Genomic DNA, 144,179 nt, shown 5'->3' on the forward strand with positions numbered 1-144,179 from the left:
GAAAGACAAATTTGACCAAAAATATTGCAGTTATTTTAATACTGATTAATATCTTATTTCAAATTACCTGCAACTGTTTTGGTTATGGCACCCTGTATAGATATTAAAAGAACCGCATACCTTGTGATGAATGATTATAATACAACCAGTGATTTTAGTACTTTTTAAGTTAAAATACAGTTTTATTTAAAAACTATAAATCTAAAAATAAAAATTGTACCAGGCTGAAGCCTGGTATTACCTTGAGCTCTCAAAATAAGTTAAGATGTAAAGACAGCCTTAATGAATTTGATATATTTGACTCAGGGAATTTAATTTAATATTTTGGTAAACATTTTGTTCACCAATAATCTATTGTCTTTTAAATAATTAATTTTTATATAAACAAATTTCTGACCAGAATTTGAGGGTTAAAGTGTCTTCTGGAAGTTTACTCACTTCAACTAGTAAACATTTTATTATAAAAGAGCTAAATTTATTTAAAACCTTAAATTTTACAGAATAAATTTTAATATAACATTCAACGAAATAAATTTATAATCATATGAAAAACTTGTTGCAAAAATAAATACAGTGTAGGGTAAACATGAAGCTATTAAATGGTTATTTAAAAGAATAAAAAAGAAATAAAAAAAATTATGACAAGAAGATATAACATATGTGAATATCTTACGATACATTAACCAAATATTATTATTATATTATGGGTATCAAAGTAGTTAACAGTGATTGATCTCATTGGATCTGGCAATTTAGTATTAATTCTTATATCTTACCTCAATGAATGTCGCATTCTAAGGGTGTAAAGCGAATGCCAGTGTATATTTATACAGATGTTTTAAAAATATTCTAATAGGTTTGAAATTACCATCTGGAATGGTGTACAACAGTATTAAATTCCTCTATTTTGGTATTTTCTTAAAACACATTCAGCTTTTGATTAATAATTAATTATCAAAATGTTAGAAACAATCTACCTCCTTTACTGAAAAATTCAATATAATAAAACTTATAATGAAAGTTCTCTTGAGAAATTATAATGATTGTTAAAGGAAAGAAGATATCGGTTCTTTTTTAATTTTTTTTTAACATGATAACAGAAGAAAATAATGAATGGACTAGCATGATTATTATTATATTTTTTCTAATACATTACTTTGGACATGTCACACAGATGAGCATGTTATACTGAAATAAGTAAAAATAATTACCTTTGTAAAAAACTGATATTATATGAATATAAAAATGCACTGTCTTATATGTCCTATGTATGTTTACCATGATTACATACAGTTTAAGTGAAGAAAATGTCAACATTATTTAGTAATCAATACAACTTTATGGTATGCAATATTTGTTGAATATCACAAACTGTTCACACGTTACAGGATTTTTTTTTTAGGTAAACTCTATCTTTAAATTGTACACATATTACAATGCTAAAAAATTATTTACAATTATATTATTATCTATTTCAATATACTATTTGTTATGAATGAACACAATATATTTTATTGAAAATAAAATCTCGGTGAAATCAAGGTTCAAATCTCTTGTAAAAATGTACCAGTAATAATCTTATCATATGATGCTGAGTATTACTGTATTATTTTTTTTTACAAAGAAAAGATTAAGGTGACAGAAACATGATTAAATTACCAAAAAACTATATAACTAAAAATATATTTCTAAAATAAACTAAATATATGAACTAAAATTAACTACAAGTAAGATAATAAAAATAAAAATATATTTCTATATTTTTTAAAAATTTAATTACTATTCAACTTATCCAATTAACAATATTACATATTGTTTTATTCTTAAATAAATATATTACTAACTGATTTCATGTCAAACATTATGGGAGAAAAATTACTTACGGAAATAGTTACTGATAAATAAAAAATAAACAAGATTATTAACAAAATTTTGTCAACACAAATTAATAGTAAAATGTATTAAGTGATACCTAAAAGATGTATGTATATATATATATATATATACAAAAGAGAATTCTGATTATCCATTATTAGATTTACTGATAGTATGAAAAATCAATACTTCATATTTTAACTATTTGATATTAAATTTTGTTTTAATTATCACAAACAGTATGTAATATTTTTACCAGTGAACAAAACATTAGTGATAGAGATATACAGGTGCGAAAGCTGAAAGAAAAAATCTTTATTAAAAAATTTATTCAGATATAAAATTTATGAATGCTCATTAAAAAAACAAACCTACAGTTTTCAATATTACTGATCTGCAAAATAATGTTTAATCTTTAACATTAAATAAAAAAGATGAAATAACATAAACAATAAATAATATTTAGACCAATTATAAAAATACTGAACAATTCAAGGTACAATAATTTTTAACTGAAAATATATTTATTCAAAATTTATGGCATGTATATATTATCAATGTGATATGATCACAAATATTATAAAAATATTATATCTGGTAAATAATGACCATAAAACGAATGTTTAAAAAGAACTTAAAAATGTACACAAATGAAATGAAAATAACCAATAATGCTTAATAATAAATTTAATTATAATATAACCTACACAACAAATAGAAAATAGAGGAAGGAGTAGAAAACTAAATAAGGAGAAAACAATTAAATATATAAATTAATATGATATTTTCCTTAGGTAAGATTGATTTTAATTTTATGCAGAATATTTTACAGTATAAATATAAAAAAAATCCATAATTTTTTAATGCTGAAATGACTATAATATAGAACCAACTTAAGACTGTACTACATGTAAATAAATCAGCATTATATAAAAAGGAAGCCAGAATAAAAATTATTTGATTAATATAAAAATTAAGATAATTTCAAATTTTAATTACCATTCTGAAATTGTAATAACATTTCAGTAAATTAATGATGAGAATATGAATTAACAAAATAAAAAACTTATTCCTAATGAAATGAATGGCAATAAATTCATATAAAAATAATTAATTAATATATTGAAAACTGTCTTTTCTTGTTGTTCATCCCATCTAACAACTTTGACAATAGGTTAACTACACACCTTGGTGAATTGTAAGTTAAAAATAGAAGCACTAGGCCGTTTGATATTATAGTCTGTAAAACTTCTACAGATTTGCATATACATTTATATTTTGTCACATCAATGGTAAAACTAAATACTTAATGATACTGTGACATACCCTGATGTCCTGAGGAAGCCCTTAAGTCAGTTGAACATTCCTTCTATTTTGTTTCTTTTTCTACGATAGGTACTACCATGGGACTTGTCAGTGGCTCAATTAGGTGGTAGTTCAACCACCTAAATTACTTACTGGATAGAAGGCCTGGTTCACTTGTCTGTTTGTTAGGGACATGAAGCATCTGAGGTGGTTGTACTGAACACCTAACTGATGGCCAAGCGCTAACTGGATAAAGAGAAACTCCTATTTTGTATATATAAAAGAATTAGAATGTGTAGAACTTGTGAAGTGAAATTAAAATTTACCCAACCAATTTTCCTGTACTTCTTTCATTTTACATCTATTTTGTTGTATATTAACGTTACTGGAAATTTCTTGAATTCACTATAAGAAAAGTTCAGAATCACATATTGACCACAAATTCAGGACTGGTGAGGCATATGTTTGATATATCCTGTCCAAATACCACATCACTAACTTCAGAATTCACATGAAAACTAGTACAGTAACAACCAAAAATGTTTTTCCCCAATTTGTTTTATGTAACTATAACTATTTTATCATTGCAAATAAACATTACATGAAATAATTTCCAATTAATTATTCAAGCAAGAGAATCTAATATGATATGTTCCAATTACTTGTAAACTATCAATTTTCGCAATGACTATTTTGATCAGGTCAAACTTCTGATGGATAATCAAAGCCATCTTGTGTATGTGTATATATATATATATATATTATATATATATAAGCCCCACAGTTTATGAAAATATTATTTTCTAGTGTGCCACAAACATAACAATAATAATTTCTATTTTAAATAACAAAATAAGAGACAATGAAAAAAATAATATAAATTTTTAAAAATAAAATAAATCCAAAATGAAATAATATAACCAAATATTTAGATTACAAACACAAGAAATACATTTTCAAATACACTTATAAAACAATTAACAAAAAACTCAAGTAATAATTATAACGTAGTACCATATGTAAATATCTGAAAAATATAAATTTATCTAATTTGTTAATCATTTTATTTTTTAGTTTTAATAAATATACGATTTTACTATGCAAATATAGGTCACTGTGCCACTTTTTACGTCAATTCTATTCTAAGCATAAATTTTAATTTTAATCAAATTATTTTTTTTAATGGGTTTAAGCTAAACATAAGCATGTTTGTGCGAAGTGGTTAAATGCATATCATGACTGATGAAAAATTGAACCTCAGGTTTTTGTTATACCAAACGGTTGCTATACAACTTGATTATTCATGAATTTTAATGGATGGGTTTAATTATTAAAATTTGTTTTTCAATATTTTATCATAGTTTTTTATACATTTTTCATGTTATCAAGATTTTTAATTTTAATTTTTTTTTATAACTATAAAATAATCTTTAATAATAAATGCACTTTATCAGCTTACTGCATAAAACTTAGTACTTATATTAAATAAGCAAATAATTCAGATTCACTGTCATAATGATTGATTTAAAATTTCAGTGCAACAGATTTTATATTAATTAAAATATATTACTTTTGTTTTTGAATTTTACCTACAGTATTGAAAACATAAATATCCCCTGAAATATAAATTTACAGTTTACAATTTAACAAAGGAAATACAAATTTATTTCTCCTGTTGCATTTCTATTTAATGTTTAATTCTAGCATGTTACAGTTTAAGTAAATACTTAAACTGTAGTCTTTGCAGTCTTTTAGGTTTTAAGACTATTTACATTGGTGAATTAAATGTTTTTCAATAAAAAAACAATGATCATACATCTGTGTAGGAAATTTAAATTCTAGTGTGAGTGAATTTGAGGTAGCATTAGGAGTACAAATAAAGAAATAGTTTAACAAATTAGGCATTTTTCCCCAAGGTGAGCTCAAATGTCTGTATTCATTGTGATCAGAGTTAAGCCTACATATATCACTTACTTAGTAAGTGGTACTTAAATCTTCACAGATCATCAGTAACTGTAAATAACTTTCTGAAATTTCAGAAAAAATGTCAGAGAAGTACATGTTAACATATTATTCTCAGTGTTAAGTTATGGCTAGTTTTATTTGCATAATGAAAATAGTAAAATATAATCAAAAAAGTTAATAATATGAATGTTATAACAACCAACCTCATAAAATCACTTACAATTCCATTCATTAAAGAAAAAACATTTAAATATGATGAAAAGGCCTGACCAACAGGTATTGATGTGTTTTTATCATGCAAATCCCAACGGTGATAGTTAATAACGGGAATTTTAGGCTAGTAAAAATCCAGTAAAAGCCTTGGAAGATTATTTAATCTTTTCAGTAAATACCCACTTATATTTTGTCTGTGTTTTCAATTCAAAAGGAGCATTACGTATGCATTAATTCTAAAATTTGCGATTCAAAGAGCAAATATAAACTGTTTAGCTTAGTGCAGTAATATTTCTATGGTGCTATGATTATATGTTAATCTTTATAACCTTTGTTTAATTAGTTTTATTGTGTAATTTTACAATTTAAGGAAAGCTGTCTGGGAATAATCTGATAATACTTTTCTTTTAAGAGATTTAATAAACAAAAACTAGATGAAATCTTCAAAAATGATAAATTTTCTTCAAAAAACAATCTGGTACAGAGGAAAGATTACATGTACTTCTGTAAAAATTTAACTACTTAAAAGGTAAAAAACTTGAATCACTGCGTCCAAATTTTGATCTAAATGTTAAATCCATTTTAACGTATCCAATTTTCAATGAGTTAGATACATTAGAACTGGATTACTTTGTTTAAAATAAGAAATTATTTTTTTAACCACTTGAAAGAAAATAACTTTTAATTAAAACTTCCTACGGGCAAGTAAAAATTTAAAAGTACTAAGTATAAAAGTAAAAGTGCATTCATTTTGATAAACTGATGTTTCTTCACTTACATCTTCTATAAAAAATTTGAACATTTGAAGGCTAATATAATTTTACTAAAAGATTAAATTGATATACTAAAAAAAAAAGGAAAAAGAAAATAAGCCTGTAAATTAGCTAAGCGACAAAAAAGTTATCCGGAAAAAGAGTCAAAACCAATAAAAATTAGTAAAGTAATTATCACTACCAAATTTTTTAATAACCTGTCAACTCACGTAAATTTCAGTAAAACTTGAAAAAAGTCAAACACGGGTAAAACTTAAAATTTGATTTTATAAAAGATTTTCATTCTGTTTTAAGGCAAAATACAAATTAAAAAAAGCCGCATAACAAAAACAACTGTCAGTCAATTAAAATACAAATAAAATCCTACCTTAACTGGTAGGGGAATGGAATAAGCAATTCACAGTATTAAAAATTGAATTTTATTCAAAATTGTACATTATTAAAAAAAATCTGCATATATGCACTAATAATTAAAAATATATTACATCAATTTAACAATGGATGGCAAATCCATAAAGATGAAAACAAAAAAAGCAGAAACTGTAACAACCAATGTTGGCAGAAAAACTAATGTAATTTCTTACTGCTAAGCCCCAATAAAACAAAATATCTTGCTTCTGCCAGATCAGTCGATGGAATTTGACAAAAATGTTTTGCTTCAGTTTAATTTTATTTTAAATAATGCTTTCACCATTTGGCAATAATATTTAATTAAAAAAGCTGCCAATTTATTTAATAAGGATGTTTCTAAGACATAATTGACTTTTCAGATCTACAAATTGTCTGTTTTTAAATTTTTTAAAGTTTTATATCAGAAAAAATAAAAATTACATTTTTTTCTAATGCACACCCAATTTTATTTTGAAAACAAAAAAATACATTTTTAAGTGTCATAAATTATCATATCGTCCGTCATCAATTGTATGAAATATATTATGATTTTAATATACAATTTCTATTTTATTAGTTCTATTTTATAACAATTATGATTTAATAATATATAGCTTTTACATTAAAACCATGAATGCATCAAATTTAAATAATACCTAATAATAATAATTATATTTAATTAATTAGTTTTAGATTATAAATAAAAATATTACATCATATAATGAATAAACAATAGATAAATACACAGATATAATATAAATGAATAAATTTAATACAAAAAAAAAAGAAAAAAGTATATTATATACTAAACTATCATAATAATCATTATAAAAAAAATTAATTAATTAGGCACAGCAGAGCATTCATATGGTTTCAACATTAGAACCATTATGAATTACAATAATAATACGATAAACAATACAGTAGTAAGTATTACCATATTACAATATAAAACTTTACAAATTGTCAGAACTATAATAATACACTTTTTAAAAAAATCTACATAAAAAAATCATGTGAAGTGATATTTTTTTCATTAACATATATAAAAAATAATTACAGCAAATTTTATAATTTATAAACATGAGTGGAAAAAAACAGTAGCATTTTTCATCCTTTCTAATAAATTTTTTATCAACAGAATAGTTGTATTCATTAAGATATTAACTATTATGTAAAAGATGAACAGAATAAATCTAAAAAATAAAATAAATATAAAAATGACTCTAGATCACATTATATTACTTTTTATAAGATTTATTACTTTATATATATATATATATATATATATATATATATATATATATATATATATATATATATATATAAAATGTTGTATATGTAGCAGTAATAGTAATAATAATTATTATAATATTAACAATAATGCAATTATTATTGCAGGTAGGTTTTTTCCCATTTGTTTTTTTTAAACTTAGTATGGAGCATATTCGATAATATTAATAATAATAGTAATAATAATATAATAATAATAATAATACAATATTACTTATATAAATAAAAATCTATATTATTATAGACCAGTTGGTAGGTTGGTAGCACTGTAGTATAATTATTATAAAGTTGGCATCACTTTACGCTCCATTATTGTATTAATTATTACGTTACTCTTCATATACTTGTATAAATTTAGGACAAGTCTGTAACCAAAATAAATAGCAACATTAATTAATATAAATATTCTGTTTAGGGATCCAAAAAAAATGTACTCACTGTTAGCTAGTCCATATCTTGTAACAAATTTGACTTGACGTGACAATTTTTGGCACTGATAGAGGGGTTATGGTATGTGTTCGAAATGACCACCAGCAACTTCTATATAACCCCCATGGTGCTGAACTGGACAATAAACTACAGCTGTTAGTGTATCTGGGCGTAATGGCAGTACATGACTATGATTTTTTCACGTAGCTAATCGACTGTTGCCGGTTTTTGATGATAAATGTCATTCTTGACTGTCCTTCACAGGTAGAAGTCCAAAGTTGTCATACCGAGGTACAACTTGACATCTCAATGGTAGCGAGGTGGAACCCCATTTTGCTGCATGTAAAAAAGTTTATTACCATACAGGTTTTGGATGGCAGGCAAAATACCAAGACATGCCGCACCAGTTACGGTACCCTCAAAGAAGGGACTAATCAAACCACACAGTAGATTCACTGCCCTGTCCACATGCATGTGAGGATTTCCAGGAACCCAGTAGACACAATTGAGGTGGTTCACAGTACCGTTAAGTTTGAATTGAACCTTGTCAGTCCACACAAACTTCCCTGTAAATTCTTCATCCTCACCAACCGTGTGCTGAAACTATTCACAGTTCTCCATCCTTTGATCTGGGTCGTCCTCATTCACTGCGTGTAGCAGTCTTGGAATGTACATTTTCCAATTTGCACTCTTCAGAATGCGTCTTACACTTGACCTGTTCACCCCGCTTTTACATGCTCCTAGTTCACTGATTTTTACAGTAATCTTTCCTTGTGCACATCTGTAACAGTTCCGTTGGCTTTGAATTTATCGCGAATGCAGGCAATTGTTCGACGTGTTGGTGGTGGTGTTCCAAACTCTCTCTGCCAGTGCCGTTGTACTTCGTGAATATTCTTGTACTTCCAGTACCACTTCAGTACAACCTTGCATTCAACAAATGATAAGAGAACTTCAGCCATTGTTACTATTCAACTGTCTTCTGCTGCACTGGCTAACATGACTGGCTCATTCCACTATCAACCTCCCACGCATGTGCGGCATAAATTACCAGCTCCGTCTACCATGACAAATTTAACACCTTGATACACTACACATTAGATTAATGAGCGTCTTTTTGTTTAGATATTATTTAATTACAAACAGTGAGTATAATTTTTTGGACCTCTCTGAATTAGTAATTTACTTGTGTCAATCTCAGTATATGAAATAATTTGAAAACAAAGATAAATACAAAAAAAATTATGGCAACAACAGAACTCTAAGAACACACACTTAAAATTTATATACTAGAGCTATTTTTTTAAGTAAGGTCCAACTGGCTGTAGCTATGTAAATTTTGCGTGGCTGTTGAAACACACATGCTCCTCACCTCCCAGCATGCCTTGCACAATGTTACCGTGTACAGTTTATATTATGACGTTGAAATGTTTCATTAGATTTTTCACTGCACAGAACATTTCAGCAGCAGTATTCACATGCAAGTTTCAAGGTCAGTGCTATTCAGATTCGTTTCTGAAATTTTGTAGTTCAAAAAACTGTAATTGCGATGGATTCCTCATTCTGCTGCTCAAACTCTACATTTAATTATATCTTTTGAATAGAAGCAAATGGACCAAACACTGAACCTTGGGCTGAGCAATTACCACCTATTCCGCTACCTGAAGGAATTTCTCAGCGGTTCGAAACTGATGAAGTTAAAGCAATGATTGGAGACTGATTGTCTTCACAGGAAGCTGACTGATTTCCATAAGGTAGGCATAAACAATTCAATAAAATGCTATGATAAATGTTCAAACAAACAAGGTAACATGCAGAAATTAGCATGTAGTATAAATAAAAAAAGGGTATTGACAATATCCTTACTAGTTTTGTTTGTATTAAAAGACACTGACCTTACTTAAAAAATAGCCCTCATAATTATAACATTGAAATACTAAGAGTAGCATGTTCAACCGCTGGCTTTTCTGGGCAAATTGTGCAATCCTAACAAATGTTATGTGAAATAAAATAGATCAGTTGCTAGTAAAAAGTAACTGATAAGTCAATCAATTGTACACATTAATAAATTCCACCAATTGATTAATTATTAGAGCAGATCATTTTGTCCCTGGCCTTTTCTTGTTCACTACTGAGTACTGATGGAGGGCTGACAAATTATAATGAAGTATTGATATCTGATTTTTTTTTTATTCAATCTCTCAACACCAACTTTCTTAAGCTTTAAAATTGATATAACATGTTATTTTTTCATAACACCTGAGACACGCTTTTATCGACTAGGCGTACAAAAGTATGACTTATTTTATAACTTGAAAGTAAACTTGAAAAATAACTTCCAAAAGCGCTAGAACCTAATAATTAATTACACTAATAGGTAAGCAAAATTATAATTTATATATTTTTATTTTATATATATCAATGAGCCATGCTAAATAAAATCATCTAAATTTGTTTTGAGATCATTTTTAACCTCCACAGAGCAGGGCTGCACAATTTTTTATTATAATACAAAGTGACCGGATATGTGTCATAACAGTGAATAAAAAAGGACATTCTAGAGTTGCTCACAACTCATTATTAACATGTGTTTCCGACACATGAGCGTATTTTCTTTATGGATAAAAGGCAAATCAGAGCAAGTTTTTGTAATCTCTCAACTTATTACCTTACTTACTCTTATGAATCCCAAGTAAATTAAATTTTTAAATTTTACACAAAAATTAGATTCTGAAAACATTCTAATAAGAGATGTTTACTGCAAACTTACAGCTGGGTGCAGTAGATACTTCAAAACGTCTATGAAGTTGATCATTAGAAAATTTGACAAAGGCATCATACTGCTCAGATAATTTTATATTCAAAATGCGATCATACTCTTCTCGGAGCTGTGTTTCACGTTCATTCAGCATACGTTCACATATCATACCGACCTAGAACAACAAATAAAATTATGTAAAGAAAATATTTATATGAGGTATATATTTGTTTAGACCGTATTTATTACACTTAAAAACAATTTTATCCAAATTTTACATCTAGCGTTTGGATATAAATATTTTTGCTAGCCATAAGAATTAAAAATTATCAAAAATTACACAATTGTGGGAATTAATTAAATAAAGAATAAAAAAAAAAGCATTGGAGATATTATCATTTTACAGGGAATCTAGGGTTAAGATGAATTTTATTCAGATTAAAAAAAAATAGATTAAAAATAAAAATCTGTCGCAATTTTTTGTCATTTAAAAACATAGAAACAAAGCAAGTTTTTAAATTACATCCTTTGAAAGTTATAAGTTCTACAAAAGCTAGAATATCTAAAACAGCTGGAAATTCAATACCAAGTTAAAATGCTCCCAGTTTCCCACAATGCTCTTGCAATGCTTACAAGGCTATAATAGCCTGCCTTTTTTACTTACTTACAAGGTTATAATCCTAACAATCAATGATAGTTGATATGTTGACTGTTATGACTACACTACACAGTTTTTTATAATTCTTTGGTAGTATTTTAGAACATATAACTTTAAAATATAATTAAACATTTCTTTTTAACAATTTCTGTTTCTAATAAAAATTATAAATGAAATTAACAGAATGTTTTTCTGTACAAAATTATAACCAAAATATTATTACCGATTACAATATGTAATTTGATTACGATATTTTTAAATGTCAAATAAAAAATTGTGACAGGTTTTTATTTTTAAATCTATACTATCAGAATAAAATTTACATCCGTGTATCTCAGTATAAATACCTGTACAATTCAGTACAAATTCCTGTACAATTCAGTATAAATTCCTGTATAAATTGCAAAACTTTTTTTCTATTAATACTACCTATATTCTAGTAAGTTTCTGAAAAAAGATTCATTTGCTGAATTTATATAAAAGGTTGATTTTTAATTTGTTTACATGCGCGCATGCGCACACACACAAATAACATTAAGAAGTAAAAATTGCAAGGTACCAAATTAGTAAGTATAGAGGGTAAGGAATTAGGTTCAATTTTCAACTTTGCTTTTACCCAGCAGTTGCATGCTGGGTATGGCTGACCACTATTGAGCAGGAGAATTATAAGCTTCAAGGATTGTCCAACATGACACACGTCTGCTAAGCTATTTTAATGTCTATATATATTACATAAATAAGTTTTCCAGGTAATCAGTCACAAATATGTTTAGAATCCTCAAACACTGTCAAGAGAATATCTTTTCAGATGGTTGTGTTTTGAATTTTTTTATTGTGGCAAATCACAGCGCTGGTATGTGTGCTCTGCTACTTTTCTTCTGCATCATAATGATGCAACAAAATTTCATTTCTTGACACAATATTGAAAAGGAAGTCATCCCTTATCATGATAATGTATGGTACATTAGTCATCCCTTTTCATTGAAGTTTGTGTGGTACCAGCTGCAGATTTTACGGCAACCCAGTTGTGCAATGTATCCTATATATACTGGATATGCCTTTATAGGTGGCAATGCATTGTTGTGTGTTGCAACAGTCATACTGAATCTGTTAGCTCACTTCCTTTTGGTGCTATCAGTCACCAGAAACCAGTCGACTGCTGCAAAGTTCATCCTCAATATTCATTTTACCAGCTTCTGATGTACAAAATTTTATTTCCCACTTTCTCACAGTACTTCGTCAACAATTTTCATTGAGAAACCATTTTTAGTTGATGAAGATTGTCAGTAGAGTTCACTTTTTCCACTATTATAAATTCAATCACTACAAGTTTTTTTTGATGGGTAACAAGAGGTGTACTTGACTACACAACAATGGTAACCGATATAAAATGAGAGCATGAGTCGAGTATTGGAATATTAGTAGTAGAGAAATGAAATGATAAGAAGGCAGGAGCATCTGTCACTTTGAGCAAAATTTTGTTTTACCATTACATTACAGTGTGCAATACATTTTAGCCACCCATCATACAATACATTTTTTCTACTTAACTCAAAACAAGAGGATTTTGTGTAATTTATTTATTTCCATTTGATGTACTGATTTTTTAAAACTAAAATTCAGCATGATTTTCAAAAACACACTAGAAAATTATTTGTAATATTGTTAATAACTATTTGACATAAAATTTCTTATGCTGTTATAAAAGAAAGTATTTAATGCAAAAGAGAGAATTAACTTTCCCTACTCATTTCTCTTTCAGAATTAATCTTGATAAGCCTTAAGCAGATTTTTTTTCTTGACAGATTATACTAAATGGATTGGTCTCAATCCACATTATTTATTGCATAGGCACACTTTTTATACTCTGTTTTTAAAATGTAATTGTAAAAAATAATTTACAGAAGAAATACAACTTTAAGGATTGTGGATATTTAGGCTAAATAACGTAATCTACAGATAACCAAGTAGTTTTTTTTCTTTAGGGGTAATTATTAATAGAGAGAAACAAAATAGTTAAAATAATTAATTAAATAACAAGCAAATACTTTATTTAAAAATTAGGAATACATAATATGTATATACGAGGGTAAATCAAATATAAACGGGATTTTTATTCCTGAGCGTCTATGGTTGGTAGGACAGCGCATGCGCTTTTAGTATGTTTGGGTGGGGTCATTTTAGGAGTGGAGAGAGACAGCCATTCCACACTCCAACCAATTCGTTAGTAATGCTCATGTCGGAGCAACAGGTGAACCCTTCCACTACACAATGCACAATTATAAAATTACTTGCTAGTGAAGGAGTTCAAGCAACGGAAATTTTCCGTAGATTGAATGCACAATATGGGGATCAAACATTGTCAAGGACTCGTGTGTTTCCCTGGCATAAAGAGTTCAAGGAAGGACAAGAATGAATGGAAAATCAGGAACATGACTGCTGTCCTTGGACCAGCACTAGACTAAAACATTCACGCAGTTCAAGACATTCTTGAAGACAATCAACGGGTTAAGAGTATCAGAAATTGCAGAACAGGTCGGAATAAATTATCGGAGCTGTCAAGCGATCATTTCAAAAAATCCACAGTTCTGTAAAGTGTGTGCCAGTTGGGTCCCTTGCCTTTTGATAGCAGATCAGAAGTTGAGACGTTTGGATTGTCACCTATGATGAAATGTGGATCCAACACTACACTCCCCAGTCGAAACAAGCCAGTATGGAGTGACGGAGGAAAGGGAGGCAGCCCCAGTGAAAGCAAATACTCTACTGTCTGCTGGCAAAAGGTTCTTTCAACCTTTTGCTCACTGATTTTTTGCATGAGCAATGTACAATCAATGCTGCTTACTACTGCGAGCTGTTGAATGAGGTGAGGGCTGCATATCGCCACAAAAGACAAAACCAATCGAATTGAGGGGCCATCCTCCTCCATGACAACGCCAGGCCCCATACTGCAGCTCTAACGACCTCAAAACTAGAAGAAATGCACTGGACTCAACTTAATCATCCTCTCTACAGCCTGAACCTATTACCCTGCGATTTTCATTAGTTTGAGCCTCTTAAAGAAGCTCTAAGAGGGCAACAATTTGAAGATGATGAGAGCATGAAGGGATTTGTGTGGAATTTGCTCCTGATGCAACCAGCTTCATTCTATGATGCTACAATAAAAACCTTCCTCCTTGCTGGGAAATTTATATTTAAAGTAGGAAACTATGTAAAAAAAAATAAATTATATTTGCCTTTATTTTTCAAGATAAAATCCCATTTATATTTGATTTACCATTATACGAGGTGTGTGAGAAAAATAATGAGATTGATAACACTGCGAGCGATCTGGCAACGCTGTGTCTACTGGTCTGTGCTAGACCAGTTTGTTCATCCCTTCCACATGCTCAATACGAGTTTCAACTACGTTCAGCCAACACATTACTTTTGACAGCGCCATCAGTAAAGTTGTGCTTTTGTTGTGTTATGAAAATGGAGCATCGGAATTTAGAGCAACGTTGTACAATCAAGTTTTGTGTTAAACTTGGGGAATCCGTGAGTGTGACCTTTAAAAAGTTGAAACAGGCCTACGGGGAACACTGCTTATCAAGAGCACAAGTTTTCCGCATTTATAGATCTAGAAAATGCATTCGATAACGTAGACTGGAATTAAATGTTCAGCATTTAAAAAAATTAGGGTTCAAATACAGAGATAGAAGAACAATTTCTAACATTTACAGGAACCAGACAGTAACAATAATAATTGAAGAACATAAGAAAGAAGCCGTAATAAGAAAGGGAGTCCGACAAGGATGTTCCCTATCCCCGTTGCTTTTTAATCTTTACATGGAACTAGCAGTAAATGATGTTAAAGAACAATTTAGATTCAGAGTAACAGTACAAGGTGAAAAGATAAAGATGCTACGATTTGCTGATGATATAGTAATTCTAGCCGAGAGTAAAAAGGATTTAGAAGAAACAATGAATGGCATAGATGAATTCCTACGCAAGAACTATCGCATGAAAATAAACAAGAACAAAACAAAAGTATAATGAAATGTAGTAGAAATAAGAAAGATGGACTACTGAATGTGAAAATAGGAGGAGAAAAGATTATGGAGGTAGAAGAATTTTGTTATTTGGGAAGTAGAATTACTAAAGATGGACGAAGCAGGAACGATATAAAATGCCGAATAGCACAAACGAAACGAGCCTTCAGTCAGAACTATAATTTGTTTACTTCAAAAATTAATTTAAAGGTCAGGAAAAGATTTTTGAAAGTGTATGTTTGGAGTATCGCTTTATATGGAAGTAAAACTTGGACAATCGGAGTATTTGAGAAGAAATGATTAGAAGCTTTTGAAATGTGGTGCTATAGGAGAATGTTAAAAATCAGATGGGTGGATAAAGTGACAAATGAAGAGGTGTTGCGGCAAATAGATGAAGAAAGAAGCATTTGGAAAAATATAGTTAAAAGAAGAGACAGACTTATAGGCCACATACTAAGGCACCCCTGGAATAGTCGCTTTAATATTGGAAGGTCAGGTAGAAGGAAAAAATTGTGTAGGCAGGCCACGTTTGGAATATGTAAAACAAATTGTTAGCGATGTAGGATGTAGGGAGTATACTGAAATGAAACGACTAGCACTAGATAGGGAATCTTGGAGAGCTGCAAACCAGTCAATTGACTGAAGGCAAAAAAAAAAGAAAAAAGTTTTCCGCTGGCACAAATCATTTTTGGAAGGCCGAGAACATGTTGAAGATCAACCTCGCTAAGGGAGACCTTCAACTTAAAAATCTGACGAAAACATTGAACGTATGAGGGTTCTTGTGAGAACTCTCATACGTTCAACCATTGTTTAATAATAAGGATGATGAGTGAACAGTTAAATTTAAACATTTTCACCGTACACCAAATTTTGACATGTGAAAGGTTTGTACGAAATTGGTGCCAAAAAACTTCTCAACGGAACAGAAGGACAATCGAAGAAACATGTGCAGTGATCTTCTTGGGAGGATCGACAACGAACAAGAATTCTTCAATCATGTGATCACAGGTGATGAATCCTGGATTTTTGAGTACGATCCTGAAACAAAGTGGCAAAGCAAAGAGTGGCAACTCCATCATCTCCTTGACCGAAAAAATGTTGAATGAGCAAATCAAAACCATGCTGATTTGCTTTTTTGACAGTACGGGTATTGAGCATAAAGATTTTCTTCCTCTAGGACAAACTGTCAACCAAGTGTTTAATAAAGATGACCTTGAAAGTCTCAGGAAAAGAGTGATTCGCATGAAACCAGACATTGCAGACAAGTGGATGCTTCATCATGAAAATGCCCCATGTCACACGGCCATTTCCATCAGGGAATTTTTGACCTCAAAACACATTCCTACGGTTCCTCAACCCCCCTATTCACCTGATTTGAGTCCTTATGACTTTTTCCTCTTCCTGAAATTGAAAAATGTCTTAAAAGGACGTCATTTTAGAACTCTGGAGAACATTCAAAAGACTGTGACCGACCCGTTAAAAGCCCTAACAGTTGAAGCCTTCCAGCGCTGCTACCAGGAGTGGGAACAACTAGTCCGCCGGTGCATAGCTGCCTAAGGAAACTAGTTTGAAGGGGATAATATTGTTGTTTGAAAAAAAATAAAAACTTTGGTTAAGTAAAAAGTCAGTCTCATTACTTTTCTCACACACCTCATATATTACATAATACATACATATTTTATGGTTCGTTTCCAATTTAGAATAAAAAGATAACTTTTTTCAAGAAATAAAAAAAATAATATGTGGATGCTTTTGCTTTAAAGAAAGAAAAACAAAATACATCAATTTTTATTTTGTAAATATGATTTTTAAATGTTTTTGATAGTGAAATATTCCTACCAATTTTTCTTCATAATAAAGACACTTTAATACTTTTTTTATTTATGTACACCTGACCATTTGTTGTTTACTACCACTTGTTATTTATTTACAGACTCCAACTTTGTTAAAAAGTTTATCACTCTGGTTAAGTTCAATTTATATTTAAATATAATCATATACATAAAGAATTTTAAAAAGAATAGGTCATGGCTACCATGACAAAGAGTGCGAAGCTTAGCCTGCTAACAAACTTAAAGGAGACTACTATACTGGTCTACCCTATGCCACCTTTAAGTTAATAGTAGACACATAATAAATAATTTTATTTAATTAACATTCATGAAAACCTGTAATTTTTTTTTTTTTTACATCTCAGTGATAAAATAAAGTACTTTTTTATCATTACACTAATAATAAAATTTCCATTACTAAGTTATATTTTATGACTATCTATAACACACAGGCTATTATTCAGATTTTCTTACTATTTTGTGAACTTATACAATACAATACAATACTAAAAGCATCTGATAATAATTAATAATAAACAATAATTTCTTACAACAAAGATATTACCTGTCGAAAAGTGAACAGTGGTTTATCACGTGATGATTGTGAATAAGTAGAGGCAAATGTATTGGAGTTTGGCGATCCTGGTGAATCTGAGCTTGATTCTCCTCCATGTGCCTCACTATTAGGATTGAAATGCAATTGCTTACGTCGATGGAGTCGTCTGATTTCTTCACGTATACCAGCTGCCATCATTTCTGAAATATATTTTAATCACATAAGGATTGTTTCCATTAACCATTAACATTTTTCTAATTATTTTTGAAAAACAATATTTAATGATGATAAGGAGATACAATATATATATATATATACACACACACACACACAATATTTAATGAATTAGGGATACATGAAAAATAAAACATGATTAATATTAGAGCTAAACAATAACTTACATATGTATAGATGTTATAAACTTTCAAATAGTGTATCATACTGCTGTAGAAATGTTAAATCACTGCATGAATTTTACATCACTGCTGGATGCTTTCAACATTAATAGTAACAAATATGATTCATATGTGAATTTTTTTGTTTTGATTGGTCTATCTTAAACTTAATAACAAACAGCCTCAATTGAGTTTATAATTTTTATCCAAACAGGCTAACAACTAATTAATGTAATTTATAAGACATGAATTTTGAGGTATATGAAAAATGCCAGCCAATTCTAATAGAAATTTTGTCCCTTAACTTTTTGGATAAAAGCAATACTGTGAGGTTAGTGTTAATGTTATTTATTATAAAAATGTATATTATAAAAAAGGCTTTAAAAATGAGGTCTGGGATAGAAGGGATAAGACATTTAATTATTTCATATATTTTATTAATCTCATTGTATAAAAAAAAATTCTAATTAAATAACAGCCCTTGCAAAACCTTCCTCCAAACTTATTCAATATAATTAATATGCAAAATATAATTATAGTGGTGTATAATAAAAACCAAAAACCAATTGTGTCGCTTCCAACAATCTTGTCTGTTTCCTGAAGAAGGTGGTTCATGCGTGGCAAAGTGAGTGGGATGCTAATATTAACAATAAACTTCATTCAATTAAAGACACTGTGTCACTTTGGAGCTCCTCAAGCAGAAATAACTGTTACGAGGAGGTTATTATTTGTAGTTTGCAAATAGGCCACACTCAAGGATATCTGATGATGCAAACAGATGCACCCCTTGTGCTCGCAGTGACTGCCAACTAACAGTGAACCACATCCTTGTGGATTGTATCTGTTATGCAACAGATTAACACGCAAACTATTCTACGTGATAGTGAAATGACGTTATCTTATGTTTTATTATTGCTTAGGACTGTCCATTTATATTCAAATATTTGAATTACTGTAGTGTGTTTCAGCTATTTATAACATCTGCCGTAAAGTAGATGGTAATTTTATTATCTTACTTGAGATATATAGTGTGCGATATACCTGTGTTTTTATTTCAATTTTAGCATATGCTACAGGTTTTTTTCATTTTAACATGTATTTTTACATTGCTGGGTTTTATTTTATAATTAATTATTAATATTTAGTTTTTTATAACAAATATATTGCGTCTAGGCAATGATAGTTGCCTACTTTCAGGGTAAAAGTGTTTTTCACCTGAAAGTAAAACAAAATTTACAATTCAAAATTATACGTATTAAATCATCCTCAACGAGAATGACAAGCAGACATAGACTTACAGCAAAGTTTATTGTGCAGTCTTAAAAATATATCTGGGACAATTCCAAATTTTCAAAAGTAGTTACTTCCTACTAGTTAGAAATAATAAAGAAAAAATGTCAACAACAGTAAACTACCTTATGGAAACATTGAAATTGTAATATTACATTCATGGCAGAGTTGAATTAACGGTTAATATAATCTCATGCACACTGTTATTAAAAGGTTTCAGTTAATTAGATTATACAATCTTGCAGAAATATCAACGAATACAAAAAATAACTTCATTTACATTTTCTGCTTTCAAGCGGGAATTTGCATAAAAGATGTTAAAATTTAATTGGCAATTCAGATGTTTTGTTTAAATTATAACAAGTATGGTGCAAAAACCTTACAACAAAAGCAGTAAGAAAATTTGTTAAGAAAAGCAGGAAAACACTTTGGTTGTTTGTAACTGACAATCACAATATCAACTTTAAATGAAATTTAATTGATTGCTAACATTTTTAAGTAAATAAGAATAAACAAACTTATTTTCATACAAGGTAAAACCTACATATACTAGTAATCAAAAATTCTCAATAAGGTACATACAGAGTGAGTAGCGTTCCTCTGGTATTAACATAATTATTTTTTTTTTTAAAGATTAAAATACACACACACACAACATATAGAAATTACACTTATATGTCTATCAACACATGTTTCTGGAACATCAGATATAAATAAATATGTTAAATTTCAATTTTCTTAACAAATGTAACACGAATATATAATATAATGCACTAATTAATTTAAATCCAGAGAATTTTCTGTTTTTCCCACTGAATTGTGGCTGTAATGCTTATTAATAACACAACCATACACTCGCTACACTGTAATAGTAATGTGATTCATGTTCTTTGTTCCGTCTACAATAGTTGTCATGAATCGAAGTGTTTTAAAAAATAATGACAAACTGCTTACAAATGGATTGGAAGTTTGCTCCCCAATCAAAAAGCATCTCTTAAGTGAAAAAAAGCCCATGTGGGAAAAGTGATCCACACAAAAAAGGATATATGGGTCAATCCATTTGAAGTGACCCAAGGGTGGTTGCTTGACCAATTAAAAAAAAAAATTTGAAACTTACACACTTATTTCCTAAATGTTTCAGGATCTTAAACTATTTTTTTTAAGCAGTTTACCTCTGATGGCCATTTTTGTTAAGGTGCGCACACCTATTTTTATAATTCTAAGGGTTTACGGAAAAAATCATAACTAAAAAACTATTTGTCCTGGAAGGATGAAACAAAAAGCAATTTAATCATATTTTCTTAAGGTAAAAGATTGGTCCAGTGGTTTATTTACCTAGCTTTCTTCTTTCTATGAGAAAATTATTCATGAAGTTGAACATGAAAAACTGAGAAATTTCACTTTTGGTAACTTTTTTCAAGACGCAGGGATGGCATACGCAGTTGAATTATTTTTTTATATGTAGGTATATATTATTAGTTTTACCATAAATAATATTAGTGGTGATATACTTCCCCCTAAATTTATAAGAATTTTTGTAAACTTAATTTACATTTAATTTAATGTAAACTTAATTTAATCCCATTTTGACTCGCTAAATAAGTACTCCAAGGGGGTTTTCTTGTCTTCTTGGTAATGAATATTTTTATACTTATTACTATAGTTGAAATAGACTTGTCTGAACCATTCAACTGCAGTGTTCATGTTATAACAGCCGCTTTAAGTCATTTCCAGTCATCAGGAAAATTCATGTGGCAACATGCTCATTTATGGTTGCTGCATCATTTAGCTTTGCAGTTACAATACAGTTACATTAGTCAGGGACCTGTTCATATCTTTACAGAGCATCTCAAATATCATCCTGTGTTTGGAAGTTTTTATTAAATAAATAAGTTTTAATTAATAATATATTTGCATATTTTAAAATCAGTTCAAATAAAACAATGGAAGAACAAGTTCCACAGGAATTTATATTAATGAAGTGTCATAAAACAATGTATGGTACAGTGTCAAAAGAACTCATCAAAATTTTAAATTTAGTGATGAAAACCAATAACTTATTTTTTTATGTGAATTTAGATGTCACTAGTGTAAATATTAAAAAAGGTTTCTGTCAAAATTCAGTCACCTGTACGGACAGTTCTGTTGTGACCATTTGAGAATTCATAAAAAAAAACTTAAGACAAATAAAATTAGAGCAAGCTCTTAAAGAACATGTTTTTCCAAATTTAAATTTAGTTCCTGGAAAATCTCTTTGTGTTAACCGTTTCAAAAGTATTTTTTTTTCAGCAGAACAAAAAACTATATGAATGTGAAAACCAAGAGCAATACATTGCCCCACATTACAATATTGAACAATTAGATGCTGCTTGTAGCATTTTGGGTGTATCACCTCCATTCAAAATTGAAAAAATTAAGCATGGATCAATGGCCATAAGCATTAAAATTTAAAATAAATAAGGTACCTGAAAAATTAAAAAAAATTCTTGAATTGTGTTACTTGGCTTCAGACTCCAAGGACTAAGAAGACCATCCTGTGTCAAGTAGTGTACCACTTTCACTTAAGGAATAAGATTCTATTGTTTGTGTGTATGGATAGGAGAAGTGTAGATATTAGCCTTGGGCAGGTTCATTTTTTCCACCCAGCTGGACTACGTACATCATTTCAAAAGTCTCTACTAGACAAAGTGTGGGTACCGATCTGCAAAGTTTTGAGAAAGTTGACACCACTTGAACTAACTACAGTGACAGGTTGTTATCACACAATTTCAAGAAAATTATCAGAAGAGATATCACAGTTGTTTGTTAACCACACTAAATAATAAATTTTCATTGCTATAAAAACAGATTATTTCATTGAGGTATAATTAAAATTTTGCTATAATTTATTTTTTCTGCGATAGTGTTTACAAAACTAAACCAATATAAAAATAAAAATGAATGCTTGAAAAAAGATGTAGGCTACTCATTGAAATATCAGTTTGGGTAAGATTTACAAGCATTTTTGAATCAAGATTGTATTAGATTACTGGTATTGATTAAGTTATCATTAAATTACAACATATCAATAATTTAAAAAATATTGAAAACGTCAACTTCAAAAACATAGGGGCTAAATATAAAAAATGTAAAGTGCAAAGAAGACAAGAAACCCCCTTGGAGCATTTATTTGGTGAGTCAAAATGGTATCGCTTATCACAGGTTTCATAATTTTTGAGAGGTTATAACGTTTTTATTAGTAAATACACAAGAAACTTCTTTATTCGCCATAAACATCTACAAAAACAGTGCAAGTTGTCAAAGTTATTTGAAGGCAAAATTTTAATTTTTTAAATAAATTAAGTTTACAAAAATTCTTACGAATTTAGGGGGAAGTCTATCACCATTAATATTATTTATAGTAAAACTAATAACATATACCTACATATAAAAAAATAATTCAACTGCGTATGCCATCCCTGCCTCTTGAAAAAAGTTACCAAAAGTGAAATTTCACTGTTTTTCATGTTCAACTTCATGAATAATTTTCTCATAGAAAGAAGAAAGATAGATAAATAAACCACTGGATCAATCTTTTACCTTAAGAAAATATGATTAAATTGCTTTTTGTTTCATCCTTCCAGGACCAATAGTTTTTTAGTTATGATTTTTTCCATAAACCCTTACAATTATAAAAACAGGTGTTGCACCGTAACAAAAATGGCCATCACAGGTAAATTCCATAAATAAAAAATTAAAAAAAAAATAGTTTTAAGGTCCTGGAACATGTAGGAAATAAGTGTTTCAATTTTTTTTTAAATTGGTCAAGCAACCAGCTTATTTTTTTTTGGGACACTTTAAATGGACTAACCCATTTTCTGATGAGGCACTTTAAAGTTTAGGAACAGTTTATAAAAAAATAAAATAAATAAATAAATAAAGATATCAGCCTTATTTAACAATCAGTATTCTAGAGAAAAAAATTGTTGCAATTTTTTAAATTTTAATTATTTAGTTCATTAGTGACAGTGGATAGTATATTGGAATACGATGAATACATCAAGATTCTGTAAGGAAAGACGTTTTACACAAATTCAAACAATGACTTTACAATGATATTGAGTGTTCCAAAAAGACAGCAACAAAGCAGCATCATGTGATACTGCCAAAAAGTAGACTTTCTTTAAATCATTTTTTCAAAATATTAAAATGTTCCAGAGGCCAGCCAGGTAACTCCTGTACATATTAACACATTCAGTGATCACCACACGGAATGATCAGTTTTTGGCTCTCAGGCCTGATTTTTTTTTAAATGTAACAAAAATTGTTTGACCACATGGGTTAGAGAAATATAAAGCATCACCAAAGAAATTGTTAATTCAATTGAAATTTTATGGACTCATAAAAAAGGCAAAATGAACACTATACATAAAAATTGACATCATTAAATCATTAACTAGTTATAGGCAAAGAAATTAAAGAAAAATGAAGTATATTTTTGAATCTTAGCCAAATTTTGTCTTTAAATATTTAATAATAAAGAAGATATATTAAGCAGGTAAGTATTTTTAAAGTGTGTAGGTTTAAAAATTTATATTTTAATTACATTTTATTAATATTACAGCTGTATTTAGGATTCATTTCCATTCTACAGTTTAATCTTTACCAGACTACATCCGTAAGTGGTATGTAATCAATTATTATATATGTTTGTTTGTTCACATCTATAGCCAATCTATATCCAATCAATTACAACCATCTTTTGGATAGTTACAGTTAAAATCTTAAAATTTATATCATAAATAGGCGCTCCAAAAATGCACTTAATAAATTTAATTTAATTGTTCAACATTACACACATCATTTGAATAGAATGAAAAGAACAGCTATAAAAACCATTCTGCTAATATTATCTACTAATAAGAACATAATAAAGCCAGATGAGTAATAAAAAAAATTTATTAAAATAAATAAATACTTGATATCAGTACAAATGGCCATAATTAATATGATAAAAACTAAAAAAAGGTAAACTTGTGAAAATATACTACAGATCATCTACTGACAAAATAAATAAAAGCACGAATCACAGTAAAATCGTCTATAAATTTATTAAAACTAAAATAAATCTATTAAAGCAACTTCTAACATTATTTAAAAGGTGTATTATGATGATTACTGTTTTTCTCGATTAATTATGCACAAATCTAATAAATAATTTCATCTTTTTAAACGATGAACACATAAGGGATTGTTACTTTTAATTTCTGATGTCACTACTGGATCTAGTTTTCCAGCATGAAGAACCACCTGTTGTACAACGCTTACAAAAAGCTGAACCTTTCAAAGATCTACAATAATTTTCCTAAAAAAAAGATTAACTGAGAACTGCATTTAAAATCCACCAAATTATGGAAAATAAAAGTGAAGAGTAAAAATAGACCAATTAAAACTTAGAATGCAATTAACTTCATAAATGTGGAAAATACTAGTTGTCATACTTGAAAATGAACCTTCTACGGTGATTAAGAATTAAAAGTTGTTTATAGTGTTATTATAATACAGCATAATTATTATACTAATATACCACTGTTAAATTCAAGTAAACCTAGCCTGGTCAGTTAGCTGGCTGCTGTCTTTACTCTAAAGTCTGATTTTAGACTAAGCCTCTTCCTTATAGACACAGCAATCAATTCATATGTATGTTACAATAATAGATTCTACTCTTCAGTTATAAAAATAGTAAAATATTTAAAAAGATATATTTTCTTTATCTCAGTGATGATGTTTATGACCATATCTGGCAAAAGTCATTTCGGGCATTAAGATTGAGCAGTCTTTACATACAGAAAGAACTTCACAATGCTCAAAAAAAGGCATCTGGAAGTGTTTTAAGGCAATACAGATGTGCTAGAATATTGTTATATCAAAATGAAAAAATGTTATATTCTTTTTGTTAAGCCCATGAACATTTTAAATGCAAGTCAAAAGTCATGTTCACTTATATATATATATATATATTTACACACATACACACCATTACTTATAGGATATCCCATGAAGTAGTTTGCTGTTAGATTAGCTGTAGTGTTATGTTAGTACGTAATATTAGATTATGGTCACCAAATCACTTTAACAAAAAGGTAACTTTTTTAAAACTTGTTTTCAAAAGATCAGTAGATATTTCACAACTATCATTACTGATCAAAAAAAGCGCTGAATTTTTTTTTAAATTGAAGAATGAATACTCATTTGTCTACAAACACTGATGGGAACATAAATTTTGCAAGTAAGTGTATCTGAAAAAGTTCTTTGGCATGAATAGAATATCTTCTTTTTTTGAAACTTGAAATTTAGAGCCTGTATGCTCCTTCCAGTAGTTTGTAATAAGGCTCAAAATTTATTAAATTGTTTGATCTAAGGGGCAGGTAGTCCATAATTTAACAAACTTTCCAATATTTGAATGGAAAAACCAAGCACTATCTCATTAGTAAAAAGCAAAATTCATCTCTGAAAAATCAAGATACAGAAAAACACTGTTACATAACATTTTCCATCTGTAAGGTGTCTGTATAATAAAATGTGTCGCAACAGTAAACATCAATGGCTGTAACAGCAAACCAAACTGATTATCAATTTCATGAGATATATCTTTTCTGCTTCATTTCACGACAGTTTATAAACAATAATGAAAATTACTTAATTTATGCTAATTAAATTACTTTTTACCTATTATTTAAAATTATATGAATAGGTAACACCCGTTTTAACAGGTTGTAACAGTTTAAGATTCTTGAAGGCTTTAATTTCAGTCACATGACAAGCAGAATAAAAAGAAACTGTGGTAATTTAAGTGTTTGAAATTGTAGCTATTCTGAAAAATTACAAAATTTGTTTGGAAAAAATGTATGTTATATTTTTACTTGTTGCTATGGTGTGCATACAAAATTTTAGCCAAAAACAGTAAATACAATACCTGCAGGCATTCAAACCTCTATGGAATACTTCCCCCTCTCTCTTCAAGCATACATACTACACATGTAAAGGTTTTTCTAACAATCTAATATTGGATATAATGGGCATATATAATAATAATAGAATAATAATTCTATAATATCAATTATTAATAATAGTTTATTATCAAAATTATAACGTCATTTCTCTATGAAATTTATTTATTTCTTACATAAAATTAAATTAATATAATTAAAATTTGAAAAATATTAATAACATCATGCTTAAATAGGTGAAATTTAAACTTGTAAAATTAAACCTTGAAAAAGTTTCTTTGTCAAAAAAATAAGCCTTTTTACTGGTAATAAAAATAAAAACACAAATATAAATTTTCATTTTGGCATTATCATATAACTTTGGATTTCATCATAAATTGTCAGCCCACTAAAAACAGCTACTACACTACATATCAATAATCATCAAAGTTTGATCAAACAGCACAATTAATACAAAAAAAATTCTAAAAATAAATACGACCATCAAAATAAACTATAAGAATTTTATTTAAGACAGCTTCTTTAGTTTATCATTTACAACATGTAAGCAACACAAAGGAAACAGCTTTACTAAATGGTTATGAAAAAAAATTGTTAACAGAAACTGATGAAAAGTAATATACTAGAAATTTAGAAGTAAATCCACATTTTTATTTAAGTTTCCAATAGATAAAGAGGATTTAACAAATATTAAAAAAAAAAAAGAAAAAAAGCATATTCTTACCAGTCTATAAAATTGAAAAACTATTATAGTTCGTATCAGTTAAATTAATGTAGACAAAGAAAAAATTTATTACACATCAAACATAGTTTTTTAAAATTAATTTCAAACTAATTTAAATAATATATATTTTATTACAAATACTAAAAATTAAAATGCTGAATCAATAATAATCTACAAAAACAATATAACAATAATTGCTTACATAAAAAAACTGAAGAAACACAAATTTTCAACTTATTCACATGGGCATAATTTGTAACTTTTATATGTATTGAAAATTTTATTTTGGGTAGGACTGACAACTTTGAGTTACTTGAACTAATAAAAAGGGATAGGCAAAAAATACTGCTCCCTATATAATGAATGAATGAATATACTTATTTGTGTTCATACACATGGAAGCTTATTAACTTCAAAGGATATCCAGAGAAAAACATTAATATATTATGCATAGATGTGTGTGTATCCAATTGCACCTACATACACAGTTTACATGGAATATCTACAGAAAAATAAGTGTTTGAATTTAGCATAACTCAAACATTTTTTATTACATCGTAATATCTTTAAAAAAAATTATTAGCAAAACTTTAACTGTAATAAAAGGCTCAACAATTGAAAGCTATTAGCACACATTTTGTGCTAGATCAGTTTACCTGCCCAGCATCCAGATTTAAATTCTGTAACAAGAAGGAAAGTTTGGTTTTACTGTTGACAGTAATCAGTTGATATAATTACTATTTATTGTTCAGGTCATTTTTGTATATGTACTGAAATAACAGTGAATAGGCTATACAAAACATTTTTTGTTTTATGCTTGTGCTGTTAAAATAATATTGCTGCAATTTATAAAGAATTCAATGCAACATTTTCAAATTCCTAGTTGATTTCATGAGGTTTGAAAGGATGCAAGGCAACTGTTTTGCTTTGGAAAATCTTCAGACACTATTAATTTCATCCAATATTTTGAGTCCAATGCTATTAAAATTAGTCTTGTCAAGCCTGTAATGACATAAATTATATAATTTCTAAAATCTGACAAGCTTGTAATATTAAATAAGGCTGTTTGATTCTGAATTATTTAATATAACTGGATGGTTTTGGCAATATTAGAGAACAAACAGTAAGCCTAACTGCAGCATACAGGGTCAACATTATGGCATTAAGTAGTAAACTAAAAAAAAAAAAAAAAAACACCATAAAATAAGTGTTTAACAATTTTTTTTGTATCATTATTACTTTTTATATAAATTTTAATAGGACATTTACATCAATTTTGTTCTTTAATAAGAAACTGTTAATGTTAATAATAGTTCTATAAATAAAAAATTTTTTTTATCTTTATAGGTTAATAAAATACAGATATTTGAAATATACTAAAAATGGCTGGTATTTCTAAAAGATAAATGACTTGCATTTCTCAAAGGTGATTCATGAGTGGCTGGCACTCAAATGTCTAAACAATATGCTTAACCATAAGCACTATTTTTTTTAAATTTATATATATCTAATAGTTTTAGTTTAATGATAGAAATCCCATAAATTTCTGAATGATAAACTAAGTTGTAAGGGAATGCAAGAAATATTTTGGGTGAATTATTTCTTAAAAAGCCATTGAATAGGTAAGTTCAAAAAAATTTGTTTCTAACAAACATTGCCCTGGTAAAAAATATCATGTGCATTCCAAACAGGAGGGTATCGGTACATTGAAAAGTATTATTCAATAAATATATTTATTTCTTTTTATAAATTAATTCAATAATTTGACAGCATTGCAAAAATTCCTAATGCAGTAAAATGTTTAAAAGAAATGGCTTATTAATAAATAAGATGTGGTTTAAATCTTTGTAAAATAATGACCTTAATGATAACCTACATTTAACGGTTTTTACTAATCCAACATCAGATCATTCATAATTATGCTTTACAACTTAGTAGTGTAGGTATTACAACTTAGTACTACCTACACTCAAACCACATTGAGCACCATATATATATATATATATATAAAAACACACAAACAAAAAGAGTGAACTATAAAGTTTAATATTAAATCTAAAGAATTCTTAGCTTGACTGAAAAAAAAAAATGAATTTAACTTAAAATATGCTCTGCACTAGATTGGTAACAATAGCATTTACTTACTTTGGAAAGTAACGTAACTGGATAAAGTACAATTTTAAATTATGAAATTTAAAAAAAGATTATTTCTATTCTTATAATACTTAAATTCATATACTTAAGATACTTTTGAAACTTACATGAGAAGATAACTTTTTTGGCTGGCAGTTAGAGATTGAAACTTAAGAAACTAAAAATTATAATTAATTTAAAATTACAATTAATATTACTTTTATATTCATTCTTATTTTCTAGTGTGAATTTGTAATAAAAGATAGTTACTGGGCAGCACATTGGAAAACCCCCCAAAAAATTCTGATAGCAATGGTGATTAAATTTTGTAAAAAGACAAAATAAAACTTAAGTATGATAATAATTTTCAATGTGAAAACATGAACTGCTGATAAGATTCCTTCATATTAAAAAAAAAAAATTATATTGACCAAAACGAACTTGGAATTTATCAAACCATTATATCCTAGAGTAAAGGGGAAAATAGTAAATTAAAATTACATTATTCAGCAGACATGATAAATTTTAGGCTAGGCTAGCCTATCCTCATGGTAGATTTTATATATAAAAATAAAAACCCAACACCTCAAGTAAGAATTTTCGGCCACTCTTAATACGCTTTGATTAGTTATTAACAAATATATAATTAAATTTTTGTTCATTAAATACATCAATGATGTAATGAGTAATAACACCATAAACAAGCATTATCCTGTGGCCTATTCGCCGTTATGTCGCAGCTGCAGAACAATTAAACAAACTTGTTAAACAAATTCTTAAAAGTTCCAAAATATTAATATTCGATTCATTAACGTAATAAACGTAAAACTAGAGTTACGATTTTTAAACCCACAAACAAGAGTATTAACTTAAAGTAAAAAAAGTACTAGATTAGAGCTAAGTTCAGAGATGGGCGACTCAGGTTACGGTGGACATCGATCACTTACCAGGAGTCATTTTTGGGCAAACATTTGCAAAAGGTGAAGGACTGCAGTCATTATTCGAAGTCGTCGGAGGCGAACTAGAAGGAGAAACACACATTGGAATACATCTTTGACGTTTCGATGGCCTTCCGTGGCTATGAACAGGATCAAAATCCAAGGAACGTTTGAGAGTTGCACAAGCCATAGTTTTTAAATACTACAACGATTTTTTAACACGTTGAACAAATGTAAAAAAAATAAATATAAATTTTAAAACTCAGAATTATAACACAATGCTGGCGATTAAAAATTATAATTCTGGATAATACAGTACATTAAATAACAAAATCAATATGGCTTCCAATGTTCTTCTATGAATGCTATTTGCAAACTGCATGGATTTTCATTATTCAGGGTTGCCAGTACATTACACAACGAAAAATTTACCATTGATTTTCAAATAATTTGCTATTCCACAAAGAGAATTGTTAAGATTTAAATTATTTTTGCCAGTTATATTGTAGAAATATATATATTTTGTAGAAAATATTTGTTTTTCTCAACGAAATAACATATATTATAAACAATAATTCCGCTCTTAGAACAGATTTCTCACAAAAATTTGTGAGCATTAATTTCAAGAATTATTGGCCATAAAGTTTTTGCGAAGAAATTTAAAAGAAGAATAGTAACATTATTTATTTTTCGAAATGATCATTGTATTTATATATATGCCTTAATTATTCTAATAATTGATTTCCATGTTAACTTTTCAATATTTAAATTGTCTATTATTGAAGTTTATCTTTTTTAAAGGTAGATGTATGGGATTAGGCATAAGATTAATAGTAAGGCAGCCCGATTAATAGTAATTTATTATACACTATAGTTTTTATGCCAACTGAATTTAAATATAAAATTGTGCAGAGAAAAAATGCTTTAAAATTAGTCTGCAACTTTATTTCTATTTTTAATTTTTCAAACAAAATTTTCACATTTTCTTTTTTATTGTGTTTTGGTTCGATGTATAAGAAGTAAAATTCAATGTAGTTGAAATGGATACTGGTGTGGTGTTTTTATTCATAGTGAATTCTTTAAGCATACTATCATTTTTACAATCAGCTTGAAAACCCTTCTAATTTATATCAAATTTTCTTTTGTTTTAAGGAAATAAATGTCATATAATTATATTATGGTGTAACAATTTATTTCTTTGTAATATTAAGATTGCTTATGATATTATGAAAATAACTGTCTCCATAGTTTGAAATTGCTTGAGGATACAATCTTTTAATTTTTTTTGGTAATAGTCTATAACACTAAACCAAGGTTTAAAATTCCATTTTGTCTGACTGTTTACTTACCTCAGTGAATCATTCAAATATAGAAAATGAAATGACCTGTATGAATACACAAATTTATTCTCCAGTGAATTTCTAAAAAAAAAAAAAACTCATAAAATCAAGAATACCAACATTAACTATAAAAAAAAAGAAAAAAATTAGTCAGTGTGAAGGCAACCTACCTGAAATAAAGTGATGTACCTCCCTTGTAATAAAGGCGACAAATTTCTAAATATTTATTATTTTTCTTAAATTAATAAATGTTTGGTAATGAATATAAAAAATTATTTTTTTAATTTTTGTTGAGTATTGGTACATAAAGAAGCAGATTTTAATCTAAAAATTTCATCTGAAAACTAACACTGTCTTTCAGAATAAGCACTTTGACAATCAGTTTTAATAGCCAAGCATAAGTAGAGTACAACTATCACATTACACGACTTAAACAGTCAAATTTTATCACTTACTTGTAGGGAATCCAGATTTGAGAGTGACCTCCAATTGCATCACATGAAAAGGAAATTTAAAACTGAGGAAAAGGATTTTAAAATACTTTGTGAGCTGTTGTAAATCTTACTGTCCATTAACAAAATTTTGTTTTTACTTTTTGATATTTTATTTAAGAGAGTATTGTTTAATAATTTAAAAAATGCATATTGTTTGTAAAACAAAATTTAAAAAATGTAATGTTCTATTTAAAGTTTGAAATTTAAAATTATAATTATTTTTGTTGTTGCTGTTTTATTGTGGTTCACAGATATCTCCTAAAAACAATTCTGGCTACATGGTAATAGTAAAATTTCATATTAATTATGGCTTTATTGCTTATCTTTTAATAACTTCTTTCACGTTGCATACTGCTTCATCAGATATATAAAAACTTTTTACGTTTTTAACAATCTGACGAAGAAGTAGTAACATCCTTCTTTTTAAAAAAAGTTTTTTTTTGCATCTGATGAAGCAATGCGCACTGTGAAAGGATTTAAAAAAAAGCAACAAGTGATATTTTTATTTTATTTATTATTGATAATTACTGTTAAATATGCTATGATACTAAACTACAAATTAATTGATTAGATCAGTGTACAATAATTTGAACCCAATTCTACTCCAAAGAAGAATCTATTAATTACCTTGTAAGAACTCTTTTAAGTACAAAACCACTGTTAAGGTGATTTTCTTAAACTTCTGCTTTTAGATCAGTAGGAAGCTTTATTCTGTTTATGATCACTTGAATTTGAATACTCTTGTTTTGTAATAATTTTTTTTTTTATTTTTCATGCAGGCAAAATAAATCAAGGATCATTGTGTACATAAAGGATAACTTCAAATAAGTTGATTGAATAATCTATTGATATAATAACCATCCCATCAATTTATTAAAAAAGCATATTTTATAAAATGATTTAATACATCAACGGACCTAAATTTAAATTTTAAAAATCCAGTTATATTTAACATGGAAGAAAAGCCACATAAAACTGAGTATATGAATGTAGAAGAAGAGAAACACATCAATCTCAAACTTAAAATAATTTTTTGTGTGCATTTAATTACTTTGTCATAAGTAACTTGAATTAGATTGTTATGGGGGAAATTTAACACAATTTTTTTCTTTCTATTTTATACATTTTTACAAAAATGTTCAGCAGAATGACATTAATTATCATCACATATGTGATAAAGAATAATCAAATTTATGACCTCTAGTCGAAAATACAATATAGTGTTATTATTTAGTCATCAAAGAAAATTTGAGTCCAAAAACAGTTACATGTAATTAAAATGATGTACAAAATAATAAAAATGAAGAAACAAAATTACTTTTAAAATTAATTCTTTATTTTATAAGTTTTATTTAAATAAAGAGCAAATAAACAAAATATGATTTGAACATTCTATTCTTGAAACATTTCCTCAGTTGACATGGAAGGACATTTGAATATTTTAAACTTTTATAAGTTGCTTTCGTTTCAGAAACCTTTAATTAGTATTAATATAAAATTTAAACTTTAGTCAAGACAAATTGAATCAAATTATTATTTATTTTACATTTTCTGAAATATTTTTAAAAACTTACTTCAAAATATGTTCAATTTTTTTTGCAACCATCCATAGTGATTGGTGCTGCTGTTTTCATATTGGTGCAAACTGTTATTACTGTTGATGGTCTTTTTAATTAGACAAACATGTATATTAAGAATGTGGTCAAAATGTTTCTATTCATTCATTTAGTATATTGTTCAAGGGTGTTGTGATCTTTTTTGTTTAAGTGGAGAATATCATGGATACTGTATTAAAATTGGTGAATTTGAGTATGAGAAGGTTGGCAAATACTGACTCATGTTGCTGTGGTCATGTCTTGTGCATATATTCATTTTTTACAATTCTACAAAATTTAGCTGTCAAAAAAAACTTCATATTTGTGATTTCTAATTTGAACTATTTATAAATCATGTTCTACAACTATCAACAAACCTGGAAGTAGCACATGGTATTAAATTTTTCTTCTGACTTATTGCTAATATATTATATATTTCGATAAAAATGTTTAGAATGAGTTAATACAACAATTATTTTATACTATGTAATCTAAACTACTTCATCTACTGTTTAAATGAACTGCTACCTAAATTATTAAATCTAAAAAAAATCAATTCTGATCTATTATAAGTTCTTCCTTTAACTTAATTTTAAAAAATGTCTAATGCTAAACATTTATTAGTTTTTGAAATTTTAGAGCCTTAAAAATCACAGATTATCTGATGTTAATCCTATATGTACAGTTGACATATAGTGGGATAACATATTTGTTAATTTTCTAAAACATGAATGATTTCTTACTCATTTGTCAGTTGTTTCTTGATAACTGCTGAGTAAATTATCATTTTGCGTAAATTTAAAACAAAACGCTCATTCTTTATGCACAAGGTTAATTTCACAAATTTTTATAAAATATAATCCAAATTATAAATTTCACTTTTTTATTAAGACAAAAAATTTAGAGTGAATCTGAACAAGTTTAAATGTGGTTTTAAGAGCATTATTTGACTTAAAAAGATAAATAAATGAACACTACTAAAAGTAAATCTGGTTACAGCATTAAAGTCACTTCTTTTATGCCAATTAAAAGTAGTTAAGTATTTTTCATTACTAATAGTAATATAAATAACAAATTAATTTTCTTTAAAGACCTAAATCAAGATCATAAAGCATGCTTATACTTCAAAATATAATTAATTTTAATAATTAAAGAGAACGAGATTTCTGAAAAATTTATTAGAGTTCAAAACTATAATAAAGAATAATGTTTTTATAATATAATAAAGTTTACTTATATTCCACTTTAATTGTAGTAGTACAATTAAAGTTTTTTTCTGTCATAATTGGCACCTTTAATTCAAATCATTCATTTTAACAGAAAACTTCCCTAAAAATAAACAGTTGTGAAATGTAACTCCAATCCATAAAAAAAGTCATGTATATTTGGACGACATTACAATTGCCAATTCATAATTTAATACCAGATACAGATTATGTCTCTAAGAAGGATTATAGGATAGGATCGTTTAAAATTTTATTTCATTATTATTCACATGAGCTGGTTAACACAGAATAAATACATCTTGATTATTACTTTTGGGCTTTACTATTTCAGTTACTAATTTTGCCTTCTCCTTTATACCTATTATAAGATGTGGAAATCATGGAATGGAGAGAATGTATATGAATAATAAATTGAAACATAAGAAAGTAAACATAGTTAAAATAAAGAATAAAAAACACATGACTAATTTACAGAATAAAGTTTTTGACATCAATCATTCAAAACTAGCCTATATCAATTTTTTTTGTAAGAAGAAAAAGGAATTTTTTTTCTCTTTACAAAGATAAAAAAATATTTCACACCATTTTTTCAATAAAAATAAATAATGGTAGATCCAGCAGTATTTTTCATTTGAATGAATTAATGATGTTTAATTTACTTAGTTACTGCTGTCATGTTTTACCGATTTGAAATTACTTGTATTTTTTCTTCTTGAGAAAATCTATTGTTTTTAGATTACATGCCATGTAATTAATTTTTTATAAGCACATTTATGATAATCTTTTCCAATTGTTAAAGAAATATGTAAAGATTATATTTGAAATAAAATTTAATTGAACTTAAGAAAATAGAATCACATATTCAAACATTTTTCATTAATTTAAGTACGAGTATATTATTGACTTTTAATATTGCAGAATAAATAAAGCGATGGTTTGACAGCAATAAAAAAAAAACTTCATTTTGTTAATAAAATTAAGTCATAAGTCTATTTAAGTAAATAGATCTATTTGAAGAAACTTTTCTTCAAATTTACTGGTTTTTAAAAATAATCAGGGCTTGATACTGGTAATGTTAAAAGGACATCAAACTTAAAAAAATGTGAAAAATTGATATTGACACAGGTTTTATTTATGGTTTAAAGTGCCTGTTAAAATAAATTAGTAGAGTTGTTAAAAATTCTGCTAGATAGTTAGGTTATGGCGAATTGTGTAACAATGGATGAATAGGCCAATAAAAACAGAAACAGTGTTGTTTAAAAAAGAATAAGAAGCATCTTTAGTAGACAAAATTGTAGTCAGAGATTGATTAAATTAATTCAAGAAGGAATATTCTGAGAACATGTATAAAATGAATACCTCAAATGACTTGTCATTTATAGACCTAGAAAAGGCATTCGATAACGTAGACTGGAATAAAATGTTCGGCATTTTAAAAAAATTAGGGTTCAAATACAGAGATAGAAGAACAATTGCTAACATGTACAGGAACCAAACAGCAACAATAATTGAAGAACATAAGAAAGAAGCCGTAATAAGAAAGGGAGTCCGACAAGGATGTTCCCTATCCCTGTTACTTTTTAATCTTTACATGGAACTAGCAGTTAATGATGTTAAAGAACAATTTAGATTCGGAGTAACAGTACAAGGTGAAAAGATATAGATGCTACGATTTACTGATGATATATTAATTCTAGCCGAGAGTAAAAAGGATTTAGAAGAAACAATGAACGGCATGGATGAAGTCCTACGCAAGAAATACCGCATGAAAATAAACAAGAACAAAACTAAAGTAATGAAATGTAGTAGAAATAATGAAGACTGACCACTGAATGTGAAAATAGGAAGAGAGAAGATTATGGAGGTAGAAGAATTTTGTTACTTGGGAAATAGAATTACTAAAGATGGATGAAGCAGGAGCGACATAAAATGCCGAATTGCACAGGCGAAACGAGCCTTCAGTCAGAAATATTATTTGTTTACATCAAAAATTAATTTAAATGTCAGGAAAAGATTTTTGAAAGTATACGTTTGGAGCGTCGCTTTATATGGAAGTGAAACTTGGACGATCAGAGTACCTGAAAAGAAAAGATTAGAAGCTTTTGAAATGTGGCGCTTAAGGAGAATGTTAAAAATCAGGTGGGTGGTTAAAGTGACAAATGAAGAGGTGTTGTGATAAATAGATGAAGAAAGAAGCATTTGGAAAAATAAAGTTAAAAGAAGAGACAGACTTATAGGCCGGCCACATACTAAGGTATCCTGGAATAGTTGCTTTATTATTGGAAGGTCAGGTAGAAGGAAAAAATTGTGTAGGCAGGCCACATTTGGAATATGTAAACCAAATTGTTAGGGATGTAGGATGTAGGGGGTATAATCTTGGAGAGCTGCATCAAACCAGTCAAATGACTGAAGACAAAAAAAACCTCAAATGAAATAGGTATATTTTTTTACAATTTTATATCTCCTGATATAAAGCTAAAATTTAAAGCTGAAAAATATATAATCAGCTTGTTAAAAATAAACTTCTTGTTTTTTTGTGGGCTAACATGAATAGCAATAATAAATGAAAGCTACTAGTAATAGAAGAATCAAAAAACTAAAGCGTTTTAAAATACGATATGTTTCTTGTATAAGAAGTTTCAGGTTTTATTTTCCACTGACTTAACTGAACAAATAGAAAATTCTGCTAAAAAAAACTTCAACATTTCTGTATGCAATTCTTTTTTTTAGTGAAGCTTGGAAAACCATAAAAGTATTAGAACAGGACTTGCAGAATTTTCAGATGATGGTGATGATTTGAAAAAAACTTACCTTTATCTCAATGGCTTCAAACAAGAAACGTTCAAAATGACTGTTCATTTTCAATGTTCACCTAAATGAATTTGTAAAAGTATCTAGTGAAGTAGTCATTTCAGGAATTATATAATTAATAATGAAAGCTACAAAACATTTTCAGTATAGGCAAGGCAGCAGCGATTCTGAATCAGATTAAAGTTTAACCATTAAGAAAAGATTTACATGAAAATATGAAACTTTGAATCTTTTTGAAATTTAATGTCACTACTGAAGAAGCATTCCAATGGTTTAGTGATTTAAGAAAAATAAGAAACAGTTTCAGATAAATTAATTTATATAAATTTATAATTATAAAAAAACATTTTTTGGACTTGGAAGCATTGGAATAAAACTTTTTTTTACATATTATTTTACAACTTATTTAAATCTATTTTTGTTAAATTTTTAAAAATGTGTCCTTAAGTCACAAAATTTACGATCTACTTTTTTAGATTTTAATTGCCTACATACTTTCCCATTATGCTATATATAAGCAGCATATACTCAGATAAAATAAGTCATTTTTTTGTGACTTTATTAAATAAAATAAATTTTAACTATTGTTTTTTTTCTTAGTAAAAATTTATTGCATTTAATTATTCATTATTGTCAGTTTTTATTTTTACTTTCTTGTTTACAAAGTTAAGTTCTTATACAGACATTTTCTGTAAATGTCTAATAATCAATATAATCTTTTGGAATTTCAGGAAAGGTTTCAACAGAAATAGTTCATGGAAATTAACAACTGGCACAGATCATCAATCAATTTCAATGTAATACACTTTTGATACTATCTGGCCAAATTTTTTCCAACAATCATTTTAGTTCTTATTTTTAGTCATCCCATGAATGTGTTATAAATTTGACTACTTTACAAATATTGCTTAATTGTAAAGAAATTTTGACATTAAGGCTGGTAAAGTTTATTTTATATAATCAATAAGGGTGGTGGTTTGATTTGTATAGTAACATGTATTGAATTAACACATATATATATATATATCTTCATCTATTACTGCACACAGTTGGAATAAGGAAACTGTGTGAGTTTTATGTTATTGCTTTGTAATTCAATATAACAGGATGCAATAGGTATTAATCACAACCAAAAATGTATTCAGTTATTTTTTTATACGTTAAAATTTGAAACTATTAAATTATGTTTGAAAAGTAACTATACACCTACAAACACAATTATACATTGGGGATTGTATTCCGTGTCCTGTGAATCAGTCAGGTTGTGATCTAGAAATCAGAAGGTGTGTCTGTTTCTTTGTTGTTCATTGTGGATTATTAATCACCTCTGAACGACTGAGACCATGTATGATCAGAATGGTGCTAATTTAGGAACGGCAAATATTTCTTGTTGATTATGTCTTCTGAGAGCATGGTGAGTTCAAACGGACAGTGAAAGATAAGATTTCCAGGTACACTGGTTACTAATCATGTAAGAGTGCTAACTGAGAAATTTAGGGAGAAGGAATTGATAAAAAAATACTAAGAGCGATGTGGTAGACCATCAGTATTTGATGAAAAAAGATTAAGACAAATCAGCTGCTATGCAATGCAATCAAAACAAGTCCATGTAAAAATCAGGCCGACAGAAAAACATTGGTGTTGCAACTGCACATAAGGCAGTTGATACGCTCAGTCTCATCCCATATAAAGTGAAATCAGTTTAATGTTACTAGTCACAGACTTTGGAAAGTGAAATCAACTTTGAGAACGGTTTCAGCAGACAATTCTAATGATATTTTAGACTGTTTTCTAACCCGATAAGGATAACCAAGGACATACTCGGTACTGTTTGGATTCAACAAGACAGCATGACTGCACACTCAGCCAGGAGTCCAAGAAGTTACTGTAAGAGGTTTTTGAAGATTGAATCATTTCTAAGGGCTTGTGGCCACCTTGTTATTCAGAGTTTACCCACCTGATTTTTATTTCTAGGGTTATGCAAGAAGTACTGTTAATTGAGAAAACTCCCATAGTCTCCAGACAGAAACTGGTAGTCAATGAAACTGTTAGCGATTCCATTGACAACATTCCACATGAATAACTTATGAGTCTTTGAGGATAAGAAATACATGCAGATATGTCTGCATGTTCATGGGAACTATTTCCAACAAATACATTACAATACATTACAAATATGCATTGCAATAATGCATCAGAGGTATACAGTAACTTTTTGAAAGTGCTTTATTAAATGAGTTTCATTCTGCAGTTTCTACTTCATGAATTGTTTACTACAAAATAAAGATATAAACTAATTTTTCTGGTAAAAAGTAAATATAAAATTAAAACACCTTCCAGTATGTAAATCTGCCAAAAATCAAATATGCAATTAGCAAAACCATATATTAGCATATAAACGTGTAAAACAGAAAAAAGGTACAATAAAAATTGGGAAAAATCTTTGATAAACTAAAAAAATTACACAATCAAAAACAGCTAATTACAAATATATATTTCAAACATATGAAGAACAAATAGTAACAATAATTATAGTTTAAATATTCTGAATATAATTTAAAGGAAACAATTATTATCTATAAGAAGATTTTGTGTTAATGAATAATAATACAGTTTTGTATAAACATGTCATTAAAATTTAAAGAAGTGAATTTTTAAATCCATTCAAGAGAAAGTACTTACCTTAAAAATTAATCAAATTCATTTACTTAATTTTAATAAACATTATCCACCATGATTCATGCTCGATTACTTTTATCTTATTTTCTACTTTGGATTATAACTATGACAGTTAATAAATGAATGCAATATAGCTATATCTTTATTCTGATTAGATACTTGAATGTTGAATCATATTTTCAGAGTGAAGATTTGTCAAACAAATTTGGAATTTTTTTTATTACTAATTATTCCTGGTAATTACTACTGATAATTCCAGGGTAAAAGAAAAGAATACACAAAAAATGAATTTAAATCTAATTTTACAATGAATTTGTTAAAATAAAGAAATTATTCAAATTAGAACATAAATCAAGACAGGAATTGTTTCTATACCGATAAAAAATGAACTGCTCAATCATTTGTATAAACAGTTCAAGGGAAACTATTTTAAGTCCTTGATCAGAGTATTGTCAAAAATAAAAAATACTAGAAGAGGTTAGTCCATGATTTGAGTATGCTAATTATTTGTATATGAGATGTGTGTGATCAATAAATATCCAAGCTCATTTTTTACTGCAGTAACCAATTGTAATGCGGAAGAGAGGCCGATATAGAACATATCATCTCATATCGGTAGTGTATGTTTTACTATTTTTCTGCCATTCACTTCTTAGCAGGCATGAAAGTAAAATGCATGAATAGGCCTGTCATGTTTTTATTGCCATTCAAAATGACCGAATAGAATTTTTTGAGAAGCTTGGTGGCATGCAAGTGAAGATAGTAAGAATGATTCAAACATGGATGTTACAAATTAAGAGGTATTGCCATATCCATGATGGGTGAACATCTATCAAAAGTGATCAACGCTCTGGAGGATCTTCACCAGCAAAAATCAACAGATTGTGATGAAAGATTGTTGAATAACAATTACAGAGCTTAAACATGGAAGCAGTAATTTTATTTTTCTTAGGGAAATTGATTTTATCAGAACAGCCTGGCATACAGAAAAATTTACCCTAAAACTTTTCACTCATGAACTAAAGGAAAACAGACTGCAAGTTGTGCAAGACATGCTGGAATGTGTTAACAATGAGTCTGGTTTTATGAAAAAAATAATAATAACCGAAGATAAAACATGGATTTATGACTATGACCTTGAGACAAAGGTATAGTAGTAATTCATTGGAAAACTCTCAAATTCTTTGCGGTAAAAGAAAGCAATTTGAAGTTCACGCTGACAATTTCTTTTGAGTACCAAGGCATGGTTCACCACGAGTATACTCCTCAAGAATAAACTATCACTGAAGAATACTACTATATTCTTCATCAGCTAAGAGATACTGTTCAATGCAAGAAACCACAGCTTTGAGAAAATTTATCATGATAATGATGAATTTTCCAATCCATCCATCATGACTTATCCAGAGATTCTTGGAAAAATATGGAATCGAACATCTTCAGCAAGCTTCTTACTCACCAAACACGGCTCCCTAAAATTTTTGCCTCTTTCCTAAGCTTAAAATTCCGCACAGAAAAGAGATTTGCAGAAAAAGAATAGAAAAGAAATATGACAAGAAGACTTACGGGACTTGCTAAAAATTACTTTGAAAAATGTTTCAAGAATGAATACATTGTTGGAATAAGCCTATGTGAAGGTGATAAGTAATTGAACTAAATAAATTAAGAATTTTTGTTTTTATGAGCCAAAGTTGGATACTTTTTGATCCCAAAAAGTAGAAAATAAAGTTTTTTTTTAAAAAACTTATCAATAGAGTAATATTAGTTCTATATAATAAAATCTTTTTAAATTGATGAAAAGATTAATATTTAAATTGCTGATAATTTATTGAAATGACCATAACATGAATATTAAGGTCTTTTCTTCTAAGACAAAGGATGAGCAGTACTATGTAAAAATAAAATTGTAGCCCGAATAAGATGGATTATTTATTTAGATTAAATAATTTGATTTTGCAAACAAACTGAATAAATCTTTGCTCTGAAAATAATCCTTACAATATGGATTAGACAATAAATTTAATAGTTCATAACAGTTATCAGAAGTAAGTAATATTTTAATATAGCAACAAAAATCACGGTTTTATGTGAGAAATTAGAAGAGGACTTTAAAATAACATATATAAATAAAGGATATCAAATTTTTTTTTGTTTTAATCTTTTCCTGGGTGAAAAACGCTTATCACCTGGATACGATATAACGGTTGTAATTAAATAAATTTAAAAATTGACAAAAATTAATTAAAAACTAAAACCCAGCAATGTAGAAATACATGTTAAAAAATGGCCTGTATCTCAATTAAAATAATAAAATTACCATCTGCTTTAAGGCAAACGGCATATAATAGCTGAAATGCATTACAATAATTCAAATATTTGAATATAAACAGACGGCCCTAAGAAATTGTAAAACATAAGATAGTATTTCATTATTCTCTGGAATAGATCATCCCATCACATACCCAAGAGTGAGACTGGTCTGCCCTATTCGCAAACAGCAAATAACCTCCACTCCACGGTTATTTCTGCATGACGAGCATGCAGGTAACACAGTATTTTTTATTAATTGGATGAAGTTTATTGTTAATATTAGCATCCCATTCACTTTGCTATTCATCATAAACCACCTTCTTTAGAAAAAAAAACAAGATCGTTCAAAGTGAAGCGACTATTTTGTTTTAATAGTCTTACAATTTAAACATAAGATTACATCTTGGCAGCATAATAAGGAAAGAAATAGATCGGCAAACTGCAACATTTACTGACTATATCGGTTCTAAACTAACAAATAATGCTTTTATTCATTATGTAATAAGTATCATAAAACTGGTGATAGTTTTTCATTTTCCAAGTTATTCTAAAGCATCCCATCACAAGTTTAAATATTATTTTGGTTCTTAATAAATAATTATTTTACACTCATGTTAGCTTTGTAATACAAAAGATATTCAGTGTAAAAATGGAATCATTAAATTTAACTAAGAATTCTGAAAATATGATTTCCCAATCCTTCGCAATATGTATTAAAAATAATTTTAGTGAACAATTTTACACATTCAATTCAGTAATACTTAAATAAATATGTTTAACTTAAGATTAGATTTTATGAGAAACAGGAGGCTTCAATTAACACAGTAGGCACTTCAGCAGCTAGTTCAGCTTTATGTACAACTTTTGGGTAGGGAGTTCTGGGATAGTTTTATAGACAAAGAGGGTCACTACAACTGAATAAAGAAGCAGTTGCCTTGATGGATTCTGGAAAGTGCCAGAATGACACTACAGATATCAAGGTGGCAGTTGACCTTATCCAATGGCATCCATTCAAGGAAAATAGAATAAAGGTATCTTAAAAACCTAAGGGTTAAGGGTTTGGAAAACTAGGACTTTTTTAAAATTAATAAATGTAAGAACATACTAATTTCCTAAGTTAAAATATTTTATGTTCCTTTTGGCCTGCAAGGGGTACGTAAGGAATAGTTCAGCCTATTTATACAAAAATTACATCTACAATATTAAGCATGAATGCACTATTCATAAAAGGCAAATTATTTAATTAAAAATTCTTTTTCGTATAATAACCTTTAAAAATATGTAAGAATTAATAAAAACTTTAAAATTTAATAAATTACTTCTAAATTAAACATTTATAGATTATGAATCTATGGAATATATAACACTAATCCAAGGACAGTAGTCTAATTATTTAAATCACAAATAGCTAATATTACATCACAATATTAGGCAAAATTAATTTTTAACTAATTAATCAAGTATAACACTAACATGATTAATCATATTAAAGAAAAAATAAACAATATTATTCAATACAAAATATTTACTTAACAACAGTACCTTTAGTATGGTACAAACACAATATTATGAAAAGAATTGGCTATTAATAAATTCTAATTCACATATACGCATTAATCCATTATATTCAACTAAGGTATTTTACATTATCAATTACTACTTAATTTCATAAATATGGAAAGTTATAACAATTTTTCTTTTATTGAAGAATAATACTCAATTAATATTGCACTAAATAAAACAATTTAATAAACTACTCTTAATAAACACGTGTAGTAAGGGCAAACAAAAATTTCAAAGTAAAAAAAAAAATTTTTATCATTAATTTATGGAGGTTAGAAAATGTTTTCGGAGTAAAAGAAATATCTGAAAAGGTAACAAGTTGTTCTTACTGTTTACAGGAAGACACTGGATTCACATTTTTCCTTATTAATTATTTTACAAAACCTGTCTTTTTATAACTGCTGGTGTGTTTAATTTCCATAAAATTATTTTATAATAGAAGGAAGCATCATGGACAGCCACTGATACTTTTAAAAATCCTTTTGTTGTTTTCATCTAGAGCCTGAGAACAAGACAGTGGTTAATTTGTAAAAACGGAAGAATATACATTTTAAAAACACTTTGTTGAAAAACTTAACTATACATTTAGATTTTGATGAATGTATATTTTCTGTATTGAATTAAATATGGCGCAGGTTCAAAAAACTGGAAAACAAGAACATGCTCAAAAACCATTTACAAATAAATTGATTTAAAATCTAAAAAGTAAGAAACTAATTAATATTATTGAATAAGTAAACAACATTTATGAAATATTTCTAACTGTATTTACATCAAAAAGAAAACTGTTGATCAAAAAATAAATAATGTTTTAGGCAAAACAAATCCCTGCTTGTTAATACTTATTTTTTTATTTATATCTCATCCACTAATTCCACAGTATCTAACTGATAATGGAAAATGAAGTAGTTTAAGATTTAAGTACCTTTTCCTTTTTAAGACTTTAATTTATTTCTATTTATTTATATTATTTAACATAATCGAGTAACTGTAACCAGCCAGTCAAAATTTCCACCATATTTATGTAGGTTAGGAGTACACTGCCAGTCCTCTGAACATGTATGTTTTTCCATTGCATAATAACTATTGATAATTTTAAAAAAGGAAGTGGGATTAGTTATAATTGTGACTACTTAATGGGTACTTTTTTCTTTAAGTATTTCAGAAGTTAGTTCATCAAATATAGGAAGAGGTTATCACTATCTTAATAATGGAAGTAGTATGTTATAAAAAAATTGGTATAAAAATAGTACTCTCTATTCTTTTCTTTTAATGATACATAAAAATAGATCAATATTATCTGTAATTTACAGTTTAAATTCGTACTTTACTGTGTAATGAATTGAATTTTTCTTGAGAAACTTTAGGGCAGTTCATGATTTTACAAACTAAGGGAACCTCCTCCTACTTTAAGGAGGTTCTAAGTAAGTTGTCTTCTTGCATACGTAGGTCTCTTACTACTGAACTTCTATGATTTCAAGCTTATAAGAATTTCTTTTTATTGTAGGTTTTCAGCTAGAGACTTGCCAACTTACCCAAACTGTGGATATAAGTTACTTGATGAACTGATTTACTACGAAAGCTCGAAGCTTGTGTGTAGGAATATGAAAATGGAAATTTTGTAGCGAGTGAAAAATGCGATGCCCGACTGGGATTCAAATCCGATATTCTGGATGGTAGGCCGAGACATATCACTCTGCCATAGAGATCGGCAAACTTAAAGTTAAATGTTTTAAGTGTTCAACTTTTCCAATTAATGATTTATTATAATTATTTTTATTCAAAATTGGACCAGGAAAAATTTATATTGCAGTGTACTGAAATTCATTCAGTAAATACACAGGCCAAAGGATAACTCAAGACAAAAATGACTATCATAGTCAAAAGTAAGGTCAAGGTTTGCAACTTTCACTGAATTAGGGGGAACAAATTTCACAACAAAAAATAGATTAATGAAAATTATCAAATATAGAAATTAAAAACAAAAGCATTTTTTTCAAGCTAAGGAATAAAGATCCATATCATTTCTAATACTTTCTTGAGACCTGCAAAAAAATTTGTTTACTCAGCATTACTGACTGAAGGGACTACATTACATGATCTCACTGTTTTTCAAGGACACTCAAAATTGAACCTTAAAAATGTGAAATGTAATGGTTACTCCTGCAGAGAGGATCAACACCAAAAAGCATCTATCAAGGTGCCTCAGTTTTATTTTCTTTCTTAATTAAATACAATTTTATTATTCTGGCAATATGCAGAAACTGGTTAATTACTGCATCTTTGCCTTCTGACTGAATTTTTCAGTTTAATAGAAAAAAGTTTAATCATCAGAAGTTTTAGATGATAATCTGTTGTTGGTAAATGCCCAATATATGACTGAAGAACAGAGTCAACAATATATGGAAGTATAATTTCAAGGCATTTCCAAAATAACTGCTTACATTTTGTCTAGTGTTCATAATAAAAACATAGGGGTTAAAAGAGAAATTTTATACAGGTACAAAAAAAGGTGTTTTCAAAAACCTTGAGTAAAAATAAATTCAATCCAGCATGTTGAATCCTGGTATAATACAACCAAATAATTTACATAATATTAATATGCTGAAAATTGAAAATCTGACATTTGTAAATTATTAATTACTCATTATGGTGAAGATTATGATATACTAAAAAAACTTAATTATTTTCAACCTGTCATCAGTTAGATCATTTATTTAATGACTGTACCTTTTGAAGAAATATGTGAAATTCATGAAGACGATGATGAATCCTCACAAATTTAAAAGAATAATGAACATTTTTGTTTTGAAAATAACAATATTAAGTTAGCGCTATTATATTTTATAATTTAGTTTTTTGATTAAATTTTTTAATTTTTAATTAATATTATAAAACCCTTCATCATCATTATTTTTATAATTACTGAAGATCAGCAAAGGCTATTTATTTGAGAAGGTAAAATCTTGATCTCAGAAACAAGTATATCAAATTGAGTAGAAATCAAAACTAGATAAATCTATGTATTGGTTTCAAAAACCAGATATTTCAAAATTTAATAGCGATTCACTTATTACAAAATATATTTTATTAACCAAATATTTCAAAGAACAAAGAAAAAATTTTACATTGTCAAAAAAGGAAGGAAATAATTATAACAGTTTTTCTTATTTCCTTAATTAGTCAAAGTGGAGTTACCTGCATTTGAAATGAGGCTCTTAAATTGAAAACTTAGTTGATAATCTAACATTTCATAACATAATTTTGAATAAAGTTTAATACCACCATATTCATATAGGTAATTGAACAAACTGACTAAAAATTGATGAGAATGAGACAGATATAGCTTGAAACTACAGCATACAGAAGCCACCACATACTGAACATTGGTATATAATATAAATATTTTATTAACAGGGAAGTAATTTTCTTATAATGGGGGCATGTGAATGTAATAATAAAATTGTATATTATATTGCAAATATAATGATATAAGAAATTTGCTAAGGCTCACTTTTAAGAGTTTTTAAAAGTTTTAACTGTGATGAAATATAACAGAAAAAATAAAGTTTAACATACAGCAAACATAGATAGGCTGTATTAAAACTCTCAGCAGTGCTTGAATTTCTGAAAAATGAACTGCTAACAGATTAGACATGTAGTTCAACTTGAACAACCATAACAACAATGCACTAAATAAAGAACAAAACATACAAATATGTTTTGTTCATTAGTCTATGCTCAGCAGGGGTACTAACAATGAATGTTGATTTTTACACTCCAAGTTTTTTATACTGCGAGTATGGATATAAAAAACAGAGCAACATTGTGTGATTCAGTATTGCGTTTGATAAAAGAATGTTTACATGAGATGATATTTTGTTGGCGTACAGCATTTGTCAAAGGTTGCAAGTTCAGCCACGCTATTCCTACTATGAGAACCAGACATCAATTATAATTACTGAATAAACATGGCATAAACACCATGGCAGTGAGTATTCATGAAAAATGTTTGTCAGTCCGAATCCCTGATCCACATTCCAAAACATGTGTCAATCACATTCTGACCAACAACTTGAACATGTGATGAATCTACTCAACAAGCTCAATCTGGTGATAGACCGGATGAATAATTTAGTGGAAATTAGCAACCAGTGACTGAAGATGCTTAATGACAATCCAGATTTCTTCCACAAGGTCAACACATGTGACGAGGTATAATGAAGGACAGCAGTAGCAGATAATTGTTGTAAACTTACTCATAAAATAAATCTGTATGGTTAAATTTATGTACATCTTTTCAAACACACATATTACAAAGAATTCTTTACCCAAATTATCTCACAATCCATCTATTGTTAGCTGGTTTGAACTGAAAGCCTACATTGTTGGATAGCTGGATTGTGTTGTTTGGAAGTACAAGTGTTACTGACAGTTGTTTTGGAACATCCTTTTTATATTTACTACAACCTTGTAATGGTAATAGAAATAGATATCGATTGCCTTGTACATCAAAATGCTAGGTCAGCAATAATCTAATAAAGTCTGTTTGCTGTTCTAACTAAACAAATCAGAATGGATGATTTTATTAAAAAAGTTGAATATTGATACTTTAACTATTGTTTTGGGAAATTATTGTTAAACAACGACCAATTGTGGTAACAAATACTTGATAATGTTTTTAACGTCCATTGTAACAAAGTTATTTATATAATGAATTTTTAGCTGTGATGGTCCAATAACAATAGAGAATATAATTTATTTTAATCTTATCACAATATGACATCTAAAATTACAATATTACATAATTTTCTTAACAAAAATGATGATCATAAAAATGTTACACATGATATAAATTATGGTAATACTGAATATTATAGTTCTAATTACGACAGAAACAAACCTGCAGAGAACACTGAAACAAAAATCTTACAAAGCTATTTTCATTTAGGCTGAGAAAAAAGTAAATAGTTATAATAAATATGACATATGCTCAGAAAATAACCGAATGTTTTTAATTATGCGTAAAAGAAGATATTTAGTGGCATGTGTTTGGCAGCATTGTGTTCCACATAACCTCCTTTGTAACCACATGTTCTTGGGTTGTTGATATCTCGTTTAGTTTTCATGTTGTTGTTTGAGTGCAACTTGTTTTTCAGCATTATCTTTGGGAGCAACAATACAACGTAAAGTTTTATGTGAAATTTCCACAGAAATGTTTCAACTTTTGAATCAAGCTTACAGAGATGATGCTCTGAGTTGTACACAAATAGTTTTCAAAATTTAATAGAGGCTGTCAGTCAAATGGATGACCCTCCACCAGGAAGGCCTTCGACTTCAACTGACAACAGCCATGTTCACATAATTAATGATCTGGTGCATGCAAATAGCCGATTTACTTCCAGACAACTTGCAGAAGAGGTTAGAATCTCAAATGGTCATGCCATGACATTTTGACTGAAAAATTGAACATGCATGGAGTAGCAGCAAAGTTTGCTCCTCATTTGATAACTGAACAGCAGAAAGAACATTGAGTGGATGTTTGTCGGCAACATCTTGAACAAGCTAATGACGATCAAATATTCATGTAAAGGAATGTAATTTTGGGAGATGAAAGCTGAATTTATGGCTATTAACATCGAGACAAACGTTCGATCATCACAATGGATTGGCAAAGGATCTCCACGCTCCAAGAAAGCATGTTGGTCTCAATCCAGTGTCAATGTGATAATCTTTTGTTTTTTCGATTTTAATGGAATTGTGTGCATTTTGAATTCTTGCCTCAAGGAGAAACAGTAAAATGTGCGTACTGTCAAGGTGTTTTATGGAAAAATCTGCAAAGTGAGACCAGAGTTGTAGCGAGACAACTCATGGTTCCTTTACCACCACAATGCACCCACACACTCAGCTTTGTCAATTCGTCAGTTTTGTGCCAAAATTCAAATGAATGTCCTCCCTCAGCCTCACTACTCGCCAAACCTGACTCCTTGTGATTTTTCTCTTATTTCCAAAATTAAAATCAGAGATGAAAGTATACCATTTTGAAACTATTGAGGACTGCTTTGCAAAGTGGAAATACTGCTGGGGAAAGTGTGTAAATAGCGGAAGGCAGTACTTTGAAGGGGGCAAGGACCAATAATCTGTAAAATTAATAATAGATATAAAAAAAAGGTTTGGTTATTTTCTGAAGACCTTATACAAATAAATCTTTATTTTCTATGCTAAATACTGTTAATTCATGATTAATTAAGTTCTCTATAGCTGGCTTTGTCTAAAGCTTAATTTTATTGTTACAATTTTTGCTAAATATCTAATATTATCAGGTATGAGGTTGAAAGTGATTTAATTTCTTAAGCAAAAATCAAATCAATGATAAATCTTAACTATAGATAGATAAATGTTTACTACATAACATTTATTCATGTTATATATATATATATATATATATAACATGATTTTGAGGCTATCTATTTTGAGGCTAATATAAAAAAATTTTGAAATTCAAAACTAATTTTCTTCTAATGTAGTTCTATTGAAAATTTCACACATTGATTTCCTCAAAATTCAAGATAAAAAATTGATAAAACTATTGTATAAAAGCTAAATGTACTCTTTTTTAAATTAATTAAATAATAAAAAAAAATGTGTTTATTTAAAATAAAATAAAAGCGTTCATAAAAAGAAAAGATATGAACGATTTTACTGATTGGCTAATATGAAGTGCCACACATTTATGAAAACAGGATTCTTTTTTTCCTCTTTAGCCTCTGGGAATTACCATTCAGATATTACTTCAGAGGATGATATGCAAGAGCGTAACTGAAGTGTATAGTCTTAAACAGTCTCAGTTCGACCATTCCTGAGATGTGTGGTTAATTGAAACCCAACCACCAAAGAACACCGGTATCCACGATTTAGTATTCAAATCTGTGTAATAATAACTGACTTTAATAGAACTTGAACTCTTGACTTCCGAATCCTATGGATTTGGGAAGTCGCGTTCACCACTAGACCAACCCGGTGGGTCATGAAAACAGAATTAAAATATACTGAGTGTTTAAACCTTTGAGATGAGTAAAAAAAAAGGTTTTTAATATAAAATAAAAATCATTTGATTTTGATGAACTAGAGAAATCTGTGCCAAAATTTTATAAAAAGAAGAAAATGTTTATAAGTTTGTATCTATAATTAAAAAAAAAAAAAAAACTGAATTAAATATAACTTTTCTAAGCACATATAATTTATGCTATATGTAGATTTTGCATTATCTTTGGTGATTGTTACTACAGTACTACTTTGGAGTTAACAAGATAAGCAATGAATAGAGAACTAAATCAAAAGAATCAAACTTCTTGTATTGATTATTATTTTTTGGGATTAGTTTAAAACAAAGTGATGAGCACCCTTAAATGAATACCCTTAAATGCATTTACAGAAAAAAAATACAAACTGATCTGTTTCCATAAGGAAGTGAGTGACATTTTAAATATAAAAATATGCTGTGGACACCATATGACTTCCTTGTATGCCTATTAAATTACATATATGTTTTTAAAATGAAAGGTATATCAAATTTTATTTCATTAATAACTTCTTCTACATTTTATTGCTATTATTATTTATCGTAAAAAGTTTTTTTCAATCAGAGGTTAATAATTATATATTTAAATTAAAAAAAAGGGAGAGTTAAAAAAAAAGGAAATGAAGTCTGATTCGAACCGATGTGCCTTGTAAGATCCAAATATTTCATTAATTAAAATTTTATTTGGCTATAACTCTGGAACCGATGAAAATAAGTACCACTTATGAAATGCTCTCAATGAGAGCTTATTACTGCAGTTAAGAAAAAGTCCAAAATCCAAATTGTTTGGATTTTGGGCTTTTTTGGACACTTTGTTCAGTCAATTGCAATCAAAAGAGGAGGTGTACAACTAGATGTTACAACAGTCCTAAATCAAAAATTTCAACATTCTACGGCTAATCGTTTTTTAATTATGCCAGATACATACGTATGTACAAGTCACACCGAAACTAGTCAAAATGAATATTTCTGTTGAAATCTGAAGTTTGTTTTTATCACAATACCGATAAAAAAAAATCAGTATTCATGTTTTTCAAAAAAAGTTTTGTATTCATGGTAAAAATTTATCATATCATTTTTAAATCTTTATACGGCATGGGAATAATTCAAAACATCAGATGTTCAAACAGTTCAGTTTACGTAAGTCTGTATGTAGAATATGTACATTGTAGTGGTTTGGTTTCATAAAAACCGAACCATTTAAGTTTCCCTACAAAAAAAGGGAATTATTCTTATTAAGTTTTAAAGAAATGATTTTTAATCGGTTAAATTAAAAATCGCTTAGAAAAACAAAACTTTGCCTTCTACAAAGGTAGCCCAAACAAAGAACAAATTCTCCGAACTCAAGATGATATGCTAAAAATTTCAAATGAGATGATTAACATAACAAACAATCTTCTTTACTCATTTTCTGGTTTATTCACTTCTGAAGATAAGACGCAAAGAATGGATAGAATATTAAATAGATGTGCAGGATTCCCAGTTATAAATGAGGAAGAGGTTCATTCTGCTATTATTGCACAAGAGGTTTCAATAGTTTTGTATGTTAAATAAATAAAATTTCTACAATAAAATATTGAATAGAATAGGAAACAGTTAAATTGAGATGGGATGAAGGTGTATAACTTAATTTGCTTCAAAAACATTGAAATGTTTTAGAAGTGATTGTTACTAATGAAGTTCCAAATCTTTTAACGATTTGAATTTATAAATCAAAATGTTTTTACAACAATATTGATGCTTTAACCATGAATGAAAATATATACGCTGAAGTCTCAGTAGTCTGGCCAAAAAATATTGACGCATACACGTTAGATGATAAACTTCTTTTGAAAATATTCTGCATTTTGATAAATCTGTTGTGGCACATTTATAAACATGTATGAAATATGTACTGTAAAACACGTATGGAAAAATACGAACAGTATGCATTGTATAAATAGACCTATGCGCATGCCTATTTAAATGTAACTCTTGTTAGTGAAAACAGAAATGATTTTCTGTCACTCTTCTTACAACTTGTGCTATGGTGAGTTTTATCGATCAGAAACAAAAAGTAAAAGGACATTAATAAGCAGGGCTTGGATCAGATATCTGGGGATAAACGACAAGCAGCGATAGTTATTGTTGGTACTATAACGTGACAGCGTTAGGTTTCCTGTACGCTACTGTAACTAATGTTAAGAAAGCCAGTTTTTAATTGTGCTTAATTCGTTTTACGTTTGGTAACATTTCTTTTTTTTTAAGTATCGTTTGTGTGGTGTATGTGAGTTAGTGTGTTTTTAAACAGATACATATTTATACATAACAGTAGTATAAAATGTTAAACTTAAGCACAAAACTTTAAATTTAAAACAGAAATCTGAAATTTTCAAAAACTGGATAAAGGTGCGAACAAACAGAATTGGCCAAGGAGTATCAAAGTTAGTAGTGCTAAAATATATGATGTCCTTAAAAATTTCATAAAAACTACTATGTCTGATCCTGGAAAAAGACAAATTTCCTCAAACAGAAGAAGCTGTAGCTGTGTATGTCTGGTTCCTACAAGAATGAAGTAGACACATTCTAATAAATGGTAATATTTTTTGTGAAAAAGCAGAATTCTTTTATCAAAAAATTATGAACCTGACAAATTTTCCATGGATGGCCTGACAAATTTAAAAAACAATATGGGGTATTCATTTTTTTGTGTGTGACTGGGGAAAAATTAGCAAGTGATTCTTCAACTGTAGCTCCTTTCATAGAGGAGTTAAAAGATAAAATAAAATCAATGAACCCTTGTTCCCTAACAAATTTACAATGCCGATGAGAGCGGGTGTAATTAAGTCATGGAAATCATTGTGGCCATCACGTCCACTTTTAACTGAAAAAGATGAAAATGATACTAGTGAAACTGACAATCTTAAGGAAGTATGGAAATTTTATCAACAATTCTGTTGAATGCAGGCACTAATAAATCTATGGAAAAACACAGATTAAAGATAGTACGGTCTTGGCTTGAAGATGATGATGAACCTCCAAAACTCTCTGATGATAATATAATTAACAAAATAAATCTGAAGAAGAAACAACTGTAGAGCAAACTTTGTTGAAAATCCCTGTACGATGTAAAGAAGCTTTGTCAGTATTCACCACCTGTATTAAATGGGCTGAAGAAAGAAACATTGATGTAGACAAATATCTTTAATTAAAAAAATTATGTGAATAGGTTTTTCAAGAATCATTCATGAGAAAAAACCATACATTCTTTTTTCAAGCCCGTGTAACTGAAAATGATAGAAATTATGTTTTGTCACACAAGTTTTTTTGTTAAGAGTAGGCTATTTAATGTTATTGCTTTTTTTTTATTTGTCATTTATTTTGTTATCATGTTAATGTAAGTGTTGTGTTCATCAACCAAATATCGTACAGTAGTAGTCGCAATACCATGCAAATACTGCAAAAAGGTTATTATTTTTCATAAATCGTTTTTTAAAGATTTTATTTGTTAATAATAAAAAATACAATTATTTTTTTGGTATAGTTATTATAATAATTAGCCTACATATTATATTTTAAAGAATCCAATATTATAATTTAAAATTCTAATCCGGTTTTTCAAGTTTTTTAATATTTTTTTTTTGCTAATACTATGCTGAAAGATTTTTTTGTAAATATTACTACGATATAGTCATTACAATAATAATTATTTTAATAAAAAACAGTAATTTAGTTAAAATTCAAATGTATTTTCATTATTTTATATAAATAGCATTGAACTACACAGTAGTATTATTATATGTATTTGCAAAAATCCAGTAATCTGGCATTTTTTATAATTTGGCACCCCCTCGGTCCCAACCCACGCCAGATTATTGAGACTCCACTGTAATACACAAAAATGTTTCCAAATATTTTTAAGGTGAAATCCCAACAGATTTATCTAAAAAGTGAGTAAATGCTACCAGTGATCAGGTCAAATTTTGTAAGGAATAGGGAGCCTTGGTTTTACTTAGTAAGCAACTCAACCATTATTTTGACTTTTAATGCAACTTTCTGGATATGAAACAAGTCCTTGATCAATTCCAGAAGTATAACAAAAGGAGTTACCATCCTACTAAAATGTCCTTCTGACAGTTTAGAAGGTGCCAACATGATACCAGATGTAAATGGTTGGTTTATCCAATTCCTATAGCATTCATCCAAAGAAAAAAAAAAATTACACTATCTACAAGATTACCTCTGATAGGGATAGTTACTGTCTTGTTCAGGACTACCACTGATATACTATCACTGGTGTTAAATCACTTGTACTTGAAAATAAATCATAAATCATGACATAAACAATAATAAAATTTATTAATGAAATATCCCTTAAATTTTATTAACAACATCCATGTATAAAAATTCATTAACTTTCAGTGGTTAAAAAAAAAAAATAATTTCTTCACATTGTTGTACAAAGAGCCACTTCATGACTTCTTATAAAATTCACCTCGCATTCCTGCTACTTAAATTTTTGTATAGGATTAAAAATAAATCTTCAGTAAAAGGGTGCACTGTTTATTCCATTATATTAACAATTAAGAAATGCGTATTTTATATTGAGTCTTATTCAATGTACGAAAAATTATAAAAGCAAAAGCAGTAACACACAAATTTCTAAAGTACGTTACTGATAAATCACATGGAGCAGTACCTGGAAAATAAAAAGGAGAAAAAAAAGGATAAAATATCAATTTATTAAAAATGGAAATAATTGATGAAAATATTTCCACGTTCAATAAATTGTTTCCAGTATTCATATAAGTTAAATTATGCCAGGTGGTCAGTGTTTAAAATGATAAGATTTCATTTAGTAATTAACGAAAATTATCATAACATTCACTACCTATAAAATTATGAAAATCCTTGCTTTTTATCCCATGGTTTTTCTTAATCTGAATTCTGTAAAATGACTAAAAAATTTAAAATTTAAAGAAATAAGTAATCTAACATTAGTGTGGTATGCTATGTCTTCCAAACAAAACATTAATGTTACAACCATAAAATGAAGTTATTATAGCTGCTCTCAAATCATGTATATGTGTCACTTTCAAAGGCTTAATTAAATTAATTGATGGATTGAACTAAAAAAATTTACCAAAATTCATCCATTAACAAAACCTGGGAAATTTTTAATAGGAGACTTATAATCAGCATAAATGATATTCACTATATCTGCTTGTTGGAATAATTTATAGAAAGATACTATTTAGAATGATAGAACAATGGAATTAAAAAAAAGTAAAAAAATAACAAAAATCCATTGTTTTAGCATATAAGATTAACTGAAGAGTGATTTTAGAAAATCAAACCCTCTGATATCAGACAACTTAAAGAATTAAAAGTAGACAAACTTACAGAGAAAGATCTAACGGCATTAATTATGAAGCAACTAGATGAATTTAACATTGAGAGTACATTCCATACACTTGGTAACTCAAAATCCTTAAAAATGTAAATTTTTTTTGTTTCCCTTGAGAAAACCTGTCTTGGTTAAAAAAAAAATCCATGGGTAACTCAGAAAAATTATTGTGGTAACTCTATAAGCTGACATGACTAAATGTTTACTTCTATAAGTCAAAAACCATGTCTAAATCCAAACCTTACACAGCGTTATCTTAAAGTTCTAGCCATTGAGCTGGTTAATTTGAATCCGTCTTCCGGTAAACAAGCATATTGTAACTTATCGATTTCTGCCGACAACTGTCAGTGTAGCATGTTCTTACTTGTGCGTGATGATTGTTCTCATGTTTGGCTAGTTAACTTTATTTACAATAGTTGTAGTGTAGTGTACAGTTTATTGAACAAAACTGAAGTACAGTGCAATGACTGCTAAAAGAAAGGTAAACAGTTTAACTGTTGCAGATAAATTGAAAATTTTTCAAGCAGTGAATGCAGGGGAAAAAAGGACATTGTTGCTGAGTTTCCAGCTAGTAGCACTTTACAATTTTATAACTTCTGTAAATCGAAGAACTCAAAATTAACCTCTATAACTCTTAAGTAATTTCTTATTCCCTTGAGATTTGAGTTACAGAGAGAGGATCATGTAATTAACTTAGAATTCACTTTAAGTCATATAATGAAATCTTTTGTTTTGTACAGCAGTTACAAAAAGAACTTCTGGGTTCATCCATGTAATAAATATTATATTAAAAAGGGAATGTTACTGAAATTTCAATCACTTATCTAAACTAATGGATACCATACAAAGAAAGTATAATCATAACAGATTGCAAGGTAGTAGAGTGAACTGAAGACTATTACACAATAGCCAGAAAATATTCCGAAAATGCATTAAAACTAGAAAAAGTAAGCAAACATTTTATATGATCGGATTACTTTTATGAGCATAGAAGAACAGTTATTATTTTCTTAAATAATCAATAAACTGGAGGAATCTTTTCCTTAAATGTCATATAAATTATAAAGAACCATGATGGAAAAAAGAGTAAAAAAATTCAATTAACCTATAGGAAAAAGAGCGAGACCTGACTGTTCCATATGCACACTATATACTATTAAATTCTCACAAAATCTTCTGAATGAATGCTATTATACTAGTGAATAATGAGATAATAGTAGGAAATAGCTTCAAGTGACTGAGATAAAGAAAAATGGAAAGTAGGTGACACACCCGCTTAATTCTTTTCCTGCTCAATTATGCGGTATTTTGAGAGTAAAATTCCAATAAGGTAAGCAATTAATACTGACTGACTTCATGCAAAATTCTTTCCACTGCAGAAGGAAAAGAACATTTTATAAATAAAAACTGTAACATCTAAAACTTATTGTTTTAAATTTTCATGAATGACTTTGCTTTCAAATTAGATGGAATTTTTTCTTCCAGAGCAAATTATGCTGCTTCTTCTTTAGTGAAGTTAGTACTGACATTGTTGTGCTAGTAACTCCTCTGTAAAAAGAACTGTGCAAATAATTTGGGAGGGGGATTCTAAGGAAGAACAGCTAATTTGAAAGTTCGTCATATAATTAATTATTTTAAGTGTTTTCAAATTCTGTTAAGCTGTTCAGTAGAGCTGTTTTAAAAAAATGAAAAGGCATTAAATTTGTTTTACTTAGCTAAGTTATGTAGCAACTGGAAGCTGAATTTTAATTTACTGTACATCAGTAATTCCCAACCTGTGATCTGCTGATCACAGTCTTCCATAAGCAGGTCATAAGGGTTCCGTGATAATTTATAGGTTCTCACTTAGAACTGCTTCTGCTATTCCCTCCCACAACTGATGGAAGCATGTAGGAAGGTCAGTCAGTTATTTGGCTATTCCTACATGCTAGAATCAGCTTCAATTTGTTTTTGTCTTTGTTTTCAAACAGAGGTGGTACATGAATAATTGTTACGCACTTAATATTCTTTTCAAGAAAAAAGTATGTTAATTATACTGGGTGGTCCATTTAAACTGAGACACATCTATATCTCAAAAACTACACATTTTAAGAAAAAATATTTCCTATTAAAGTTTTTCCATCTCAAGGGGGAAATAGATTCACAACCTATATTGTCCTTGATAAGGTGAAATAAAAATCATTTTAATGTGAACTTAATTTTTTTTTTAAATAGGAAACTATAATGTTTATTGGAGAATCGAATTCATTGCAAAAAAAAAGTTAAAATTTCATTTCAGACTTTTTTTTCTAAATTGATAGTTTTTTAATTATTCAACTTCAAAAATGCTGTAGGTTCATTAGGTTTGGCCTAGCTGACGAGTTACATCCAACTGATAAAAAACAGCTAATTACAGAATTAACTTAAATAAAATCCATTTATGTTTTAATGAATTCTTTTAATCACATAGTATATACTGGTGTGGTAAATAGTCTACATGTGTTGCACACTTTGGTCAGTTACATTACGACTCATTGAAAATATTTGGTTTAATGAATTACTGATACTAAATTTTTTTTTAATACTCTATTTAAAACAATTAAAACCATTCATTATCTGCAAAATTAAAAGTCTTCTGACTAGTGTTGTTAATATGGTAAATTACATAAAGATGAAAACACTGAACCTCAAATTTTTAAACAAAATATTTAGGAAAGGAAGCAAAATATGAAGGGTTACTTTATCATACAAAAGTTAGGTGACTTTGACTTTCTTGAGGAAAGGTGCCTTCCCATACGCTGGAACTCAAAAAAGAAAATACTGACTTTGCACAGGACCGTAAGAATGATATGTGATGTGCTAAATTGGGCTATTTAACAGAAATTTTAACTCATTTGAACACTGTCAATACGACCATAGAGGGTGCAAATGAGAACATTTTAATTCAACATACAAACTCTCAGCTTTCCATCAGGCCATTCTTTGGAAAAAAGTAAACAAATATTTATAGCATGTTTCAATCTGTATACAATAGCATCAACTGTGTTTTCTTGATACCAGAACATTGATCAATATTGGACAAAAATGCAACAAAATATCTAAATATAAAAAAAGTCATAAAAATTTAATTTCGTTTTTCAACTTCATATTTATGTGAAGTAAGGTTTATCACATTAACCACCATAAAAAACAAAAAAAAGAGAAAGGATGACAAAGTTAGAAAAAAAATGAGGGTTGCCTTTACTTGCATATATCATAACATAAAAGAAATATGTGACAAAAATATCAGGCATAAGTTTCACATTATATGAGATACTCAAGTAAAACTATTTTTTCTGTAAATATTTTTATCAATTATAATTATATAATAATCTTTTCAATAAATATTAAAATACAAGGTTTTTTCAAGGTCCGATCGGTTGCGAAATAAAAACCTGTGCAAAAATCGGATGAACCTTTGCGCATATGTGTTGCACAGCATCTCTAGTATGGCCTTCAATCACGCTGTGTCACTTTGTTTAGTTCTGAACATGCAGCTAGTACGTAAACATGTCTACAATGATAGCATCTCCTGCCAAGTGTGAAGTGCGTAATTCGATTTCTTCAGGCTGAGGGGTGTAATGCAGCTGAAATTCAATGAATAAGTAATGTGTGCAGTGAAACTTCAATGAGTGACAGCAAAGTGCGACAATGGTGTAGGAACTTTAAAGCAGGAAGTACAGATGTTCATGATGCAGGTGGTCAGGGAAGGAAGCGAGTGTCAACCGATGACCTCGTTGAGCGAGTGGATGAGGCAATTCGAGAAAATTGTCGGTTTACAATTTTTGTAACAAGCGATTCGTTTCCTGAAATTTCAAGGTCAGCTCTCTACATCATTGTGAGTGAGAGACTTCAGTAACGCAAACTGTGTGCATAGAAATATGGCTGAAAACACAGGCGGCTCTGTTCTATGATGAGGGTATTGGAAAGTTGGTACCACGCTATGACAAATGTCTAAATCGGAGTGGTGACTATGAAGAGAAGTAGTGAAACTATGTAAGTACTTATTACAAATAAAAATTTTTTTATTTTCACTGTGGTTTTAATTTTGTGACCGATTGGACCTTGAAAAAAAAATAACCCTCGTATAACAGTAAATATTGATTTGTAGTTGTAACAATTTTCAATTGTCCAATTCAAATAAAAGAACCGATGACAAACTTATTTCATTTTAACTTAGTTAAGTGTTTCCACCTAAACATTTTCCTTGTAACAATGCTCTGTACTTTAGAAAAGATTAGGAATCTTGCTTTACTTAACGATAGGAGTTATCATTTAAACAGTAATGTCAGGTAAAATAAAAAGAAATCAAAAGATTCTAAGTCAAGTTCTATTTTTAAATAAACATTTTTATTTATCTATATGGTCATTAAAAAAAAAGTTGTTTAACAATTAATTTACTTTTGCAAATGAACAAGTAAATTAATCAACTAGAAAGAATTTTGAAGGGTTCCTTTTCATTATTAATGACAGGAACAGTTTATTTTCAATACTGTAATATGACATGTATTCTAACTACAAAGAGATCATATTTAGTATTTTAACACCATACAGAATAAATAAATAAAAAATACATTATGTAGATTTATACTAACTAATAAATTATCATAAAATTACTATAATCTTCAACTACCCACTGGCTCCAAACTTTTTATCTGGAATCACTCCTATATTAACTCACAAATGTAATATAAGTAAATCCTATAATAATCCTATGCCAGCAGTAAACTAATGACAACCAATGAGCAAGCAGATAAGAGCATCAAGTCTACCATTTTAAGTACAATATTATTTAATGAAAAAAAAATAAAATAAAATATATATATATATATATATATTCAACTTTAAAATATGAACAATTCAGTTCAATTTTGAAATAATGGTTCACATGATAAGAAATAATATCAAGAAAAAATAAAAAAATAAATAAAATTTAAAAAAATAAATGAGGATAATAAACATTTGTCTTTTTTGAATGGTATCATCAATTTACATACCATTTATGAAAAAATTATTAAAATAAAGCAGTTAACATAAAAAAAGGAAAAATAATTAATGGACAACTAAACATTATCTTTACTTTAATATATTACAAGAAAAAAAAAAATGCAAAAATGTTCTATAACAACAAAAATACACGAAACAGAAATACCACAAACGCAAATACAATTTAGCTTAATCAAGAATTAAAGTACCACAATCAAGTTTTGATTCTCTCATCTTTGAAAGCGATGATGTTAGATCATCCATTGTAATTGGCCTTAATGAATCAGAATCACCATTACTGCCCGATGATGTTGAAGTGGCTCCTCCACCATTTTGTGAATCCTTGTTTTCTGTTGATGATTTCTTTACAGACCTGCAGTAAAAAATATTTCAAAATTATGTTCATCAACTGTACATCAGTTTACGTGTATCTGTTTAAGGCTATTAACTTTACTATGTACAATTTATTTTTCTCTGGGCAGGTAAATCACTTTCCTTTTATTAATCAGTTTAGTTTATGTTTAATTTTCTTTGATTTAAAATCATTTCATTTTGATGTTTGGTAATTTTATTATTGTAAAATATTACATGCTAATTTTTTATTTTCTTATACAACAATGTTTTGAAATATAGCTAAGCTATTTTTAATCGATTTTAGCTAGAATTAAAATTCTTTTATTTATATTTATAGGTTTAGATTTTTTTATAATAGTACACGCTACTGATGTGCAAGTGTCCTTTAAATACAAATTGCTATTATAGTAGTTTTTATAATCAGATCAAATTAAAAGCTTGTTTTTGGATGTATTGTCATTTTCAGCCTTTTATGGAGATACTACTACAGTTGCATGGCCTTGAACCAACATACTATTACTGTGTATATATAGACAATCAATATATATATATATTAAAAAAAAAAAAATCATATGTATAGGCAATCAGTACAAACATAATTAGTTTACATAAGGATTCAACACATAGTAAAAGAAGCAGATAAAAGCTGATTCTATAATAAATATGCATTAATCTATGACTAGAAATTAAATATTTGTTTAAAAACATAACATTCTTTTGTTTAGTATGCATTCCTATGTTTAATATAACGTTTAAAACGTTTGAGAATGGCAAACTAACTCTACCTGAAAACTGTATTTTACTTTCTTCAACAAGTATTTCTATTTAAAATTTTAATTTTAATCTTTCTATTTTTAAGTCTTAATTTTTTATGAATGGATTGCCATGGTCATCTATTTGAAATAATAATTACAGGTAATTAATATTAAAAGTAAATTACTTAAGTAGTTTAAATTAAAAAAAAAATAGAAAAAAAAAAGACTTAACCGATTAATGTACTTAGTTTTTTAACAGAAAAATTATCAAATGAATTATCATTAATAAATTCCTTAGACAAAAAAAAAATCTGTACAAAGGCACAATGAAATTGCTGCACTGCATACCTAAAATATATATAACTGAATGACTGGAGCTATAAGTGAACTTATTAGGACTGTACCTGTTACAAAATACATGAAATAACATTCATAGGTACTATTGTGTTTTTACACTAAGTAGCACATAACAGTCATTAAATTCTCTTAGGATGCCCAAAAATGTTTGATGAACACTAACCTAATCCATCTTGTTCATATGGTAACAGAACCAATAGATATGGAAGTGAAGCAGATGATTTCAGCTGACAAGTGAATGACAAAAGATAGTGTAACAACTTCAAGAGGGTTTTCCCATGACTTAGCCTAGAGCATGTGCATGAATATCTACATTTTCAAGAAGTAAACTGATAGACTGAGGAGTAAAAAAAACTGAATGTATCATACTTACAAGAATAATGAAGAAGACAACATCACTTAGCAGGCTGTTTATGAGTAGGTCATTACTGAATAAATCGGATTAAATACAAAATTAACTGCTAAAAACTCAATTGGATGGCAAACCTTTTTGACGATGAAGAAGCAGTTGCAAATGATAATGAGAATGCAGTCCATAGAATTTTGTGCCAAAGGTTCTTGAACACAAATGATGCAATATCATAAGTGTATCAATTTTGATGAAGATTATATTAAAAAATAAAAACTGTTTTCAATTAAGTTTTTCACAACTAAACAATCTTTTCTCTAACAACCATGTATGATCAGTACATTGTTATTTATTGACTTTCTCTTGTTATAAAAGACATCTAACCCACATTGATCGTATATGATTCGTTTGTATACGTGTACTTCAAAGAGAAGATTTTTAAGTTTATAAAAATTCAAAAATTTTGCAACTTTGCTTCAAAAAATTATTGTTTCATTAAATTTTCGCTTTTGTATATGTATTTTCTCTTACTCCCTTATACTTATTTATGTTAAGTGTTTTGTAAAGAAAAGTTATAGGACAGAAATGGTGGAAAAAATTGGACATGGGTTTTTATATAAACAAAGATAGGTTTATAAAAAAACAACATATTTTCTAATTGTAATAATTTATTGTGTTTTAAAGAATTATTTCTTATATATATCAATAAACGATAATTAAATGTTAAGTCAATAACTTTTATACAGTATGTATTCAAACATGTATTTGTATGTATATATACATAATATAATATAATGAAATATCAAAATCACCAAATACAATTAATAAATGGTAAGAATACTTTCCCAACTGGAGTGCTTCCGAAGTTAAATTACTTCATCTTCAGCAGTTTAAAATTACAAGATTACAAGCAAAATATCACCATATCAAGCTTTGTCAGTAACCTTTTCAGACCATGTAGCCATTAAACTGGCTATGTACAGCGTCAGTTTTAAAACGTTGTTACAAAATCATTTTATATGGCATCTAAGTCAGTTATTTTGTTTTGTATTCACAAAGGAATCTTACACAATTTGAACGACGTTTATACGATGTAAAATGTTTTATTTAGACTAGAAAGAATATGACCATTTTTCTCTCAGGAATGTGCTTGTGTGTGTGTGACTTGTGTATTATAATTGCTATGAGGATTATAGATTTATTTATTATTTACAAACATAGCATAATATATTACCAACATATTGAGGTATTGAAACACATAATAAATTATGTTATACGGCACACACAAAAAAAAGAAGGAATTTGTGGTCATAAATATGTCACTTTTACTTGAAGTCTATAAAAATCTTTTCTGACAAATGATATCGGTAAACATGTAACACATAACGATTCGAAATGAATAACACTACACAGTAGAAATTGTTTTTTGTCAATCTGAATACCTTTTTCAGTGGTGGGGATTTTTATAAAACATAGTTTTCTGAATCTACTTTCACTTATACTAACATATGTTACTAATCTGTGATTTATGACACGGGTTTTTCATCATATTTTGCCCAATTTTCAACCGATTTGCTTGAAAGTATTATTTTTAAAATCAGCAAACTATGTTTCATACACACAAAAAAAAATTTCGCTAATAAAAAACGCAGTAGAAATGTGCAAAAAAATTCTGCAGTTAAATTATCGTAATTTTTGTACTGTTTCAATTTTTTGTTGTTACAGGCATAAAAAATATCCAATCGTAACGGGTTTTTTTTTGTCAGAATCTGTTAAATCTCTTTAATATAATGTAATTTTCTGAAATTTTTTTCACAAGAGGGTAGCATAAGACTATGAAGGGAGGCAATCAGATACAAACATATTTTCGAGGAGCGCTAATCAACCGTGGATCATTGTGATGGGAAAAGGTTAAAATATAAAAAAATTCTTCACACACAACTGTATAATAGTGAGTCACAATATAATTTAACTACAGTAATTTATAACTGCTGAAGATGAAGTAATTTAACTTCAAAAACAGTCTAATTGGGTAAGTGTTCTTTTCTTAACATTTATTATCTGTATTTCTTAGTTTTGATATTATATTTAATTATAATATATTATTTGACACAGTGAATATGTTTGAAAAAAATTATATATATATATATATAAAATTTATTTTCAAAATAAATGGTTAGATGAAATTTTATACTTCAGTAACAGTTGTATGTTCATTAAAATGTATCAGAATATATCCTGTCATTCTGATACTAAGACTTAGTTTTATAATTGTTTTATGTTAAAAAATATATGGGTTAAAGGGTCAATTTGGGCTTCAGAAAAAGTGTACATGCACTCCCAATTCTCTAAATAACTGTACAGATGTTCAAAAGTACTTTAGCCAAATGTATGATTCTGCTGAAAAGTATTCATATAAAATGTAAGACTTTCTTTAATATTATTTGCTAATGTGCAAAAGATCAATGACCAGCTGTGCTGAGAGGAAAACAAGAGGAACACCTAATAGCATGATACTTTCTTTTCTTAGATTTTAAGTTAAAAGTTGTTATATGCAATAAAAGGCAGATATCTATTCTACTAAAGATTGTAAGATATTACTGTACTTTTTGGCTATTTAAAAAAAAAAAAAATCACTTTTTTCCATGTTTTTGTTTAACAAATTTCAATAAAACATACTATAAAGAAAAAAAAACAAAAAAAAAAACATTACAATAATAATGAAAATAAACAAGAAATAAGTTATAAATACTTTGTGAGTTATAAAAAATTTATACTTACTGAGAAGATGAATTCATATAGTCACGCACTCTATATACTGATGCGTTGCGACAAAGTTCTCTAAGATCTGATCCAGAAAATCCTTCAGTTTTATGAGATAATTTATTAAGATCTACGTCAGAAGCAATTGGTTCTCTATTAAGAACCAATTCCAATATTTGTTTTCTCTGCGTAGCATTCTATATAAAAACAAAGGCATAAAAATTTAAAAAAATAATTACCTCATAAAAAATGCACACATTAATTGAAGCCGTTATTATCAGTAGTGATTTACGCAATAAATTTTTTTCCTAAAATCTTAATTCCTGATGAATTAATGTACAACTATAGGTAAGAACTGAATAATTCACATGATAAATGAATTACAAACAAGGATGATGCAGACCAATAAAGAGGTAGTACAAAACTATAATATGGTTATATTACAAGAGGGTAATTCCGAGTTGTTGCATTTAACTTTTTCTTTTTATTGAATATGAACCGTGCAAAATAATAAATTTAACTTGGCGATATTTTGTAATTTGATTTTATCTATCTTTTTGCAGAAAAGATTGTCTTTCTAAATGAAAATTTAAACACTATACTATTGCAAAACCAGGTTTTTTTTACTACAGTTGCTTCTTTACAGCTACAGAATGTTGATTCACTTCAGTGTGTGATGTAATCTTTGAAGGATATCTATTACCATAAACTAAACTCTTGTCACTAATTTCATATTCTATTAAGAAGTGTCAGACATAAAATTAAAAAAAATTCTGCTTTTTTACACACATTTTTGTCGATGCTACTGATTTGCTTGTATAGTTTTAACTTGTTATATCAATTAACATTTTGTTTTATAAAAGTAAACATAATTTTTTTGCCAAAAATTACATTTTCTATAAGAAACTCTGATGTATAAAAACATTTTAATTTTGAATGAATGCAAAATATTATTATTGTAATGTATAGAAAAACAGTGCTTAATAATTTTATATATATAGTTGAATAAAAACAAACAAAACTGTGAGGAGATGTAGATGACACGTGTATAAAGCTATAGCATTCTTGGTTTTTACTAAGAATAAAGAATGCCACCAAATAAATAACAAAAAAAATACACAAAAAAAAGAAATGCATTTGGTTTGGTTAACAGAACTGAGTGCAACATCTTGATAAAAATTGCAATATTTAATACAAGCTTTGCTGCTTATTAATATATTCAGCCTACAATGTCATTAATTGTTAAGAATATTGGCTGTTTAAGTATTTTAATAAGATACTCTACTTAAAGAAACTGGGCCTGTAAAACTGTTGAATGTTTACAATTATTTGCAGTTGAAAGGTGTCCATTAATTGAGGTAATATTGAATTTAAAGATTTATTACATGAATGTTTTATGAATTTTACCAGGACAATTAAAATAAATTCATAACTTACTTATTTACTAGGTAAATAAACTATATTATAGTTAAGCTGAAAGGTGATAATTTGAATCTTAAGTAAATTATTGATCTTTTATTAAATTAAAAATAAAGCACATTTACTTTTGCAGCTAAATAATAGAACAAGTAATCTAGAACAGGTCTCATGTCTCATGTGAGTGATGGGGAACACATTCAAAAAGCTTTATTTCTTTATTTTGGAAGGGAAGGGTTGCTCTCCCTCCCTGTTTTGGTACCCTCTCAAATGAGGTGCTTTTTGTTAAATTTATTAGAATTGGTGGGTTGCTTAATGGAGGTTTACTTATTTCAAGAAATTCTTTTTCTTATTATTTTAATTATTATTACTGTTATTATTAATAGGCTACAAGGTATAATGTTACGATCAAACTTTGTAACTTTTCTCCAAAATAACAACTTTAACAAAAGCCGGATTGAGCCTTCACAAGGTGTGCCTGGATATATCCAGAACAAATCTGAGAAATTTGTCTGGTGAGTTGAATCTAAACAAACTTCACGGGTTGATTTATCATCAAATCATACCTCACTAGATCAAATTTAGAGTTGTAACTCAGGATCTAGTCCCACCAGAGGTGAACCCTTGATAGTCAACTATGAAAGGTCTTTTAAGGAATACTCCACTGGTTGAACCAAGCAACACCTGAGTTCAGAGAAGGCAGCATTTGGATATGGTGGGCTACCACTTAGAAGATAACATACGATTAGAAGCATTTAAATGCTCCAGCACTACACACACGAACAAGAAAAATACTAAGTCCAAAATCAAACCAAAGCAAATCACCTACATTTCCACATACAATGTAAACTCACTTTTACAGACTAGTAAACTAAAAATAATAACTGGTCTAATGAACCAACACAAAATTCTCATCACGGGTAGCAGGAAATAAAAAACATAAACCAGAATGCCAAGGAATCTTAAGGATATAAACTCTACAAAAATATACCTGGGAAGAAAGTGATGAAAAATGTCCCACAGTTTTGAACAGGCTTTTTAGCCAGCGTCAAAATAATAAACTCCATACAAGAATTCAAGTCACAATCCCCAAGAATCTCAACACTCACCCTAAAAGCACATAAAATCTTCACAATAATAAATGCCCATGCATGTACTAAAAATAAAAATAACTCTTCAAAAGACCGAAAAGAAATAGAAAAGTTCTGGGATCTACTCAACCTGACTATAAATAACATCCCCAAAAATCATGTTAAACAATTAATCGAAGACTGCAGTGCTCAACTAGGCAGAGAAAGCAGATATCATGATAATTGGAAAATGGCCCGCCAAAAAAGAAATTATACAGAAACAGACAGAGACTTGTCAATCTCTGCAGAAACTATAACCTAATCTTGAAATCCACATATTTCAAGAGGAAACCTCAAAACCTGGAATCACCCCGACTACACTAAAGGAGAATGACAACAAGATCATGACTTTATGGGCAACATCACCACAGGGAGATCTACAACATAAAAGTCCTCCGAGAAATAAATACAGGCCTCACATCATTGCATAGTCAAAATTAAAATTAAATTTACTCCCCAAAGAAAGCAACAAAACCAAGCCCCTAAAACTAAAAAGAAAGTGAAAATCACTTTCAAGAATGAAAATTACCAAAAAGCAAGTGAAAAAATAACAATCACAGATACTCAAAATCTACAACCTTAAACAAATCGCAGAAGAATTAGCCCCAATAATATCCCATAAAAAACATCAATAGTGGAACAGTGAATGTGATGAAACAGTAGAGAGAAGACATCGAGTGTGATTATTTCACCAATCTCCGCAATCAGACACATCCTTCCAAAATCTAGTCCAAACTGACAAATTATAAATATAAATGCTTTATAGTTGCACAAAAAGGTATAAAATATAGTAAGTACAACATACAAGGTCTGTTCGGAAAGTTGTCACAAAGTCTAAAAGTATGAAAAAAGGACTTTATGCAAAATTTAGTGTTAACGGTTGTCTTGGGAGGTACAAACTCACAATGGATGATCCCCCTGATGTCAAAAAACACAATGAGCATAGTCTTGCTCTTTGATTTGCTCATTCGAGCCTTCTTGGGGCGAGGGGATGCCGAGATGTGCCACTTGGCACTTTGCCCCTTTGTTTCGGGGTCGTACTGGAATATCCACATTTCATCTCCCATGATAACATTGTCCAAAAAGACTTACAATTTCCACTTGGTGAGATTTTTGGTCATTGGTCAAAATTCTTGGGACAAACTTTGTGCACACTTTTCTCATGTGCAAATCCTTGGTCACATAGACAATGGTTTCTGCAATATTTAACATATCGGTCATTAAATGAACACTAATTCGATGGTCTGTTTGTGAAAGTTCTTTCATACGAATCACATTTTCATCATTTGTGGAGCTTGACGGGTGTCCAGTGTGAGCAATCATCGACCTCTTCTCGGCCTTCCAAAAACGTGCCATCCACTTGCCTTTGTGATAAACGCTCATCCCCAAGGGCCTGTTGAACCATTGGAAAAGTTTCTGCTGCAGACATGCTGCCGAGTTTCACATAAAACTAGATCGCATATTTTTGTTCCAGCGAGTGCTGCATTGAAACTTGTACAAGAGATTAAACAGAGGTTTATAAAATTATCCATCCTTCACCTCTGAGAGCTCAGAGACAACTAAGCAAGCACTCGCTCAATTTCCAGACAGATGGAAAGTCTTCCCCTGCTTATGTAATTTATATATCTTCAATCAGGTGAAAAGAAAAGAACTGCAACATGTCACACATTTTTGGAATGGACAAGGTTCTTCCCTTAAGAACCTGTTGTTGACTGGGCTTTTAATTTCTGTAAGAAAAGCAATATTTTTGTTTTAGCATATTTTGTGCACTGATCAATGCACAAATTGATCTGTATGTGTTGCTTCTATCATAAGCAAAAATGTATCTATCTTTCAAGGAACTGTGGGCTGAATGGGTACTTACTGCTTGGTTGGGATCCTCAGCTTTTCTCTGGGTCACGTTTTTATCTCATGCTATCATTCTCTGAGGGTAGATAATTTTTTCTCATTATCTACTCCTAATTTTTGATTCCTTTACAATTTTGTGGTTCTGTGGGTAAAAAGGTCTGATCTCCTGCTAAAGGAAAAGCATGAACCTTTACTCAAGTTACAAAATGTGGTTAGGAGTAGATTAAGGCAGTGAATATATTTTTTTTAAAAAGAAACGTTGAAATGTTTCTACTTCATTACTGTCAATACCCCCACACTTTGTCCCCATGTGCAACTACTGCTTTATAAGCTGCTTCAAAAACAGCTTTTTGTTACCTTTATCATAAAGTTTTTCCACGTACTATTCCATGCATATTTGGCCACAGATGTTCTCTCCTTAAAATGTAGCCTTAAAGTTAATTTTGGTTAAAAGTGATTCCTTAACTTTGGTAAGAAAGTGATTTCTTTGCAGGGACTTGTACAGCCAGTGAATTCGTAGTGTGATCTGGTTGGCAACAACTGAAGGCTGACTAATGGATTTGTTATCCTGTTGGATGGCTGTAAATGCTTCCTATTTTCTAAATCTATGTTTGATACCAGTAAATGCATTTTCTAAATTAAACCTCTACTTGTTTTTTCTAGTCTGCTTTTATTTCCAGGTTATAATACTTAGCAAAAACTTTTATATGCTATCTAATCCTAATTTTTTGTTATCCTTCATTTTACATATATTTCATTAATTCTTGTTATTTTCAAACTAAATTTCACTCCATTACTGAACCATAAATTTATATATTTACTTCTTAGATCACTATCTGCTATCAAATTTTCCATCAACTTATTTTAATTACAATGAAATGAAAATAAACGAGATTTTTCTTAGAAAAAGCTTGTTTCCTTTCCATATTATCTACAATTATCACAACAGATTAAAAATATCACATTATCATTATATCAGATTATTAACACATTAGATAAAAAATATCTCTTCAGCCCCAAAGTTTACTCTGTAGAAAATAACCCTTTTTTTAAAATTTCAACCATACTTTGCTTAAAATTTTATTCAACTACACATTGCTGAATGTCCTTTCAACATTTAAAATTTCCATTCAGAGATACTTTGTTTATCTTAGCCTATTTTTCTAGATTAATCCAAGAGTTAAACTCGCTTCTTTTAATCAATTTGTTAACAATGTTTTGGTTATAACCTGGTCATATCCAATTTAATTTTACGTGCTGTCACCATAAACATCTGCCTTTTAATGCAGTATGTACTCTTTATTATCTGAGCTTAATCTTAATCTTTTTAAAATCTGAACTTGTTAATGTTTCTATTAAAACTTTATTCAATACATGCATATCATTTTTTTTAATAACATTTAACATTACTTAGCACTTGTAACAGTGGATTTCAGGTATTATTCATGGATTTTCATATTAAGAAAAAAATATTAAAATAAAATAATTAATTAAACTGTGCTAATAATATTTACAACTTAAAAAAATATCTAGATAAATAATTTTAATAATTATATGTCGCATATAATTACACAGTTTAGAGTGAAGATAATATGCACTTTAATTATATCAACAAGATTGTCACTACTACTACTACTGGTAAACTTTATAAAAAGATGATTCATGTTTTAAGAATTAAATTAATGGATATAAATATATAACTTACTGGAAGAGTAATATGGAATGTAGCTGGCATTCTACGTAATATAGCACGATCAAGATCTTGTGGTCGATTAGTTGCACCCATAACAATAACAATACAATTTGAATCTGTGTTTAAACCATCCCACAATGACATAAACTGTGCTTTCATCATAGCAGTAGCTTCATGGTCTTGTGAATTGCGGTTACGTAAGAACGAATCTATTGTAAAATTAAACACAATTACAGTATAAGTATTAATATACTGTTATCAAATTACATAAAAATCTATTTATATATCTTTAAAATTTATTAAAAGTTCTCTTCTACAAGAACAAGAGACAAAATTCAACTAATAAGTTATATTAAAAAATAAATCTATTTAATGCTATTAAATAATAAAGAGATTAAATCATGATAACTAAGATGTACAAGAAAACTTATGTAATAGGCAACAGTCAGATGTGTTACTTAATATTTAACCTCGTATGCTATTCAATAAGATCACAGGCAATCTATGTAATAATTTTTCATAGCTTGCATGTAAGATAAAGAGATGTTTATTTTCATATTCATAAAGGGAGATTTTAACAATGATTCCTAGGACAATAAAATTTCAAAATATAAGTTTTCTGAATTTATTTTATTTTTCTAATAAAAAAAGTCTTCCATTTAATAAATGTAACAGAATGCTAGCTGAATACACATGATGTAACTGAAGTGTGATTACTCAGCTCCTGTTACTTTTATTATGCCAACTGGTTAGGAAAGTGATCCTTTTACTATTTGTATTCTAAATAGTAAAGACTGTACGCAGGAGTAATTTATCTTATGGATGAAGAAACCTCCTCTATGAATCATGAGACCTTGCCGTTGGTGAGGGGGCTTGAGTGCTCGGGAATAGAGAGTAGCTGGACCGAAGGTGCAACCATATCTGTTGAGAGCCGGACTAAGGAATGATTCCTGAAAGAGGGCAGCAGCTCTTTCAGTAGTTGTTAGGGGCGTGAGTCACAATGACTTAAACGGCCATATCACATCACTCAGTCCTCTGAGTACTGCGCAGCTGAAAGCAATGGAAAACTACAGCTGTTTTTTTTCCAAGAAAATGTGGCTCTCTTTTCACATAGCAATAATGGAGGCGCCTTCCTTGGTAAAATATTCCGGAGGTAAAATAGTCCCCCGTTCGGATCTCCGGGTGGGGACTACTAGGGAGGGGGTTACCAGAAAATTAAAAAATAACATTCTACGAGTAGGAGCGTGGAATGTTAGAAGCTTAAAAAAGGTTAGTAGGGTAGAAAATTTAAAAAGGGAAATGGATAGGGTAAATGTGGATATAGTAGGAATTAGTGAGGTTTGGTGGGAAGAGGAAGGCGACTTTTGGTCAGGTGATTTTAGAGTAATTAACTCAGCGTCAAATAATGGGCAGGCATGAGTAGGTTTCGTGATGAACAAGAAGATAGGGAGGAGAGTGGAGTATTTCAAGACGCATAGGGATAGAATCATTGTAATAAGGATAAAATCAAAACCTAAACCGACAACGATTGTTAACGTCTATATGCCTACAAGCGCCCATGATGATGATGAGGTAGAGTGTGTACATGAAGAGATTGATGAAGCAATTAAACACGTAAAAGGAGATGAAAATTTAATAATAGTTGGAGATTGGAATGCAAGCATTGGAAAAGGCAAGGAAGGAAATATAGTGGGTGAATACGGGCTGGGCAAAAGGAATGAAAGAGGGGACCGACTTATAGAGTTTTGCACAAAGTATAATTTAGTAATTGCCAACACCCAATTTAAAAATCATAATAGAAGAATATACACTTGGAAAAAGCCAGGCGATACTGCAAGGTATCGGATAGATTATATCATGGTTAAGCAAAGATTTAGAAATCAACTCGTTGACTGCAAAACTTACCCTGGAGCAGACATTAATAGCGACCATAATTTGGTGATAATGAAATGTAGATTGGGGTTTAAAAACCTGAAGAAAAGGTGTCAGATGAATCGGTGGAATTTAGAGAAGCTTGAGGAAGAGGAGGTAAAGAAGATTTTTGAGGAGGACATCGTAAGAGGTCTGAGTAAAAAAGATAAGGTAGAAAATGTAGAAGAAGAATGGGAGAATGTTAAAAAGGAAATTCTTAAATTCACAGAAGCAAACTTAGGCGGAATAACGAGAACTGGTAGAAAACCTTGGGTTTCAGACGATATATTGCAGCTGATGGATGAACGTAGAAAATATAAGAATGCTAGTGATGAAGAAAGTAAAAGGAACTATCGGAAATTAAGAAATGCTATAAACAGGAAGTGCAAACTGGTGAAAGAAGAGTGGATTAAAGAAAAGTGTTCAGAAGTGGAAAGAGAAATGAATATTGGTAAAATTTTCAGACGGAGCATACAGGAAAGTTAAGGATAATTTTGGGGTACATAAATTAAAATCTAATAATGTGTTAAATAAAGATGGTACACCAATATATAATAAGAAAGGTAAAGTCGATAGATGGGTGGAATATATTGAAGAGTTATACGGAGGAAATGAATTAGAAAATGGTGTTATAGAGGAAGAAGAGGAAGTTGAGGAGGATGAAATGGGAGAAACAATACTGAGATCTGAATTTAAGAGAGCATTAAAAGATTTAAATGGCAGAAAAGCTCCTGGAATAGACGGAATACCTGTAAAATTACTGCGCAGTGCAGGTGAGGAAGCGATTGACAGATTATACAAACTGGTGTGTAATATTTATGAAAAAGGGGAATTTCCGTCAGACTTCAAAAAAAGTGTTATAGTAATGATACCAAAGAAAGCAGGGGCAGATAAATGTGAAGAATACAGAACAATTAGTTTAACTAGTCATGCATCAAACAATCTTAACTAGAATTCTATACAGGAGTATTGAGAGGAGAGTGGAAGAAGTGTTAGGAGAAGACCAATTTGGTTTCAGGAAAGTATAGGAACAAGGGAGGCAATTTTAGGCCTCAGATTATTAGTAGAAGGAAGATTAAAGAAAAACAAACCAACATACTTGGCGTTTATAAACCTAGAAAAGGCATTCGATAACGTAGACTGGAATAAAATGTTCAGCATTTAAAAAAAATTAGGGTTCAAATACAGAGATAGAAGAACAATTGCTAACATGTACAGGAACCAAACAGCAACAGTAACAATTGAAGAACATAAGAAAGAAGCCGTAATAAGAAAGGGAGTCCGACAAGGATGTTCTCTATCTCCGTTACTTTTTAATCTTTACATGGAACTAGCAGTTCATGATGTTAAAGAACAATTTAGATTCGGAGTAACAGTACAAGGTGAAAGGATAATGATGCTACGATTTGCTGATGATATAGTAATTCTAGCCGAGAGTAAAAAGGATTTAGAAGAAACAATGAACGGCATAGATGAAGTCCTACGCAAGAACTATCGCATGAAAATAAACAAGAACAAAACAGAAGTAATGAAATGTAGTAGAAATAACAAAGATGGACCACTGAATGTGAAAATAAGGAGGAGAAAAGATTATGGAGGTAGAAGAATTTTGTTATTTGGGAAGTAGAATTACTAAAGATGGACGAAGCAGGAGCGATATAAAATGCCGAATAGCACAAGCTAAACGAGCCTTCAGTACATCAAAAATTAATTTAAATGTCAGGAAAAGATTTTTGAAAATGTATGTTTCGAGTGTCGCTTTATATGGAAGTGGAACTTGGACGATCGGAGTATCTGAGAAGAAAAGATTAGAAGCTTTTGAAATGTGGTGCTATAGGAGAATGTTAAAAATCAGACGGGTGGATAAAGTGACAAATGAAGAGGTATTGCGGCAAATAGATGAAGAAAGAAGCATTTGGAAAAATATAGTTAAAAGAAGAGACAGACTTATAGGCCACATACTAAGGCATCCTGGAATAGTAGCTTTAATATTGGAAGGACAGGTAGAAGGGAAAAATTCTGTAGGCTGGCCACGTTTGGAATATGTAAAACAAATTGTTAGGGATGTAGAGGGTATATTGAAATGAAACGACTAGCACTAGATAGGGAATCTTGGAGAGCTGAATCAAACCAGTCAAATGACTGAAGACAAAAAAAAAAAAAGGAAGAAGAAAAACAAAGAAAAATGAACAATAAGAATGGGATCAGGGAGAAAAGAGACATTCCAAAACATAATCAAACTCAATAAAAATGACACAAGTGGAGTGAAAGTTAAAGATATAAATTGAACAAAACATATTATGACATCTTGATAATAAGACAATCTTTATTCAATGTAACATCATTTGAAACATTTGCTCAATGTATATACTTCAGGCACGCAAGCGAAATTATGCTGCAACCTGGCATTATGTTTCATCATAAATATCAACAAAATTAAATATATTTTTCTACATTGAACAATGGTATTTTTTGAAATCAGCATTACCATTCGGACAGACAAAGAGAGTTAGACTATTAAGTACTTATAGACTGATACAAACCTATTTCATCAATAAAAATAATACATGGTTGAAGCTTTATTGCGAGTGAAAATACAGCTGATGCCAATTTTTGACTTTCTCCATACCATTTGTCGGTAAGTATGGAAACATCCAAATTTATAAATCTAGTTTTGGCTTCTTTAGCAGTTGCTTTTGCAATCAATGTTTTACCACAGCCAGGTGGACCATATAATAAAACACCTGAAAGAAAAAAATAATATTTAACATCATTTGCTTCAAGCTGTAAAAAAATGATTTTTCCTTTCACAGGACTGAAGTTACAAATCACATTTCATAGATTCCAACTATACATAAAATTGAAGGATATTTATTTGTACAGCAAAGTATTTTAACAGCTTTTAATATATTTTTATTCTAAAAATTAATAGTAAATTATAGTCTGGAAAATGAACGAAGCATTGGATGGTCTGAGTTGTTATAAATTTGCTAACTAACAATTAAGAAAACAATATAATGTATATCAAATTAAGGCTAATTTTATTGCTGAGAAATGCATAATTTACTTTTGTGCAAAAACTTCATTTCTTCCTTTTTTTTCCTGTATAACATTTCTCAACTTTATAACTTTTACAGAATGGTTCTATATAATACACATCAGCTCATGTTAAAATATGGACTTATATCTTTACAAATATTAAATTTAAGATCATTTGTGTGTCAATGGATATACAAAAACATATCACAATTTTCAGTAATCACATTTAAATAATTTTTATAGAAGTAAACAATTTTATTTTACTTGAATCGGTTAGTGATAGCAAAGAGTGAATAATTTTCTATTCAAAAATTCAAAATGAATTTAATTTTTTAAAACTGAATTACTATGTTGGCAGTGTTTTACTGAAAATCACTTTCCAGTGATAAAAATAGCTACTGTTTTGTGATTTCTTTATTATCTTATTATTATTATTATTATTATTATTATTATTATCATCATCTTTATTATTCATCTTTAAATTATCTACACACATTTAGCATTTCACATTTAATGTTGTCTGCAAGGTTGGCTTAGTTTAACAGTTATACCCTATTAAGCAATATAAAGAAATTAATAATTAAATTCTTCAATTAGATCTTTTCTGTACCTTAAAGTAATTGTTATAAATCTTACGAAGTTGTACCAATCACCCAGTTCAAATGTGCTACAATTTTGCGCTTCAATAATTCTCCACAGCTAAGATACAATCTACAAATATCTCTCAAAATCAAACATCAGCCTATAAAGTGATCTGTACTTTCTATCTCCCTTGACTTACATGGTGAGCTCAACTGGGAGCTCCCTTTCCCACACAGAGACAACCGTTTAGAGGGAGCATATCGCTTGTCTCAAATATTGTACTGATAAAATTTCTTGAATGTAAATTAATCTTTATCCCCAGAAAAAATATCTATCTAATCTGCAATAAATGGTGTGACACTGAGACTTATTTTCATGCCATTGAGACCTAATTTAAAAAAAATTAAGCAAGATTAAGGATGAAACTAAACATAATCTTTTCCAAGATTAGGTTTAGTTTCTCCTGCCAAAGCCCTTCATTACTTAGTTTTAAGAAATCCCAATCACATATGTACTTTTAACCCTAATCCACCCAATACTTTGCCCACAAATTTAATAACCAGCTTTGATAATTTCTTTGGTAATCTATTCATGGGTAAGAGTAAAAATTTTATAATAGATTCAAAATTTAACGTTAGACTCTGAAAAAACAAAAGCGTGAACTTTTACTCAAGTTACAAAATGTGGTTAGGAGTAGATTAAGGCAGTGAATATATTTTTTTAAAAAAGAAACGTTGAAATGTTTCTACTTCATTACTCTCAATACCCCCACACTTTGTCCCCATGTGCAACTACTGCTTTATAAGCTGCTTCAAAAACAGCTTTTTGTTACCTTTAATCATAAAGTTTTTCCACGTACTATTTCATGCATATTTGGCAACAGATGTTCTCTCCTTAAAATGTAGCCTTAAAGTTAATTTTGGTGTAAAAGTGATTCCTTAATATTATAACTATTGACTATATTAATTTTGATCTTCCCAAACTTTCACCTTTATCAGTATTCCAGGCAACCATCTTAATGAAACACCATAGTTTTTAGAAATTTACTACCAAGTTCCACCTCTCAGAATATGCTTTGAAATGCATTCTTAGCAGTATTTTGGCCTCCAAGACCAGTAACATCATATTATCAGCATAAAGAAGAAACTTTATATTCAAATTTTCTATCCACAACACCTCTCCCATTGCATCATAAAGATCAATCACAAATAAGGCAAACAGTAAAGGGGAGAGAAGGCAACCTTAACACAGATTGTTGTTAAAAAGCACGTTAAACCACCATTATACATCGCATGTCATGATGTACTATTATATAAATTTTTAAGATATTTAAAAATTTATTAGGCAAAGATAGATTATATTGTTTATAAAAAAGTGCATTTCTATCAATACTATCAAAGGAGCATGCAAACCTGTAAAGAAACAATAAACATTTTTTCTTGCCTTGGGAAAATTTAAGGTTAGGGTTATTTAAGTTGCTGAATATTCTTCTAAATTCTACCTGATATTCAGTTAAATTTCTCCTTACCCAAACTTCTCAACAAATTTTCAGTAAAAAACTTTGAAACAGCATCTTGAAAAGAAATTCCACTATAGTTATCAACTATATCTAATACTTTTTATGCTGAGGAAATATAATACAGGATGATTAATGTAGTGTTACCGGCATGTATTGTTCTGAGATGATTCTATTAGTAAAAAAAATCTGATTAAACTTGGGACTGGAAATGCTGTATTAGCGAGTTACAGCTAGCGAAAGATTTTGTCCTGATTCCTGGGTAAAGCAAAAATAAAACAATACTGAGAGAGAGAGGGGCACATGGTGGGAGAGAGATGCATCGCAATCTATAATGAATTCAAGAAGAAAAGTAGTTTATCATTTTCTGTTATTTCCTAGTTGAACATATAAACTGTTCAAGGCCCCCACATCCCTGATTTATTACTTAAGTTTATCTATTAAATAATTTTAATTTACTGTATCAATTTGGTTTCAAAGCAAATGTGTATAAGTATTTACAGCTCTTTTCATCACATAACAATAAAAAATACAACGCTAGAATTTACACCAATATATCCTCTTTTAAATGATATGTGGAGGCTATTTGGAAAGTAACTTTTGATTCATTATTGAAAAAACAAAAACTGGTAAAAAAAAATTATTATATACATCTTATAGCTACTTTTATACTTAATTTGGACATAATTGCTGTCCAAATTAAGGCACTTGTCATATCTGTAAACAAATTTTTAAATATTCTTGTTGTAAAACTCTGCCACCTGTGAATTAAGCCAAGTAGTAACACCGTCTTTCAACTTGTCATTTTCAAAATGCTGCACTGCTAACCAAGTCTACATTATTGGGAAAAGGTAATCACAGGATGCCAAATCAGGGCTGTATGGAGTATGGTTAAACAACTCCCATTCAAAACTGCCAATCTGGCATTCAGCATGTACTGCAGTATGTGGATGAGTGTTGTCATGAAGAAAAATTATATCTGGACTCGGCATGCCTTGTCGTTTGTTTTGTACGGCTGTCCCCAATTTCTTGCAGTAAGTTTCAGCATTAATTGTCTTGGCTCTTCCCATAAAATTAACAAAGACCAAGAAGAATTTTTTAGGCTTTTTAATTATCTTTAAAAAAATATACAAATGCCCTTAAATTCATCAAATTAGTCTTCATCAGCCAAAAAATAATTTATTATTAAGCTTTATTTTTAGAATAACTGAATATTATCTAATTTTGTTCAGAAAATGTTCCAGATTTTATGATATACAGTAATAAAAGAAATGATGCAAAGGAAAAAATCTGTGTTGCAACTATAAAACTCAGCTGGTGTGAGTTTACCGAGTTGTTTTCTCCTATAGCACCACATTAGCTAAGAGTATAAAATATAAATTAGTAATTAAATAATACCAATTTATTCATACCATAAGTATAAAATTCTAAAAAAAAAAATAAATAGATGCATGCATAAAAAAGAAATTAATGATACCTTTAGGAGCTTGTGTCAATAAAGAATTAGCAAATAAGTCTTTACGCTGAATTGGCAATATAACGGTTTCTTTTAATTCTGTAATAACATTATCTAAACCAGCTATATTATCCCACGTAACAGTTATATCATCTGGATCAACTAAATGACTAGCAATTACCATTTCATAATCGGTTAACTAGATGAAGAAAACAAAAAAATAAATTCTATGAGAATTATAACAGATACATATCAAACTCTATTTTGAAAAAAATAATTATTGTATAAAAAAATTTTAAATTGTAGAAGAAAGAAAATCAATACCACTGAAAACAAGAGTATGCATGCACACTCAGGTTTTAGAAATTTTACTTTTTAAGTTTTTCTGTTTTTCCATTTTCTTATTTAAATTCATCTTTGCTCCTGCAATGAAACTAAAAATTTTATACATCATGAAATATCAATTACTACTTTTTACTGTACCTTATATCTTTTTGATTTATTCGGCTGCTACAAAATTAAAAGCTTTTTATAATCTTTATGTATAAAATCCATTACATTAATATATGACAGTAAATCATAAATCATGATTGTTATAATTGTTCAAAGAAGTTAAAAATTGATAAGAACATTGAAAGATGGAGGTTTTATTTTAAGTTATATGTAGGAAATTAATCGTTTATCAAATGAATTTTCATTAATCTGCATTAAATATTTCTTTCTAAAAAAAGAAAATCCATAAAAATAATTTATGAATTAGACAATTAAATTAATGTACCTTTAGCATATCAAAAAAATTTTCATTTATGAGTAGCTAATTCACTAACTGCAAAGTGTTAAAGCAATCATATTTGGCATAACAATGCCAAATGTTACAAATAAATCAATAATATGCAGTTAATGAAGACTATGCAGTCACAGAAAAAAAAATTATGATGTACACCAGTGTGTAAACAGATTATACACCACTCTTAAGTGTATTACACACATAAAAAAAGCTCTTAGGTTTTAAAAATTCACATTGAATTTGAATCAACTATAAGTACAATGCTTGATTAAGCATATTTAGTAAATGCTTATGGTTTAGTGATAATATGATTTACAGATCATGAATTGTATGGTGTGGCAGAAAACTAGTTGATTTCTTTCCATCAAAATGCTGCTCCACCGTGTTAAAGAAATATTTTAGATTTTCAACCTTTCAAAAAGGTAGATTAGAAGAAGAGGGTCTGTCTCTACTACTAGTACACTGTGAATTTCTGACAATCAAAAACCTTTAAATATCTTGATATTTTTTATCTGGAGGATGACTGAGAAACATTGTCCACTCAAAAAAAAAAATATGGCAATCTAAATCGTCTGTAGGAGATGATAGTCATAGCCTTAGTAACTGTTCTACTCAATATGTTGGAGTTGTGAGAAGAAATCAAACATTAATTGATTGTTTACAGGACTATAAATGGGGAAAACTTTGAAATCTATTAACCTTTACAAAAAAAAATATATATATAAAAAGGCTCAAAGTTACAATCTTTTGTGCTATCGATTCTTTATATTTGTATTAGTATAATTAGACTTGAAACCTGGGTATTCTTTTACAAATATCTGAATACAGAATAATGTATACATACACATAAAGTATGAAAACAATTTTCAATCATGTGCCTCTACTTCTGTTTTTTATGTCTCAAGAATAGATTGATGTACAGGTGATTCAAAGAAACGGGAAATTTTGAAAGTTGTGTTGGTAGCAGTGGGCGATTGGTACCACTTGATAAGTGGCGCCAGCCTCTCTAACCTAACCTGCCATTTAGTTGTAATGGATCCTTGGAGTGGTGCGCAATGTGCATTTGCTATCAAAGCATTTTACAAAAACAATGACAGTGTGGAGGGAGCGCGTAGAGAATTTTGTCGTCATTTTAATCTGGGACGGCACGACAGTGTTCCATCAGCACATGCAATTAAAACATGGATATCTAATTTTGAGGAAACTGGTTCGGCAATGAAAAAGAAACCTCCAGGCCGTGAGTGAACCGTCCGTACACCACAGAATGTTCAAGCTTTACAAGATGCTGTCACACGAAGTCCACATCGGTCAATCCGTCGTCTTTCAGCATCTTTACAATTGCATAGTTCAAGTGTTCGAAGAATGTTAGTGAAGGACTTGCAATTCCATCCATACAAGTTGCAGATCGTCCAGGAACTGAAACCGAACGATGCAGTTGTGCGAGCACAATTCTGTAATGTAATGCTTCATAAGATAAATGATAACGAAGAGTTTGTTCATGAACTGTGGATGTCAGACGAAGCGCATTTCCACCTCAGTGGATTTGCTAACAAGCAAAATTTCAGATACTGGGCACAAGAAAATCCTACGCAGCTACACCAGCATCCGTTGCACAGCCAGAAAGTGACCGTGTGGTGTGCTATGTCATCTTACGGTGTTATAGGGCCTTATTTTTTTGAGGATGACAACGGTCTTGCGATAACAGTGACATCGGCTCGTTATGTAGCCGTGCTTGAAACCTTTGTTGTGGAACAACAAAAGAGATTTCCACGGATTCTTAACACAGCCTGGTTTCAACAAGACAGAGCAATGTCACATACTGCACGGATATCGATGGCAGCTGTACGTCGATTGTTTGGACAATGTATCATTTCACAAAATAGTGACATTAGATGGCCTCCCAGATCGCCTGATCTCTCAGCTTGCGATTACTTTTTGTGGGGTCACCTTAAAAGCAAACTGTTCCACAGTAGACCTGCTACAACGGAAGAACTGAAGGTAAAGATCCGAGAAGCAATTGCAGAAATCCAGTTGAGATGTTACGTCAAACCATGAACAATTTAACGAAGAGACTTCGTGAGTGTTTACGTAGAAGAGGAGGTCACCTGCAAGATGTCATCTTTACAAAATAAGCTAAAATGTATGTATCCTAAAATGGCAACATTTGTACAATTACATGAAATAAAATTCATTTTCTAAAAAAAATTTTTCATTAACGTTATTTAATTTTTTAAATTTCCCGTTTCTTTGAATCACCCTGTACTTCATTTACATATGATTAAACTGACGTTTTATTTTCAACAAAACAATTTTTCATTTGTTCATTTAAAATTTTCAACAACCAAACAATGAAAGAATAAATTATGAGTATATGCTTAACTTAAAAACAATTCACATTAAAGTTACTTTATTTCTTCTTCTTTACATTTGGGGCTTGTCCAGAGCATATTGTTTGGCTACAAAAAAAAAAGTTGGGTGCATAAACAGATGTAAATCAGTTGGTACTAAGTCTGTCTGTGGGGAGGGGTTTTTCTGTTGTAACCACAGAAATGAGCTAGGCAACTCTTACATTGCATATGGCATGTGGTTGTGCATTTTCATTATTCAAACCGAGAACAATTTTTTGTTGTGCAATTGCTAAATCACAATTTCAGGTAAAAAAAAACCTTGAAATGTCAGGACAGTGCAGACAAATCAAAAATTGTGAATTTTTTCTGTACCACTGTGCAGCAAATCATTGACTAGCGATAAGTTGCCGCTTAGCTATTTACATCATCATTATTCTCCCTTCTAACTGAACAACCCAACTCACACTTTTTTTTTGTGAAATTCATGAACTGAACTATCATGTTCAATTCATGAATTTCACAAAATTCATTTTTTATGGAGATGATAAGGTAACATTTAACCAGCACATGTTTATAAATAATTAATAGATTACTTGTTATTTTTTGTGGTTTTTTTTGTAATGAGTTGTCCAGAATGTAAATAACTGTTTCCATCTATTATGTCAAGGCTGCACATGCATAGTGTGCAGCCTTGACATACTATCCTTCTACATAAGAATGACTTAGCGTAGCCATTTGTCTGTCTTCATATGGAGGATCACTACACATCAATTACCATGTTTAAAATAATCAATTTGCTTAACAAGTGTGAAACGTTGGTAATCAGATTTTCAACTCTTGGAATATTGAATCGCTCAAAATTTATCATCATAAGAATGGTGCATGGGTTTGTTTGTAGTATGTGCTCACATTTTTATTGTAGCTGCTATAGATGCAGACCACTCTGTACTAATTATATTCTCCACACCAATGGTAATATTCTCGGCACATAAACAATTTGTTTGAATGATTTATACTTCTTGATACAAACGATTTATCTAAAATTACAGCTGTGTTTTGGGGATAAAGAAGGAAAATATTGGGTTAGAGCTCTGTGTTAAAAAATCACAACTCAAGAAACAGCCAAAAATGTACAGGATTTTGAAGATTTTCTTTGTAATAAGTTTTTTTGTTGTTGTTAGTAAGCTACATTCATGAATGTTATTTAGTTACAATTGGCAAAAACATATAAAAAATCAAGTATAATGAAACATAAACCATGTATGTAATATTTTTGTAGCAGGCCATAACGCCTCTCTTTTTCCTAGATATCAGTAACAATAAATCAATATTAGCTATTTCTGATTAAATAGCTTGGAAAATCAACATGAAAATTTGCAGTATAATTTTCAATTCATAAAAAAAAAAATTGATAGATAAAACTATAATTTATTTAAACTGGATTATTTTTCTATTTTGGAATTTAAGCAGGCTTAATCTATAAATTTCCATCACGACTTCGTTGTTTAAAATCATATGAATAAATGAGATGTCATTTTGTTTACAATAAAATGTGTAGATAAAAAACAATTTTTATTTAAATTTCTCCAAATTTATGTATTATATAAAAAAGAAACAAACCACCAGACAGACAGAGAAAATTATGCATATCCAGATCTATTTTTACATTGACGATTTTCCTAACACCGATATGAAGAATTCAAAGTCTAAATATGGTACTTATCTTGAATTTATGTAAATTTTTTTCTTTTAAACTTCTTTTGTTGCTTTGTAACACAATACGACTCTATCTTACAATCCAAATCCTGCTATATAAAAAAAATTCTTGTAGCATAATCTAATTTTGGATTCCAGAACAAAGAAGGCGTGTATTAAATGTTACTGAGATTAACTGAACCCTTCACAGCGTAATTAATACTGAAATGAAATTGAGTGTCAACTGATCATTTACGAGAGGTTATCTCTAAAGTAAAGACCGTTTCAATGTAAAAACGTTTATTCTGAAAACTATAAATATTTTATAATGATACACCAGCTTCAATATACCCTTGTCGTATTCTTCTGCCACCAGTCCATTTAGCCACTGATTAACAGCATTTTTAAGTTCATCGTCACGCGCAAATTGCTTAATACTCAAAAATCTTTTCAATTTTCCAAACAAATGGTAATCAGGAGCAAAGTCTGTACTATACAAAGGGTGATTGTAAATTTCCCATCCAAATGTTCTCAGTAAATCACATGTCGGACCCGCAACATCTGGATATGCATTATCGTGCAGCAGGACGATGCCATCAGTCAGTCACCCACGTCACCAATTTTGAATGGTGCATGCTGTAACTTAATGGAGTTTTGCAGTAGGTTTCTGCATTTACAGTCATTCCACGTGGCACGAAATCGATCAGCAGTATGCCAAACTGATCCCAAAAGACTATGGCCATCAGTATGTGTCCAATGGCTGTGCCTTGACCTTCAGTCAGTTCAGTTCGGTCAGTCTGGTTGGTGATTGAGGACGACACCATTCAGTTGACTGCCGTTTTCTCTGTGGTGTGTAATACAAAATCCATGTTTCATTGCCGCTAACAATTAAATTAAGTAACTCATCACCTTTTTCTGTGCAGCACATCAAAAATTCCAAAACAGATCCCATTCTTATTTTTTTGTAATGTTCCGTTAAGATGTGGGGGCACCCAACGTTGAAAACCTTTCTGAAGCTTAAATGGACATGTACAGTGCAACTAATAACAGCTCTTGAAACAACAGGAAAAGGAAGGGCCAGATCACAAATCGCTGATCTTTTCTGATTTCATCATCGACGTGTTTCAGTAAGTCCTCGGTGATTATCGAGGGCCTCCCTGAACATTCTTCATCGTGTTCATTAATTCTGTTATTTCTAAACCTTTTACCATTTTTGAACGTTTCTTTCATTCATTACATTATCACTGTACACAGCAACTAACTGTCTATGAATTACAGCCGGCTTAAAGTTTTGATGGTTCAAAAGACGTATGACTCCACATATTTCACAGTCAGCAGCAACATCGACTTTCCTATTCATTTTATAATGTAATAACTCACATGTAATCAAAGATAATACAACATGACAACTTACAGATGTGTACAAACGCAGTGTGTACGTTACTAGCATGGCCATGAATGACACAGGTTTACCAACATTAAGAAGAGAAATTTCTCAGCGGTCTTTACTACAGAGATATCCCTCGTATAAACAAAATAAGTAAAAAAACATTATTATCAAATTATCACCCACATATTTCTCAATGAAAGGGGATCATTAATTTGTTGGTTCCTATTATTATCCCTGATCTTCACACAGCCATTATGCATATTACACACCTAAGCTATTAGACACACCAGTTACAATTAGTTTCTCAAAGAGCAATGACATGATCATTAATTTGGGAATAACAATAACCTAAAAAACAACAGAAAACCAATTCAGTCTTTACTTCTTCTAATAAGTCGATATGTGATGCTTTTTATACCTGAAAATAGCAATGCCATTCTTGAGGATGAGTTTTTTTAACCTCTGGAACCACCATTAGGTATTATTTCAGAGGATGAGATGAATGACAATTTTTGTAGCATGTGAAAATGCCATGCCTGACTGGGATTTCAACCCAGGACCTCCGAATGAAAGGCCGAGATGCTACCACTTGAATGACTTATATTCATTTCAAGTCACCTTTTGACCTTTCAATCCCAGAACTGACCATTAACGCAATATATGCAGGTTGAAAAGTAAGCTTTATTGTTAATAAAAATGGCAGAGAAAACACAAGCCAATAAAAAAGAACCAACTAGAGTGTATTAAAAAAATTCTTATTTTGTAAATATCACATCCAAAAAAACGGTATATGTTTTTGTCAGTACATATTTATAGTAAACATTGAATCTATCCTCCCTTCTCCTTTTAACAAATTTTATTTATTTTATGAAGTTGCTGAATACTTTCTGTAGCATTACTGGTGTAATAGTGTTGATTTTTTTTTGTATCTGATATCTACTTTTTTAAGTCCTTGGTATATTATGAGACTGAAATTCTTACAACAATGTTATATAGTAGGGTTTAGCTGTTATACAGGGTGTTTCTAATATGGTGGGCTGGCTAAACTTTTTCGGATTCTACTTGTAAAACTGAACAAAAAATTACCTTAGGAAAAATGGTAATTTCTCCTTCATTCTCCCTCTGTCCGCCATTCAATTTTTATATAAAAATTTATAGCTCAAGTTCAGATAAATGAATCACATTAATATTTGGTAAGCGTCTTTGTAATAAAGTTGTAAAATTAGCAAAAAATCACGACTTAATACCTTCAAAAATTACCAAATGGCAACAAAGTTTATTTTTCAATCTGTTATATCTCCATAAATATAAGTTTTATCAAAATATATGTGATTGCTAAAATATTAAGCCTTTTATTTTGAACGAAATGAAATTTTATTTCTGAAAATCTGTCAACAAATAGCCAAGTTATGGGAGAGAATTTATGTTGTAATTTTATGACTGTTTTCATGTTCTTCACTTAATGTTCAGTTGAATTAAATATTAATTGTACTTATTTATTGTTAATTTTGGTATTGTAAATTAGTATCAAATTAAGTAATAATTCTCTCACATTAATAGACCTAATAATTAAAAAAATAAAACAACTACCTGTGATCTTACATTAATTGTTGTAGAACATTAGATATAAAAATTTTTAAAAATAAAGTTAACAATTGTTAAAAGTTATAAGAGAGGTTTAAAGTGTTCACAAATAAAAATTATGCAAGTCTGCAGTCTTTTTCTGAGAGATTGCCTTAACTGTTAAAAAATTCCAAGAGTATTTCTAATTCCTTGAAATCCATTTTGGATCTTTTGTTGAAGATTCTCAATGTTGAGTATTGGACTTCAAATGACTCCACAGGTAGAAGTCAAGAGGTTTAAGTCAGGTGATTGGGCAGGCCAGGGCACTGGGCCTATCTGTGGCCTATCTATTTTTGATAAAAAAAAGATTTCCTGCATTTCATGCAGGAACTAACTCAAATTTGTTAGAGCTCCATTGTGGTGAAACCACATATTTCCTCTTAATTGTAGAGGTAGGTCTTCCAAAAAAAGTGGAAAATTTTCAGTCAAATGAGCAAGATAATTTTTTCTATTTAAATGATTTAGCAGAATGACAGGATCCAAAAGGTAGTCATTAAAAATACCTGCCTACATGTTCAGGGAAAATCTTTGTTGATGGCTAGTTTGGAAAGTACCATGAGGTTCTCGTCGATCCAGATACGCTGGTTGTGATAGTTTTGAACACCATTCCTGTTAAAAAAAGCTTCATTTTTACATTGTTAACATGATCAGCAGTAATAGTTGCTGTGTAAAATTATTCAAAAGTGAAAAGTTAATATCGATTGTTTTATTATGTAACATTAGATTTTATTGTGAGCAAATTCCTACTAAATTTGATACTAATTTACAATACTAGAATTAACAACAAATAAAAACAATTAATATTTAATCGAATTGAACATAAAATGGATGAGATGAAAACAGACACAAAATTACAACAAATTTTTTGCCATAACTCGGCTATTTGTTAACAGATTTTCAAAAGATAAAATTTCATTTTGTTCAAAATAAAAGGCTTAATATTTTAGCAACATACATTTTTATAAAACTTAGATTTATGGAGAAATAACAGATTGAAAAATAAACATGGCTGCCATTTTGTAATTTTTGAAGGTATTTAAGTCCTGATTTTTTTGATAATTTTAAAACTGTATTACAAAGACACTTACAAAATATTAATGTGATTCCTCTATCCACACTTGAAATATAAATTTTTATATAAAAATAACAAAATGGCGGACAAGAGGGAAAACAAAGGAGAAATTGTAATTTTTCCGAAGGATATTTTTTGTTTAGTTTTATAAGTAGAATCCAAAAACGTATAGCCAGCCCACTACTTTAGAATCATCCTGTACGGTAGGGTTTCAACTTATCTGGAAGACAATTTTTCAAAATTGATGTTGATACATCATGTGCAAATTGATCATGAATTTTAATCACTTTTTCTGCTGTTAAAATGGAATTTGGTGGCTTATGTTCTCCATTGCATAAAATTTTTGAACAATTTATTAAACAGTGCTCTTAACAGGTAGTGGAAATCGTGATAACTGATAACAATAATAATGTTACAGACCGATAATAATTGTTCTTAAAAGATCACTAACAATAATGTATGTAATTGTTGTGGGTTCTCTCTTGAAGAATATTTTACTTTTTGCATATAATGTAATGTTCAAGTATGAATAAACCTTTTTATTTCCTATAAAGATTTTATCAGTAAAGTCACAGTATAAATCGGTTGAAATAATGCAGGATAAATTAGCTGAGGCATCATCTTGTAGTTTAAATTTACCTTAATTTATTATTCCTCAAATTTCTTTTTGAGTACTTTAAAAGCTCTAATTTAAATTTAGTGCATAAAAGAAATTATAAAACAGTTTTTGTGAATTGGCATAAAAATAGTTAAGTTATATATGGTACAGCATAACTTATAAAATCATAAAACTAGTCATAAATCTTAAAACAGTAACAAAAGATACAAACTAATATCTTTCTCACAATAGTAATACAATTAAGGATCTACAGAAAATTGTTTTTCTGTAATTACACTGTACATCAACTTTATTTAACAAAACTAAAGTTCAAAGATGGATTTAAAAAATTTACATCTGTATTGTTATTTAACATATCTAAATAAAGTATGAAAAAAAAAACAGAGTTTGATTCATTATGTTACAAAAGGCATTAAATAATTAAAGAGACAAATTGATGTAGAGAAGAAACTGTTCATTCAATGACAATGAAACTTTTTGTGGGTAAAGTTGGCAGCCTTGAGGTCTCATTTAATCAGCTGTTCGAACATAATTAATCTAAACATAATCTATTTTGTTGATTTCAGATTGTCAGCTCCACTTGAAACATGTACGCTGGAAGAGCAACATTCAGTGATAAGATTTTTGCTATCAGAAGGTTTTGAAACAGGCAGAAATTTACTCAAGAATGTTGAAAAAGTGTTGTTAAAACACCACAGACATTACTGTAGTAACATGTATAAGTGGGTGGAACAATTTAATTTGAGCAGAACAAGTATGACTGTTCTCCATCGCTCTGGAAGACCAGTTGAAGTTTTGATTACCAAGCTGCAAAATCGCATAAATGATCTTATTTGCAAAGATAAGCGAGTCAAAATTTCTCAAATTGCTAGTTTGGGTAATATTGGTATTGGAACTGTGCAATCAATCCATCATGATGTGCTGAGTTATTGCAAAATGTGTTCGGGATGGGTTCCAAGACAGTTGACTCAAGCCCATAGACACCTGGATTTGCATTTCTTCTGAGCTCAAAGAATGGCTTGAAGCAGAACTTTCTAGATCGTATAATATTCTGTGATGAAACGTGGATACACCATTTTGAGCCCAAATCCAAATGGCAGTCTTGAGTGGAAACATCTGGACACGCCCACAAAAAAAATTCACATGTCAGCTGGTAAAGTGATGTTAATGGTCTTCTGGGACTTGCAAGGCCCAACCTTTAGTGAGTATTTAGAAAAACAATGTACCGTGAACAGAAGTACTATTCTAACATGTTCCATCAGAAAGTGAGACCCATGATAAGGCGAAAATGTCAGGGTGATCTCTCAAAAGGTGCGATTCTCTTGCATGACAATGCGTATCCCCACATTGCTCAGAGAATAAAACAAACACTCGAAAAGTTGGATTGGGAGGTGCTGCCTCATCCTCCTTACAGCCCAGATCTCTTTGAATACTAGATCGTGGATACTATTGTTCTTTGGTGGTTGGGTTTCAATTAACTACACATCTCAGGAATGGTTGAACCGAGACTGTAGAAGACTACACTTCATTTAAACTCATACATATCATTCTCATTCATCCTCTGAAGTAATACCTGAACGGTAATTCCTGGAGGCTAAAACACGAAAATGAAAAAGAAAGCCTAGACCTCTTGCCCTGTCTGATTTTTATTTGATCTAACCCGCACAAATACTTTTTATACAGCAAGAAGTTTGCAACAACAAAGCGATCAAAAAGGTGGTACACGAATGGTTCAAACAGCAACGTAAAGACTTCTACATTATGAAAGCTGACAGAACGATGGAACAAGTATTGAAATGTTGCTGGAAACTATGATGAAAAATAGTGTACGTTTCACTGTCATTGACTAAATAGTTTTTTCTCTACATCAATTTGTCTAGTTAATAAGTTAATAATTGAACATCTCTAGTATATAATTAAGCTAAAAACAATACATAATAAATTTGAAATCAGTAAAATTTAGACGTAGAAAACGTACCTCTTTTATGTTTTTAAGACCTAGCCTCTTCAGCTGTTCAACTGCCTGTAACATACAGTATATATTATTTAAAATTCGATATTTAAAGTTAGCTTTATTAATAGCCATAACTAGCATACATTAGAAAAAATCAGCAATTTAAAAAAGCATCATATTTTACATCTAAAACTACACTATGCCTGATGTTATTTATTCTATGCCTGAATCGGTAAGAAAAAGTTATTATATGCCATAAATTATAGATTAAACAAAATTTCTTTCTTTAATAACAAGGTAAATTTTATCTATCAAATACAAAAATTCTGATTTTTTAATCTAAGTTACACTGGCATATGGCAATATATGAGGGTAAATAAAATATTAACAGGATTTTATTTTAAAAAAAAATTTATTTATTGAAAAATAAAAGGTAAATATAATTTATTTTTTTATAGTTTCCTGCCTTAGAAATACATTTTTCTCAGAGAGAAGGAAGGGTTTTTATCACAGCATCGTAGAATGAAGCTTGTTGTGTCAGGACCCAATTGCACATGAATCCCTCTAAGTGCTCGTCATCTTCAAATCGTTGCCCTCCTAGAGCTTCTTCAAGCGGCCCAAACAAATGAAAATTACAGGATGATAGGTCTGGGCTGTAGGAAGGATGATCAAGTTGAGTCCAGTGCATTTCTTCTAGTTTTGAGACCATTACAGCTGCAGTATGGGGCCTGGCGTTGTCATGGGGGATGACCTCTTGAATTGGCTGGTTTCGTCTTTTGTGGCGATACGCAGCCTTCACTTCGTTCAACAGCTTGCAATAGCAAGCAGCTTTGATTGTGCGTTGCTCATGCAAAAAAATCAATAAACAAAAAATGTCTTGCCGGCTGAAAAAACAGGTGAAAGAACCTTGCCAGCTGACAGTTGAATCTTGGCTTTCACTGGGGCTGCCTCCTCTTTCCTCTGCCACTTCATACTGGCTTGTTTCGACTGGAGAGTGTAGTGGTGGACCCACATTTCATCGCAGGTGACGATCCCACTCAAAAATACATCACCTTCTTTCGCAAACCTTGCTGTAAGCCACTGACAGACCTCCAAACATCTCAACTTCTGATCTGCGGTCAAAATACGAGGGACCCATCCAACACACAGTTTACGGAACTGTAGGTCGTTTGTGATAATTGCTTTACAGCTCCCAAAACTTATTTCGACCTGTTCTGCAATTTTGGATACTCTCACCTATTGATCGTCTTCAAGAATGTCTCGAACCGTGTGAACGTTTGGTTCCCGAACTGTGTAGTCAATCTCCAGAAAATTTCTGTCGTTTGAACTCCTTAACGAGCAAGAAACTTTATAATTATGCACAGTGGAGGAGTGGACCTGTTGCTCCAACATCATGAACGTTACTGACGAAATGGTTGGGAGTGTGGAATGGCCGGCTCTCCCCACTCCTAATGACCCCACCCATGCATACTAGAAGCGTGGGCCAGTCCTACCAACCTTATGACGTTCAATATTTGACGTTATGTTGTTTATATTTGATTTACCCTCGTTCAAATGAACAATTTTACTAAATGGTAAGTATTAGTAATATTACAAATAACTATTATTACTTAGCTTCAATATGGGTTTAAAAAAAGTATTCATTTCTGAAAATCCTAGTTCTTCTAGGATATAATTTTGATAGTAGGATGGCCAAACTGTATGGGAAGCTTACTCTGAAACATGCTAGAAAGAGTTTGTCATAACAAAATTCCAGGTATCCCTAAAATCTACATCAGCCCCCTTAATTTATCTAATGTGGTATTTGTGAAATAGACTTTGAAAAGGTGGTGCAGTGAACAATTTTGTGGGTGAGATTTTAATTAAATTAACTTAATTTAATTAAATGAACTCTTTTTTTAAATTGAAATGGTTTTTACCAAAAGTTTGGTAGCATGTTTTAATTTTTAATTTAGTAATATGTTAACTTTCACCATTCAAACAAAAAAAAGTAGGAATTAAGAAATTTTATTACAAGGGGTAGGACTCTTTTTAATCCCCTATGGTTTATTACCCAAATCCTGCCACTGTAAAAAATCCAAATTCTGCTCATTGGCTATTAGGAATAGGAGCCCCTCTGAAAACGTTTTTGCCAAGGATCATGATTAAGGAGAATGTAACGAGTGAGTGAATGAATGTATGAGTAGCATTGCATGATTAATTGCTGTTTATAATGTAAAAGATTTACAATAACAATTTAAAAAATCTGATGTAGACACCAATTGACTTCCTTGTATTAAATTACATATACACATTTTTTTTAAATGAAAAGTACAAAAAATTTTATTCACTAATAACTTCAGATTTTTTTTTTGTTACTGAATAATTCTTTATTGTATAATCTTTTTTTTTATAATCAGAGGTTAATAATTATTAATAAATCAATATATTTAAATTAAAAGAAAAACTTTTAAAAAAAGAGATGAAGTCTGATTTTAAATGATGTGCCCTCACCTTATAAGATCAAAATATTTCATTAATTACTTTTATTTGGCTATAACTCTGGAACCAATGAAAGTAAGTACCACTTATGATATATCGTTGAGAAGCTCTCAATGAAGGCTTATTACTGTAGTTAAGAAAAAATTCAGAATCTAAATTTTCTGGATTTTGGGCTTTTTTGGATACTTTTGGTCCAGTCGATTGCAATCAAAAGAGGAGGTGCACAACTAGATATTAGAACAGTCCTAAATCCGAAATTTCAACATCCTATGGCTAATTGTTTTTGAGTTATGTGAGATACACAAGTACGTACAGACGTCATGCCAAAACTAGTAAATGTGGATTTAGGGATGGTCAAAATGGATATTTCCGTTGAAATCTGAAAACCAAAATTTTTTGATCACAATACTTCCTTTACTCAGTCGTACAAGGAAGTAAAAAACATCTTTAAAGATATCTTTTTTTACATTCTTGTTATACTTACATTAATTAGACACAAGTATTTAGATCTACCAATGTAGAATATTCACATATATAATTTTCACTACAAATAATCTTTGGACAGTTGATAATGTTTAACCTAACTTTTGATAAAGCACGTTGTGATAAGTACTTCTATAAATTGTTTTGTAATTTTGACTAACCTTAGATAAACTGAAGATGGAAACATTTTTAAAAAATGTGTTATTTGTAAAAGAATTATACACACACACACACACACACATGCATGCATATAAAGTAAGAAGGAACTATCCATTTCTTCTACTTTGGTGAATCTTATATTTATTTTTAATACAAACTTAATAAAACAAATAAATATACTTTATTAAGTATAGTTTTTCAAGACAAAAATGGATAATGTGAAATATTATTAAATATCCCTCAGGTTCCAAAAGAGGCTGTATTTTATGGGCTTTAACATAACTGGATAAGTAAATCCATGCATATACATGCACAAGCACTTTCAACGGTGAGGAACCCATTATTTTTTTAAAAGAAGAATATAGTATGTTAATTTATTATCTGCTATTGTGTGCCCATTATACATAGCTGTTTAAGAGAAAATACTACCTCTCCGACACAATATTATCCTCAAATACAGAACCTACACAACTGATCCTACATAAACTGTACAGTTGGTCACTGATGAAATAAAAATAAAACACAATAGTTTTGAATTCTAGTAGCTTGTTCTAGCAATGTACAAACTTATGAAAATGAAGTTAAAACCATGTTTTCTGAAATACTTCCATCATGCACCAATATTACACAACATGTTTCAACATCTCAAAATGCAAATAGTGATAAAGAGATTATAGTATTTACTCGTAATAACTTTTTAAAGTAACAAAAAACTCAATAATGAAGAATTGATTTTTGATGAAATATTACTGGTTGCTATCACTGCTTGTAGCTTTCATATATTTAAATGTCAACTTAAAAGTAGAATGTTTGACTGTGATAAAATAGAAATTTCTTTGAATATAATTAAAGTGCAACTGTGTAAAAAAGAAATGACGAACACTATTTTGTTAAGAAATTAACAAAATTATGACTTACAAAAATTTCATAAATTATTTGTACTTAAAAATATATATATATATATATATATATATATATATATATAAATTGCTTATTGCATTATTTTTCTATATAATATAATTATCATGTTAATTGAGGGTTTTGTCATATTACAATGGTCTACTCAGTGCCATACACCGTTTAATGTGACAACACAGTCGTTACATGCTAATTTTTACTTCTCGCAACTTGTAGGCGGTAATGGAATTGAGTCTCAACTTTTTGCAGGTGGCCATTGCATTCAGTAGGAATTATACTTTTAAATACTGTAATCCATTTTTGGGGTTACTTCTCACTGAAAAGCTAACTACAACTAATTTTTTGAAAATTTTCTCTTTTTCTTATTTTATTCATCTGATATTCATTGGAAACTGTTTTTATATTTATATTACACATATTTATACATAAAACAGTATTTTAATAATAATATTTTTCATTTAAAAATAAAAATATGGCAAAGTATTGTCAAAAGTTATACAGTTATCTTTTTGTTAGTTTTTATAGCACATTTTGTCTATAATTCAATTCCAAATTGTGTATAAATATAAAAGTATGAAAAATGCAGTTCAACATTCTTAAAATTCTAAAACCCCTTCCCTTTTTTTGTATTTGAAAAAAGGTGAATAAACCACACCAAGAGATCCTGAAAAGAGTGGGCGAAAATTTACCAAGTTACATTATGAAAAGTTTTTACATTTTACCTTTGTATAAATATTCTCACCTATTTTTATTTCTTTGCAAAATATTCATTTACTGACATTTTATACCTTAATGAAAAGCAATAGAAAATATTAAGAACATGAAAAAAATTAAATTGCAAACAATCTTGCTTGACAATTTGTTACACCTTGCTAATATTGATGATGAAATTGTGCCTCCAATTCTCAATCAATTTACATTGACAATTTTTAAAAGTGGACCTTGCAATTCACCTTCTGGATTAACAGGCATATGTCACAGGTACTCTACGCTCATCACAAACAAATAATCCCAGTGATTTAATAACTATAAAATTAAAAAAAAAAAAAAAAAAACTGAATGCAAAGGTGGTCACAATACAATATGAAAAGATGGCAGAATAAAAGGGATGTTTTCACTACTTTCATTGATTTTTTAGGAAACATCAGGACATTGAGTAGGTGCAAGAAAACCATAATTCATGATGAAATATAATAACAGCATGGGAGATATTGATAAAGCAGATCAAACCAACATTAATTATCTTTGTGGTCTCAATCTATCTCCCAGTGCCTCTAGAACTCTGTTATATGAAACCATTGTTCTTACTCAATTTCTAAGGGTCTATGATCCTAAAGATGGCAAAGATAGATGCAAATGAATTCTTTGCTGAAAAATAAAAAAAAAAAGTTGAAATATTTAAAAATATGTGTTCTGCAAAGCGAGGACTTTGCATTAGAAAATGTTTTATTACATACCATGATTTCAGTTTTGTTTAGTTTTCTATACTACTACAATTTCTAACATCTACCACTTTTTTAATTTTTTTAATATTTACATTGTTGACTATAAAACAACTTATGTATGATTTGTTGCTGAATATGTAACCAATGTCTTTATGGCATTTATCAATGGAACGGAATGTGAAGGGATGGTCCCACCCATGGGTGTTGTTGCATTACAATATATTTTTAATTCATCAAATAATATCAATTCTATACCTAAATTATTTTAATATTATAAATTATATAAAATAAAACTAAAAAGTATTACGTAAAAAAGTCCTATCTCTAAGGTGGCTTAATTTTCAAATGAAATATTTTCTCTTGTTCAGTTTATTTCATTTTTTTGTTTTTTTTGAACATAAAAAAATTCTGGCCATTATATGTTATGCTTTCTATGTAATAAATACATAAAATCTTTAAAAAAATTATTTATCATGGGAACATCAAAATATTATTCTTGTGGTTGCGCATAAAGAAACCCTTTTGTCCCATGAGAATAACGTGAGAAACTTGTAAATTTTCTAAGGTGTAGGTTGTCAATTTTTTACTTTTAATTTAAAAAAAAAATCAAATGTTTACAGCAATTTAAAATTATTGTATGTACCCGAACAAAAATTAATTTTATCATTAGATTTACTAAATAAATTTTGCATACTTATACGTTAACAGGCAACCACTTGATATTTTTTTTCTAATGAATTCAATGAATCTTTACATAGAAGATTAATGTCCAAGCCTTCCACAATGTTTACATTCAGGATTACGCAAATACTCATGTCCATGATGTCTATTCACTTTCGTGTTTAAACATGAGTACGTGTAGCTGTCATACTTTAAGTAACAAACTATCTAGAATATCTCATTATAGAACATATCAAAATATTTTGTACAGTAGGTCTATATTACTATCTGAAAAAATACATGCTGTGAAATTTTTGGTTACATTGTTCAAGGTTAGAAGGTATGGTGTTTTTAGTGGTTTTGATGGCTTAATTACTCGTCAACCCCTTTGAGTAACAAGTTTTATATGGTTTTAAAGTATATAAAATGTACTTACTGCTGTAAACATTTCAGATTTTTGCCACCTGTCCCACATGTGGCTTTTGGGTCCCAAAAATGAGACATTTTCAAAATCTTATGATTTGGTGGCAATTTTTTTTAATGAAGGACACTCTGTAACAGGCCAATTTTTTTTTATAAGTACTACTAGTACCTTAGAGTTAAAAGATAAAAAACAACTTTGTAACCCTAAGCCCTTCATTATTTATTTTGGGCCCAAAATTTGAAAAAAAAAAAAACAATTTGTAAACATACCTTTAGTAAACATTACAAGATTTGGTTATGTAATAATCAAATTAATTTTGATTACACTAAGATAAAGTACCATCTTTACTCTTTCCAAAAAGCTTTTATGACCCTCTGTACGATGTAAAATAAGAATGCTACAGCTCATGGAAAACGTGATGAAAATGGATGTTTTTACCTGTTGGCTAGTTAGTATTACTCAAGAAAAATTATTTTTAAAACTATAGAAAAATATTTTTTGGCCACTAAAAGGTGGCCAAAAGTTATCATATATCAAATATCATTAAAATCAAAATAATGATGCACTGATCATTTGTTGAATTAATCAATAAAGGATACAACAAAACAACTCTTTTCTCTACAATAGACCAGTCGTAGATCAAACTGCCAAACCCAAAATTTCAAAACTATGTGAAACACAAATTATGAAGAACATTTATTTTCAAAACTATTAAATATGAAATATGCAACACGTCGAATAATTTTCAATATTTTATTTAACGTATTTATAATTATGGTACAAGAATAAATAATATACCAAATTAATCAGAAAATATGAATAACAGGATTGTGCAAAAAAAATTGGTCAAAAAATATTTTCTTGGGAACGACTCCCCTATACACATACACTTAACTAACTAAAACTAACCTAACAATACAATGTAGGTACATTAATTTTGGTACAAGAACAAGATAATTGTGTACAAATAGATAATGCCAGATCACTATCTTCTCTAAGTCATGCAGGATAACACTGGTAACAGTTTTACAAATTTTTTTATCTGAGACATTATTCAATCATTTAATTCAACAATTTAAACATATTACTTCATGATTTTATATAAATCTATGAGAAAAAAAGGGTGCAGATTGCATAACAGAAAAATCCAATTAAACTTTCAGGGTTTCATAACTTTGTAGTGAAGTTTATTACTATAAATTTTGATAATTCTATTTTTATCTTTTTTTTGGAGAGTAAAAAAACACAGATTTTGAAAAAAATGTTAAAATCAAATATATATGAATGCGGATACATAAACATTACTTTTTCTGGTTAGTAACTCCGGAATAATTCTGCAAGTGGGGAAACATAATTTTAATTCTTTCCCTCTACTTAAAAAGTCACCCTTAATAAAGAATTATAGTAATTTAAAAAAATTTTTCTAAAATGAAATTTGATACTTGTTTATCACACCACAACTTTTTTTTGATACAACTTCTTCAGATTTCAAAAGAAAATGAATAATTACATTTATTTAAGGTGGAAAAAGTACATTTTTTAATGAAAAACAAAAAATATAAAACACCAATAAGCATATTTAATGTTAATTACATGAGGTTAGCGAGCAAAGCGAATATAAATTATGTTGATATATGTATGATTTGTCAGTATACACAGTTAACATAATCTACGTTTGCTTCACTCGCTAACAAACAAAACTTTTTGTTTAATACATTGTAATATGCTGTTTTTTTGATAAAGAATTAGTATTAAAAAAAAAGGGGTAATGCAATAACAAACTAGTATAACTGAAATTTAAAGAGCTAGAACTTATTAAAAGATGCAATTCAATACTTTAAGATTTCAAATATTTTTGGATCATTAAAATATCTTTACAGATTTAAAAATATAATGTTTGAAACAAATATAATTTGTAAAAAAAAGGAAAAGTTGGAAAATAAAATTTTTCATACACACCATGTACCTTCTCTTACATGTAGATTTTGATAGTGAAATATGTATATAATATATATAATTAATTCAAAATTTGCTGACTTTTCTGGAATGACACACTGACATTCATAAATTGCAGTGAAATAAAATATAAGAACAAATTCAATTACCTATATATTTTGATCAATTAACTGAACTGCATCCTAGCAGCAGAATATAACTATCATAAAGGTTATGTGGCACTTCATATGTTTTTTGCTATCCTCCTCAGTTTTTTTTTTTTTTTTTTGTAGCACTATTGCTTCTCAGATGAATAGGCTAATAGTCCATGATATAAAACGATCAAAATCCACTTAAAATTAAAAAAAAAAAAAAAGATATGATAATCCTCATCTGTCATGTGAGCTAACAGAGAATACTGTATTACAGAACTGTATTCTTACCATTGTAATGCTATCAATTTAAAAAATGTACAGTTTATTGAATAGTCATAAACAGCACCTGAACATGGGGCATACTACTATATGATAAATATCACAGAAATCTAACTTTTACTCTGAAGGGCTTTTCATATTATGTACTATAAACCTAATTCAACAATCTTATAAAAGAGAATTATTAAATATACTAATTCTACTGTGCAGTTCTGTTAACCTACATAACAAAAAATTCAGATGGTAAAAGCTGCCAGACGTGCTGGGTTTAATTCCCAGCAAGGGCTGTCATCTTTTAATTATTATTTTGTCCACATGATTTTCCCCGTTAACATTTACGTGTAACATGTCTGAGGTCTCAATAGAAAAGCATCATTTGCTTCTATTAAATTACAAAAGTCAACTGTTTATAAAATAAATAATGACATAATGGCAAAAACTGTCAACTAACAAAAAGAATGATTACACCTCTGTCAACATTTGGGTATAAAATAATTAAGATTACATAAAATGTGTTGTCATTCTCTATAAAATCACATTTTTTAAAAATTATTATAAAATTCAAAATTATTTGATTACAGAATGTTTAATGTAATTCTCATTACCAATAATATAACTAATATTGACTTTTTTCAAGTTTAAACCTACACATATTACAAGCATAAGGTTTTGTGTGGATAATTGAAGCAGGTGTACATCATGGGCCATGTTTAATTATATGATACATTTTAAATAGTATATTAAAATTTACAACTTGGAACAATTCACAATCTTTTTTTCAGATATATACAAATTGAATACATGTTTGAACATTATTTATACCTTTGGAAATTAAATGAACACTTATGGGCTTATTAAAGATGGACGTTTATGATGCATAAACAATAAAGGTGACTTATAATGCTATTGGAATCTATTTCTTGTGAAGGTTTTAACACTGAAAGCAGTTTTATTTAAGAATAAAAACCTTTAGTTTTAATGTAAAAATCTGCCATGAAATTTAAACAATACAATCTTTTATTCTGGTTGAACCGCACAACATATTGCCTCAAAATCAGTACTGTCTTTGGCATCTGATTTGAATAAGTGTCTGATGAAAGGATAAACATAAAATACCATTAACTTTTACTTTTCTAACATATATGTACGATTGCAATAATTCGATCCTACGTTTTTTTATAACACTATTTATTTGCTAATAAAATATTATAATATTTATAGGATGCCATGTTATTAATTTTCTTAATATTAAAACATACAAAATTCTGAATTACTAGAACGGAAAAAATTGCACGTTTCCCCAATAACCAATCATTCGTTCTAGGTTAACTCAATTTGAGTAAAATACAATATTATGATGAAATTCATCAATACTTAAACAAGTATATGCAGAAAACAAAAAAAAAACAAAATAGAAAAAGATTTTGAACCCGCTAACCTTAACCATTGCTGATTTTTTCTGTTTTTTCGTAGGATCCAACTGCTTCACAAACCATTTTATACTGAAATACGATACCGCTGTTAGAAACCCAAATCTAATTACTATGCTAATAATTTCTGCTCTACTAAATGAATCGCTCATAATGAACATAAATCTATTAAACTTAAATTTTATTGCGAATTACGAACAGTGCATAACCAACCAACTACAAGTTTAAGGATTCACGGTAACGGCATTGGAACTAATAGGAGATAATGGTCAGCGTGAGCCAGTAAAACTAAAAGCACGTAGAGCGCTCTAGTGAATATATATTGAATAACAATATAATAATAATAATAAGAAAAAAAATTAACGGTGGTACTGTAAACAAATTCTTTTTTTTATCAGAAAGTAATATATATTGCACATTATATTAGTATTATACATTAGTATTACATTATATTAGTATTATAATTTGCTTATTTAATTATAAAGTCAGTTCTTACTTAACTGTATTATTGCATATGAATAATGAAATGTATAGCATTTTCTACTTTGGTTGAAATTAGGACTCATTTTGGCTTAATGATAATTTTTGTGGTCTAAATGATTATGGAACACAATAATGTAAGATATACGCTTCTGAATAATCCGCTAGATAGTACCATCATCGTGTTCATTATAAGCGGATAAACCTTATCAGATAGTAGTAAACCTTTCCTAATTATTGTACGCTGCAACGGGTGTAATAGCAACTACTTAAACTTTTAGCGTCATCTGCTTCATTTTGGCGGATGTCACAACCTCTTTTAAATGTGTTTGTAGCATTACATAATAAATAAATACTACATTAAATAATGTAGTATTCATTTATTTGCGGTGTGGATACAGTCTCGCCTCCTTAAATGCTGCAAATAATACAATAATGATATATCTAATTGAATTTTTCCTAACATAAATAAATTAAAAGGGTTAAACTTGCTAAAAGGAAACAAAATAAATTATTTTTTGTTCTGATATGGCAGGTGAAGTGAACTCAAGTAACCACACTATTAATTTCTCAGTATTTGAATAATCTTTTTTTAACTGACTTCAATAAAAGGACCAGGTTCTCAACATTATACCTACTTTTTTCTGTTTAAGCCAGATGATTTTGATGATCCTATTTTTTTTTACAGAAGTTTCCACCTGGTTTTTCCAACTAATGCTGTGGGGAAGATTTTTTTTAATAACCGAGATTATATTGCAAAATTTGAAGAGTTTGTCAGTGTAATTGCTTATTATTGGACTATTGTAGTGTTAATATTATCAGCTTGATGTCATTTTAATATTCAAAATTATCTTAGAAAAATTATTATTCAAGATTATTTAGAAAAATTTGGGTAAAAAAAAAACCAAAAAAGTATTTTTTTTTATCTGCAATCCAGACAACCTTATCCTTATGCTATCCTTATGCTTGTTAGCAACATATTTTTACTATGTATATGCATGTTATTCTTATTTTTATCAAGATGTACGTAACAATTCTTTTGTGTTGAAAATCATTCATAAAAAAAAGAAGTTTAAAAAACAAGAACTATGTTTCCAAACTTCATACTGATAATCTGCAACTTCAAATATAAAGAATCTGGTTTTCAGCTATACTCCAAGGTGTACATATATATATATATATATATATATATATAACTTACAAATCAAACTACTAATCTCAAGAGAGCTTTACTTCTATGTTGTCACAAATCATATAATGCCTATCAGTTTCTTACTGTTACTACTTAATATATTTAAGAATAAGACTAAGCTAACTAAGTTATTAAGAATAACACATAATTGTACCTATAAGTCATGGATTTTTTTTTTGTAATAATACTGGAATTTTTATTATTACTAATCTTAAGTAAAAAGTTATGAGGCATAATATAAAAGAAATTCAATATTTATAATTTATTTGATACCATAGTATTGTAATAATACAAAAGATAAATAATTCATCAGATAAGCATGTGCTTCTACAAAAAGTAAAAAAATCACAATTATTTTGATGACAGCAATTAATTTAAATTAAATTTTTATAACAAGAGTCTTTACTTCCTTGTGCAAAGTAAAGGAAGTATTGTGATCGCAAAAAATGCTGGTTTTCAGATTTCAACAGAAATATTTATTTTGACCATCACTGAATCCATTTTGACTAGTTCTGGCATGACATCTGTACGCATGTCATAACTCAAAAATGATTAGCTGTAGTATGTTGAAAATCCAAATTTTCTGGATTTTGGACTTTTTCTTAACTGCAGTAATAAGCCCTCATTGAGAGCTTTTCAATGATATATCATACATTATATTTATTTTCATTGGTTCCAGAGTAGCCAAATTAAATTTTAATTACGAAATATTTGGATCTTATAAGGGAAGACACATCGGTTCAAATCGCACTTTATCTCCTTTTCTTTTTTCTTAATTTTTTTCCTTTTATTTAAATATATTGATTTTTTAATAATTTTTAATCTTGGTTATAAAACAACTTTTACAATAAATAATTATTCAATAACAACAATAAAAAAAAAATATGAAAAAAAATCAGAAGTTATTAGTGAAATAAAGTTTTATATACTTTTAAAAATGTGTATTTGTAATTTAATAGGTATTATTACTTATGTGTATATATAATAGATTTTGTGAAACATCTGATTATTTAATTATAATTTAGAATCGTATTATTTTTGGATTTTCTAGTTTAATTTCTGTTTTTTTATTTAATTATTCTGTAATTTCTGTTTAATTTTTTATCTATATTAAAGTTAACTACTGACTGAAAAGTAAACCGCCACAAAAACAGCATGAACACTGAGGCATACATGCCCAATCATAATAAATTGCAAAAAATTCTTATCTTTTAGTTCATTACTCCTCTAATATTTCAGAAAATATTCTCCCTAAATCGAAGTTGATCATCATTTTGTTTATTTGTTTTTTGTTGCCAATAATAGAATCACTCTTTGGTTTGATATAATTCTTCTGATCTTAATTTGTGTATGTGTTCTCTAGTTTTCAAATTTTGTCTCTCTTTATAATCATCATCCTCTCTTAATCCTTTTATTCTTTCCTTGGTCTTAACGTTTTCTTCCTCTTTATATTTATAATCTACTCTTAATCTTTTTATTGTTTCTTTGGTTTTAACATTTTCTTCCTCTTTATATTTGGCATCTTCTCGTAATATTTCTATTCTTTCTCTGGTTTTAAAATGTTCTTCCTAAATATGTAACATCTCTTAAATGTTTATTCTTGCCTTGTTCTTAACATTTTCTTCCTCTTCATATTCATCTTCTTGCTGTTTATTTGAGATATATTTCTTCATGTTATCTCTCTTTTTCCTATATGATTGTTTCTTTTTTATTTTTGATTATTCACCAAACAATCCAATGATAAAAACTGAATATTTTGCACTGTAAGGTCAAAATTAACATTTGTAACCAGTATACAGAAGTTCACTAAATGGAATAGTTTAATCATTATTAACTTTTATTTATATAACACACCAGAAATCTGAAACTTTTGTTAACCAGCAACTCATGAAGATATGAATAATACTTATCTAGTAATACGACTAATAAAGAGACTTTTTCTGTATCCTAATATTTCATTTAAGAGTGTTGATTTAATAATTGTATAAATGTTTGATATTAATAAAAACTAATATTTCACCAATTGTGTAACTGTCCACTTTTTTGAAGAATTGGAGGATCATATCTCACTTTCAAATGAAATAAGTTTAAATGAAGTGCAGCAAAAACTGTGTATATATAATTTAATAGGCATACAAGCAATTCATGTGGTGTGCACATCAGATTATTAAAATAAAAGATATTTAAAAATATTATTTCCAAATATTTTCAGGTATGTTTACTATCTTATTTAAAAAGGCTCAAATTATTAAAAAGGAATTAAAGTTTCTTCAATAACAATTGAAAAAATTATTCTCTAGGTGGATCACAACCATTTAACGTTAAATTTGGATAAAATTATTGCATTTTGCTTCTCAGATAGAATTACATTATTAAATGGAATACCTATTAATGATAATGATATTGTTTCTGTTGCTGATAAAGCAACATTTTTGGGTTTTTATTAGATGATAAATTCTCTTGGGATGAGCAAATATACTGTTTGCAACAAAATCAAACTATACTGTTTTGCTTTGAAGTGCCGTCATAATTATTAGATATTTGTTATGCTTATGTGTATATTCCTGCCTAAAATACGTCATCTCTTGGGCTCCCTCAAAAAATCAGAAAGAGTTATTAAGTTTTTTAAGTCAGAATGAGTTTTTACAAAAAAGAGCATAACAAACTGATATTTAAACAGTTAAGTGGTTTAAGTTATCCTTGTATTTATATTAATGAATATGGAATCTTTATTGAAATGACTTGTTTTTAAAAAAAATAACCTAGACAAACAAACTCTTCCAAACTAGACAACAAAACTTGTTTTCAAATAAATTAACATATTTAGGGCTCGGTTTGCTTGGCATTTCTCCCACCACCACCCCATTCGGTCGCCCTAAAGCATAAGACTGAATGTCTGTGCCACATACAGCTACTGAGCCTCGAAACAGTTTAGCAACCAGTGTCCTAACTAGCTCCTAGAGCTAACTTAAAAGCATGAGCGGAGTAAGCGTGTTACCATACACCATTCACTTGCGTGTCCCACCATCCACTTGTCATATATCACTAAAATGGGTAGGTGTACCTCGTCTACTACTAAAACATATATGATCAATAATTAGATTTATCTTGTCAAAAACAGCAATTCACTGCCATGCCTAGGCCGCTGAATGTCAGCAAGTATCTGTCCACCATTAAAGCACTTTGGGCCTAAATCTGGCTGATAGCCAGCCATATTTCTCGGTTAGCTTCCTACAGCAGTGAGGTAGAAGTCTTTTGCCTTAGTAAACTACTGATGTCGATTGAACAAAACAACCGCATCAAGGAACTCCCACATGGTCCGACAATGCGGTTCTCACCACATTGACTCGCTGCTTATATTTTATTATATTTAGGTCTTATAAAAAAGGGTCTTATTATGCTTCCACTGCTATTTTTAATAAATTACTGAATAATTTAAAAAATCTTTGAAATTTATTTAAAATGAAATTAAAAAACATATTTTACAAAACAATATTACTCTGAGTGAATTTTTAAACAATACCAATTACAAAATTTAAAAAATGCTCCAAACATTCTGCATCCTGTTCAATGAGTTCATAAATTTGTGCACAAAATAATTTTCAATAATATCTTCTGAATTGAAAATTATTTTGTAGTAATTTTTAATATTTAACCTCTTTATGTATTCAATGTTTCCATTTAAAATTATTTCATTTGTTTGTATTTTAAATAATTAACATGGAGTTCAATCACATCTTTTATCATATAATTTATGTTTAAATATGAAACATATTAAAATGATTGTGCACCGATCAAAATAAAATATTTATTCACTTTTATTTAGCTCACCAGGCTGGTCTAGTGGTTAACTTGTTATTGCAATCATTGTTATAAACCAGCTGATTTTTTCAAGTCGAAGGTTCTGAGGTTTGGATCTTAGTAAAGGGCAGGTTCATAGAATTTTTTTTTATTTCATCAAGTATAAAGTTCTTATTTTGTTCAGCTACTTTCACAATTTAATAATTTATAAAAGTTGATTTTTAAATTTAATGCTTTATTTTTTCTCTGTATACCTCAGGAGAAATAATCATTAGTCATTTAAAATCATTCATTAATGAAGTAGCATCATTAAACTTCTACATGTATAAGTCAATTTTTTTTTAGTTTTAATGACAATATTATTCAAGAAAGAAGACTAACCTTTGAATAATATAATGTCTAAAGAACTTCTATAATATACAGAAGACATAATAGTTACCAATATTAAACATAAACTTAAATTATGAATTAGATATTCCTATTGATAACATTTGATAATTTATGATAAACAAATTAATTTAAAACACAATATTGTACTTAAAAAACTAAATGGTTTTCATAAACTATTGGACACATTTTAGAAATATAATAGACAATATATTCCACTTTTAGACATTTAGCATAAAAAAAGGAAAAAAATACATACGGCTGGGTACAAATTAACCAGTAACAACAATTAATAATAAATAAAAAAATCTATATCACCAATAACTGACGCATATTACAGCATGCTTAATAAAACCTTAACTATGTTTTGGTAAAACATATAAAATACAAACATATAAGGTAAAATATAAAACATGTTATATTTTTATAATAATAAAATATCTAAATATCTTTAATAATAAAATATCTAACAATTATTGAAAATGGTTACATTATATAAGGCATAAATATAAGGTATAAGTTTAGCAAATGTCAATTTAAACAAAATAACAAAAAAAAAAAAAACAATTATTTTTATGTCTAAATTATGAACATTTTCAGGAATATTTACAAGAATATAAACGTAAAATAAACAAAAATTTAGTTATGCTGATCAAATTAGAGACAAAAAAGAATACATTTTCAAGTACAGAAAACTCTTAAATATTACAAATAAATAAGAGGTTTAAACTCTTTATTCTCAAGAAAATGGAAACGAAAAAAAAACTGTAATGAAAAATATAATTAATACAAAGTAAAATTTTAGCATGATGATTGGATTAGGAAAATACTACACTTAGTTTTGGTTATTCAAATTTAGATTTAAAAATACATATTCAGATTATTGTATCAAAAACAATAATAAACTGTAATAGCAGCAGATTAGTTATTTTTTTATTAATGACTGAGATGGTAAACAAACCTTTCTATATTTTTAACATTTTAACAATATTTTTAATTTAATTTCCATAAAAATCTTCTGATATAGCCAAAAACTCTACAAACACACTAAATATTAAGGATAAAATAAAACAGTAAATGGAAAGATTAATTTTCATTAATAATTACATTCTGTAAGTAGGATGCAGTTTGTTAAACTAATTATTTTCCTTTAAAATTTTCCTATATCAGTTAAGTGCTTTGAAGTGACAGAGTAGTAGTGTGGTAGCAGATAGATGATTTTGTGTCATTTTTAAATAGAAATTTTGTCTAGTTCATAAATCTAATAATTTCCCTTTCCACAGATTATTGTCATAATCATTATCACTTTTATGCAACCATTCTATTATGCTGCTCTTTTTTGTTTGCTGAATGAGTGTTTTTGACTTGAATGGGAAGCTAAGAAGCATTACTCATTATTATTGTTGACCCCAGTATAAAATTTTCAAATAGTTTTGTGAACCGTATTTTAAAAGTCACTGCATTTATTCTGATTCAAACAGAATAATCATGTGATATTTTTAAAATTAATCACTTTAAGGAAACTGAGCAAAAATGCTGCCAGCATCAATAACAATTAATCTCCCCTCCTTCTCTAATGGATCTTTCCTCGATTACTTCCACTGTATGGTTAGTCCACACTTTTATCATAATGTCTAGAAATTACACACTTTATGTTTACAAATTAAAAAAAAAAAAAAATATATATATATATATATAAATATGTATAAATAAATATACATTATGTAAAATTTATATCTTCTGTTAAACATTTCCAAGAAAATTACATCACAGTTTATTCTATTAACAAAAGCCAGTAAAAAGCCCTCCACAAAACATATAGTCAATATTTATTGATCATCTTTTAGAAACAAATCACAAACCTATTGATATTGTAATAGGATCAGTATAACAGGTTCTCCTAATTAAGAAGAAAGAAAGAGAAAATAAAGAATCTACAAGGAAATAAAAGGGATTCTTTTCTTAGAACAACAAGTCTTTAACAATTTGTTCTTGGTAATACAGACAATGGCACCACCAAAGCTCTTGTATCAATCAGAAGGATTACCGGATCTGAACAATAACTAACAGAAAAACGTAAAGACGCACACAATGAAAATTATTATGCTTCAACAATTAAAAGGATGAGTCAGGTAATGGTTCTGCAGGCCAGGAGGTATAAATACTTCTGGGCAGCAGTGGACAATGTCGTTGTTTTTAATTTCTACTAAATAATAAACAAAACTTGAAAAATTAGACCCGCCATTTAAAATAAACCTTTTAAAAAAAACACGCCCGATTAGAATCATCCAGCAGCAAGAGACTCTGTCCAGGTTCTGCGATTTGTAGGGAGAAATAAAACTCCCGCCAACTTTGCATTCCATTCCGGACAATGTCAGTAGTTCTGTGAGGCCGCATTCAGCGCAGTCATGATAACAGCAATATCAGTAAGCATGTGGTAACAACGGGTGAAAAGTACATCATGAGTATTCCACTGTGGACAGTGGGTAAACACAAGAAGTTTTTCGGGGAGTTATTGATAAACAGTAATGAAAACACAGTATTCTATTCATTCATAAGGTGTAGGATAGTTTCAATGCAAACAGTAAAAGTAATAATATTTGTAGAAAGTGAATTTTATGAACTTTAGACTTTCTATTGTTATCCTGTTATTAATACAATAATAGTTTCTATCAGTTATTGTAATGTTTTTAGTAAATTGGTATGTGCTCTGGTATTCATAATTTAATTGTCATTAAATAAATATTGTCTCTTTATTTGAATTACTATTCAGGATGGTATATCTATCTATTGTAATAATAATAATAATAATAATAATAATAATAATAATTATTATTATTATTATTATTAATAAATTGCAATATCTGGTAATAAACCCTTATTCACAGCTGGCTTCAAAGAGGCAAGGTATGTGGTTGAAACTATTGCATAGGTAAGAAAATTTACATATACAGGTTTATAATTCCCAGACATATGTGGCAACTGCATTATAGCATGCATCATCAATCAAGTTTGGAGGTTATATACTTCCTCATCAATGCGTATGTGTTAAAGTCATGGTCTTCTGCATTGGCAGGAAGAAGTGAGATTGAATGCCAATAGTCTTGGGTGGCTTGTGAAGTAAGTGCAGTTTCCTAGTGCGGTGATGATGATGGGCACTATTATAACTTGTTCCTGAGTCCAGACCTCCCCTACTTGATTCTCTTCTGCATGCAAGAGGCCAATGATATTGTTACGTCAATGATCCAGGTGATTTCCTGTTTTTTGGTCACAATGATATCTGGATGATTGTGAGCCGGTGCTTATCTGTGAGGACCGTGCGATCGTAAGAGATCTTACGGTAATAAATCGTAATAGAATTCCGCCGAGGATGGTCCCAAGCCTAGTTGCAAAAGGAGGAGGGTGGTCATTCTGCTGGGGTGACCAGAACCCAGGAAACTGGAGGAGAACTAGGTAAGAAACCATATGGAAATTGAATCAAACTCAATCGCTAATGCTACTACAAACGGGGCAGCCAAGCGTCAATACTGGAAACCCAGGGTATTGGTAAAGTGGCCAATGAAAGAATTAGTTATCTGTCTGAAAGAAGATATTTAACTAGCCACATGGAATGTCGAACCGAAATCACGTTGGCCATAAGGAGATCATACCCCAAGAATTAGCCAAATGGAACATATCAATTGCAGCTTTGTCTCAACTACAGTTCACTGGATCTAGATCGATGACAGTACAACCTCCAGTTGCCAATGAGACAATGACATTATTCTACTCTGGTGGTGATAAACAAGAAGCAGGTATTGGGTTCATGGGAGACAGCCAAGCGGCTAAAAGTGTAATCACCTGCCAGCCAATATCAAGTCGACTAGCAGTCCTCAGCATTGATGGCATCATCAGGACCCACATCCTGTCAGTCTATGCCCCAACTGAAACAAGCTCCGATTCAGCCAAGGATGAATTCTATATCCAACTCCAACACATGTTGGGTTCAATCCAAACAACTGAGATTACTGGCCAGCAATTTCAATGCCCATATCGGTATGAGTAGGCTTGGATGGGAGCTAACAATGGGCAACTTCGGGCATGGAGTGATCAATGACAACGGTCTGCGCTTATTGTCCTTCGCAGCATCAAATAATCTGGTTGTGGGAAACAGCATCTTCCAACACCCATTCAAGCACCAAATTATCTGGTGATGTCCATCTGACATTGACTCCGTAGAATTGGATTATATTCTGGTAATTTCCCAAATCAGGTCATTACTCCAGGATGTGCATTCCACATGAGGAGCAGATTCTGGATCTGATCACTACCTTGTTCGGGCCAAAATACATCTGTGCCTTCATCATGCAATGTGCTAGTCACCACCAACAGCCAGACTGAACTGATCATACCTGCTGGATCTCATATGCAGGCAGGAGTTCCAGAACGCACTTTCAAATTGATGTGAACAACTGGCAACAACAGATGATGTTGATGGTGAGGAGAACCAGGTATCTAAAGCCATCATGGATTGCACCAAACTATTGTTCCCTGCTACCACCATAGAATGCAGCCATGAATTTCAGAACAGTGCCTGGACATGGTGGAATAATAGAAACAAGCAAAATTGACCAATTATATATGAGTACTATAAGCAATTAAAGAAAGATGTCCGACGTAAAATGAAATAAGATAGGGAGGCATATTAGAATGATGAAATAGCAGCTGACCTTGAATAAGCCTCATCCAAGCATGAATACCACTCCCTGTACCACACACTTGGCAAGTTAAGTGGGAAGACAAAATCGATCAATGACAACATCCAAAACATGGACGAATCGTTTGTGCGATCACCAAATGAATGGCTACAGCACTGGAAGGAGTTTTTCCAAAAACTCTACAACCACAACCCTCCACAAGGATTTCCTGCAGTTTTTCCAAAAATTGATGCACAGCAATGTCATTAAACCATGACCAACTAACGATTGAAGAAGTTAAAGTAGCAATAAGGTGTTGAAGAATGGCAAAGCACCTGGAATGGATGAGGTCACAGCAGAAGCAATCAAAGCTGGAGGAGACATTCTGCTTCACTGACTCCGTGCACTATTTCAGTTGATCTGGCTTATAGAGTATGTATCTTCCATCTGGAAGAAATCCATCATCATGCCAATCCATAAAAAGGGGAACAATCAAGATTACAAAAACTGCTACGTCATCAGCCTCCTTTCAATCATTGGGAAAGTGTTCATGAAAGTCATTCAACTGCGATTGCAGAAACATTGTGAACAGAAAAGCAAGCATCGAGCCGTGAAGAGCAAGTTGGATTTCGGCCACATCGTTGCTGCTGTGATAAGATTTTCACCCTCTGCCAACTGATGGAACAAAGAATCAAGTGCGGGTTATGAACAATTATTGTGTTTATCGACTTTAAGTCAGAATTTGAAGTCTGGATCTCATATGCAGGCAGGAGTTCCAGAATGCACTTTCAAATTGATGTGAACAACTGCATTCCCTGAACTTGATGCATTCCCTGGCCAGACTGTGGAATGCACTGAAAGCCGAACATGTACCTCAGGAAACCATTTGCCTTTTCTAAGTATCATACAATGGGTCAACTAGCTGTGTGTGAATCCCAAACTAATTATCCGATACATTTTCCATTCAAACAGAAGTTTGCCAGGGGATGTCCTTTCACCACTGTAATTGATGCTATAATGAGAAGAGCATTTGCAGGAAGGCGTGAAGTACAATAAGTCACACTGTTTTGGTTCATGTTAAAGGAAGTTTAGCAAAATTAAATTAATAAAATGTACCTCTATAACACAAGTTAACAACTACTATGAAATTTTAGTATCTTGACAATAGAACACAAATTAGTTTCATTAGTTGATCTCATCATAGATTGTCCTACATAACATCTAAAAAACTTCTGCTGGAAATAAAGCCTGAGATGTTAAGTATTAGCCACAGTTGGAATATTTGTATAGTTGTAGTTAAGTATAATTTGATCTTGAAGTTTTCTCCAATTTCTCTATTTGCAATAGAAGGAAACTCAAATAATATAATTAATATAACTATCTAGTTAGTGAATTAAGTAAAGAAGGAAATATTCAGAAAGAAATTAGGAACAGGATTATATAAGGAAGAAAGATTACAAACTTGTTAAATTTGATTTTGGGGTTGAAGGACATTCAGAAAGGGCCTAAAAGAAGCATTGAAAATTTGATCTGAACGTGTGTTTCACATATAGTACTGAGATGAGAATAAATGAAGATCACATAGCTGCACAGATGGATGTCTTGAGAAGTTCTAAAAAAGAAGAAATTAAAAATAATCATAATGATGTATGAAGAATCAAATATGATTAATATTTTTATTAAAATCTCTTTCCAATCTTACTATGTTGTACATAAGTATGTGTGGATGCAGATGTGTTGTACAAGCACATCGCATTTCAGAAGACTGACCATAGGGTTTTGTCTCAGTTGATGCAGAAGCTAGCATTGTGTTAATTATAGCCATTAAGACTACAGTTTGTTAAAAGCAAACAGTGGTGATTAGATCTCACGCTACTGTGGAAGGAGTATTATTCCTTCCATATATCTGTAAATACCACTGATAGGGAAAACACATTTATTGCTTCCTACCCTCCACCCACCAAATTTAACATTTTGGAAATTGCAGATTCCAAAATTTATATAACAGTACAGTATATACCAGTGGTGGTGAACCTATGGCCCATGAATAGTTAGTCAGACACTAACTATGAAGGCTTTTTAAATGACCCACATGTTGATTTTATAAACCTATTTTTGATATCATAAAAGAAAGAACAGACAATTGAAAATATTAAAAAATTAAAGTATAGATATCTAATGTTGAATTTATAAAAAAAATATTTCCAAGTGGATGTTGGCTAACTGATTTTCTATATCACTGCACCTGTGTATGATTCATGACAGTCATAAACTTGGCGCACATATTCGTTGCATTGTAGAAAGGGGATGTACCAGATAGCAGTGTTGTTGAACTAATTGGCAGCCTTGGTGTACACATCTAGAAGTGTTTAATAACTCATTATTATTTTTTTATTATTAAATTTTCTCATCTACATATGTATGTATATCAAGTATGTTAATAAAAAATTTCTTTTAAAATTATTTTATTCTAAATATAAATATATTTAGTAGTAGCTCTATACTATGTCGGCAGTTAAAAAAATAAAAACAAATGATACAAGTTCCAGACCATATCAAACAGAATAGTTTGATAAATATGGTGTGATTGAAAACAATAAAATGATTAAAAACAATAAAATGACTGTGTGTGTAATTTGTAACATAAAAGCCACTTCCGTTACAATACAATGTAAAAAGACATTTTGAAAAGTTGTATTCAAATCTCGGCTTCTCAACAGATGAAGAAAGGAGAGAATATTTTTACAAAAGAAAAAGAAGAATAATTCATAAACCATTATTTAAAAAAATTATTTGCTTCCAAAAAATAACATTACAGTTGCTAGTTTTCAAGTAGCCCATTGCATTGCTCGCCGAGGAAAACCCTCATTCAGGAGTGTTTGTAAAACAGTCGTTTTTAAAATGTAGTGCTACTTTGCAGATTTTAAAGAATAAAACTTGATTATAAAGCATACAAATTAAATATTAATAAGTTGCAATACAATTAAAAGATCGAATAGTAGAATTAAAAAGGAATATTTTTTCGTAAATATATAACAACTTTAAATATGCAGAAATATATTCAATTGCTTTAGATAAGAGTAATGATGTAAATGGTTATGCACAACTAGCAGTATTTGCTCGATATAAATCAGGCAGTATAATGAAAGAAGAGCTAATGAAATTAATAATGTTGAAAAGGAAGTGTACCAGTCTTGATTTCTTTGATGAATTTGATAATGTATCTAAAGAAATGGATATTGACCTATAGAAAATTGTTTCTGTACAACAGATGGTGCAACCAATATGGTGGGGGGAAAAACATTGCTTTTATTCAGCATCTTAAGCAAAATATTAGACAATCTCTGATTGAATTTTATTGTATAAAACACCAGCAAGTTCTATATGTGAAGCAATGTTTAAAAACATTTTCTGTTTTTAGACTAGGTAATGCCAGTTGTAAGAAAAGTCATTAACTTTTCTTAATAAACAAGAATTTGCAGAATTATTAGAGGAATTTGAATGCCAATATTCTGGAATTTTGACATTGATTGATGGCTCAGTTGCGGTCAATCAGTATGTCAATTTATTAGAAGAAATAAAGTTCTTTTTGAATGAAAAAAAAAACAATAATTATGACAAATTTTAAAATGTAGATTGATCAAATGATGTAATGTTCTTATGTGACATCACTCAGCATTTCAATGAACTGTTTAAAGCTTCAGGGAAATGGAAAAATTGTATTAATGACATTTAAAAATATTAAAATATTTATGATGAAACTTGACATCACTAAAGAATTGGAAATAAAAATCATGAAATATTTTCTTCAATTACAAAAACATATTCAAAACAAATAATTTTTGAAAATATGCTTCACATTCAAGAAAATGCAATTAGAAAATATTTAATCATTATTCAGGAATAAAACAAGCTTTTCAGGAAAGATTTAATCACTTTAAAATTTTGGAAAATACATTTCACTTTATTTTATATCCATACAAAATGGAATTCGAAACAATGGAGTTAAGCAAATTTATGAGGCTAGGTATCCACGATTTAGAAATGGAATTAGCTGAATTTCAGTGCAGCATAGTGTGGAAAAATAAATTTGAAAACTCCATTTCTGAAAGTAGTGCAGGTAATAATGATCCAACACTAAATATTGAAAATATTATATTAAACGTATGGGATTCTTTACCAAACAATTTTATATCAATGAACAAACTTGCTAATGCTCTTTTAATGATGTTTAGGTCTATTTATTCATGTGAAAAATTGCTTACTTTAATGAATTATGTGAAATCTATCAACAGAAATAAATTTGGAAATGAACTGACTGCGAAATATGTTAAACTAATGAATACGGAATGTGAACCTAATGTTAAGAAACTATCTGAAAATAAGTAACAAAAGAAAATCACATTAAATATACTTTTATCAACTTTATTATACATACACATATCTGTAACTATGTTTAACTTAAACCACTTTAGAAGATTTTAAAAGGAGAACAAAGAAAAAATGAGTAAACTGTCAAGTTTTTCTGTTAAAAAATTTTTGGTGTTTCCAAATTATTGGTACCTTTTTACCATATCCTCCCACCTCCTTTCCAAGTGACACCACAATTTAGTGATCCACGAGCTAGTATTAAAAAAAAAATGAACAAAATTTGACCCATTTCTCAAAAAGGTTCACCATCATTATTACATACATACATTTTTATTATATACTATTGTTTACTGACATACAACTATCTTCGAAAGTTTTAAAATTTGAATTATTTCCTTTAATACTTTTTGCATTTGACTAGTAGCATTTTGATTTCTTTTTACTTCCTTGTATGAAATAAAGGAAGTATTGTGATCACAAAAAATTTCAGTTTTCAGATTTCAATGGAAATTCTGACTACTCCTGAATCCATTTTGCCTAGTTTCAGCATGATGTCTGTACGTATTATGTACATATGTATCTCACATAACTAAAAAACGATTAGCTGTAGGATGTTGAAAGATTGGATTTAGGACTGTTGTAACATCTAGTTATACAATTTTGATTGCAATTGACCAGATCAAAAGTGTCCAAAAAAGCCCAAAATCCCAAAAAATTGGATTTTGGACTTTTTCTTAGCTGTATTAATAAGCCCTCATTGAGAGATTTTCAGCAATATATCATAAGTGGTACTTATTTTCATTGATTTTAGAGTTATAACCAAATAAAATTTAAATTAATGAAATATTTGGATCTTACAAGGGGAAGGCACATTGGTTCAAATCCGACTTCATATACATATATATTTTTTTAACTTTTTTTTAAATTTAAACATATTGATTCATTAATAATAATTTATTAACACAAGAATAATGCTCTTTGTTTTTGTACTGTATACAGTAAGAAATATTTATAAGTATGCTAAAATGATAATAAATTCTAAATGTGGAAAGAATTTTTGTTATTTATGAAAATAGTTAAACTTGCAGAACTGAATGAGCCTAACGCTACGAGGAAAGAGTAATATAATGCCCTAAACACCAACTGCCTGCCTCATGCAAGCAAGCTTTTATTTTCTTCGTATGCACTGTACATAAAATATATGACTGAAAATATAATGCTACTTTTGAAATTGCTCCAATGGATTGAGCTGAGAAATTTGAAATTATTTTTGACAATCATAACTTACTGTTGCATTTTGTTTAATCACTGCAGCTTTACAGAATTATATCATTAATATATTGGTTAAATTTTTTGATAAAAGTCATTTTTTTCACATTAGTTATGTAAAATTGTTATAATATAAAATACATCCAATATACAATGCATTTGGAAAATCGCTGTGCAGTATGCTTTAGAATTGTGTGGTGCATTCTGTGTTTTCGGGATTAGGTTGATTGCCCTGTGGGTTTGTTGGGTGTTGCTCAGTAATGCACTAAGATGTCAGTTGTTGAATTGTGATTGAATGTGCTTTGTTTTTCGGAATCAATAGTTGCGAGAAATGTAATAGTTCTTTTGGTAAAGGAACGCATTTTCCTTATTGAACACGTCTTTCGTGAACGTGACAAGTATACAGACTTAGTCAATACATAACAGTTTAAAGTTAGCATAGCAGCAAGATATCAGACCTGTTATTGTAGATAAAGCTGTAAGAAAAGAACTGAGACTTTTACTCTACAAAGTAATGTTTGTACAAGCATTGAAACCTACAGATCATGCCAAAAGACTAAATTATTGTCAATGGTTTAAACATTTTATTGACCAAAATTCCATAGGTATCTTTGATATACGATTTTTACACAAGAAGTGTGGTTTCATCTGGGAGGATTTATTAATTCACAAAAGACATGACTATGGTCAACAACTAACCCCCATGAATTACACGAAGGAGTTACAATTGGAGTCTAGGTCGGTGTGAGTAGAACGCATATTGTGGGTATTTTCAAAAAAGATTGAATCTTTTTTTGAAAATATAGTTAATAGTGGTCGTTATTGTGCTGATTTAACAAACTTCATTAGTCAGTTAACAGAAGTGAAAATCAATCATGATTGATCCAACAACGTGGCACCACAGCGCACACAGCTAACAGGTCAATGACTTTTTTAAGAAATTTCTTTTAATGAATTATTTCGAGGGGGTTTGTGGCCTGCAGTGTATTGAATAAACCATGCACAATTAATAAAAACTAAAAAATGCTACATTGGTATATGTACAAGACATTCCAATTATTGTAATATCCATTTCTATAAAATAATGAAATAAAAATAGAAAGTAATAATTAAGAAAGTTTCATTTTTACACTTCCGTAATTCCAGCGCATAGCAACTTTCTGAATGGTCTGTATTAGCTATTTCAGAACCTCTACCTCAAGTTTTAAGCTTTCAAATTCAGCTGTAGGAAAAAGTTACCTATTTCTGTATTATAATCTATATAAATTGATAATTCAGTCAGATGTACACTGCGATAATACAATAATTTTTCACAGATAGTTTGTTAGACTACCAATTTCCTCTCACATGTACATTATTCTTTTCTTAATTTATCAGATTTGTATTCAAACCTCTCCATTTATTAAATATTATACATAAAGTAATTTTCTTATAGACATATTAGTATGGTAGTTTTTATTTGTAAAAATAAAGTGGCGAAGTAGCTCTTGGTGTATGATTAATGTATTAGATTAGTTTTTTTGATAAATGTTTATGTTAATTCAGGTGGATGAATCACAAATAAGCAGCACTGGAATGCAGAAGGTAATGGGAAACCACTGTATTAAAGATCTTTAAGGATACCCTTAGTCAATTATGACATGGGATGGACCTTTTCATAAAAGATTTCAGAGGTAAAGTTTCTCCTAATTTGGATCTCCAGGAGAGGAATATAACAAGGTTTCATGCTTATGAAGAAGTAAGAATAAGGTATGGGCACGGAAAGGGTAATTGTGCAGGGAGGGCTAGAAAAATGAAAAAGAATAGAATAGAATATGAAATGGTGGAACATACTGACACTAATGCAAACGGGTAAGCTTGAAAATGCAAAACAGGAAATGATTAGAAATAAATTAGATGTACATGGAATGCGTGAAGTGAGATGGGGAGGAATTGGTGAAATGTCAAGTGGGGACTTCCACTTGTACTACTCAGATGGTGAAAGAAGTGGTAGGAATGGAGGTGGTTTATTAATAAAAAAGAAACTAGTAGGAAAAGTAATTTAGGTGGAATATGCTGATAATAGACTGATGATGATGAGGATAGAAGGTCTTGTAATAATTCTAGTATACGCCAACACCACAATATACTGAAGAAGAAGTTGAGGAGTATTATGGAAAGCTGGAAAAGGCAAGGAAGGCAAGATGATAGGAAAATATGGTTTTAATAGAAACAATAGAGGAGAGAAATTAGTTGAGTTCTGTATGGAAAATTATATGGTAGTGGGAAACACAATTTTTGCAAAGGATGAAGACTTATTTGGATTCAGAAAGAACATGATAAAAATGACCATGCCATTTTGATCATCAGATTAATCTTAGGAAATAGTCTAAAGAAGATCTACAAGATCTACAAGATCTACATGTATATCTTGAGAAGACACGTAATATGGAATGAAAAAATAAAATGAATTAAAAAAATTGAAAACCTGAATAAAAATTTAAATAACCTTCAAGTCTTCTTTAAATTTTGATTTAAAGGAAGTCAGTACCAAATATCAATAACTTACTAACTTTTATCATGCGAATTTCTAAAAGTTATAATATAACTTTTAAATTTAAACTTTTATATGTAGCCACATTTTCATTATTTTATTATTCTTTGTAGGATTATTATTCGAGGTTTATTTTATTAAATTAAAAAAAACTACATTTTTTAATTTTTAAAATCTAAAACCAAGCCTACAAAAAATGTTGGCTGTATAAAAAAACTTGTTTAAAAAAATGTAAAGCAGAGAAACCTGCTCTTGGTAAAAATAAGAATAAGAATGTAGAAAAATGACAAAAAATGAATGTGAGGTAAGGTTCTTTGGAATTTGGGAGAATGTATTATTTCTTTTCCTTAGTTTTTCCAAGTAATTTCATATAAAAATGTTTGAAATATTGGAATGACTTTAGAGTACACGATATCATGCGATAATAATCTTATACTGAGCAATGATGACAATAAATAAATGAAAAAATATATTGATATCATTTATTTAGACAGTATAATTTTTGATGTAAATGTTTTCCATGTTAGTTATGTGGCAAAAACTTATAACTGTACTATTGTAGGAAACTACTTAACAAAATTAAAAAGAATCATCAAAATTCCTCTATTTGATAAAAAATAAGACTAGAAAATAATTAAAAAAAACATGAGTAGAATTGAAGATGTTACAAATGTTTTATATTTCAAGGAAAATTATATGAAATGTAAAGAAAGAGGAGCTACTTACAGTGTAAGATTAGATAACTATGATAAGATTGAAAAATAAGGAAAGGAAAGGTCTGTTTTAAAAAGAAGTGAAACAAGGGAAAGTATATGGATAAACATTGAATTCATTAAAATTTGCTCATGTTATTTTTCTTTTGGTTGTAACAAAAAATGAGTTTGAAGAAATACTAATGGCATGAATTTATTGCTCAAATTGAAATTGGGTTTGAAAATAAAATTAATAAAATAAGATAACGGAATGAGACAGAACTGAGAATAATGTAGAAAGAGATATAAAAAAAGAATGTAATTTATCATGTAAAAACTGTAGAATTTTTGTTATTTAAGTAATGAAATTGGAAAGTGTGAATAAAATAAGTTATATATGAAAACCAGATTACCACAAGCTAGAAGACCTTTTATGTAGAAAATAAGCTTGCTGGTTCCAAATATGAATTAATGAGAAAAGTTCTTAAAAATATATTTGGGTGAAATATAATGCTTTATGATGGACAAAACACAGACAGAAAAGAAAAAGAATAGAGGTTTTTAAAAACAGTGTTACAGAAATATGTTAAAAATTAGATAAAATGTGTAAAATTTTAAATGAACTGAGATAGAAATTTATGCCAAAATCTTGTAGAGAATTAAATTGGTGGCTAATGTGTCAAGACATCAATCCACTTGGTAATAAAGATGTAAAATTTGGTTATACATTACACCATAGAAGAATGTAAAGATTAGAATTTTTTAAAACTGGGTAATTGAGAATGTAGGATGTAGTAGACACAAAATAAATAAGCGTGTTGAATTTTAAAGATTAGCACAGAACAGAAAGGAAAGAAAATTTTTATAAAATATTAGAATGACTAGTACATTTATAAAAAAACCTGGTTTTAAAAGAAAATTAGAATAATTGTAAAAATTTCAATATTTTATTTTCTGGTGGAAAAACAGATATCTATTTCAAACATTTTTGTGACAAATATACGCAGCTAAATTGTTTTTTTTTTCTAAAATTGCAAAGAATTCTTTCGATCTAAAAATTCTTCTAGTCTTTTTTTAGATTTAATTTACTAAGCTTAGTCTTTTTTTGTCTACTCATTATTTTTTTACTTTTTAAGCAACTGCTTAGGATGTGAAAATCACCTTTTAAACAACCATTTTTTTTTTTTTTTTTTTTTTTTTTTTTTTAATAAGAAATGTTCTCTAGTAGGAAATCTATGCAGTGTTATATTTGTTATCAATGATAAAGTTACTTATCTTCCTAAAAGAAAAGTACACATGTCAACAGAAGGCTGCTGATATGTATACTTTTTTTCTACCAGCTGCATAGTTGAATGTATCTTGATTAGAAGCAGTTTTACTGAAGATATACAAAACAGACTTGAAAGAGAAAAACAAAAAAAAAGAAAAAAGCCAAAAAAGATAATACTGTTTCAACAAATACATCTGACACTGCCTGTTAGATCAGAAATTGCTATTAGTGCTGATCTTACAGACTACAATAATAATGGTTCAGTCGATTATTGCATGACTGTTGTTGAGAAAAAAGATTATTTGATAACCAAAACAAAATTTATAATTTTTCTTGTATGAGTCTTCAGATAGTTGAATCACTCGTAGAAAAACCATTGAGAAAAATATGAGCTATCTTGTTTTTCATTAGTATTATAATGTGGTTATGTATATATTTACTTGATTTTTACAAAGAAATTTAGTTTAGTGTAACTAACCATTGAGTAAAAAAAGTCATTTACTGATAAAATATTTTAAAAATTGCAATGTTGACTTCTATGAAACCCGAAAACAGAAATGCTTTAAATTTGAGAAGTGTGAACATGTTATCTATAGGTGAGATGAAGGTATATATATATATATATATATATATATACTACTATATACTATATATAGTATATATACTACTATATACTATATATATACTACTTGAATAAATTCATAAAACTGTAGATTATGAAAATTATTTTAGATTCAGGATTGATTTACTTATCAGCGTGGGTGTGTTGACTAATAATACTGTTGTAATATCAACATAACACTAACATATATTAGGAGATTATTTATTTAAACAATCTGTCATTATGTGAATTTAACATAGGCATATTAACTGACTTACTCTTCTTCATTTTTCATTGATTATAAAGGTTTATAATACTTCGGGCTCTTTTGAAAGATCATTGGTTAGAATGGTAAGAAAGGATTGGGGATTGAGTAACAGGTCAAATAAAATTAAATTTCTTCAGTAAATTAAATTTAATAAACTGAAATTATAATAATTTTATTCATCTAAATATTTGTTCATACTTGATTTGGAGCACATTATTTTTAAATAAAATTGTTGTTACAAATGGTTGTTTCTCAAGAAAAAATAATAAATAAATTTTTTATACAATAGAATTTCATAATTTACCTTTGACCTTTAGGGCCATAGGGTTTGTGAAATGGGAAAAATGATGAATTGCAGAAGTCACAGACAATATAATAAATAGAATCACAGAAAATATAATAAAGAAAATAAAAAACCCATATACTTGTACACATACACAAACATTTATAATGAAGCCTCAATGTAATTTCTTAGAATGTATAACATTACTGTACAACTATTTTTACACTAATATGGAAAGAAGTTAATATGTGATTTTATCAATTGAAGAACATAAAATATAAATATCTGCTGTAGGAAATTAAAAGCAATTTTCAAAGATGATAAAAATAATTCAGGAAATTAACAAAAACCAAAAAACCTACGTTATTTAAAATATATAACTTTTACAGGTGAGTAGGCTAATATGTTTGATTCATTGTATGTCATTTGTTAATAATCTTGAATATTGTTATTAATCATGAGATAAGTTTTATGGTTCTACTTATACATTAAATTGTAAATGTTGGACTCTATAATAAAAATCAAATAAGATAATAATTTCTATTAAAACATGATACTGTAATTTCTTAAGCATTCATTTAGAATGCTTAATGTCATTTCACTGATCTCTATAGCAGAATAGTAGCATCTTGGCCATATATATATGAGGGTCCTGGCTTTGAAACCTGGTTAGGCATGGTATTTTTCATATGCTACAAATTTCCATTTCATATTCCTACAGCACAAGCTTTGAACTCATGTGGTGAATTAATAAACAAAAAGAAAAAGAAAAGAAAGAATGCTATAGTTATAAAAATTACACAATAAGTTTTTATATTTAAACATTTGAGCTAGTAAGTATGCATGCAGTAATGTTTTTATACTCTGTTTTTAACATTACATGAAATGTACGAGTATGTTAAAGATTGTGTGACTGGAGAGTCACACAGGCATTTAGTAAAAAGTGCACAAGCTTAGATCAGTACTCTTAGCAATTCATGCTAGCTATACTTATTTAATTCTTTCTCCTTTTCATATAGAAATAACTTTGCTTTACAAATTACAGCCGGTCATTTATTTAAAATTATTTGTTGGAGATACTTCATAGTGCCTGTGAATGTTGAGTTTCTATGATAATAATTTATTTAAAAGAAAAATTATAAAAATAAATAAAGAAGATTGATATTATACTATATATATATATAATCAAATACAAATATGGGTATTTTTTTTTAAAGTATCAATTGGAAGATTCTAAGTTAATCTGGATCCAGATAAATTAATTATCTGGATTTTATTTAGTATCATCTACATTTGATCATATAGTATTTTTTGGATAAAAAAGTAGAGTATAGTGCTTCTCTAGAAATTATGTTTGTTTTTTTTGATACCCAAAAAGGATATTATCGAAAACTGTTAATAACCATATAAAAAAATAATGAAACTACTTGCAAAGTGATCAGGATTTAATGTGGATAAATATAAAACTGCATCAAACTGAGGTTGGGATTGATAAATTACAAAAATTATATGAGTAATTTAATTGAATTAATTTAATATTGTTAAAAAATGTTAGTATTATTTACTTTTTTTGTTCAGGTCAAAATATCAACATCCAAGAAACAACAGTAATTAAAAATCTGAATAAAAAAAATTTAATAGTTAATAAAGAGAGGTACAGAGAGTTTGTTGTTTTAGATAAGCTATTAAGGCGTGTCTGCAATCACGTGAAGTGGTGGTCAGTAGCGATGCAATTAGTGAGGTTGTATTCTGCCTATCTACATTATTATATTTGTAGAATGAGGGGAATGATGAGAGGAAGAGTGGTTAGTTACACATCCCAAATTGATTAACAAATTCTATACTGCAGTAAGCGCTCAGGTTAATGTTACAATAACCATTCACTTAATAATATCTAATTTGACCTTCGTTATAAAGTAATCACATTAAGTGTTTCTAATAGGCTGGTCTTCATTTATTCCTGAAATAACTCATTATTATAATCCATGTTATCCTATAGTTTTATTATTATTATTATTAAATTTAAGTTACATTAGTTACAAAAATGTTTAAATAACTAAACTGTTTAAACCAAGCAATCAGTTTGAACCACCTCATACCTAGTTTCCTATTTCAAAATTACTTTGATCCCACCATCAATATTTAGCAATTACTAGTACAAAAATTACTAAAAAATTCATGTGGATTTCTTTTTCACATGTAAATCTTTTTGAAAAGCATGTGCTTAATTTTAATAATATATTAAATGCTTTGTAACAGTTAAATATTGTTAAAATAATTAACTACACAAAATTCTGTTTTAATTTGTATTTTTATATTTATAAAACTTCAGATAAATTGCACTGTAATCATCTTTATTGTATTTCAAAGTAAGTTTTTAAGAAAAACTAAATAAAAAGTATTCTTTCTTGATTTATTTTCAAGAAATTGACTAACTCTACTTTACGTCTATCTGAATTATACAAAAAAATAAAAAATAAAATAATAATCTACTAAACATGCAGCAATTAGTATTTCTCAATCTTTGGGTGTTTATTGATCAACAGTCTTTTGATTATTGTTAATTTTTCAGTTAATAACAATTTAACAATTCAAGAATTATTATCTATGTTCAGAAATAGTATTAGTTATAGGAAAAAAACACATATATTCCACGTTAGTTTCTTTTTCTGAGAATAATGATCTCAATACAGAGGTCCCAATACAGAGGTATTGGTTAGAGAGAGGGTTACTTGTAGGAGTAAATATCACTTTCAATTTGATAGGGTTGGCATGCTGATACATCATCATCTGGTATTATGTCTAGTGGCAGGGCCCTTCTTTGTCACTGTTGTCTCCATCCATTTTTGTCCCAAATCTTTTCCTTCATTCCCTTGTTGTTTCTAATTTTTACTTCATCTAATAACATTATCCTTCTTTTTCCTCACTTCCTTTCTCCTTTATTGATCCATCCAATGCAACTGTTAAGATTTCACTTCCTCTAACTACATGTTCAAAACAGTTTCCTTTCTTTTGTGTACTTCCCATGTAAGTGCTCTCTTTTTTTAATTGCTATTCATTACTTCCTCATTCCGCACTTTATCTGACATCATACTTTCTCAATCCTTCTTTATGTACACATTTCAAAGTTTTGATCCAGTTCCTCTTCCTGATAGTCTATTTAGCTAATTGAAGAAGAGCTCATTCTCCCCTCTATAGTACACTTGATATGGCAAACTTATTATTCTTAAGGATGGTTATCATATTCAGGAGTAGATCGTGACTCATGTCAGGTCATCTACAATCATTACTTTGGCACTTAACATATGTGCTCATTTTTATAAACTGAGAAAAAATTATTATTATTATGAAAAGCAACAGTTACATCGAATGATTCATTATTTGTAAGTGAAAATGTGATTAATATTTGTAGACAAAGAGTGTGATTAGCCAATATCTTGTCTTAAAGGCAGTAATCTCCGATGCAGCTATGAACTGATGTTATGTGATCTTTATACAGTGGTTTTTTACTCTTTGCATTGATTAATTTGGTAAATATTTTGAAAGGATTTATTTTTAAAATCCTACTATTTCATCTCAATCACAATAATAGTTACTTTTAATTACAAACACACTTTTTTTTAAATTTAGCTTATCAATGTGTACCAATAATAGTTTATTTAATTTTTAAAAATTAACATTCCTAACTATTTAAAAGAAATCATCAAAAAACTGTTTATTAGAAACATTCAAATTAAGTGAGAATAGTAAGAAAATATTTATTATTAGGCAGTTAAGAGAATATTCTTTTAAAATTATTTTTCTTTTAACAGATAAAATAAATAATAAAACTAACATAATGATATTTTATTTATTACTGTTTTGTATGAAAAACGAAATCAGAAAACATAAATTAAGATATTATATTCACAAGTAACTAAATAAATTGTTAGCAAAAAGTTTAAACCAGTCTTTGGATTAAGAGAAAATTATTAATATATGATTAAAAGTTAAAAAAAAAAAAATTTATCAGAGCTGTAAAAATATTTGTGAATAAAATATTTCCTTAACTGTATGTTAAATATAATTTTTGAGTCTTATTTATTAGTCTCTGAGGAAAATTTGTTAATCCAGTCTAAAGAGATCAATTAATACAAAATTGATGAAAAAAAGCAAAAAAATTATTTTTATTATTTCCACTCCTAAATGAAATTACCAGATACATAACTTTTTGATACTAAAGTAATGGAATCATCTAATTAATACAAAAAATTGAATGAGTCCAGAAACGACAAAAAAGAAAAACAACTTTTTACCTAACTTCTTTAATGGGGATTTGAATAAGATTAAACATCATTAGAAAGTATCATAGTTACCTAAGGAGCATTCAATTCATTCAAGTAAATAGATTTACCTATCCTTTGAGGCAAGTACCTTTTGAGGTACGATCCATACCTCCTTGACTTTCGATTGATTGTGGACAAAATTAGATGGGATCAACGTCTCATACACAGAAATCATTATGCCAAATTTCATGCAACTTTGTCCACCATTCTAGAAATATGAAACAAGAAACAGGCAATATACATCCTCCTAGAATTTTTTATTGTATCTTTTGGTTAAATTTAACTCAATTGGTATATTTTCCCTTATATATAGTATATTGTAAGACATGCGGATACTCATAAACTGCACACTCGCTTAATCTCTTTTTACCTCCAGCTAGGTGCACCTCTAGAGAAAAATATGGTTACTGCAGCAAGCCAAGTACTGGTCATTAACCCGTTCTTACCTGAAAAATGTTTATGTATATATATTTTATGTTAACAATATTATTTTTATAATAGAAATCCTCGGTGTCTATAAATCCCACCTCTTCCTTGTCCGTCAGCATTTATAATTTTAATAATGTTTTTTGTCACTTTGTTGTACTATACGTTTTTGTGTGAGACATAATTTGTGTCATAGAGCCATTTTTTGAAAAGTGAACGAAGCAACAAACTGTTGAATTTGGACGGTAAGAAATTTACTTTTAGAATTTTAAATAGATACTTATGTGAAATTGAAAAGTGTAAACAAACTTGTTAGAATGAAGAATCCTACAATGAGATGTTGAAATGACTTCTTAAAAGACAAAATAAGTGAATATCATAAAACAGTCAGATTATAATTTGTGAGATGTTTGGGTATTTTAATAAACAATAATTTTAAAGAGATGATTTAATTTTGAATCATAAAATTTGTAAATATAGTTTTAAAATTTTAATGAATCATTTATAATCTTATAATTTATTATTAAACAAATTTGAATTAATTTTTTAATTAGTATTTTTTACTATTACATTATTATCTATATAAGTATTTATTTATTTAACTCAGGTACACAATATTCTTCTTTATAAAACATCCTAATCTAAGGGGCAGTGCGCTCTGTTTATGAGATGACTTTTATACCCAGGTACTTTGGTGCAACTCACCAGATTCGTCTGGTGGTGAACCAATCATTGTAAATCAGCTGATTTTAAAGTCGAGAGTTCTGAGGTTCAAATCCTAGTAAAGGCAGATATTTTTATATGAATTTGAATACTAGATCATGGATACTGGTGTTCTTTGGTGGGTTTTTTTTTTTAATAACTCCCTTCTCCTCAAGGTCCAACCCACAATCCCATATGACATGGCCTTGAGGGTGCCAGTTTGCTCTACTCCCTTGGGAGGTCATGCCAGACCTGGCTATGCCATTCCTGACAGCACCCCCCAGTTGCTGGGTCTCGGTCTTTTAATAAGCGCCTGCCTCTAATCCGGGGTCCCCTACTGGATCTCGGTCTTTCTTTTCCTCACTTAAGGACCCTAGGAGTCCCTGTTCAATCATTGCATCATTGAAGGTGAGATGCTGCAGCATTCCACTCCTCCTGAATGGGGATGTCCTCCCTGCCATAACGCTAACACCCCTCAGCTACTTTCCACTTCTTCCAGCATCTTCTTTCAGATGATGTTTCCTATTACCTTACTGACTACTGACCAGTTTTGCTCACCATTAAGCATTACCTCTACTATGTTATCTGCGGTAACCTCTCCCAACCACATATGCATCATCATCCTATCTTCCTCCCATTTTGGGCACTGAAAGCCAGTATGTTCTGCGGTGTCCTGCTCTCCACAATACTGGTAGCTTTCAGACAACTGACGGTCTCCTCCTGCCACATAGGTTAAAGCTATCATGCCCTGATAAAAATTGAGTTAGCTCAAACGTGATTCCCCGTGCTCACGTCTGAGCCAAGGCCTGATATATGGTATTAATTTCTTTGTCCAGAGACCCACCTCTGATTCAGTCCATCTCTCCTGCCATCGCTCTGTTGTCTCCTTCCTGGCTATGCTTTTTGTCATACCTTCTCTTCCATTCTTTTGTGGTTGGGTTTCAATTAACTACACATCTCAGGAATGGTCTACCTGAGACTGTACAAGACTACACTTCATTTACATTAATACATATCATCCTCTGAAGTAATACCTTATGGTGCTTCTGGAGGCTAAACAGAAAAAGAAAGAAAATTAAAGGTACTCTGGTGCACAATTTGGGGCTGCTGAGTTATAAATAATAAATTAGATAAGCGAGAAAACAGAAATTAAACAAATTAAAAACAAAAAAAAATCATAAAAAATAGATTAACATAAAAAAATAAAAGTTGTTTGTTGATAGTTATTTTTTTTTTGCAATTTGGAGCTGACTTCAAAAAATTGTTCTTAAAGAAGACATTTTTTACATTTTGGTTCATTTTTAAAAAAATTAATTTTGTTATTATTTTTTAAAGTTAATTTTAAGGGGTTGAATAGGTAATGTAGTAAAAGTAACTGAAAATATTAATATTTTTTCTAGATATTTTATTATTTTGTATATAAAAAAGCTGATAACAAAGTTATTATACTTTCCTGGCATTGGTTACTTATTCTTATATAGTGTAAAATAATGATAGGAAAAGCTTTTCAGAAAGTTTTTTGGAGCAACTATAAACTTTCCAAGTAATTTGTATAAATAGAATGAATATTTTGAATAAATCAACATTTTAAAACAGTAGTTAATTTTATACTTTTAAAAGAATTATATTTACTCTATGTTGAATGGAAGAAATTAAAAAAAAATTCAACTGAATAATGTACAACAGTAAAAATATGTAGGATTTTTCTTTGGGTGGGGGTGAATTACAATGAGATTTTATTGTAATATTATAATTAAATTTAAAATAAGCTAAAAATAAAAAATTAAACAATTTAAAAAAAAAAAATCGATATTTTTACACTTATTGGGGATTGGCTTCCCCACCCACAATATTGCCCACAAAGTATTTTTCTTAGTCATTTATACTATTTATATGCTTAGGAAGACAAAAAATCTATTAAAAAATATGCAATAAATAAAAAGATAGCGTTTTTAAATTTTTGGGGAATGGGAAGAATTAGGGCCAATTTTTTTTTTAAATAGTGAGAAAGAGATGTAGCATTTACTAAGATTACTTAAGGTACAAAGTTTTTTTTTTTTTTTTTACCACTTGAGAGCAACCGGTAACAGCCAAGAAGACGTCACTTCGGTCGGTCCCAAGCCCCCCTTAGTGCAGCTTGAAGCTGATATCCTGACAGGGTCCCTCTTGGATCATTGAGACATCACGACATCCCTCCTAGTTGCCATGGTGACTCTCCTCAAAAGGGCTATCCTTCCCTTCTCTATCACCTAGTCTGGGTCTGGGTATAACCCCCGTGAATCATGCATCCACCTCACAAACCTCGGGGTCCTCAATGCATCATCAGAACGTCCTGATCCAGCTATCTGCTGGACCTGAACGCCCTAAGCAAAGAGGCTGCCTTCCGGCCCTGCACATGTCCATGATTTGATCTTCTGGCAACAGAATCTTTTTCGCCAGTTCCCCCTGAAATTTTTTTTTCAAATTCACATTAGTGGAGTTTGTTATCCACACACAGTATAGTTTTATTAGCTCCAGTCAGTCGAAGATATATATCATTGCCCTTCAGTGAGATGAGGTATAGCACCTCACTTATATGTGTACCAAGATTTATTTACCAACACAATTCAGTACACATACAACCAAGTCAGTTAACATTACAAAATGGATGAAATACAATTATTAAATTTTCAATTTATTCAATTTAAACATTCAATTTATTATACATATTTACAGTAATACAGCTCTATTAGTAGGTCATACTAGAACACATGTAGTAATGAGTTTGCTCCATAAATGGTGTACACCAACATATGTAGCATAATAAAACAATATAATAACGGTACAATGTAATGATGATACAAATAATAATAAAACAACAGCAACATTAATAAACAATGCTAGGTACCTGGACCAGACCAGACAGCTATTACTTGCCAACAAGCACAATACAACTTATCCAATCTTACACTAAACATAACAATAACACAAGTAACATGACAGAAAGTGCCCGACAACTACGGCATAATATAAACATTTCATAACAAAGAATAGGGATCCTCGATCCCAGTTTAAACATTAGTTCATAGATATAATAGATGTTATGTAGTGAGCTTCATTTCACCAAAATGCGACAGTACATTTTTTTTTTATATAATACAAACAGTAGTAGATCCAATAAAGTTATGAAAAATTACAAGATACAAGAAAATATGTCATGAGAATTAATATACAAAATTATAAAATAAAATGGACGAAGTCAGTATTTACAAGTTAATCTACATATTTGCAAATTTCCTTCTCTGAGTACCTGACAGACTTGATGGTTGTCTGGCAGTCAGATGTTCTACTCCTCAGTCTCCTCCCTATAGTTCTGTCTCTCTCGCTTTTGTAGTCAAGATGCGAGAGGTCAGTGATGCAACCTCTGCCCATTGCCGTCTTCCCTGGAGCATGTAATTTACTATATTATCAGGGGTAATCCATGATAATCCCAGGAATCTCCTGACTCCTTCCCGTCGTCTACAGTAAAAAGTTAAGTGTTCCGGTATCCTCCTCTTAACAGTACATGTTGGTTGGTGTGGCTTGTCTTCTGAAGCGGAACAAATAAGAACCAAATTACTCGTGGCCCTAGAGGAGTTGGGTGATGAAGTAATTCACTTCCCCGAACCCCCTCCCGAGCCACGGCTCCAGACGTGGGATTAGCCTCCTCGTCCTCTTCGTCCTCTTCGTCCAGGTTCCCTTTTCCGTTCCCATTCATTCCGCCTGCCAGTCATCTGTTCTCTTCTTCCTGGCCTCCGCTTTCGACATACCGTCATAAACTCGTACCGTCATAAACTCCAGGCGCGTTCCAGCGCCTGGAGGTGGATCGGTGGAACTCCAACGATCATCTCCGTTGCTACACCCGATATGGTCCGAGAGGCTGAGATACTTCGCACGTTTGCGGGGCGCTGTAGAGAAGCCATCCTCGTTACATTACGCTTCACCCCCTGCGGATCGTACTATACCGGGACCGCGTACAACATTATGGAGGTGGCCACGGAAATTATCACCCTTCTTGAAATTAAATGGGGTTAAAATTTTGAGAAAATTGACCCCAAAAAACTATCTACTTCACCCTTTGGAGATATTAATCTCAAACGTTTACCAACAAATTACCCCATACGCTCGAGTCTTTATGCCACCGATTTCATCAAAATCGGTTTATTCAGTCAAAAGTTATTAACCTTCAAACACGCCTACACACGTACGAATGAACGTTTTCCAAACATTTCTTTTTGTTTTTTGGGGTCTCCGGGTCATGAGAGAAATTAAAAAAAAAAAAATATCATTTTTGACTGATTACCATACTTTCCTTCTTGGAACAGCTCTAGAGCTACCGAGGCCAGGACAATAACATTTTCATGGCGATAATTAAAAATAGAATATTACATTATTAAAACCGAGTAATTCATAAAATATTTTATTAATTTTATATTCTACGTTATTTATGTGATATATATAGGTCAAGCCGTACGTGTAAATTTTACTTAGATATTACATTCTCATATTGTTTTAAATTAAATATCCACAGTATTTAACAAACAAAAAGTGAACGGTATTTTAAATTCTACAATGTTCGTATGCATTTGTTTGTACGCGTATAGTAACTAATATGTGTTATAATACAGCCAGCATGTTTTCCAGTAGTTAATGCATTTAATACTTTATGTTCGAACAACGATTGCAAAGCCGGGCAACACGAAGTCACAATATTGTGGGTATACTGTATACTACACTACATATATGTATGTATACTTTACATTATTATAATAGTACATGCAGTGAAAGAAGCTTTTGTATTACTATTTAGACCTCGGTCAGGACTGCCTAGTGTTGTACTCCGTTCAAGTACATTATAGCGTACTTCAATGCGTACCTATCCGACCGCACTTGTCCGTGGGACGGCGGATTTCTGTCGAGTTATACACTTTTACTACGGATATCAACCCACACAATAGCAAACACATACGCACATACACACACACGACTTAAAATATTTTCTATAAATAATTGTCTATTTATGATACAACAGCTTTGAAAGATTGCACATACAGCAGTATAGATTGCATTAAACTATATAAACTTTCACTATGCGTGTGGGTTAAAATGCAAACTAATAAAAAAAAAAAACTTTTATAAGTTTCGTTTTGTATTTTATTTCTATTACACGTATGTATAAATTGTTATGTTTGTATTCTAATTTGCTTAATAACACGTACGTTTTTATTAATACGAAGTTTTATTATTAAAAAATCTTAAAGTTTTAAACAATATAAATTTTTCATTTAAATACACAGCGTAAAATAATGTAATATATATATGTATATATCAGGGGGTATTGCTCTTTACATTCACTTATAGTATGACTGTGTAAAGTTTTTTTAAGTAACTTCAAATGTATAAACACACAAACACACACACACACACAAAAATTGTAGCATACGATACATACTACATTATTGTTAACAACAAAAGCTGTTGAAAATACTACGATTTTTTTATCCCTGATATCTTTTTTTCTAAAATACATATCGTGTAAAAAATTTCATGTGGACTCCACATGACTTCCTTGTACGCCTATTAAATTACATATACACATTTTTTTTAAAATGAAAAGTACATAAAATTTTATTTTAATAATAATAATAATAATAATAATAATAATAATAATAATAAATATTAAAAAAAATATATATATTAATACATAAAAAAATATATTTATATATTGAAGTTTATAATATATATTTATTATCATAAAAATATTAATAAATATTTATTCTTAAAGAAAATATCAACAACAAATGTAGGCTACGTATGCAACAAAATGAAACAGTAGACCATCACTGGTTGTCCGATTCTAGCTCCGACGGAATACACCATGACGCACAACAACGTGGAAAAAATTGTACACATAGAACTCTGCGGTAGATACAAGTTAGATTTTCAAAAAGGGCTCTACTATACTTATGAACCGGACTCCTTTTTGGAGAACAACAATGCAAAAATTTTCTGGAACTAGGGAATTGTAACAGCAAAACCCATCAACTGTAATAAGCCAGATATAGTAATAGTAGATAAAGTGGTTAAAAATCAGGTGGGTGGATAAAGTGACAAATGAATAGGTGTTGCGGTAAATCGATGAAGAAAGAAGCATTTGGAAAAATATAGCTAAAAGAAGAGACAGATTTATAGGCCACATATTAAGGCATCCTGGAATAGTCACTTTTATATTAGAGGTAGAAGGAAAAAATTGTGTAGGCAGGCAACGTTTGCAATATGTAAAACATATTGTTAGGAATGAGGGATGTAGGGGGTATACCGAAATGAAACGACTAGCACTAGATAGGGAATCTTGGAGAGTAGCATCAAACCAATCAAATGACTGAAGACAAAAAAATTTCACAAAAACATACATAATAACTGAATTATTATTTATTGTAAAACTTTTTTTTTACAATCAGAGGTTAATAATTATTAATAAATTAATATATTTAAATAAAAAAAATAATAAAAATAAAAAAAGGAAATGATGTCGGATTCGAACCGACATCTTTTGTGCCTTCCCCTTGTAAAATCCAAATATTTCATTAACTAAAATATTTTTTCGCTATAACTCTGGAATTAATGAACATAGATAACACTGATATATTGTTCAAAAGTTCTCAATTAGGGCTTATTACTACAGTTAAGAAAAAGTCCAAAATCCAATTTTTTTGAATTTTGGGTTTTTTGGACATTTTTGGTCAAATCGATTGCAATCAAAAGGGGAGGTGCACAACTAGATGTTACAACAGCTCTAAATTCAGAATTTCAAAACTCTACGGCTAATCGTTTTTGAGTTATGCTAGATATATACGTACATACGTCACGCCGAAACTAGTCAAAATGGATTCAGGAATAGTCAAAATGGATATTTCCGTTGAAATCTAAAAACCGAAATTTTTCGAGAATACGGTACTTCCTTTACTTCGTACAAGGAAGTAAAAAATAAAAATCTAAAGGTGGTGGAAGGTGAAACCTAATTTAAAATGTAAAAAAAAAGAAGAGATTTATTTGAAATGGAGAAGGTACAGGGAAAAAGGGCTATATTCCATTTCTTCAGACTTTTCTTTTATTGCAACATAAGGATCTTATAGATGATCTGCGTCGTCCTGTTTACTTTTTATGCCGAAAAACGAGCTTAGCTGCAAGTAAATAGACATATAAAACCTTATACAGTAACGGAACGGAACTCAAGGATAACGGGAGACATATATCCTCCTACTAATCGCGAACCTCCCTTGCTGCTGGATATTTCTTATTATCGGGCGGGTATGAGTCTATTTAATGTCGGTTATATGTTGGTTTTGTTTATGGATGGAATTGTGGAATGCGTTCCGATCCTTACAGAACAATTTGAAATGCGTTACTTGGGCTTTGGGGAGTCAAATAATGTATTTCTTTCTTTTTCCAGGTACGATTCCCCTTCAGTCCCTCCTCTGAAGGCCTGTCAATGCTAGCGCCTTCCGGTCAAGTAGGAATGCGCCTAATTAAATCCTAGTTGTTGGAGGAAGTAATGCACTTCCTTCGTCAGTACCATGTGCTAACGAAGGGTTTAAATTGTAAGGTAGAGGAAAGAAGGATTTCGTAGGGTTTTCTAAGGTAATATTTTTTAGGGTTTCGTAGACTCTTTTTCACTTTCATCATTTTCTTTGTATCGCAAACCGTTTTTACAGGCAAACAAAGAGATTAGGTTTATGAATATGCAAAAAAGAAGCTACACCTACGTATTCTGTGCTCTAAAATTTATCGTGTTTTCATGAAGTTCATCGTTACTCATAATATAGTGTACACTACAGTCAGCCTCATATAACAGTCTAGTTTAACTGTTATCTATGAATACGAACTATTTTTGCTGTTATTCAGTTCCGTTCTTAGTTTCATTTTCAGTAAGTAATTATTATTTTATATTAACACAATATGCGTAATGGTAAGAATGAAGGAAATAATACAAATATTCTTTTCTAAGAAACGTAGAGCTATGTCAGATTAACTGAAGTAGCTAGTAAAAAGAGTAAATTATGTTGTTTGCGTCGACAATAACAACAAACAAATTTTAAGCGTTTTAATGAGATAAATAGTAATGAATTCTTATTTATGAGGGTAAATAAGTGCCGTTATCAACGAGCAAATATGTAATAGTAATGTGAAAATTATGAAAAATTTGGAGGTAGAAACTTACATTATAAAATAGGATTTAACTTTGAGAAAATAATTAAAGAAATTGAAATCTACAAATACAGGAGGTTATTTCTATTCATAGAATAAGATGGGAAAAAAGTTTAATTTTTGCAGAAATCGATGAAATTTTCGGGTACGTCTCTCAAAGAGCAACGAGGCAAATAAGAAATAGACCACATTTTCTAACTAAGAAAAATATTAGTACGGTAAAAAACCCATATTGCATCATTTAAAATCTGAACTATCGTTAGATTATATTACGAATTTATGTAATATTATTTTTCAACATTTTTCTACGTTCATTTTATAAAAATCTGTAGCTTCATTTTCATATTTTAAGTAAAAATTCAGTCTCATTACTTTTCTCACACACCTCGTATTTGACATAAAAATTGAAAAAAAATTTATTCGTTAAAAATGTTAAAGTATAAAGGATACATTGAATTCATTAAGAAAAATTATGTTTCGCCTATATTACTAACGAAAATGATAAAATAATAGAAGTTTCTATAAAAAGTTAATATTTTGAGAACAGGTAAAAATTACTTGATAAATATACTAATAGAAAAAATACATTTTTTTTTTAAATTCATTTATGGGAATCATAAAATATTCCGTAAACAGTACCGCGTTGTTCTGTGTCTCTTATAGTACGGGTTATAGCAATTCTAAAAAAAAAACTACTTAAACTGTCATAATGGAATTTATCTGAAAAGATTTACGGTTAAATCCCTTCCTCTGAGTTCTAAAAGTACACTGATAAAAAGGATCATACAAATTATGTCATTAATCATAAACTAGTACAGATAAACACAAAATATTTTGATTTATACATTGTTCAAAGCGATTCAGACTCCATACTGATAATTAGTAAACTGTTTCTTGAAAAAATAACGAAGATTATTGGATATTATTGTTTGTTGCATTACAGTGACCTTGAGGACATTCGTAGCGATGATTTCATTGCCTCACCTTATCAAATGAGCTGGCGTAAGATGGAAATGCTAATCGATCCTCTCACGCAGAATTAAAAAGTCAAGCTTTTAGAACGTTAAGTTATATATATTTAATTTTTTTCCGCTGATTTTTAATTTTATTTAGTACATAAAATATGCAATAGCCAATTTATCAGTACTCTCTTGGCTTACCTAATCTTGAGAACATTTTCGTATATGCAGTATACATTTTCAGTTCAAACTATTCAAAATTATATAAAATAATACTAATTAATATAATTTTAAAATTAAAACGGCGATTAAAAAGGTATTTCTCTAAATAGACAAATCTGAGGCTTTACTGATTGTTGATTTTAATAATTTTATGTATTAACAAATAATATAATGAAAGAATGCACTCATCCACCCACTTCATAAAAAAGGACCTAAAACAGACCCAAATAACTACAGGGGAATTTCACTTTTGGAAGTTACATACAAGATTCTATTTAAGGCTTTTCTTAATTGTGCCGAACTTCAACCGGATCCACAGCCGGGTGATATCAGGGTGGATTTAGGAAAAATAGATCTTGCGCAGAGCAAACCTTTAATCCCAAAAATATTATGGAATATTATAAATGTCAAAATAGAACATACGTTATAACGTTTATTGATTTTCAGAAAGCATACTATTCGGTAGATAGAACATCACTTTTTTCAACTTTTACAGAATTAGGTTTAGAAAACAAAACCGCAAACTTAATCAAGGTAATATCGTTAATATTAATAACGAATAATCTGAAATAGAATTTCTGGGAAAATTATCAGATCTTTTTCCCATCGAAACCGGTGTAAGACAAGGAGACTGACTTTTTCCACTACTTTTTAACTGTGCTCTTGAAAAGGTAATTAGAGAATGGAAAAAAAATTAGACAAAAATGGTGGAATAAGACTGGAAACTAAAGGGCTAAAGATTAACTGTTTAGCTTTCACTGATGATATGGCATTATTAGCTGAAAACTGGAAAGAAGCTTAACAACAGATTAAACAATTGTAAAAACAAGCTGCCAAAATGGGACTAAAATCGCGTTCGAGAAAACGAAAATTTTGACTAATTATAAAGCCTGCCCGAATTTCCTTAGTATAATTAAAAAAATAAAAAAAATAGAGAAAATTGATAATTTCAAATATTTCGAAGAACGGATCAGTTGGAATTCTTTAGATAAAAAAGCGTTAGTAGTTAGGGATAATAAAATGGAATTAGCTTTTGAAAGCTAAATTCATTTTATTAGCTTTCCAGTTAATGAAAAACACGTATAACAGTGTTTACCATGGAACTCAAAATCTCGACACTATAAAACTGTGATAAAGCCGGAAGTACTCTATGCGGCAGAAACCGCATAGACTGTGCAACAAAGGTCAATTAAAAAATTTAGAAAAAAAGAAAGGAAAATTATAAGAGAACTTTTAGGTTCTAAATTTTAAAATTATCAGGTACAATTAATTATAAATAACAAACTTTATACTAAAATTGAAAAATTGTCAGACACGATAAGGAAAAGATGAATTGCATTTTATTCCCATTTATTTAGAATTAATAACAATAAATTGACTAAACAAATTTTTGATTTCTTCCAAAATAAAAACTAAAGGCAAATGGTTCACATAAGTTCAAGAAGACGTTTTTCTTTTTTTTTTCGCCTCCGGGACCACCGTTAGGTATTATTTCAAAGGATGTATGATTTGTAGCGTGTGAAAATGCCATACCTGACCGGGATTCAAACCCGGGACCTCCGGATGAAAAGTCGAGACGCTACCATTCGCGCCACGGAGGCCGGCAGTCCAAAAAGACCTAAAAGAACTGAAGAAATTATAAGAGAAATTTTAAAGAGAACATTAAAAGATAAAAATAAAAGGTTTCAAGAAGCGCCAAAACGCAAGAATAGCAGAACAACTTTCTGAAGAACGAAGGAAAGAGATATCAGAAAAAAATGAAGTACTGGGCAGATAGAAAAACAGAAAAAAAAGATACAACTGCGAATAAATAAATGATTTAACGTGTTCCAAGGTGAACTATTTGAAGGAAAAAAATTAAAAATAACCTCTACAATCCAAAATTATTTCAAAAACCTCTATGTTGGGTCTTTGTTATTTATATATTAATCGAATTTTATAGGATAAAAAAATATTTCGAAAGAATCAACAATTACCAAAAATTTCATTATTAAACGACGAAATATTTCAAGTTGAGAGACAAATAAGAGAGACGGAGAAAGAAAAGAGCGAGTGAAACGCAGAACCTGAACGATTAAAACACGTATTGCGTTGTCGATTTTTATGAATGAAATAAGGGAGTAACTATAGATCTAACGTAAGAATAAGAGAAGGGGTGATGAGTGTGGGATTAGTTATGAATGAACGGATGGATGTTATAAAAAAAAAAGTAACTGGGTCATCGTGACCATGTTATAGCGTATAGTTGCTTAAGACACACGTAATTGGAATTTGGGCGCAACACAGGGGCACTTCCGGTGCGTAGGGGGGACAGGTTCTTCCTACACTCTAATGCGGACTGATTCTTAAGAGAACAAAACAGGCTTAACGAGTAAATGGCCTAGAATATTATTATACCGAACAGCACTAAGCTAGTTTACAACACGTGCGCGTTGTAACAGACAAATAGTAATGTAGAATAAAAGAAAATAATTATGTTATAATATTATAAAAAGCACAGTTTTTAGTTAATATAATAATAAAAACAATTATAAAAATTAAAGAACACGACTGCAACAAATAAAAAAACCAATAAATAAATTGAATTGAAAAAAACAACAATAAATCGACCTAAAAAAAAGAAAATAAGGTATGAAAATAAAGGACTAAACATCGTTACGCAGTATTTAATTAAATGGGTGACCAATAAACTTTCAGACAGTTTTAATTCGTTTAAATATATTTGAATTAAATTCTCACCAGTTCTTACATTGATAAGAAAATCTTTTCTTCAACGAAAACATTTAAAATCCGGGGCTCTTTAATATAGAAATTACTATTCAGAGCTCTTTCACATACTACAGTTACTATTCAGAGCTACATATGTTTACTAATATTTAATATATATATATATATATATATAAAGTTATATAATAACTTATAATTTATATGAAAAAGTGACAGGCAAAACAGGACAAATAAAATGATTAAATCCCAAAAATTAACTTGGTCAACATATAACAAAAAATGCCTTTCGACTAAAACAAAACTTAAACATTATAAAACTGTAGTTCAGCCAGAAGTCACCTACGGAAGCGAGACCCTTTTCAAAATCACTCAGAAAAACCGAATTGATAAAATTCTGAAAATAGAGAGGAGAATTGTCAGAACGTGCATCAATAAAAAACAACAAAAAGAAGGCCGATGGTGGATTGTGCCAAATGAGATGGTGAATCGAGAAATAGAGCCTGTTATTGATACTATGCGGAAAAAAAGAATCTCTTTCTTTGGTCATCTCATAAGGACACCGGAAACAAGACTGTCAAGAAATATCATTGAAAAGCTCTGGTTCCAAAAGATAGAAGTAGGATGGATCAAAGAAATTTGAGAAGATATGAAAGAATTGGGAATTTCCCTGACCGACCTAAGAATAAAACTGGAAAAATTACAAAGCTAAAAGACAAAAACATTAGATTTAAACAAAAGACAGACAAACGACAAAATACAACGAAGAGGGTGTTTACAGATGAAGAAAAGAAAGCAAGATCTGAACGGATGAATAAATACTGGGCAGCTCGGAAGAGTAAAATAACACGCTTTTCTCAGAAAAGATCTAAATAAAATTGACTAAGTGGTCCCATGTTGGCCGTAAAAGCATGATAATAATAATATATACATCGAGGGGTCCAAAAAAATGTGCTTACTGTTTGCTAGTCCATATCTTGTGACAAATTTGATTTTACGTGACATTTTTTTCCACTGAGAGAGGGTTATAGTATGTATTCGAAATGACCACCAGCAGTTTCTATACAACGCCTATGGCGCCGAACTGCACACCGAACTACGGCTGTTAGTGTATCTGGCGTAATGGCAACGATTTTTTCACGTAGCTCGTCGATTTTTGCTGGTTTTTGACGATACACGTCATTTTTGACGGTCCCTCAGAGGTGTCAAATCAGGAGACCAAGGGGGGGGGGGTACTTAACAGCAACTCTTCAACCCACCCACCGTCCTGGTAGAGTTTTATCGAGGTACAACCTGACATATCGATAGTAGTGAGGCGGGGCTCCGTCTTTTTGCACGTAAAAATTTTCATCACCATACAGTTTTTGGATGGCAGGCAAAATCCTTGTTTGAAGCATATCAAGATACATCTCACCAGTTACGGTACCCTCGAAGAAGAAGAGACCAATCAAACCGTGCACTGATAGACCATACCACACAGCAACCACAGGTAGATTCACTGTCCTGTCTACACAAGCGTGAGGATTTTCAGGAGCTCAGTAGACATAATTGTGGCGGTTAACAGTACCGTTAAGTTTCAATTTTGCTTCGCCAGTCCACACAAATTTGCCTGCAAATTCCTCATCCTCACCAACTATCTGCTGAAACCATTCAAAGTACTCCTTCCTTCGATCTGGATCGTCCTCATTCATCGTATGTAGTAGTCTTGGAATGTAC

General features: G+C 29.5%; 2 protein-coding genes across 3 annotated transcripts; both read right to left on the bottom strand.

Moving 5' to 3' along the window:
• Positions 1-7,859: 7,859 nt before the first annotated feature.
• LOC142331058 (akirin-like) lies at positions 7,860-30,910 on the bottom strand. Its single transcript, XM_075376697.1, has 4 exons — positions 30,551-30,910; positions 18,082-18,272; positions 11,011-11,173; positions 7,860-8,179 (listed from the first exon to the last, which is right to left on the bottom strand). The coding sequence occupies exons 1-4, from the start codon at positions 30,729-30,731 to the stop codon at positions 8,169-8,171; spliced, it is 546 nt and encodes a 181-aa protein (XP_075232812.1). The 5' UTR covers positions 30,732-30,910; the 3' UTR covers positions 7,860-8,168.
• A 14,125-nt stretch (positions 30,911-45,035) lies between these two features.
• nmd (no mitochondrial derivative) lies at positions 45,036-103,336 on the bottom strand. 2 transcript variants are annotated; one of them, XM_075376939.1, is made up of 8 exons: positions 103,065-103,336; positions 92,712-92,756; positions 81,221-81,398; positions 77,150-77,350; positions 72,708-72,904; positions 66,627-66,805; positions 62,240-62,403; positions 45,036-45,061 (listed from the first exon to the last, which is right to left on the bottom strand). In XM_075376939.1, the coding sequence occupies exons 1-8, from the start codon at positions 103,215-103,217 to the stop codon at positions 45,051-45,053; spliced, it is 1,128 nt and encodes a 375-aa protein (XP_075233054.1). In that variant the 5' UTR covers positions 103,218-103,336; the 3' UTR covers positions 45,036-45,050. The 2 variants fall into 2 exon arrangements, with proteins under 2 accessions (XP_075233054.1, XP_075233053.1); XM_075376938.1 differs by lacking the exon at positions 45,036-45,061 and adding an exon at positions 56,044-56,318.
• Positions 103,337-144,179: the final 40,843 nt, after the last annotated feature.

This window comes from Lycorma delicatula, chromosome 10 (genome assembly GCF_047948215.1).
Source record: "Lycorma delicatula isolate Av1 chromosome 10, ASM4794821v1, whole genome shotgun sequence".
In the NCBI taxonomy this organism is placed as follows: domain Eukaryota; kingdom Metazoa; phylum Arthropoda; class Insecta; order Hemiptera; family Fulgoridae; genus Lycorma; species Lycorma delicatula.

Coding starts and splice junctions, on each gene's coding strand:
- LOC142331058 (XM_075376697.1), bottom strand. CDS start 30,731: ATGGCTTGTGCAACTCTCAAACGTTCCTTGGATTTTGATCCTGTTCAT. Junction 18,273..30,550: donor TTGCCCAAAAATGACTCCTG/GTAAGTGATCGA, acceptor AATATATTTCAG/AAATGATGGCAGCTGGTATA. Junction 11,174..18,081: donor CACTGTTCACTTTTCGACAG/GTAATATCTTTG, acceptor TTGTTGTTCTAG/GTCGGTATGATATGTGAACG.
- nmd (XM_075376938.1), bottom strand. CDS start 103,217: ATGTTCATTATGAGCGATTCATTTAGTAGAGCAGAAATTATTAGCATA. Junction 92,757..103,064: donor AAAAATCAGCAATGGTTAAG/GTTAGCGGGTTC, acceptor TGTATGTTACAG/GCAGTTGAACAGCTGAAGAG. Junction 66,806..72,707: donor CATTCCATATTACTCTTCCA/GTAAGTTATATA, acceptor GTTTTTATATAG/AATGCTACGCAGAGAAAACA.